Source organism: Triticum urartu, chromosome 6A (assembly GCF_056163025.1).
Source record: "Triticum urartu cultivar PI428250 chromosome 6A, HENAU_Tu73, whole genome shotgun sequence".
Taxonomy (NCBI): Eukaryota; Viridiplantae; Streptophyta; class Magnoliopsida; order Poales; family Poaceae; genus Triticum; species Triticum urartu.
This window is the reverse complement of record NC_141878.1, coordinates 184,827,882-184,972,060: the sequence shown is the minus strand read 5'-3', so window position 1 is coordinate 184,972,060 and position 144,179 is coordinate 184,827,882. Positions and strand designations below refer to the sequence as shown.

The 144,179-nt window shown below is 44.6% G+C and overlaps 3 protein-coding genes and 2 pseudogenes across 5 annotated transcripts; 2 read left to right on the top strand and 3 right to left on the bottom strand.

Moving 5' to 3' along the window:
* Positions 1-43,144: 43,144 nt before the first annotated feature.
* LOC147964677 (uncharacterized) lies at positions 43,145-45,268 on the bottom strand (annotated as a pseudogene).
* On the bottom strand, positions 44,768-57,075 carry LOC125512120 (uncharacterized). 3 transcript variants are annotated; one of them, XR_015607855.1, is made up of 6 exons: positions 56,744-57,075; positions 55,552-56,535; positions 55,352-55,446; positions 54,122-54,335; positions 45,400-45,539; positions 44,768-45,313 (listed from the first exon to the last, which is right to left on the bottom strand). XR_015607855.1 is itself a non-coding variant. In XM_087527365.1 (4 exons), the coding sequence occupies exons 2-4, from the start codon at positions 55,776-55,778 to the stop codon at positions 54,372-54,374; spliced, it is 333 nt and encodes a 110-aa protein (XP_087383491.1). In that variant the 5' UTR covers positions 55,779-56,535; positions 56,744-57,075; the 3' UTR covers positions 54,122-54,371. The 3 variants fall into 3 exon arrangements, 1 of the variants encoding a protein (XP_087383491.1); XR_015607856.1 differs by lacking the exons at positions 44,768-45,313; positions 45,400-45,539 and having other exon boundaries at positions 55,255-55,446; XM_087527365.1 differs by lacking the exons at positions 44,768-45,313; positions 45,400-45,539 and having other exon boundaries at positions 54,122-54,382.
* Positions 57,076-66,346: 9,271 nt separating this feature from the next.
* Positions 66,347-76,912, top strand: LOC125512119 (uncharacterized). The gene is made up of 3 exons (XM_048677185.2): positions 66,347-66,677; positions 74,182-74,277; positions 74,397-76,912. The coding sequence occupies exon 3, from the start codon at positions 74,765-74,767 to the stop codon at positions 76,910-76,912; it is 2,148 nt and encodes a 715-aa protein (XP_048533142.2). The 5' UTR covers positions 66,347-66,677; positions 74,182-74,277; positions 74,397-74,764.
* LOC125512118 (putative multidrug resistance protein) lies at positions 69,293-84,626 on the bottom strand. The gene is made up of 6 exons (XM_048677184.2): positions 84,220-84,626; positions 84,057-84,111; positions 83,339-83,975; positions 82,692-83,232; positions 71,039-71,926; positions 69,293-70,953 (listed from the first exon to the last, which is right to left on the bottom strand). The coding sequence occupies exons 1-6, from the start codon at positions 84,442-84,444 to the stop codon at positions 69,583-69,585; spliced, it is 3,717 nt and encodes a 1,238-aa protein (XP_048533141.2). The 5' UTR covers positions 84,445-84,626; the 3' UTR covers positions 69,293-69,582.
* Positions 84,627-125,501: 40,875 nt separating this feature from the next.
* Positions 125,502-126,712, top strand: LOC125516678 (uncharacterized; annotated as a pseudogene).
* The last annotated feature ends 17,467 nt before the right edge of the window (positions 126,713-144,179 follow it).

Genomic DNA, 144,179 nt, shown 5'->3' with positions numbered 1-144,179 from the left:
TAGAAGTGTCATATGTATGACAGGAAAAAAAAAATCGTTCGGCCCAAAATGTCATGGATGTGTCTTTTTTTTGTAGTAAAGTTAGAAAAGTTTTCCTTAAGAAGGCTAGGACAAAAGCATCTATGATCAAAAAGGCAAGGCCTCCTGCCTGGGAGCCTCCTAACTACTCCTGGTCGTCGGCGGTCTCCACATAGTAGTAAGCACCCTCGTGGTAGTAGTAGTCGTCATCGAAGGTGGCGTCTGGATCCTGGGCTCACCATCTGGTTGCAACATCCGAGAAGAATGGAAAAGGGGGGAAATGGGAGCAAAGCAACCGTGAGTACTCATCCAAAGTACTCGCAAGCAAGGATCTACACTACATATGCATCGGTGTCAAAGGGTAGTATCTGCGGACTGAACTGCAGAATGCCAGAAGGGAAGGGGAAAGCCTAGTCCTATCGAAGACTAGCATCTTCAACATCTTCAGCGGTCTTGCACCATTAGAAGAGTGCACACTAGCATAAAGTAAAGTAGTAGTAGTGTCATCAACCTCGCCCAGAGATCCTTCCTCGACCCCCTGCAAGAAAGCAATCCCAGAGCCATACTATCCATTTCTCATCTCAAGTATCCAGTTCTAGTTGTATCGGTCGGAATACAACTCCAAGTGTCCGTTACCGTAGGACAGGCTATCGATAGATGTTTCTTCCCTACAGGGGTGCACCAACTTACCCACCACGTTTGCTTAACTCTGGCCGGACACACTTTACTGGGTCATGCCCAGCCTCGGCCAAACTATACGCCGCAACCTGACATAGGCTTAATAGAGAGGTCAGCACGCCGTACTAAACCTATGCCCCCAGGGGTCTTGGGCCATCGCCCCGGGAACTCCTGCACGTTGCGTGGGCGGCCGGTGAGCAGACCTAGCTACCTCCTTAAAAAGGCAGGTGAGGGAGTCCTCGACTAAGGGGTCCTCGGGCGTCCGACCTATTGGATATGGGCCGGACTGATGGGCCGTGAAGATACGAAGACCGAAGACTCTACCCGTGTCCGGATGGGACTCTCCTTGGCGTGGAAGGCAAGCTTGGCGACCAAATATGAATATTCCTTTCTCTGTAACCGACCTTGTGTAAACCCTAGGTCCCTCCTATGTCTATATAAACCGGAGGGCTAGGTCCGTAGATAGATCTGGATAATCATAATGATAGTTAGGCTAGACTTTCAGGGTTTAGCCATTACGATCTCGAGGTAGATCAACTCTTGTAATACTCATATTCATCAAGATCTATCAAGCAGGAAGTAGGGTATTACCTCCATAGAGAGGGCCCGAACCTGGGTAAACATTGTGTCCCCTGTCTCCTGTTACCATCGATCCTAGACGCACAGTTCGGGACCCCCTACCCGAGATCTGTCGGTTTTGACATTGACATTGGTGCTTTCATTGAGAGTTCCACTGTGAGGTCAAAAGATAGGATCGATGGGTCGCCTTGTTCTCAAGGATAACGTCACCTTCGGAGGAACACTGGCCCCAGGCCACACCCTCCGGCTGGGCGGCTTCATTATGACCACCCGTTCGGCCACTAAGCCGACGATGACTTCTCGGGTCATCAAAAATCCCCTTCATGTTGACTCTAAGTACTCCAAGCAGATGGATCCGGTGGAGCTGTCGTCTTTAAATGAGCTCCTAGAGCGCATCGCCGCCTTCGGGGTCGCCACAGACTATGATCGGATTGGGCTTAAACCCGACCAGAGAGAAATTAGAACTCCATCGATCACCCATCAAGTAGCTGTAGTAGAGGAGCAAGACAACAACTCTTCCTCTATATTAAGGACAAACTACGTTCGGATCTCCGAACTTGAAGAGCTGGATACCTACCCGCAGAAAGACATGTCCTATCCTCCGAACATAGAATCGGATGACAAGCCCAAAAAACCAGTTGACATCCCGGAGCCCGAACTACTAAATCCGGAGATTCTTCAAACTCCGGATCCCAATTTGGGTCAAGGTTCGGACTTCAATCCACCCACCCAGACATAAGCGCTCTCAGGGGCATACGGCAACAGTACAAGGAAACGACCCACCACTTTTGGGCTAGATTCCTCCTTGTCAAAGATAAGATTGGAGATTGCAACGACGAAGACGCGATCACAGCGTTCCGCAACAATTGCACAGATGAAGGAATCCTCAACACCATCAACCGTCATCGCATATCACGCTTCACAGACTTTGCAACCATAGTATACAAGTACTGTGCAATGGAAAGCGCCTGGAAAACTCAGGCAGCCTGCTGGGAACCACCGGTTTGCACCCAATCCCTAGTTCAGGTGAAAAGGACGCACCCTAGTGGCACTCCTGGCCCAATGACAAAGAAATACAAGCCCATTACGAGACGGAAACGGTTCTGGAGGGATGGCTCGATGGACCATGCAAGCTACACACAACACCGGACACTATATCAACTCACAGCCTTAGAGCATGTTGGATACTCCGACAGATGGCCAAGAGCGGCGAGGATATCCTCACCAAAAATAACCCGGAGCAATATCCTCCAGAATACGACGACCCCAGAGTATTGACGGTCTTCGAGACTTTCGCTTCAAACAATAAACATAAAAGGGCACTTCGCGACATTGTCGAAGTCTGCCAAATCGCAGCAACAAACCCTTGGAACGACATGGCCATAACTTTCAATGCCGATGACGAACCAAAAGTCAGGACAATCCGGGCACCAGCCGCCTTGGTCCTCAGTCCGATCATGGACGGCTTTCGGCTCACCAAGGTTCTCATGGACGGCGGCAGCGGACTAAACCTCATTTACAAGGACACACTCAGTAAAATGGAAATAGACAGGAGCCGCATCAAGCAAAGTAGCACGACCTTCCAAGGGATTATTCCCAGTCGAGAGGCGCGATGCACGGGAAAAATCACCCTCGACGTGGTATTCGGCACACCGGAGAACTATTGGACCGAAGAACTAACCTTCCAAGTGGCCCCTTTCAACAACGGATATCATGCCCTATTCGAGCGACATGCATTCACACGCTTCCAGGCTATACCTTACTATGGGTATATGAAGCTCAAGATGCCGGGGCCCAACGGCATAATCACTCTTGCTAGTGATCCGGACATCGCACTCCGCGCCGAAAACAAAACCGCATCACTGGCCCTTGAGGCATTATCCGAAGCCCTCGCGGCCGAAGAATTAACCGCATTACGCTCCATGGTGGATAAGGACGACGTAATCTTGGACAAACGACCCAAATCCAGCTCATTCAAACCAGCAGAAGAAATAGTCAAATTCCAAGTCCATCCAACGGACCCCAAGAAGACAACATCTATCGGGGCACAATTAGACCCAACGGTCAACACCGCGCTACGAGAATTTCTGCGCGAAAATTGGGATATATTTGCCTGGCATCCTTCTGATATGCCAGGAATCCCATGCAGATTGGCCGAACACAGCCTCAACATATTGAAGGGATATAAACCAGTCAAACAAACACTGCGGTGTTTTTTCGAACCCAAACGTCAAGCGATGGGGGAGGAGCTAGCCAAGTTAATCGAGGCCGGATTCATTAGAGAAATAAAACACCCGGACTGGCTAGCAAACTTGGTGATGGTGCCAAAAAAGGATAAATCCTGGCGCCCATGCATCGATTTCAAAGACCTCAATAAGGCCTGCCCTAAGGATCCCTTCCCCTCCCCCGCATCGACCAGATTATCGATGCCACCGCAGGACACGATTCGCTATACTTCCTCGATGCATATTCCGGATACCATCAAATCAAAATGAAGGAGTCCGATCAAGCCGCAGCGACATTCGTTACCCCATACGGGCCATTCTGCTTCAACACCATGCCCTTCGGGCTCAAAAACGTCGGGGCCACCTACCAACACATGATTCAAACATGACTGGAGAAACAGATCGGCAAGACAGTTGAAGCATACATGGACGACATCATCATTAAAACTAGGCATGTCGACTCACTAATAGACAATTTACGTCTCACATTCAACAACCTCTGTACATATGCCATCAAGCTCGATCCGGAAAAGTGTGTTTTCGGCATTCCTGCTGGAAAGCTGCTGGGCTTCATCATTTCCAATAGAGGAATTGAAGCAAATCCAGCCAAAATCCGAGCCTTGTCACAATTGTCCACACCAATGGACCTTAAACAAGTCCAAAAACTCGCTGGGTGTGTGTGGCAGCTTTAAGCCGCTTTATCTCTAGATTGGGGGAAAAGGCATTGACATTGTATCGCCTCCTCCAGCGCACCGATCACTTCGAGTGGACGGATGCGGCAACAGCCAGACTAGAAGAAATAAAAACCCTTCTCGCGAGCAACCCAATCCTGGCCGCACAGAACGTCAGCGAACCCATGTTATTATACATATCGGCAACACACCAGATGGTGAGCGCCGTGCTCGTCGTGCAACGAGACCAGGACGGACATAATTCCCAATTCAGAAGTTGGTATATTACGTATCCACCGTCCTCACACCATGTAAATGCCGGTACCCTCATTATCAAAATATAGCATACGCGGTCTTCATGGCATCCCGAAAGCTTCGACACTACTTCCAAGAATGTTCTATCATGGTGGCTTCCGAAGTACCACTCAATGATATAATAAACAATCGCGATGCTACAGGGCGGATAGCCAAATGGGCCATTGAGCTCCTTCCATCCGACATAACATACAAACCGCACCGAGCCATCAAATCCCAAGTACTGGCGGACTTCATCGCTGAATGGACAGAGGCCGAACTCCCTAAAGAGTACGACACATATTCCAACTGGGTTATGTATTTAGATGGTTCCAAAATGCTGGCAGGATTAGGGGCGAGCGTCGTTTAACGTCCCCCATGGGAGACATAGTCAAGTACATACTCCAAATATTATACACAGACTCCAATAACGCAGCCGAATATGAGGCCTTACTACATGGTCTCCGAATGGCTATCTCTATGGGCGTACAACGCCTGGAAGTGCGCGGGAACTCAAACCTCACAATATCTCAAATAAATGGAGATTTTGATGCCAAAGATCCGAAGATGGCGGCTTACCGCAACGCTATCCTAAAAATGTCGGCTCGGTTCGAGGGGCTTGAGTTTCATCATGTGGCTCGAGAAAGTAATCAAGCGGTGGACGTCCTCGCTCGCATTGGCGCCAAGCACGACCCCGTCCCACCTAATATCTTTCTGGAAAGGCTCTTTAAGCCGTCAATGGTGTGGCAAGGGGAGAGCGGTAACACCAGTCCGGATCCGAACACAACCTCAACCTCCGAACACAACGATATAATCGGGGGCTCAGCCACCGAAATAACACCGTCAGCCCACCTAATCATGGCAGTCATTGCCCCATGGACCAAACCCTTCTTGGCCTACCTTAATAGGAAAGAACTCCTAGAGGACCAGAATGAGGCTCGCCGCATTGTTCGGCGCTCGAAGGCCTACAAGGTCCATGAAGGAGAGCTCTACAAGAAAAGCTCTCCCGGAGTTCTTCAAAGATGTATCTCCGAGGAAGAGGGGCGGCAGCTCTTGGCTGAAATTTACGCTAGACTCGGCGGGCACCACGCTGCATCTCGGGCCCTTATTAGCAAGGCCTTCCGTACAGGTTTTTACTGGCGGACGGCCCGAGCAGATGCACAGGACCTTGTCCAACGTTGCATCCGATGCCAGCTATTCGCCAACCAAAGCCACATGCCCCCACCGCTCTACAAACAATCCCCATCACTTTGCCTTTCGCGGTCTGGGGGCTCGATATGGTCGGACCCCTTAAAGGAGGAAGCCATAAGAGAAAGTATCTGCTGGTCATGGTGGATAAATTCACTAAGTGGATAGAGGCCAAACCAGTCAAAACGGCCGAGGCGGGGCCAGTAATAGACTTCATATCCGGCGTGGTGCACCGTTATGGTGTTCCACACAGCATCATCATCAATAATGGCTCCAATTTCACAGCCGATGAGGTGAAAACTTGGTGTGCTAATCTGGGCATTAAGCTCGATTATGCCTCTATTTATCACCCGCAAACAAACGGTCAAGTCGAACGGGCTAATGGTCTTATTATGAGCGGCATCAAACCTAGACTAGTGCGGTCTTTGAAAGAATCAGACAAGCACTGGGTTGAGGATCTTGACTCCGTACTCTGGGGGCTACGGACCATGCCCAATCGCACTACTGGATATACACCTTTCTTCATGGTGTACGCTGCGGAAGCTGTGTTGCCTTGCGATATTATCCATGACTCACCTCGAGTGCGCATGTACGAAGAGAGAGAGGCCGAGCTTGATTGACATGACAGCCTAGATACCCTGGAGGAGGAGCGCGATGTTGCAAAAGCCCATTCCGCATTTTATCAACAACAGGCCCGCAGATACCAAAGCATAGAAGTACGGGCAAAAACTTATAATGTCGGCGAACTCGTCCTACACTGGCCGGAGAAGAAAAAGGACAAACTCAAGCACATGTGGGAGGGTCCCTTCATAATTGACGAGGTTCTCATGGGAGGAGCATACCGCCTGCGCGCTGCATCAGACAATCGCCTAGAGCCGAACCCCTGGAACGCGGCCAGACTCCGAAGATTCTATGCCTAGCGCCGAACTATGTGTTTGTCTCCTTCTCCCTGTTGTCTCCTTTATTTTTTCCTCTCTTTTCGTTTTTTCTTTTTTCTAGAACTTAAACTCTTTCGCACGGCTAAACCATGCACCTGTGATGTACACATCCTTGAGCATGTACGTCCACTATACCTGGGGGCTTCCCGGACAGAAGCTTATTTTCCGAGCATCAAGCTCATCACATATGTGTTTCTTCTCATATGTACCTTTTCTTTTTTCGCCATTATATGCATCGATATGATTTAAGTTTTGGCCAAGCTGGGTTGCCTAGCTCCTATGCTTATGCCCTACGTTCCCGCTAGTTCGGTTAGGGCATAAAGGGAGCACCTCTGCGATTGTTACTGTCGGGTCATCCGGATGTGTACCTCAGACTGGGTGAAGCCGAAAGCTAGCATTCTTAAGAGCATACTCGGTCGACGGACTAAAGATGCTTTATATTCCTTCCATTATGAACCCCGAGATGATTACCTATACTGTAATGTTATCAATCACAGTTCAGACATGCATTCTAATGCATGCACACCCAGAGAAAGGAACCCCTAACGGAACTATTCTCCCTGGAAGATGTTTCTTACAAACTAGCCAGATACACGCTGTCTGTTCAAGCAACTATGACCCCTACGCCTGGTTGATGTCTACTACACAACTTTCTTCTTGTAGACGTTGTTGGGCCTCCAAGTGCAGAGGTTTGTAGGAAAGTAGCAAATTTCCCTCAAGTGGATGACCTAAGGTTTATCAATCCATGGGAGGCGTAGGATGAAGATGGTCTCTCTCAAGCAACCCTGCAACCAAATAACAAAGAGTCTCTTGTGTCCCCAACACACCCAATACAATGGTAAATTGTATAGGTGCACTAGTTCAGCGAAGAGATGGTGATACGAGTGCAATATGGATAGTAGATATAGGTTTCTGTAATCTGAAAATATAAAAACAGCAAGGTACCTAATGATAAAAGTGAGCGAAAACGGTATTGCAATGCTAGGAAACAAGGCCTAGGGTTCATACTTTCACTAGTGAAAGTTCTCTCAACAATAATAACATAAATGGATCATATAACTCTCCCTCAACATGCATCAAAGAGTCACTCCAAAGTCACTAATAGCGGAGAACAAATGAAGAGATTATGGTAGGGTACGAAACCACCTCAAAGTTATCCTTTCTGATCGATCTATTCAAGAGTCCGTAGTAAAGTAACACAAAGCTATTCTTTCCGTTTGATCTATCATAGAGTTCGTACTAGAATAACACCTTAATACACAAATCAAACAAAACCCTAAGGTCACCTAGATACTCCAATGTCACCTCAAGTATCCGTGGGTATGATTATACGATATGCATCACACAATCTCAGATTCATCTATTCAACCAACACAAAGAACTTCAAAGAGTGCCCCAAAGTTTCTACCGGAGAGTCAAGACAAAAACGTGTGCCAACCCCTATGCATAAGTTCACGAGGTCACGGAACTCGCAAGTTGATCACCAAAACATACATCAAGTGGATCACGTGATATCCCATTGTCACCACAGATAAGCACAAGCAAGACATACATCAAGTGTTCTCAAATCCTTAAAGACTCAATTCGATAAGATAACTTCAAAGGGAAAACTCAATCCATTACAAGAGAGTAGAGGGGGAGAAACATCATAAGATCCAACTATAATAGCAAAGCTCGCGATACATCAAGATCGTGCCAAATCAATAACACGAGAGAGAGAGAGATCAAACACATAGCTACTGGTACATACCCTCAGCCTCGAGGGTGGACTACTCCCTCCTTATCATGGAGAGCGCCGGGATGATGAAGATGGCCACCGGAGAGGGATTCCCCCCTCTGGCAGGGTGCCGGAACGAGTCTAGATTGGTTCTCGGTGGCTAGAGAGGCTTGCGGCGGCGGAACTCCCGATCTAGGTTATTTTCTGGAGGTTTCTGTATTTATATGAATTTTTGGCGTCGGTCTCACGTCAATAAGGTTCCCGAGTCGCCCACGAGGCAGGCCCACGCGCCTGGGAGGGGGGGCGGTGGGCGCGCCCCCACCCTCGTGGACGGCTCGGGACTCTTCTGTCCCAACTCTTTTACTCCGGTGTCTTCTTTTGGTCCATAAAAAATCATCAAAAATTGGCACGTCAATTGGACTCCTTTTGGTATTCCTTTTCTATAAAACTCAAAAACAAGGAAAAAACAAAAACTATCACTGGGCTCTAGGTTAATAGGTTAGTCCCAAAAATCATATAAAATAGCATATAAATGCATATAAAACATCCAAGGTTGATAATATAATAGCATGGAACAATAAAAAATTATAGATACATTGGAGACGTATCAAGCATCCCCAAGCTTAATTCCTGCTCGTCCTCGAGTAGGTAAATGATAAAAACAAAATTTTTGATGTGGAATGCTACCTAACATATTTATACATGTAGTTCTCTTTATTGTGGCAAGAATATTCAGATCCATAAGATTCAAGACAAAAGTTAAATATTGACATAAAAATAATAATACTTCAAGCATACTAACTAAGCAATCATGTCTTCTCAAAATAACATGGCCAAAGAAAGTTCATCCCTACAAAATCATATAGTTTGGCTATGCTTCATTTTCATCACACAAGAATGCTCTCATCATGCACAACCCCGATGACAAGCCAAACAATTGTTTCATACTTTAGTAATCTCAAACTTTTTTCAACTTTCACGCAATACATGAGCGTGAGCCATGGACATAGCACTATGGGTGGAATAGAATATGATGATGGGGGTTGTGTGGAGAAGACAAAAAAAGAGAAAGTCTCACATTGATGCAGCTAATCAACGGGCTATGGAGATGCCCATCAATTGATGTCAATTCAAGGAGTAGGGATTGCCATGCAACAGATGCACTAGAGCTATAAATGTATGAAAGCTCAACAAAAGGAACTAAGTGGGTGTGCATCCAACTTGCTTGCTCACCAAGACCTAGGGCATTTGAGGAAGCCCATCGTTGGAATATACAAGCCAAGTTCTATAATGAAAGATTCCCACTAGTATATTAAAGTGACAAAACAAGAGACTCTCTATCATGAAGATTATTGTGCTACTTTGAAGCACAAGTGTGGAAAAAGGATAGTAGCATTGCCCCTTTTTGGGGGGGGGCTTCCTTTTTTTATTTGGCCTTTCTCTTTTTTTGGGACAATGCTCTATTAATGATGATCATCACACTTCTATTTATTTACAACTCAATGATTACAACTCGATACTAGAACAAAGCATGACTCTATATGAATGCCTCCAGCGGTGTACCGGGATGGGCCATGAATCAAGAGTGACATGTATGATTAATTATGCATGTTGGCTTTTCCACAAATACAATGTCAACTACATGTTCATGCAAGGCAATATGACAATGATGATGTGTGTCATGATGAACGGAACGGTGGAAAGTTGCTTGGCAATATATCTCAGAATGGCTATGGAAATGCCATAATAGGTAGGTATGGTGGCTGTTTTGAGGAAGATATAATGAGGTTTATGTGTGACAGAGCATATCATATCACGGGGTTTGGATGCACTGGCGAAGTTTGCACCAACTCTCAAGGTGAGAAAGGGCAATGCACAGTACCAAAGAGGCTAGCAATGATGGAAGGGTGAGAGTGTGTATAATCCATGGACTCAACATTAGTCATAAAGAACTCACATAATTATTGCAAAAATCTACAAGTCATAAAAAACCAAGCATTACGTGCATGCTCCTAGGGGGATAGATTGGTAGGAAAAGACCATCGCTCGTCCCCGACCGCCACTCATAAGGAAGGCAATCAAAGAAACACCTCATGCTTCAAATTTGTCACACAACGGTTACCATACGTGCATGCTACGGGACTTGCAGACCTCAACACAAGTATTTCTCAATTTCACAATTACTCAACTAGCACGTCTCTAATATTACCATCTTCATATCTCAAAACAATTATCAAGTATCAAACATCTCATAGTAGTCAATGCACTTATATGAAAGTTTTTATTATACCCATCTTGGATGCCTATCATATTAGGACTAGTTTCATAACCAAAGCAAACTACCATGCTGTTCTAAAGACTATCAAAATAATATAAGTGAAGCATGAGAGTTCATCTATTTCTTCAAAATAAAACTACCATCGTGCTCTAAAAATATATAAGTGAAGCACTAGAGCAAATGACAAACTACTCCAGAAGATATAAGTGAAGATCAATGAGTAGTCGAATAATTATGCAACTATGTGAAGACTCTCTAACATTTAATAATTTAAGATTTTGATATTTTATTCAAACAGCAAGAAAAACAAAATAAAATAAAATGACGCTCCAAGAAAAACACATATCACGTGGTGAATAAAAATATAGCTCCAAGTAAAGTTACCGATGAACGAAGACGAAAGAGGGGATGCCATCCGGGGCATCCCCAAGCTTAGGCTCTTGGTTTTCCTTGAATATTACCTTGGGGTGCCTTGGGAATCCCCAAGCTTAGGCTCTTGTAACTCCTTATTCCATAGTCCATCGAATCTTTACCCAAAACTTGAAAACTTCACAACACAAAACTTAACAGAAAACTCGTAAGCTCCGTTAGTATAAGAAAATAAATCACCACTTAGGTACTGTTGTGAACTCATTATAAATTAATATTGGTGTAATATCTACTGTATTCCAACTTATCTATGGTTCATACCCTCCGATACTACTCATAGATTCATCATAATAAGCAAACAACACATAGAAAACAGAATCTGTCAAAAACAGAACAGTCTGTAGTAATCTGGATCAAACGTATACTTCTGGAACCCCAAAAATTCTAAAATAAATTTATGGAAGTGATTAATTTGTCTATTAATAATCTTCAAAAAGAATCAACTTAATCTCACTCTCCAGTTAAAAATGGCAGCTAATCTCGTGAGCGCAAAAGTTTCTGTTTTTTACTGCAAGATCGCAAAGACTTTCCCCAAGTCTTCCCAAAGGTTCTACTTGGCACGAACACTAATTGAAACATAAAAACTAAATAATAACAGAGGCTAGATGTATTATTTATTACTAAACAGGAACAAAAAGCAATGAACAAAAATAAAATTGGGTCGCCTCCCAACAAGCGCTATCATTTAACACCCCTAGCTAGGCATGATGATTTCAATGATGCTCGCATAAAAGATAAGAATTGAAACATAAAGAGAGCATCATGAAGAATATGACAAGCACATTTAAGTCTAACCCACTTCCTATGCATAGGGATTTTTTGATCAAACAACTTATGGGAACAATAATCAACTAGCATAGGAAAGCAAAACAAGCATAACTTCAAGATTTTAAGCACATAGAGAGGAAACTTGATATTATTGTGATTCCTACGAGCATATATTCCTCCCTCATAATAATTTTCAGTAGTATAATGAATTAATTCAACAATATAACCATCACATAAAGCATTCTTTTCATGATCTACAAGCATAGAAAATTTTCTACTCTCCACATAAACAAGATTCTTCTCAATCGGAATAGTGTGAGCATCATAAGAAACTCGAATATTATAAATTGTTTCCACATTGAAAGAATAAAATTTAGAAAAAGGGTAATCATAATCATGACAAGTTTTATAAATATAATCATCACTACTTTTTATAGCGTAGGTGTCATCACAATAATCATCATAAGTAGCAACTTTGTTCTCATCATAATCAATTGAAACCTCTTCCAAGATAGTGGAATCATTACTAAATAAAGTCATGACCTCTCCAAATCCACTTTCATCAATATAATTATCATAAGTAGGAGGCATGCTATCATTATAACAATTTTGCATATCAAAACTTGAGAGGCTAAACATATCATCTTCATAAAACATAGCATCCCCAAGCTTGGGACAAACATTAATTGCAACAAATACATTCTCAAACATGTCATTCTCATCAAACATAGCATCCCCAAGCTTGGGCCTTTTCATATCATAAGCATAATCACTCTCATCATTGATAGTATGGATAGCACCAATAGTATAACAATTATCATCATCACAATGAGTAATAGGAGCAACATCATATGGGAGGGATACCTTTTCACCTTTGCTCCTCCGTCCTTTCTTTTTCTTCTTCACATCATGTGTGGGTTTAATCCTCTTTTCGGAGCTCCTTATTAATGAGATTGGTTGAATAGGAGGCTCCTCCTCGTTACCTGATTCATCATAAGAAATAATAGGAGAATATTGGGAAGTCTCTTCCCTTTCATTAGTATTCTCTTCATCTTCTATCTGTTTTCTTGTCTTTATGTAATTGGCAATATAAGGATTTTCAATGCAATTCACCGCACAATACATAAAAATTTCTTCTAGATCAAAATCAAGAAATCTATCAAGATTAAATTTTGGAATACTCTCAGTTATACATTTCATTTCTTCATACCCAAAAGAAGATTGAGCTCTTTATGATGCTCAAGGGTAATCAAGTTATCACAATTTTTGGACACGGTTTGATCATGAAACAAATAGCATTGGAGCTTTAAATGACCATGTTCATTGCAAAGTTCACAAGGATGGCGATAAATATTGAATCTTTCAGCACAATCATCTAGCCTTTCTTGCAACCATTTAGTTTCCAAATACTTATGCCTCTTGCTAAATCTATCTTCCCTATTTGTTGTGTGCTTGCAAGCTCTATGTACTCCACAAAAGCTGACATGCTCATCATTCTACGCAATCATCATTAGTACTATGGATATTCAAAGAATTCATACTAACAACATTGCAATCATGCTCATCATTCAAAGATTTAGTGCCAAACATTCTAATGCATTCTTCTTCTAACACTTTCGCAGAATTATCGGAATCCTTATTTTCATGAAAGACATTAAAAAGATGAAGCATATGAGGTACTCTTAATTCCATTTTTTGTAGTTTTCTTTTATAAACTAAACTAGTGATAAAACAAGAAACAAAAAGATCTGATTGCAAGATCTAAAGATATACCTTAAAGCGCTAACCTCCCCGGCAACGGCGCCAGAAAAGAGCTTGATGTCTACTACACAACCTTCTTCTTGTAGACGTTGTTGGGCTCCAAGTGCAGAGGTTTGTAGGACAGTAGCAAATTTCCCTCAAGTGGATGACCTAAGGTTTATCAATCCGTGGGTGGCGTAGGATGAAGATGGTCTCTCTCCAGCAACCCTGCAACCAAATAACAAAGAGTCTCTTGTGTCCCCAACACACCCAATACAATGGTAAATTGTATAGGTAGTTCGGTGAAGAGATGGTGATACAAGTGCAATATAAATAGTAGATATAGGTTTTTGTAATCTGAAAATATAAAAACAGCAAGGTAACTAATGATAAAAGTGAGCGAAAACGGTATTGCAATGCTAGGAAACAAGGCCTAGGGTTCATACTTTCACTAGTGCAAGTTCTCTCAACAATAATAACATAAATGTATCATATAAATATCCCTCAACATGCAACAAAGAGTCACTCCAAAGTCACTAATAGCGGAGAACAAACGAAGAGATTATGGTAGGGTACGAAACCACCTTAAAGTTATCCTTTCTGATCGATCTATTCAAGAGTCCGTAGTAAAATAACACAAAGCTATTCTTTCCGTTCGATCTATCATAGAGTTCGTACTAGAATAACACCTTAAGAAACAAATCAACCAAAACCCTAATGTCACCTAGATACTCCAATGTCACCTCAAGTACCCATGGGTATGATTATACGATATGCATCGCACAATCTCAGATTCATCTATTCAACCAACACAAAGAACTTCAAAGAGTGCCCCAAAGTTTCTACCGGAGAGTCAAGACAGAAACGTGTGCCAACCCCTATGCATAAGTTCATGAGGTCACGGAACTCGCAAGTTGATCACCAAAACATACATCAAGTGGATCACGTGATATCCCATTGTCACCACAGATAAGCACATGCAAGACATACATCAAGTGTTATCAAATCCTTAAAGACTCAATTCGATAAGATAACTTCAAAGGGAAAACTAAATCAATTACAAGAGAGTAGAGGGGGAGAAACATCATAAGCTCCAACTATAATAGCAAAGCTCGTGATACATCAAGATCGTGCCGAATCAAGAACACGAGAGAGAGAGAGAGAGAGAGAGAGAGATCAAACACATAGCTACTGGTACATACCCTCAGCCCCGAGGTTGGACTACTCCCTCCTCATCATGGAGAGCGCCGGGATGATGAAGATGGCCACCGGAGAGGGATTCCCCCCTCCAGCAGGGTGCCAGAACGGGTCTAGATTGGTTTTCGGTGGCTACAGAGGCTTGCGGCGGCGGAACTCCCGATCTAGGTTATTTTCTGAAGGTTTCTGTATTTATATGAAATTTTGGCGTCGGTCTCACTTCAAGAAGGTTCCCGAGTCATCCAGTAGGCAGACCCACGCGCCTGGGGGGGGGCCACCCTCGTGGATGTCACGGGACTCTTCTGGCTCAACTCTTTTACTCCGGGGTCTTCTTTTGGTCCATAAAAAATCGTCAAAAATTGGCACGTCAATTGGACTCTGTTTGGTATTCCTTTTCTGTAAAACTCAAAAACAAGGAAAAAACAGAAACTGGCACTGGGCTCTAGGTTAATAGGTTAGTCCCAAAAATCTTATAAAATAGCATATAAATGCATATAAAACATCCAAGGTTGATAATATAATAGCATGGAACAATAAAAAATTATAGATATGTTGGAGACGTATAACTGGTTCCCACGCATACCCTGGTCTATTTTACCGCTAAGGTATTCGGAAACACTCCGCACCTTCGGGTCCAGAGGTTGAAGCGAAAACGTCTGCCATGACAATTGTTTTTATAATTCAGCTAGAGTCACATATGTCAAGGAAAGTACATAGTCACTAGGACTCAAAAATTTCCTCCTCTATGCCGTCCAGCAGGCAGTCTAACTTACAATCCTGTTGGGAATACTTGGCGGCTACTTCTACTTGGTCATATACCAAATTAACGAGAACTTCTTTTCCATCTGACCCTAGAGGTCCGAACCGAGCCATATGATTCGGATCAAGCTTGGTATACCGTGTTTTCACCATGGCCTAGGCTTCCCGTGCACCTTCCCGACAGGCCGATATCTTCCACAGTCGAAAGCGCCGCCGCACTCCCTTGAATAGTTGTATCAGCTACTCCATCTTTCCTGGAGGGGAGGCGGATGGCCATAGGGCCTTGGCAACACTTCACATCTCCTGTCGAGCTTGCTCGTGCACCTGCGACAGCTCTTGTAGCAGATCGCTCGAAGATCCGGACATATCCTCTTTGGGACGACCGGTCAGCATACCTGCAGATATTAATCTATCAGCACCTTCTGCCTCTGAATTATTCGAAGGTAAGTTCGACCACATACTGAATATGCCGCCTCACAGCCTTTTATTCTCCTTTACGGAGTCCGCCAGCTGGGCCCGTACATCTTTTAGTTCCTCGCCCAGTTGGGTGTTCGAATCCCGGAGCTTGTTTTTCTCCACAACAACCTTTGTTAACACACGCTCGCCCGCGGCTAGCAGTTTTTTGGATCCTCGTTCTTCGCTTCAAGCGGCTTCCAGTTGTTCTTGCAGTTGACCTAATGATCCAATTAAGAGGTAAGCAACAGTGTTAGCATTATTGGTATACCATTATGTTTTCTCAATGGAGGGACACATTACCAGGAGATGCCTTCTTGGATTTCTCCAGTTCGGCATTGGCAGCATTTAGCTGGCTCCTACACTTTTCTAGTTCCTGAGATAACAGGCTGTTCTTCTCCGTAAGCACCTGGTTATACATTGATCCTTAAATCAGTTGTATCAACTAATTTAAGCCTCAGGGGCTACTGGTGTATGATTATTAAATCTACGCTTACCCGCATATCTTTCAGATGCTGGTCTGTGGCTCTGACAAGCCCATCCCGAGCAGCTCAGATGTACGCATTGACTGAATTAAAGGCATCAAATGCCTCTTTTGAAAAACCAGGGTTATGAAGAACGGCCCTCCGATGATGATGATTCATAGCGCTCTCCACTTCAGAGTTCGTGACAGACATGTCGTCCGAATCCTCTATGGAAGGACAGTTCAGTGCCACTCCCGTGTCAGCCCCTGTCCTTTGGGCAGGGTCCAGAATCTGACTAGTGGAGGCACGTCTGGATGGATCCCTGGACACAGTCCGGCGGATACTTTTCCTGATAGGATGCGGCGAATGGCATTACAATTTGATGTGACGATCAAAAAGGGTATTCTTGAAAAGAAAAGCCTTACCTCTTTGATGAGGGTTCTACCGTGTTATCATTTGCTTTCCTTTTCGAAGATGTGCTAGGCATGGGCGCTGCTCTCCTCAGAGATGCTTCCGGTGCATATTGCGGTGTTGAGTGCCTCCCCTTTGGAAGACGGAATGGTGTGGTGGGTGAGGCATAGTAAGGGAACTCTTTCGAAGAAAGTGTCTTTTGAATTACTTACATGTGAAGCAGGAAGGAGGCCGGGGTAATCAGCGATGATAGGTACATCCGTTCCGTCATAGCTCGTCTGATAGAATATTCCATCCTCGAGCTCCACAAATATGTCCGGATCTTCTTCATATCCGGGGTCAAGATCCCGGTTGCGATTCTCCGGCTGAGGGGCAGGGTCATGGATCCCCTCGACAACCTTTCGCCATTCCTATCATGAGTGGATAGGATACTCCCCGTCAAAGATAATTCAAGGAGAGGAGTAAAATGGTGGAGTTAGAGCTTACCCAGCTAGGAGGATTATACATGGAAAATCCGTCTCAGTATTGGAGACGGGTGAACTCCTCCTTCTCCCCTTTATATAGTTCGGCCAATATTTTAGCCAGAGCGGTGGGGGTCTTTGGACCCTTCCGACCGCAGCGTGAGGCGTCGTCTTCCCCATTGTAGTACCACATGGGTAGCCCTTTGTATTGGAGTGGTTGGACCCCCGAACTATGGAGATCACCATTACCTCGACTATTGACAATCCGGACTGGGCGAGCATCTTAATCTTGCCCAGCAGCAGACTGACCTCTGCGCTATCCTCTTCCTCGAGGCTCCGAGGATGCCAGCTATGGCATTTCTTCAATGGAGCACTTGAAAATTCGGGGAGGCCCATACGGACTGGGTCGGGAAGAGCGACGTCGTCGATATAGAACCATTCGGAAGGCCACTCTTTGGAAGCCTTCTTCGGCGTGCCGGACAGGTATCTGGTGCCGGCGATGCGCCACACTTCGGCTCCCCCCACTTCAAATATTGACCCTCCTTGATTACGAGGGACGAGGCAGAACAGTCTTCTCCATAAATCAAAATGGGCCTCACAGCCCAGGAATAGCTCGCATAGAGCGACATAACCCGCAATATGCAGGATGGAGGCGGGAGTGAGACTGTGCAGTTGGAGGCCGTAATACTCCAGCAAACCTCGGAGGAAGGGATGGAGCAGAAATCCGACACCTCTTAACAAGAAGCATACTCGTTCCCCCTGCACGGATTGGGGAAGTTCTCCGCTTGAGCCCTGCCATTGAAGGACATCATCCTTTCTTGTACGGGGACCAAATCCACGGGAGGAAGAAAGCCCTGTGTTTGCAGCTTCACCAGCTGACTGTGAGAAACAGAACATCTCTCCCAGTCCCCCTTTTTAGAGTTGTGGGGATGAGAGGAAGAGCTGGGAGCGCTAGCCATGTTGGGGTGGTTCTGCTCCGCAAGCTTTGAGGATTTTTTTCGTGGGATTTTGAAGGGATCTGAGATCTATTCTCTTTAAATAGGCACCTTTCTGGTACGGTCAGGGTGGTATATGTAAAAATACCCCGACCTCTTGTATTCACTCGACATGAGGAAGCTGAAGTCAGGAAGGTGCGGAAGCCGAGGGGCGCGACATTAAATGGAGAGCCGAATACATCACTTTAAAGTCATAGGAGGAGGAACCCGCCTTGCAATGCCAAAGCCTATCTGCACGCTGAACACCTCGTCATTGAAGTCTGGTTCGGGGGCTACTGAGGGAGTCCTGGACTAAGGGGTCCTCGTGCATCCGACCTATTGGATATGGGCCGGACTGATGGGCCGTGAAGATACGAAGACCGAAGACTCTACCCGTGTCCGGATGGGACTCTCCTTGGCGTGGAAGGCAAGCTTGGTGACCAAATATGAATATTCCTTTCTCTGTAACCGACCTTGTGTAAAGCCTAGGTCGCTCCTGTGTCTATATAAACCGGAGGGCTAGGTCCGTAGATAGATCCGGATAATCATAATCATAGTCATGCTAGACTTTTAGGGTTTAGCCATTACGATCTCGAGGTAGATCAACTCTTGTAATACTCATATTCATCAAGACCAATCAAGCAGGAAGTAGGGTATTACCTCCATAGAGAGGGCCCGAACCTGGGTAAACATTGTGTCCCCTGTCTCCTGTTACCATCGATCCTAGACGCACAGTTCGAGACCACCTACCCGAGATCCGCCGGCTTTGACACCGACAGCAGGTGCTTACGCAGTCCAACTCGGCGCGCACCGCTCAGTCGCATGATGTCTATTAAGCTTCGGCTGATGCATTCGACACAGAACACCCATACTATGCCCACGTGATGGTTAGTGCTATCAGGCCAGAGGCCCATCTGATCAAATATCCAAATCATAGTGGATTAGGAGCACGCGGTAACGAGCAGAGACTCACGATCAATGTGACCCCATCGCCCCATCTCGAGGACTTGCGGGAAGGGCTAAGAATGCCCGGCCATGCCTCGTAATTATCTCGCGGGCACCTTCCAGGTCAACCCGACTCTACATCACTTGCAATTAAGCCCGCGCGGGTACCCCTCAGGGCCGACCCGTCTTTAGTAACCTGGTTCAGGGTAAAGTCATAGTAACCATAGTAATCGTGTGTCTAACACCAAGGGGAACCCTGAGGAACCACCCTCGATGGATTTCACTCGATGTAATCATCAAGGTGAATGTAAGAGGAACCACCCTCGAGGTTCACACTTGAGGGGTTGCACAGCAGAGTCGTATCAGAAGTGGTTAAGGAGGAAATCACCCTTGATGACCACGACCGAATAGCTACACTACAGAGATCTCATCAGGAGTGATGTATGAGGTTCCACCCTCGGCACTCGATGGTAACTCTGCGGAGTCGAGCAACAAAAGGGGCGTGATGTGATGTGAGGTGTTGGGCTCTGGTCATCGATCATGTTGATCGAGTCGTCGATGATGAAGCCGGGGAAACAAGGACCAGGTGGGGGGTCACTGATGGATCACTAACCAACCTATACTAAGCAGTTCAGGATAAGCAAGTAAGGTACAATGAGCATGTTACAAAAGCAGGCTATGCATCAGAATAGGAGAAAACAATAACAGTAGCAAAATCTAATGCAAGCATGAGAGAATGGAATGGGCGATATCGGGATGATCAATGGGGGGGCTTGCCTGGAAGCTCTGCTGTAAAGGAAGAAGGGTCATCAGAGACGTAGTCGATCACAGGGGCAGCATGTTGGGGATCATAGCAGAAATTTAAAATTTTCTACGCATCACCAAGATCAATCTATGGAGTAATCTAGCAACGAGGGGAAGGAGAGTGCATCTACATACCCTTGTAGATCGCTAAGCGGAAGCGTTCAAGTGAACAGGGTTGATGGAGTCGTACTCGTCGTGATCCAAATCACCGATGATCCTAGCGCCGAACGGACGGCACCTCCGCGTTCAACACACATACGGAACGGAGACGTCTCCCACGCCTTGATCCAGCAAGGAGGAGGGAGAGGTTGAGGAAGAGAGTCCAACAGCAGCACGACGGCGTGGTGGTGATGGAGCTCGTGGTTCTCCAGCAGGGCTTCGCCAAGCACTATGGAGGAGGAGGTGTAGGAGGAGGGAGGGCTGCGCCAGGTTCAAGGTGTGGCCGCCCTCCCACCCCTCCACTATTTATAGGTGGGGAGAGAGGGGGGCCGGCCCCCCTAGATCCCATCTAGGGTAGGGGGCGGCGGCCAAGGGGGGAGGATGCCTCCCAAGTCAAGTGGAGGCCCTCCCCTTTAGGGTTTCCCCTCTCCCATGCGCATGGGCCTTGGGGGCTGGTGCCCTTGGACCATTAAGGTTAGGGTGCCCCCCTACAGCCCATGCTGCTGTGTTGGACGTGGTGGAATATCTTCCGAACCTCCGGACCCCTCCGAATCCTCCGGAACCTTCCGGAAGCTTCCCGGTACAATACCGGAAAAAACCGAACTTTTCCTGGAACCCGAACAACAACTTTCCATATATAAATCTTTACCTCCGGACCATTCCGGAACTCCTCGTGACGTCAGGGATCTCATCCGGGACTCCGAACAACATTCGGTAATCACATACAAGTCTTCCTAATAACCCTAGCGTCATCGAACCTTAAGTGTGTAGACCCTACGGGTTCGGGAACCATGCAGACATGACCGAGACAACTCTCCGGCCAATAACCAACAGCGGGATCTGGATACCCATGTTGGCTCCCACATGTTCCATGATGATCTCATCGGATGAACCATGATGTCGAGGATTCGATCAATCCCGTATTCAATTCCCTTTGTCCAGCGGTATTGTACTTGCCCGAGATTCGATCGTCGGTATCCCCATACCTTGTTCAATCTCGTTACCGGCAAGTCTCTTTGCCCGTTCTGTAACACATCATCCTGTGATCAACTCCTTGGTCACATTGTGCACATTATGATGATGTCCTACCGAGTGGGCCCAGAGATACCTCTCCGTTTACACGGAGTGACAAATCCCAGTCTTGATTCGTGCCAACCCAACAGACACTTTCAGAGATACATGTAGTGTACCTTTATAGCCACCCAGTTACGTTGTGACGTTTGGCACACCCAAAGCACTCCTATGGTATCCGGGAGTTGCACAATCTCATGGTCTAAGGAAATGATACTTGACATTAGAAAAGCTTTAGCAAACGAACTACACGATCTTGTGCTAGGCTTAGGATTGGGTCTTGTCCATCACATCATTCTCCTAATGATGTGATCCCGTTATCAACGACATCCAATGTCCATGGTTAGGAAACCATAACCATCTATTGATCAACGAGCTAGTCAACTAGAGGCTTACTAGGGACATGGTGTTGTCTATGTATCCACACATGTATCTGAGTTTCCTATCAATACAATTCTAGCATGGATAATAAACGATTATCATGAACAATGAAATATGATATAATAATAACTAATTTATTATTGCCTCTAGGGCATATTTCCAACAGTCTCCCACTTGCACTAGAGTCAATAATCCAGTTCACATCGCCATGTGATTAACACTCACAGGTCACATCACCATGTGACCAACATCCAAAGAGTTTACTAGACTCAATAATCTAGTTCACATCACTATCTGATTAACACTCAATGAGTTCTGGGTTTGATCATGTTATGCTTGTGAGAGAGGTTGTAGTCAACGGGTCTTGCCATATTCAGATCCCTATGTATTTCGCAAAACTTTATGTCATATCGTAGATGCTGCTACCACGTTCCACTTGGAGCTATTCCAAATTGTTGCTCCATTATACGTATCCGGTATCCCTACTCAGAGCTATCCGGATAGGTGTTAAGCTTGCATCGACGTAACTCTTTATGTCGAACTCTTTATCACCTCCATAACCGAGAAACATTTCCTTATTCCTCTAAGGATAATTTTGACCGCTATCTGGTGATCTACTCCTAGATGACCTTTGTACCCTCTTGCCAGACATGTGGCAAGGCACACATCTGGTGCGGTACTCAGCATGGCATACCGTATAGAGCCTATGACAAAAGCATAGGGGACGACCTTCGTCCTTCCTCTTTCTTCTGCCGTGGTCAATCTTTGAGTCTTACTCAACTTCACACCTTACAACTCAGGTGAGAACCCCTTCTTTGACTGATCTATTTTGAACTCTTTCAAAAACATGTCAAGGTGTGCGTTCTTTGAAAGTATCATCAGGCGTCTTGATCTATCTCTATAGATCTTGATGCCCAATATGTAAGCAGCTTTATCCAGGTCTGCCTTTGAAAATCACTCTTCAAACAAACCGTTTATGCTTTCCAGAAATTCTACATTATTTCGGATCAACAATATGTCATCCACATATACTTATCAGAAATGTTGTAGTGCTCCCACTCACTTTCTTGTAAATACAAGTTTCTAGCAAACATTGTATAAACCTAAAAGCTTTGATCACTCCATCAAAACATATATTCTGATTCTGAGATGCTTGCTCTAGTCCACAGAAGGATTGCTGGAGCCAGCATACCTTTTAGCATCCTTAGGATCGACAAAACCTTTTATTGTATCACATACAACTTTTCTTACGAAAACTGGTAAGAAAACTTGTTTTGACATCCATCTGTAAGATTTCATAATCGAAAAATACAGCTAATGCTATCATGATTCCGACGGACTTAAGCATCGCTACGGGTGAGAAATTCTCATCATAGTCAACTCCTTGAACTTGTGAAAAGACTCTTTCCCACAAGTCGAGCTTCATAGACGGCAACATTACCGCCCACGTCCGTCTTCTTCTTAAAGATCCATTTATCTCAATGGCTTGTCGATCACCGGGCAAGTCCACCAAAGTCCATACTTTGTTCTGATATATGGATCCTATTTCGGATTTCATGGCTTCTAACCATTTGTCGGAATACGGGCCCACCATCGCTTCTCCATAGCTCGTAGGTTCATTGTTGTCTAACAACATGATATCTAAGACAGGATTACCGTACCACTTAGGAGTAGTACATATCCTTGTCGACCTACGAGGTTCGATAGCAACTTGATCCGAAGCTTCATGATCACTATCATTAACTTCCTATTCAACAGACAGGCGCCACAGAAAACATCTTTCTGTGTTGCATCACTCTCTGGTTGAAGTAAAGGTTCGACAACCTCATCAAGTTCTATCTTCCTCCCACTCAATTCTTTCGAGAGAAACTCCTTCTCGAGAAAGGACCCATTCTTAGCGACAAACAATTTGCCCTCGGATCTGAGATAGAAGGTATACCCAACTGTCACCTTTGGGTATCCTATGAAGATGTGTTTGTCCGCTTTGGGTTCGAGCTTCTCCGGCTGAAGCCTTAAGCATCGCAGCCCCAAACATTAAGAAACGACAACTTTGGTTTCTTGCCAAACCAATGTTCATACGACATCATCTCAACGGACTTAGATGGTGTCCTATCTAAAGTGAATGCAGCTGTCTCTAACACATAACCTCAAAATGAAAACGGTAGATTGGTAAGAGACATCATAGATCGTGCCACATCTCATAAGGTTCGATTATGACATCCGGACACACCATTACCTTGTGGTGTTCATGTGGCTTCAACTGCAAAACAATTCCACAATGTCTTAAGTGATTGCCAAACTCATAACTCAGAAAATCCCCTTTTGATCAGATCGTAGGAACATGATCTTCTCTGTTATGATGATTCTTAACTTCACTCTGAAATCGCTTGAACTCTTCAAACATTTCAGACTTGTGCTTCATTAAGTAGATATACCTATATCTACCCAAATCGTCAGTGAAGATGAGAAAATAGCGATATCCACTGCACGCTTCAATTCTCATTGGATCACATGCATCAGTATGCATGATTTCCAACAAGTCACTTGCCCGTTTCATTGTACCTGAAAACGGGGTCTTAGTCATCCTGCCCATGAGGCATGGCTCGCATGTGTCAAGCGATTCAAAATCAAGTGACTCCAAACATCCATCGACATGGAGTTTCTTCATGCATCTTACGCCAATATGACTTAAGCGGCAGCGCCACGAGAAAGTGGTACTATCATTATTAAGTCTACATCTTTTGGCGTGAACATGTGTATTACCACGACCGAGATTCAATGAACCATTCACATAGGGTGCATGACCATGAAAGGTATCATTCATGTAAAACAGAATAACCATTATTCTCTAACTTAAATGAATGACCGTATTGCAATGGACATGATCTAATCATATTCATGCTCAACGTAGACACCTGATAACATGTATCTAGGTTCAATACTAATCCCGAAGGCAGATGGAGTGTGCGATGGTGATCTCATCAACTTTGGAAACACTTCCAACACACATCGTCACCTCGCCCTTAGCCAGTCTCCGTTTAGTCCGTAGCTTTTGCTTCAAGTCACCAGTAATAGCAACTAAACCGGTATCCAATACCCAGGTGCTATCAGGAGTACTAGCGAGGTACACATTAATAACATGTATATACTTTGTTGAAGTTGCCAGCCTTCTTATCTACCATGCATTTGGGGTAATTCCGCTACCAGTGACCGTTCCCCTTACAATAGAAGCACTTACTCTCGGGTTTGGGTTCAACCTTGGGTTCCTTCACTAGAGCGGCAACTGGTTTGCCATCCATGAAGTTTCCCTTCTAGCCCTTGCCCTTCTTGAAACCAGTGGTCTTGTTAAACCATCAACACTTGATGCTCCTTCTTGATTTCTACCCTTTACGGTCTTAAGCACCGCGAACAGCTCCGGGATCAACTCCATCCCTTGCATGTCATAGTTCATCACGAAGATCTAGTAGCTTAGTGATAGTGGCTAGAGAACTCTATCAATCACTATCTTATATGGAAGTTTAACTCCCACTTGATTTAAGTGATTGTAGCACCCAGACATTCTGAGCACATGCTCACTAGCTGAGCTATTCTCCTCCATCTTGTTGGCTAAAGAACTTGTCAGGGGTCTCACACCTCTCAACACGGGCATGAGCCTGAAATCCCAATTTCGGCTCTTGGAACATCTCATATGTTCTATGGCATTTAAAACGTCATTGGAATCCCGATTCTAAGCCGTAAATTATGGTGCACTAAACTATCAAGTAGTCATCAGGACGTGTCTGTCAGGTGTTCACAACATCCACAGACGACGTTGTAGGGGTTTGCACATCGAGCGGTGCATCAAAGACGTAAGCCTTCTGTGTAGCAGTGAGGACACTCCTCGGACTACGGACCTAGTCCGCATCATTGCTTACAATATCTTTCAACTTAATCTTTCTCTAGGAACGTATTGAAACAGGGAGCTACAACGTGAGCTATTTATCTACAACATATTTGCAAAGACAATTTAGACTATGTTCATGATAATTGAGTTCATCTAATGAACTCCCACTCAGATAGACATCCCTCTAGTCATCTAAGTGAAACATGATCCGAGTCAACTAGGCCGTGTCCGGTCATCACGTGAGACGGACTAGTCAACATCGGTGAACATCTTCATGTTGATCGTATCTTCTATACGACTCATGCTCGACCTTTCGGTCTTCCGTGTTCCGAGGCCATGTCTGTACATGCTAGGCTCGTCAAGTCAACCTAAGTGTTTTTGCTGTGTAAATCTGGCTTACACCGTTGTATTCGAACGTTAGAATCTATCACACCCGATCATCACGTGGTGCTTCGAAACGACGAACCTTCGCAACGGTGCACAGTTAGGGGGAACACTTTTCTTGAAATTTTAGTGAGGGATCATCTTATTTAAGCTACCGTCGTTCTAAGCAAATAAGATGTAAAACAAGATAAACATCACATGCAATCAAATAGTGACATGATATGGCCAATATCATTTTGTTCCTTATGATCTCCATCTTCGGGGCTCCATGATCATCATTGTCACCGGCATGACACCATGATCTCCATCATCGTGTCTTCTTGAAGTTGTCTCGTCATCTATTACTTCTACTACTATGGCTAACGCTTTAGCAATAAAGTAAAGTAACTACATGACGTTTATGTTGACACGCAGGTCATAAATAAATTAAGACAACTCCTATGGCTCCTGCCGGTTGTCATAATCATCGACATGCAAGTCGTGCTTCCTATTACAAGAACATGATCAATCTCATACATCACATATATCATTCATCACATCCTTTTGGCCATATCACATCACAAGGCATATGCTGCAAAAACAAGTTAGACGTCCTCTAATTGTTGTTGCAAGTTTTTACGTGGTTGCTATAGATTTCTAGCAAGAACGTTTCTTACCTACGCCAAAACCACAACGTGATATGCCAATTTCTATTTACCCTTCATAAGGACCCTTTTCATCGAATCCGATCCGACTAAAGTGGGAGAGACAGACACCCGCTAGCCACCTTATGCAACTAGTGCATGTTAGTCGGTGGAACCGGTCCCATGTAAGCGTACGTGTAAGGTTGGTCCGGGCCGCTTCATCCCACGATGCCGCCAAATCAAGATAAGACTAGTAACGGCAAGTAAATTGACAAAATCGATGCCCACAACTGCTTGTGTTCTACTCGTGCATAGAAATTACGCATAGACCTAGCTCTGATACCACTGTTGGGGAACGTAGCAGAAATTCAAAATTTTCTACGCATCACCAAGATCAATCTATGGAGTAATCTAGCAACGAGGGGAAGGAGAGTGCATCTACATACCCTTGTAGATCGCTAAGCGGAAGCGTTCAAGTGAACGGGGTTGATGGAGTCGTACTCGTCGTGATCCAAATCACCCATGATCCTAGTGCCGAATGGACGGCACCTCCGTGTTCAACACACGTACAGCCCGGTGACGTCTCCTATGCCTTGATCCAGCAAGGGGAGAAGGAGAGGTTGGGGAAGACTCCATCCAGCAGCAGCACGACGGCGTGGTGGTGGTGGAGGAGCGTGGTACTCCAGCAGGGCTTCGCCAAGCACCGCAAGAGACGAGGAGGGAGAGGGGTAGGGCTGCGCCAAGAAGGAGATGTTCTCGTGTGTATGGCAACCCCAAACCCCCACTATATATAGGGGAAAGGGAGGGGCTGCGCCCCCACCTAGGTTTCCACCCCTAGGGGTGGCGGCCATCCCTAGATCCCATCTAGGGGGCGGCCAAGGGGGAGAGAGGGGGGCGCACCACTAGGTGGGCCTTAGGCCCATCTGAGCCTAGGGTTTCCCCCTTTTCCCTTCTCTCTTCGCCTTGGGCCCTGGTGGGGGGCGCACCAGCAAACCTGGGGCTGGTCCCCTCCCACACTTGGCCCATGCAGCCCTCCGGGGCTGGTGGCCCCACTTGGTGGACCACCGGGACCCTCCCGGTGGTCCCGGTACATTACCGATAAAACCTGAAACCTTTCCGGCGACCAAAACAGGACTTCCCATATATAAATCTTTACCTCCGGACCATTCCGGAACTCCTCGTGATGTCCGGGATCTCATCCGGGACTCCGAACAACATTCGGTAACCACGTATATCTATTCCCTATAACCCTAGCGTCATCGAACCTTAAGTGTGTAGACCCTACGGGTTCAGGAACCATGCAGACATGACCGAGACAACTATCCGGTCAATAACCAACAGCGGGATCTGGATACCCATGTTGGCTCCCACATGTTCCACGATGATCTCATCGGATGAACCACAATGTCAAGGATTCAATCAATCCCGTATACAATTCCCTTTGTCTAGCGGTACGATACTTGCCCGAGATTCGATCGTCGGTATCCCGATACCTTGTTCAATCTCGTTACTGGCAAGTCTCTTTACTCGTTACGTAACACATCATCCCGTGATCAACTCCTTGGTCACATTGTGCACATTATGATGATGTCCTACCGAGTGGGCCCAGAGATACCTCTCCGTTACACGGAGTGACAAATCCCAGTCTCGATTCGTGCCAACCCAACAGACACTTTCGGAGATACCTGTAGTGTACCTTTATAGCCACCCAGTTACGTTGTGACGTTTGGCACACCCAAAGCACTCCTATGGTATCCGGGAGTTGCACAATCTCATGGTCTAAGGAAATGATACTTGACATTAGAAAAGCTTTAGCATACGAACTACACGATCTTTGTGCTAGGCTTAGGATTGGGTCTTGTCCATCACATCATTCTCCTAATGATGTGATCCCGTTATCAACGACATCCAATGTCCATGGTCAGGAAACCGTAACCATCTATTGATCAACGAGCTAGTCAACTAGAGGCTTACTAGGGACATGGTGTTGTCTATGTATCCACACATGTTTCTGAGTTTCCTATCAATACAATTCTAGCATGGATAATAAACGATTATCATGAACAATGAAATATATAATAATAACTAATTTATTATTGCCTCTAGGGCATATTTCCAACAAAACTGACAGGTGGAGCCCACCTGTCAGCCTCTCTGGGTTAAACAGTGGGTTAAACTAATCTAACAGACTAATTAGAGGGGTGGGCCCCAAGTGTCAGTGAATAACTAACTACTAATTAAATAACAGATTTTTACTAGCATTTTTTTTATTTATAAAAATGTTTTAAGCTAGTGGGGCCGCATGTCAGTGGGTTAGAGTGCCCAGTCAGCAGTTGACCCAGTCAACAGGCTCAACTGGGGCCCGTGGGGCCCAGCGGCAGTGTCATAGGGGCCCACTTGTGAGGCCACGTCGGCGACGACTGGAGACGCGACGCCAGCGACCAAAACAGCGGCCGGGCTCGCCGGACTTCGCCGAAAATCACGCATAGGGGGGTCTTTTGGCGCGGGACTTGGCGCGTTCAAACGAGCGCATGAAGGCGCGTCGACTGGGGGCGGTGGCATCGCTGGAGTTGGCCGGAGCGGCGCCGACAAGCGGCGAGGGCGGCGGTCGCTTGGGCGACGATGAGGATGGTTCTATAGGGCACGACACTGGATGCGGGCCACGATGCAGGGCTGCAGAGAGCGAGCTGATCACGAGGTCGTGTTCGGCTGAGCTCGCTGGTAGGTGTGGCCACAGCGACTATGAAGCAGGGCGGCAACGAGCTACGGTGACGTTGCATGCTAGCGGCAGGGGTCCGAGACGTGCTAGGAGAAGCAAAGGAAGGAGGGAGGCGGAGCTCACCTCGGGGGCACACGGGGGGCCGATGAAAGATTAGGACCAGCAGGCGGCGACGGGGTCGGAAGAGACGGCGGGGCTCGTCGGGGCTGATGTCGAAGACGACGGGTAGGGGTCGATGCCGGGGCCCTCGACTCGGTCTAGTCGGCGAAGATGAAGCAGGGGACGGCGGCGGTCCTCCTGGGCACGAAGGAAGGGCGCCGAGAGGCCGGTGATCACAGCGGGGTGAGGTGGCCGGCGATGACGGAGCGCGACCGTGCGGGGAGGGAGAGGGGAGAGAGAAGGTGGATCCGGGGGTGGGTGAAGGTAGGTGGGGGAGGACTCGAGGAGCCGGAGGGGGCGCTCTTATACCCTCCCTCGTCGTCAATGGCGAGGTGGTTCGATGGCGACCGGCGAGCGCGATCGCTGGGTCGGGTGAACAGAGAGGAGGGAGGTGACCAGGGGAGGTGGGCTGCTGGGTTGGGTCGCCCAGATGACTAAGGCCCATGGGGGTCAGGTTTTTTTTCTTTTTCTCCTTTCTTTGATTTCTGTTTTTTATATAAACATAGATGGGTAAGAAAATATTGGGCATGTTATTTACTTAGAAAAAATATGGGAAGTGCCCCTTTTATTCCCAGGTGATCTTATACAGTGCCACAATTATTTTGGAGACCAGGAGAATTCATTTGGTAATTTTCATAAATAGGATAGCATTTAAAAATGCTAAATTGGTGCTGTTATAATTGCTAATGCTCATCTTTGCACAAAAGTTATGTTGTGTTCCTTAACAAATAATTGTTATGGAATTTTTGACAAATGATGAACATTTTTCCAGCAACTTTGGAGCAACTTCAAACTTCACTTGAATTGGAATTGACTGGAATTTCAAATGGGATATTGAACAAAGGTGATTAAGCACTGTTTGAAAAAATGACTAGTTTAATCACAGAGGGTTACTGTAGCATGACACCGGGGGTGTTACAAATCTCCTCCACTACAAGAAATCTCGTCCCGAGATTTAAGGGGTGGAGTAAGGGGGAAAGAGTTGGTTACGAAATTCTAACGAGTCTTCACAGTCTTGACTACCCTTCTCAAAGAAGCTGATCCCTTTTGTTGATGCCTTCATTTCGATGCATCAGGGCATCATGATGAAGTCTTAGTCCTCTCTTCAGGATCATCACCATACTTACGAAAGGATGAGAGGGGAAACTCTGTAAGGACAAGTTTTAACAAGATTGAGCATCAGATGATTAACTCAGGGAAAGAAGCATAAAGTGCCTCTCGAGTTGTTTGTATAAAACACCTCGAGAGCATTATATAGTGGGGGTATGAAAGTTTAAATGGGTAAGCAATCATTCGATACCTGAAGTAGAGTGTGAAGGGGGTCCAGAGTAGCGGAAAAAATATTGTGTCTGATACCAGAATAGATCATCTCTAGAACGATGGCTAATGAATTACATACAAAGGCAAGTGGAAAGGATACTTCAGAATCAAGGATGTACAAGAAAGTCAGGTTTCGATCCTGTGGAACTATGGGTTATGGGACCACCATGTGGGTTAAGAGTCGGAACAGCAGTGACATCTTGTACGTTCATGATAGCAAGCATGTCAAACGATAGCCTGTCAGTTATGTTGGCAACTACGTTGGTACTATGGGCGAGGGATGAAGAGAACCATTTTCCTACTCGCAAGGCGAGGCAGACCAATAGGCAAAGTTCTCGTGCATCGGTGGTTACCGAAAAGTCACCAACAATAGTAACAGGGTTATAATGACGATGTTGTACATCGAGGTGTTTACATAAGCAGGAGAGTATTACTGCTTAGATCATATAGATCACAAGAAAGGTTAAACCAAACAATGTAAAGAAAAAAAATTATCAGATTAAACAAAACAATGGAAAGGAAAATGTGTTTAAACACATATTTCCGGGGCACATCCTTCCCAAGGACAAGCAGAGCATTATATCCATGACAGGATAGAAAGTAGAAAACCATTTAGGTAAGGGGAGAGGAATTTCATGATGTTACCCATACAATGGTGTTTGGATAAGTCATCAAGAAACATTTAGCATTGCGCCTCCATTGTTCTTAATGATGTTCGGAGTAACAAAGTCATGCTTTTGGGTAGCGTTGACATGGTCATCAGGGAAAGGTCGGACCTTGGGAACACAAAGGATCCATCGGGAATTTTTAGAACATCTCTTGCAATTTTATCAAGGAAAAGATGAGGAGGTGGCCGATGGGTTCAGCAGCAATCTATCAACATGTCAAAAAGGATGTATTTCCAAAAGTTATATGAACAAGTTTTGTGTTTGAGGGGGTGACAAGAATGTTGTCGATGATAACACAAATCATCAAGGGGCAAGGTTGGTATTTCTCATCATGAATTCGATTGATATCCTAGAACAGCTTAGAATGTTGATGATGATCACGGCACATTTGTTGAGAGATTTCATGAAGATGTAATTGATCGGCGATGACATCAAGTCAAAGGAATGATGAAGCGAAAGGTTATTGGAACCACGGGTACAACACAAACTCTAAATCAAGCTTGTTGTTCAAGGCGAAAAATGATAAGACGATGAAGATCGATGTAAGCTTAGCTCATTGTCGAAAATTATGCTCCGGGAAGAAGGACCAGGTAGCACAGTTAAAATTTGGCATGATAATGATATTGTCGATCAGTCTAGGGATGACTAGAAGGATTATTAAACTCGTAAGCAACAAAAAATACTTAAGACTTATTGAATCGGAGTGTGGAATCAATTCACCTATCAGTGTTCTCGGTTGACAAACAACCCAGAACCCATGAAGTGACTAAGACAGGGTAAGGTAGTACTTCATCAAAAGTTCATAAGATGTAGTGCAATGCATGATATCCTCGAGATACTAGAGGGTAATACTCGAAGATAGGGCATAATAGAGTTTGGACATGTGTATTCATCTCTAGAAGACCAGTACTTTAACTTGTCCGAGAAATGAGATCAAAGAAGAACTATATGGTCGGAACCACATTTGTGAAAGACCAAATCCCAGATATAATAACTTATACCAAGGGGACAATTAATTTTAGGAGAACCTTCCATGATAAGATCTACATCGTTTCCATGGGCATGAACATAAAGTTCAAGGTCGACTCCCACTTCTCCGATACATAACCTTTCATTCACTTCTCACTTTGAAATTGGCATTGGTGTTGAAAGTTTTACCTGGTGAAATATCAGATGAGTATGACTCGTGAAATATTTCGGGTTCACACAAATGGCAAAAGAATAGATTCAACCCATAGGGGCATCGTGGGAATATATGACATAAACTCCAAGAGTAAATGACACAAGCTCGGAAGGTAGAGGATGGTTAACAAAAACAGAGGATACAAATTGTCAAAGACATTATGTACCATGGGAATAACTCACAAGAATTTTGAAAGTGAAGAATACTATCGGATAATAACCCAGCAATGGGCCTGGCGGTCCACAATGGAGCAGATGTGAGTATCGGTACTCAATCAGAGGAAGAAAGAATGCAAGGGCATCAGATTGTAGAACATCTGAATAATTCAATGCTTAGATAACAAAGGAATTATGATTTCCGAAATGAAGGATCAGAAGCAGACGCCCTTATCAAGGATGGATAAGTTGAATAGACCTAGGGGTACAACTGAGGACAAATAGATTGGTCGAGAACCGGCTCATGTTCAAAATGACGTCTGAGCCGGAAAGATATTTTAAAAGGATCGACTGATGATTGCGTGCATGCGCACAACTGTTGAATCAATAGGATCAAAATGGGAATCACAAAGGATTTTAAGGAATATTGCTAGACATATGGAATTAACCATAATGCAAGCAGGCAAGAATTTCAAGAGCAGTACGCTACTAAGGATTTCAGAAGATCGAATAGTATTTCAAAGAATTTTATGGAACACATGAAAAATGGGGATGAGCGTATACTCGGTAAGTGCGAGGAATTATCCGTAGAGGTATTCATGTGACAAAGAACTGCAAGGCAGTAGGCACAAAGTATTCTCAGAACAAAAGAGAGAACTTCGGGGTATCTTGTGATAACAAGATCAACGGGGAATGATGGTATGAATGACAAATGTATGTGGTCATCCATAGGGGTTTATCGATGAGAGGGAATTGCAAAAGCGATGACACAAAGTCTTGAGAGAACATCGTAGAGTATCTTCGAAATCTTCTGGTGCAGTAGGCGATCATCTGTAATAAGGGGTTCTCCGGGTGGATGTGACCACGAGATCCTAATGTTAGAGTCAGTAAAACCTTTAACCCTAGGAGAAGAGAGATCAGAACCCCAGAGTAAGACAAGGAATAAAAGATCCTAATACCACCAATCGTGACGTGGGCCCGTAAGACACACAACCATGTTAGTAAAAGTTTTTCAGTGACTAGATTCAATTTCGGCCAAGGAGTTGGAAAGGGGGCTACCTACAGGCAGTCAGCTCTAATACCAACTTGTGAGACCCTCGATTCAATCATACACTAATCATACACGAAAATGTGTACGATCAAGATCAAGGACTCACGGGAAGATATCACAACACAACTCTAGAAACAAATTAAAATAATACAAGCTTTATATTACAAGCCAGGGGCCTCAAGGGCTCGAATACATAAGCTTGAAAACACAAGAGTCAGCGGAAGCAACAATATTTGAGTACAGACATAAGTTAGACAAGTTTGCCTTAAGAAGGCTAGCACAAAAGCATCTACGATCCAAAAGGTAAGGCCTCCTACCTGGGAGCCTCCTAACTACTCTTGGTCGTCGGCGGTCTCCACATAGTAGTAAGCACCTCGTGGTAGTAGTAGTCGTCATCGAAGGTGGCGTCTGGATCCTGGGCTCCACCATCTGGTTGCGACATCCGAGAAGAATGGAAAAAGGAAAAAATGGGAGCAAAGCAACCGTTAGTACTCATCCAAAGTACTCGCAAGCAAGGATCTACACTACATTTGCATCGGTGTCAAAGGGGTAGTATCTGTGGACTGAACTGCAGAATGCTAGAAGGGAAGGGGAAAGCCTAGTCCTATCTAAGACTAGCATCTTCAGCGGTCTTGCACCATTAGAAGAGTGCAGACTAGCATAAAGTAAAGTAGTAGTAGTGTCATCAACCTCACCCAGAGATCCTTCCTTGACCTCCTGCGAGAAAGCAATCCCAGAGCCATACTATCCATTTCTCATCTCAAGTATCCAGTTCTAGTTGTATCGATCGGAATACAACTCCAAGTGTCCGTTACCGTAGGACAGGCTATCGATAGATGTTTTCTTCCCTGCAGGGGTGCACCAAATTACCCACCATGTTCGCTTAACTCTGGCCATACACACTTTACTGGGTCATGCCCGGCCTCGGCCAAACTATACGCCGCAACCCGACCTAGGCTTAATAGAGAGGTCAGCACGACGGACTAAACCTATGCCCCCAGGGGTCTTGGGCCATCACCCCGGGAACTCCTGCACGTTGCGTGGGCGGCCGGTGAGCAGACCAACCCGGCACGCGCCGCTCAGTCGCATGACGTCTATTTAAGCTTCAACTGATGCATACGACGCAGAAGGCCTAAACTATGCCCACGTGATGGTTAGTGCTATCAGGCCAGAGGCCCCTCGGATCAAATATCCAAATCATAGTGGATTAGGAGCACGCGGTAACGAGCAGAGACTCACGATCGATGTGACCTCGTCGCCCTGTCTCGAGGACTTGCGGCAAGGGCTAAGAATGCCTGGCCACGCCTCGTAATTATCTCGCGGGCACCTTCCAGGTCAACCCGACTCCACATCACTCGCAATTAAGCTCGCGCGGGTACCCATCAGGGCCAACCCGTCTTTAGTAACCTGGTTCAGGGTACCAAGTCATAGTAACCATAGTAATCGTGTGTCTAACACCAAGGGGAACCCTGAGGAACCACCCTCGATGGATTCCACTCGGTGTAATCATCAAGGTGAACGTAAGAGGAACCACCCTCGAGGTTCACACTTGAGGGGTTGCACGACAAAGTCGTATCGGAAGTGGTTAAGGAGGAAATCACCCTTGATGACCACAACCAAATAGCTACACTACAGAGATCTCATCAGGAGTGATGTATGAGGTTCCACCCTCGGCACTCGATGGTTACTCTGCAGAGTCGAGCAACAAAAGGAGCGTGATGTGATGTGAGGTGTCAGGCTCTGGTCTGTTCGCACACGAACACGTCACCGTGTACCTCCAACGCCGACGGTGATGCACCGCAGCTCACGTCGAAGGAGACCCGTCCGGAAGCGCGGTACGCAAGCAATCCGGCGGGTGCTTTTCAGGACCCAAAACCCCACACGCCCGGGAGGGACCCCGTCTGGACGTGCGGTGGCTATGGGCTGCCCTAGGTCGGTTCGCCCGCCCCTAGAGCCTCGAGGATCGCTGCCCTTCAACACGAAGAACGAACGAAGAACGAGAGAGAAAGAACAAGGGAGGGATGTAAAACTAGGATAAAAGTAGATGTGTTTTGCGATTGTGTGTTGTTTCAATCGGCCGTCACCCCCAACATATATAAGAGGCGACTAGACTTCCCGTTCAAGCAAAGGATTTATCTAGGCTTTCCTTACAAGAAAATTACATCAATTCACGTCCAAAACCCTAGTCAAATTCGGACTGATTTTATCCGAACTTTCCAAAACTGTTCGGTTTAAACTGGCTGTACTTTGAGGGTCCTTTTTGTGGTGACAAACAACCTCGGATGGAAACGAGCCCAAAAGCAATTTTGACCGTTTCGATGAGACGAACAACTTTCATGTTGAACGTTTTTTCATCAGAGGTCATCTCGAGGGTCAAATCGCTCGTGCAAGACAGCTAATTATTCATGCAGCACATCAGACATACCCACATATGTGTCTGGTTCCGGGCGTCATATTTTTGCTCACTGGAGGGTCGCGCTGTGCGGGCTCTAACTTTTGCATATGACCTCGGATTGAGACGATCTTTATATCAAAATCGATCATTTCGACGAGACGAAGACAATTCATGTAGATCAGTTTTCAATATGGGGCAGTCTTGGGGGCGTAATCAGCTGAATAGTGTTCTGAATACAAAATCTAAGTACTTCGAACACAACTTCGGCCTTAGAGATGAGACCGGATGACTATGGCCCAAATATCAAAGTTTTTCCTTTTGACGATACAGAACTTTCTCACTTTGAGCACTTCTCCATTTGAGGCCATCTTAATTAAGTTCTTCGCCGTGCCAAAATCTGGTGTCAACACATGCCCCCCTGTTTTTCGGCAAACTTGTGTGCCGAAAAATAACTTGCACGATGATTTTCCTAAGGACAATGTCAACACTCCATCGGCAATTTTATGTGCTTCGTACGATAAGTATATATCGGCCATTTGGATTAGCAACAAAAAACATATGATGATTTGGTAATACCCTTTCATGATGTAAGAAATTATATTGCATCCATGGTTTAAAATAAGCCCATTGAGGGTAACCAATCATACCTGATGAGAAATTCCATGGCATAGGCATCAATGACATCGTTGAAGAAAATGGATAATGTGTGGACCGAAGATGTTGAAACCTTCGGCTTGGTCCTTCATAGTTTTCACTTTTTCCCTTCTTCACATTTGCCGCACTCCTTGTAAAGGAAGCTTGCACATAATTATTATTTTGAATACTTCCTTTGGGAACCCATGCCATATTCCTTTCTTCAAGTTCTTGTGCACTAAGTTTTTGTAATTTCTTATTTTGCCAATATGATAAGCCGAGTGGGCACCCTGGCTGTGATTTTGTTTGAAGCAATGGAAATTCTTGTTTTACCATGTGCACTCTCAACTTCTTCTCTTCGGATTTGGTACTTGATTGAATTGCCTCATCTCCATTAGTAGCCAATTTCAATACTTTAATTGGCTCCTTCTCATTTGAGATCAAATCTGAAGTAGCACTCTTATGACCATCTTTTTTAACACGATAAATTTTTTTGACCACCTCTTTCTTGTTCCTTGAGCTCTGGACCGATTCCTTATGATTGAAACGGTCTTTGACATGTGATTGTTCAAATGTTAGTCTTTTTGGAGCTGCATAATGTTTGTGAGATGGTCTAAAATAAGATGAAGAATGCGCCCTTGTATCATACTTGTCCCACGATGGATATGGATTTACATGATCATAGTAAGGTATCCATGGCATTGACATTGGCGGCACAAAATATGGATATGAATATACCGCATTAGAATTCTCATTTTGCCAATACCAATCCTCGGGTTTGTGCCTAGGGGTGATCTTGATGCTTTTCCATTAGTTGGCCGATAAGCACTTTTCTCTTCACTCTTCTTTTGATATTTATCTAATAATTGTGCAAAAGTGACCTTGGATTTCTTGCACTTGTGCTTATTGCAGCCTTTATCTCCTTTGTCTTGACTTGCATCGATCTTTGGATTTTCTTGTTGCCCCCCAGTCCTTGGCATCTTCATTGTATCTTCGGTAGAACTCATGCCTTCAAGAATATTTTCATTGTGCTCTTGAACAACTTTCTTACTTGAAAGCTTGATCCCATCACCTATAGTTTTTACCTTCTCATCTTTAAAGGAATCGTCTTGAAGCAGCCGATTCAAAAACCTTTTTCCATTAGGACCAATCAGAATAGACTGGTCATCCCTTGGTGTTTCAACAAATTTTAATCGTCCTTTATCAATGGCCGATTTAACTATTTGACGAAACATGTTGCAATCCTCAAAATTATGCTTGGACGAATCATGCAACTTGCAATACATTCGTCCTTGGATTGATGGCTTCACATGGTGATCAAGAACTTTAATGTAATTATTTTTTAGCAACAAATCAAATATTTGATCACACATGCTTGAATTGAAGGTATACTTCTTATTTTATAGCCGATCTTGGTGTGCAAACGGCTTTGGAGATGAGCAAACGAATGGTTCAGATTTGTAATCTCCCCATTTGGCTATGCATTGTGTTTTGCACCCTATCTCCGATGTATTTGGATAAGATATTATATTAGCATCGGATTTTTCAAAAGAATTTGACATTGGCTTTAAATTTCTGAAACGAAAATAGTTAGAATACACATGTCTCTATTGAGACCAAGTGCAAGCCAAGTAATAAACAAGCAAAGCTACCCAATTAGATATGAAATTTTGATAAAGCAATGGGGAAAACTTTGTCTGCAATAATAGGTCACTATCGGTCTTTATAAATGGCACAATAGACTGGCCGATATGTTCTATAACAGTTTTATTGCTAACAAGTAAATTTCCCTTCGTCATTGATCTTTCAAAATTACTTATGAGAATTTCTCTTATAGAAGCATCAACAATAAAGCTGCGACCAAATCGGAAGATAGGTAAATCACTTGCTAGATATACCTTTTCAAACACGTTGGGAGAGCATCATGGTTGCGTTACTTGAACGATAGCTTGTTCCTCTTTCAAATAGCTCCCCAACACCTTGTCATCCTGTTTTTCTAGAATAGATTTGCCATACGTAATATTTGATTCGGTCTTTTCAATAGCCGAATTAACTTTATTATCTGAATCACCATCTTTTTTGATAATTCTATCCACACCCAATGCTTTCTCTTTTTGGCATAATCTAGCTTGGATTGCAGTAGAATTAATAGGCTTTCCCTCTTTTATTAATTCATGTAGAACAACATTGCATTCATCCCAAAAAGACGTAAGATTTTTCTTAATGACCCAATCTGGATAGAATTGCCCCCGACACTTTTAGACTCTTTCGGTAACGATATGTCACCGAAATTCTGTAATTGTGTTGGGGGGACATGATATGCCACGGTAGTAGGTGAAGGCATTTGTGCTCCTGTAGAAGTTTCACTTATTCGGCCATGACCATGAAGGTGGGGAGCCGAATTATGGACATTAACAGTTGCGTATGGTGCTAGAAAATTAGTAGCATGAGGTGTAGCATATGATGTTTGAGGGTAATTGGCTGAATAACTAGTAGTAGCATGGCCAATTCCCTATCCACCAGCACGTTTGGATTAACAAACTGCAAGTTATTTGCCGATGAATAAAAAGTTGAAACACTTTTTTGCATCCTATTGGAAGTTCCTACATGGGGTATCTCAACTTGATTAACCGAACTCATCATGTTGTTCATCGGCATATAGATTTGTGGGGTTGCCGATGCATGGGAGTTGGGATACATATGTTGCATGTTGCTGAAATTATATGAAGTTGAAGCATGAAGATTATTCTGAATCGGCTGTTGCACATAATTAGATACATTATTGATAAAACTAGGGCTAACTGATACATTATGCTCATTAGACGATCTAGCAACAACATATGCATTATTTACATCTACATAAGTGAAGTGGGTATTCATATTACCTTTGTAGATGTCAAACCCTAGATGACGATCTCTTCGTAGCAAGAACGGGCCGGAGACCGTTCAACGCTTCGTCCCCAGCGGAGTCACCAAAAAGTGTGTTCGCACATGAAAACGTCACCGTGTACCCTCGATGTCGGGGGTGATGCACCGCAGCTCACGTCGAAAGAGACCCGCCGGAAGCGCGGTACTCAAGACAATCCGGCAGGCGCTTTTGTACACCCGAAACCCCACACGCCCGGGAGGGACCCCGTCAGGGCGCGCGGCGGCTATGGGCTGCCCTAGGCCAGTTCGCCCGCCCCTAGAGCCTCGAGGATCGCTGCCCTTCAACACGAAGAACGAACAAAGAACGAGAGAGAAAGAACAAGGGAGGGATGTAAAACTAGGGTAAAAAGTAGATGTGTTTTGCGTTTGTGTGTTGTTTCAATCGGCCGTCACCCCCAACATATATAAGAGGCGGCTGGACTTCCCGTACAAGCAAAGGATTTGTCTAGGCTTTCCTTACAAGAAAATTACATCAATTCACGTCCAAAACCCTAGTCAAATTCGGACTGGTTTTATCCGAACTTTCCAAAACTATTCGGTTTAAACTGGCTGTACTTTGAGGGTCCTTTTTGTGGTGACAAATGACCTCAGATGGAAACGAGCCCAAAAGAAATCTTGACCGTTTCAACGAGACGAACAACTTTCACGTTGAACATTTTTTCATCAGAGGTCATCTCGAGGGTCAAATCGCTCGTGCAAGACAGCTAATTATTCACGCAACACATCAGACATACCCACATATGTGTCTGGTTCCGGGCGTCATATTTTTGCTCACTGGAGGGTCGCGCTGCGGGGGCTCTAACTTTTGCATATGACCTCAGATTGAGACGATCTTTATATAAAAATCGATTGTTTCGATGAGACAAAGACAATTCATGTAGATCAGTTTTCAATATGGGGTAGTCTTGGGGGCGTAATCAGCCGAATAGTGTTCTGAATACAAAATCTAAGTACTTCGAACACAACTTCGGCCTTAGAGATGAGACCGGATGACTCTGGCCCAAATATCAAAGTCTTTTCTTTTGACGATACGGAACTTTCTCACTTTGAGCACTTCTCCATTTGAGGCCATCTTAATTAAGTTCTTTGCCGTGCCAAAATCTGGTGTCAACATGGTCATCGATCACGTTGATCGAGCCGTTGATGATGAAGCCGGGGCAACAAGGACCAGGTGGGGGTCACTGATAGATCACTAACCAACCTATACTAAGCAGTTTAGGATATGCAGGTAAGGTACAATGAGCAGGTTACAAAAGCAGGCTATGCATCAGAATAGGAGGAAACAATAATAGTGGCAAAATCTAATGCAAGCATGAGAGAATGGAATGGGCGATATCGGGATGATCAAAGTGGGGCTTGCCTGGAAGCTCTGCTGTAAAGGAAGAAGGGTCATCGGAGACGTAGTCGATCACAGGGGTAACATCGATCTCGAGGTCTACCGGAGAGAAAGGGGGGAAGAAACAATAAATATAAAGTAAACAAAGCATCACAAAGCATAACATGGCAATATGTTGTGCCGGGTGTGACCTAACATATGGCTACACGATATAGGTGAAGGAAGAATTCAACCGGGATTTTTTTCCCGGTGTTAGGCATTTACGGACAGACGAACCGGAGGGGGAAAGTTGCAGGTTTGATATGCTAGGGATGTGTGGCGGAGAAACGAGCTACGTATCTGAATAGGTCTCGTCGTTCTGAGCAACTTTCATGTAGAAAACATTTACATTCGAGTTACGGATTAATTTCTATGATTTTTCAAAGTTTTAAACATATTCTGAAATGATTTTAATAACAGAAAAAAGAGTTATTGCGTCAGTATGACACCATCAATGCGTCAGCATTCGGCTGACCTGCTGACTGGTCAAACTTACAGGTGGGGCCCACCTGTCAGCCTCTCTGGGTTAAACAGTGGGTTAAAGTAATCTAACAGATTAATTAGAGGGGTGGGCCCCAAGTGTCAGTGAATAACTAACTACTAATTAAATAACAGATTTTAACTAATAGTTTTTTTATTTATAAAAATGTTTAAGCTAGTGGGGCCCGCATGTTAGTGGGTCAGAGTGCCCAGTCAGCAGTTGACCCAGTCAATAGGGTCAACTTGGGCCCATGGGGCCCAGCGGCAGTGTCACAGGGGGCCCACTTGTGAGGCCACGTCGGTGACGACCGGAGACGCGACGCTGGCGACCAAAACAGCGGCGGGGCTCGCCAGACTTTGCCGGAAATCGCGCACAGGGGGGCCTTTTGGCGCGGGACTTGGCGCGTTCGAACGAGCGCATGAAGTCGCGTCGACTGGGGGCGGTGGCATCGCCGGAGTTGGCCGGAGCGGCGCCGACGAGCGGCGAGGGCGGCGATCGCGCTTGGGCGATGATGAGGATGGTGCTACGGGCACGGCACGGAATGTGGTCCATGGCGCTGGGTTGCGGGGAGCGAGCTGAGCACGAGGCCGTGTTCGGCTGAGCTCGTCGGCGGGTGTGGCCACGGCGACTATGAAGCAGGGCGGCGACGAGCTATGGTGACGTTGCGTGCTAGCAGAAGGGGGGCCGAGATGCGCTAGGAGAAGCAAAGGAAGGAGGGAGGCGAAGCTCACCTCGGGGGCACACAGGGGCCCGATGAAAGATTAGGAGGAGCAGGCGGCGACGGGGTCGAAAGAGACGGCGGGGCTCGTCGGGGCAGATGTCGAAGACGACAGGTAGGGGTCGATGTCGGGGCCCTCGACTTGGTCTGGTCGGCGATGATGAAGCAGGGGACGGTGGCGGTCCTCCTGGGCACGGAGGAAGTGCGCGGGGAGGCCGGTGATCACGGCGGGGCGAGGTGGCCGACGATGGCGGAGCGCGGCCGTGCGAGGAGGGCGAGGGGAGAGAGAAGGTGGATCTGGGGGTGAGTGGAGGTAGGTGGGGGGAGGACTTGAGGAGCCGGAGGGGCGCTCTTATCCCCTCCCTTGTCGTCGACGGTGAGGTGGTTCGGTGGCGACCGACGAGCGCGGTCGCTGGGTCGGGTGAACAGAGAGGAGGGAGGCGACCGGGGGAGGTGGGCTACTGGGTTGGGCCGCCCAGATGACTAAGGCCCAGGGGGTCAGGGTTTTTTTTCTCCTTTCTTTGATTTTTGTTTTTTTATATAAACAAAGATGGGTAAGAAAATATTGGGCGTGTTATTTACTTAGAAAAAAATATGGGAAGCACCCCTTTTTATTCCCTGGTGATCTTAGACAGTGCCACAATTATTTTGGAGACCAGAAGAATTCATTTGGTAATTTTCATAAATAGGATAGCATTTAAAAATGCTAAATTGGTGCTGTTATAATTGCTAATGCTCGTCTTTGCACAAAAGTGATGTTGTGTTCCTTAACAAATAGTTGTTATGGAATTTTTGACAAATGATGAACATTTTTCCAGCAACTTTTGAACAACTTCAAACTTCACTTGAATTTGAATTGACTGGAATTTCAAGTGGGATATTGAACAAAGGTGATTAAGCACTGTTTGGAAAAATGATTAGTTTAATCATAGAGGGTTACTGTAGCATGACACTCGGGGTGTTACACTGGGCCAACTCTTGGTTGATGAACGAGGTGGAGCTCCCGCTATCCACCAGCAACAGGACCTCGCACCCTTGAATGGATGCCGGCGGCTAGAAAGCCTTTGGTGAAACAGTGACGTCGAGAGTCGACCGGGATATGGCCATCACCGTGTCGCTCGGCGCCATGCCACCGCTCGATGGTGATGAAGAGTCGATGCCGAAGAGCTCGAGCATCTCCTCGACGACGTGCAGCTGAACCAATGCGGGGCAGACGTGGTCATGGCCCCATCGCTCACAACACTTGAAGCACAGCCCGTGAGCGTGCCGGTAGTCGCATAGCGCCTTGACCTTGCTGTTGTCGGCGTGCGCAGCGTCAGTACCGCGACGATCTGTTGCTATCGAGGAAGAGGGTGTCGCCTCCGCTCGCGTCGGTGGTGGTGGTAGTGGTAGCGCCACTCCTGCTCGCACAGGAGGGTCGTGTGTGTGCAGCGGGTGGTGGATCCCGCGCCATCGGCCACCTCTTCTTGCAGGAGTGCCAGGGCGCATGCTGTGTCTAGGTCCGGCGGTCTCTGAACCAGGACCACGACGCGGATGTCCTTCCGGAGTCCCTCGACAAAACGAGTGAGAAAATAGAAGGAATGAATTGTGTCAGAATAAGAACTAAGATGGTTAATAATGGACTCGAATTGCTCAATGTAATCTGCGACCGTTGTTGTTTGCCGTATAGTATAAAACTGAGGGATCAACGTTTGGTGGCGATCGCGGCCAAATCGCGTACACAACAGAGCAGTAAAGGATTCCCAATCGAATTCTGTGAGCCGTTTTTGGATGGACTGTAACTAGATGGATGAGAAATCCGAACATTTTAACGCGGCCATGGGTACCCAGAATGAAGGAAGAATTCCAACCATGGTAAAGTACTGCTCGCAGAGGGTTTTCCACAGCTTGGGGTTGTCGCCCGTGGACTGCAGAAACTGGATGGATGGGTGCGCCTAACCCAGGCCACTGAGCAGTTGGCTCGCGTGGGCGAACGGAGAGAGAGCGGGGGGGTGACGAGGGGGCGTCGGACTGGCCGTTTGCCCAGAGCGGCGGCGGCGTCTGGAACGACGCCGCAGGCGGCCCCCTTGGGATGTTGAAGACGCCGTGGCCAACGGGCCCTTGGAGAGGTGATGCCGCGCCGGACGCAGTCCTGATGTGGGCACCGGTCGTTGCATGTAGGGAGGTGCTCGGAGGGAGCGCCTAGTTCGTCGCGGCCTCTGATCGTGGTGGTGGAGGAGCGATTTGCGGAGCCGCCACCGCATCGGACAGATCGGCGACGCGCCACTCGAGATCGTGGAACCACGCCACTAGGTCGTCGATCTTGGAGGTGGAGGCGTGGATCGCGACAGTGTGCTCCTTGAGGGTCGTCTCTAGCCGCTCTAGGAAGGACTGGACGGATGGATCCATGGCCGTGAGTTGAGCTCGTCCTTGGCGTAGGGATCGGGTCTCGATGAACTGGGCCAGATCGACGTTGTGGAAGGAGGTGGGGATGGTCTCCGATACCAGATGTAAGGAGCTTGATATGGATTGCTCACAATCGCGGTGGCTACAAGTGTTGATCGAGGGGAATTGTCTCTATTACATGAATTAGGGTTACAAGAATGGGAAATCGGGAGTAGGTAGCCGCCGGTTCCGTTTCTGCCTGATCCACTAGATGCTTCTCTTGCTGGCGAGACTGCCTTAAGTAGCTGATGGGACGGGCTGGAGTCACCGCGTTGGTTGGGTCGCTCGCTTGGTGGCGAGCTAGTCGAGCCACCTGTGTCTGGGCCCATTGGCGGATCCAGGATTGGAGCAAGCCCCGGGCCCAATTTTTTTTTGTCGCGAGAGAAAAACTTAAAATCCATCAAGCTACATCTACCTCAAAAGAATACCTCAAATATGGCTCAATTGCACCAAAAATTTAGAATTTAAACTCAATGCTTAAAGATACAACAAAATAGATAAAAAGATGACAAGAACTACGAATAGTACACGCAGTAAATAGAGTACCAAATCAATTGTTTGCTTCATCAGTGTCTTCCATAACTTGATCAACGGTGGAAGAAGAGCCAACACCTTAGAGAAATCAGAAGCAAGATTTCATGAGAGAAGACATAAAGATTAAGTGAAACAATTAACATTGTACAAAGTTGAAAACTTACTACTACGATGAGCTAAAGTTCCTTTGCGAAATCTATAGCCTTGAAAGCGATATATAATAGCATCATCATCAACCTTTGCAAATATCTCGCTCAATATTGCACACCATGGAATAATTCAACCAATCATCACCCATCTTATTGTTGGGGAACGTTGCAGAAAACAAAAAAAAATTCCTACGGTTTCACCAAGATCCATCTAGGAGTTCATCTAGCAACGAGTGATTAGATGCATCTGCGTACCTTGTAGATGGCGAGCGGAAGCGTTCAAAGAACGGGGATGATGTAGTCGAACACGACGTGATTCAAATCACCGATGATCAAGCACCGAACGGACGGTGCCTCCGCGTTCAACACACGTACAAAACGGATGACGTCTCCTCCTTTCTTGATCCAGCAAGGGGGGAAGAGAGGTTGATGAAGATCCAACAGCACGACGGCGTGGTGGTGGATGCAGGGCGTCACAGTAGCAGGGCTTCGCCTATACTACGAGAGAGAGACGTAACGGGGAGAGAGGGAGGCGCCAGGGGCTGAGGTATGAAATCCCTCCTCTCCTCAACTATATATAGGAGGGCCAAGGGGGGTGGTGCGCAGCCTAGGAGATCCAATCTCCTAGGTGCGGCTGCCAAGGGGAGGTTTCCCTCCCCCCCCCCCCCCCAAGGCACTCAGGGGTGCCTTCCACTAGTGGGACTCCTCCCCCATGGAAACCCTAGGCGCATGGGCCTATAGGGGCTGGTGCCCTTGGCCCATATAGGCCAAGGCGCACCCCCTACAGCCCATGTGCCCCCCCGGGACAGGTGGCCCCACCCGGTGGGCCCCCGGGACCCCTCCGGTGGTCCCGGTACAATACCGATAACCCCGAAACTTGTCCCGATGGCCGAAACAGCACTTCCTATATATAATTCTTTACCTCCGGACCATTCCGGAACTCCTCGTGACGTCCGGGATCTCATCCGGGACTCCGAACAACATTCGGGTTACTGCATACACATATCTTCATAACCCTAGCGTCACCGAACCTTAAGTGTGTAGACCCTACGGGTTCGGGAGACAAGCAGACATGACCGAGACGACTCTCCAGTCAATAACCAACAGCGGGATCTGGATACCCATGTTGGCTCCCACATGCTCCACGATGATCTCATCGGATGAACCACGATGCCGAGGATTAATCAACCCCGTATACAATTCCCTTTGTCAATCGGTATGTTACTTGCCCGAGACTCGATCGTCGGTATCCCAATACCTTGTTCAATCTCGTTATCGGCAAGTCACTTTACTCGTACCGTAATGCATGATCCCGTGATCAACCACTTGGTCACCTTGAGCTCAAAATGATGATGCATTATCGAGTGGGCCCAGTGATACCTCTCCGTTATCCAGAGTGACAAATCCCAGTCTCGATCCGTGTCAACCCAACAGACACTTTCGGAGATACCTGTAGTGCACCTTTATAGTCACCCAGTTACGTTGTGACGTTTGATACACCCAAAGCACTCCTACGGTATCCGGGAGTTACACGATCTCATGGTCAAAGGAAAAGATACTTGACATTGGAAAAGCTCTAGCAAACGAACTACACGATCTTTGTGCTATGCTTAGGATTGGGTCTTGTCCATCACATCATTCTCCTAATGATGTGATCCTGTTATCAATGACATCCAATGTCCATAGCCAGGAAATCATGACTATCTGTTGATCAACGAGCTAGTCAACTAGAGGCTTACTAGGGACATATTATGGTCTATGTATTCACACGTGTATTACGATTTCCGGATAATACAGTTATAGCATGAATAAAGACAATTATCATGAACAAAGAAATATAATAATAATGCTTTTATTATTGCCTCTAGGGCATATTTCCAACAGTCTCCCACTTGCACTAGAGTCAATAATCTAGTTACATTGTGATGAATCGAACACCCATGGAATTCTGGTGTTGATCATGTTTTGCCCTAGGGAGAGGTTTAGTCAATGGATCTGCTATATTCAGGTCCGTATGTACTTTACAAATCTCTATGTCTCCATCTTGAACATTTTCACGAATGGAGTTGAAGCGACGCTTGATGTGCCTTGTCTTCTTGTGAAACCTGGGCTCCTTGGCAAGTGCAATAGCCCCAGTGTTGTCACAAAAGAGTTTGATTGGCCCCGACGCATTGGGTATGACTCCTAGGTCGGTGATGAACTCCTTCACCCATATTGCTTCATGTGCTGCCTCCGAGGCTGCCATGTACTCCGCTTCACATGTAGATCCCGCCACGACGCTCTGTTTGCAGCTGCACCAGCTCACTGCTCCACCATTCAACATATACACGTATCCGGTTTGTGACTTAGAGTCATCCAGATCTGTGTCGAAGCTAGCGTCAACGTAACCCTTTACGATGAGCTCTTCGTCACCTCCATAAACGAGAAACATGTCCTTTGTCCTTTTCAGGTACTTCAGGATATTCTTGACCGCTGTCCGGTGTTCCTTGCCGGGATTACTTTGGTACCTTCCTACCAAACTTACGGCAAGGTTTACATCAGGTCTGGTACACAGCATGGCATACATAATAGAACCTATGGCTGAGGCATAGGGGATGATACTCATCTCTTCTATCTCTTCTGCCGTGGTCGGGCATTGAGCTGAGCTCAATCTCACACCTTGCGAAACAGGCAAGAACCCTTTCTTGGACTGATCCATTTTGAACTTCTTCAAAATCTTATCAAGGTATGTGCTTTGTGAAAGACCTATGAGGCATCTTGATCTATCCCTATAGATCTTGATGCCTAATATATAAGCAGCTTCTCCAAGGTCCTTCATTGAAAAACTCTTATTCAAGTAGGCCTTGATGCTGTCCAAGAGTTCTATATCATTTCCCATCAAAAGTATGTCATCTACATATAATATGAGAAATGCTACAGAGCTCCCACTCACTTTCTTGTAAACGCAGGCTTCTCCATAAGTCTGCGTAAACCCAAACGCTTTGATCATCTCATCAAAGCGAATGTTCCAACTCCGAGATGCTTGCACCAGCCCATAAATCGAGCGTTGGAGCTTGCACACCTTGTCAGCATTCTTAGGATCGACAAAACCTTCCGGCTGCATCATATACAACTCTTCCTTAAGGAAACCATTAAGGAATGCCATTTTGACATCCATTTGCCATATCTCATAATCGTAGAATGCGGCAATTGCTAACATGATTCGGACGGACTTCAGCTTCGCTACCGGTGAGAAAGTCTCATCGTAGTCAATTCCTTGAACTTGTCGATAACCCTTAGCGACAAGCCGAGCTTTATAGATGGTCACATTACCATCCGCGCCTGTCTTCTTCTTGAAGATCCATTTATTTTCTATGGCTCGCCGTTCAACGGGCAAGTCAGTCAAAGTCCATACTTCGTTTTCATACATGGATCCTATCTCGGATTTCATGGCTTCTAGCCATTTGTCGGAATCCGGGCCTGCCATCGCTTCTTCATAGTTCGAAGGTTCACCGTTGTCTAACAACATGATTTCCAAGACAGGGTTGCTGTACCATTCTGTTGCGGAACGTGTCGTTGTGGACCTTCAAATTTCAGTAGAAGCTTGATCAGAAGTATCTTGATCATCATCAATAACTTCCTCTCTAGTCGGTGCAGGCGCCTCAGGAACATTTTCTTGAGTTGCGCCATTTTCCGGTTCAAGAGGTAATACTTCATCAAGTTCTACTTTCCTCCCACTTACTTCTTTCGAGAGAAACTCTTTCTCCAGAAAGGATCCATTCTTGGCAACAAAGATCTTGCCTTCGGATCTGAGGTAGAAGATATACCCAATGGTTTCTTTAGGGTATCCTATGAAGACGCATTTTTCCGATTTGGGTTCGAGCTTTTCAGGTTGAAGTTTCCTGACATAAGCATCGCATCCCCAAACTTTTAGAAACGACAGCTTAGGTTTCTTCCCAAACCATAATTCAAACGGTGTCGTCTCAACGGATTTCGACGGAGCCCTATTTAAAGTGAATGCGGCAGTCTCTAAAGCATAGCCCCAAAAAGATAGCGGTAAATCGGTAAGAGACATCATAGATCGCACCATATCTAATAGAGTGCGATTACGACGTTCGGACACACCATTACGCTGAGGTGTTCCAGGCGGCGTGAGTTGTTAAACTATTCCACATTTTCTTAAGTGTGTGCCAAATTCGTGACTCAAGTATTCTCCTCCACGATCTGATCGTAGAAACTTGATTTTCCTGTCACGTTGATTCTCAACTTCACTCTGAAATTCCTTGAACTTTTCAAAGGTTTCAGACTTGTGTTTCATTAAGTAGACATACCCATATCTACTTAAGTCATCAGTGAGGGTGAGAACATAATGATAGCCACCGCGAGCCTCAACACTCATTGGACCGCACACATCAGTATGTATGATTTCCAATAAGTTGGTTGCTCGCTCCATTGTTCCTGAGAACGGAGTCTTGGTCATTTTACCCATGAGGCATGGTTCGCACGTGTCAAATGATTCATAATCAAGAGACTCTAAAAGTCCATCTGCATGGAGCTTCTTCATGCGTTTGACACCTATGTGACCAAGGCGGCAGTGCCACAAGTATGTGGGACTATCGTTATCAACTTTACATCTTTTGGTATTCACACTATGAATATGTGTAATATTACGTTCGAGATTCATTAAGAATAAACCATTGACCATCGGAGCATGACTATAAAACATATCTCTCATATAAATAGAACAACCATTATTCTCAGATTTAAATGAGTAGCCATCTCGTATTAAACGAGATCCCGATACAATGTTCATGCTCAAACTTGGCACGAAATAACAATTATTGAGGTTTATAACTAATCCCGTAGGTAAATGTAGAGGTAGCGTGCCGACGGCGATCACATCAACCTTGGAACCATTCCCGACGCGCATCGTCACCTCGTCCTTTACCAGTCTCTGTTTATTCTGCAGCTCCTGCTGTGAGTTACAAATATGAGCAACGGCACCGGTATCAAATACCCAGGAGTTACTACGAGTACTGGTAAGGTACACATCAATTACATGTATATCACATATACCTTTTGTTTTGCCGGCCTTCTTGTCCGCTAAGTATTTGGGGCAGTTCCGCTTCCAGTGACCCTTCCCTTTGCAATAAAAGCACTCCGTCTCAGACTTGGGTCCATACTTTGACTTCTTCTTCCCAGCAGCTTGCTTGCCGGGCGCGGCAACTTCCTTGCCGTCCTTCTCAAAGTTCTTTTTACCCTTGCCCTTCTTGAACTTAGTGGTTTTATTGACCATCAACACTTGATGTTCCTTCTTGACTTCTACCTCTGCTGATTTCAGCATTGCAAATACTTCAGGAATGGTCTTTTCCATCCCCTGCATATTGAAGTTCATCACAAAGCTCTTGTAGCTTGGTGGAAGCGACTGGAGGATTCTGTCAATGACCGCATCATCCGGGAGATTAACTCCCAGCTGAGTCAAGCGGTTATGTAACCCAGACATAGTGAGTATGTGCTCACTGACAGAACTATTTTCCTCCATCTTACAGCTGAAGAATTTGTCGGAGACTTCATATCTCTCGACCCGGGCATGAGCTTGGAAAACCATTTTCAGCTCTTCGAACATCTCATATGCTCCATGTCTCTCAAAACACTTTTGGAGCCCCGGCTCTAGGCTGTAAAGCATGCCGCACTGAATGAGGGAGTAGTCATCAGTACGTGTCTGCCAAGCGTTCATAGCGTCTTGGTTCTGTGGGACGGGTGGATCACCTAGCGGTGCTTGTAGGACATAATCTTTCTTGGCAGCTATGAGGATGATCCTCAGGTTCCGGACCCAGTCCGTATAGTTGCTGCCATCGTCTTTCAGCTTGGTTTTCTCTAGGAACGCGTTGAAATTGAATACAACGTTGGCCATTTGATCTACAAGACATATTGTAAAGATTTTAGACTAAGTTCATGATAATTAAGTTCATCTAATCAAATTATTAATGAAATCCCACTTAGATAGACATCCCTCTTCTAGTCATCTAAGTATAACATGATCCGAGTTGGCTAGGCCGTGTCCGATCATCACGTGACACGGACTAGTCAACGTCGGTGAACATCTTCATGTTGATCGTATCTTCTATACGACTCATGCTCGACCTTTCGGTCTTCTGTGTTCCGAGGCCATGTCTATGCACATGCTAGGCTCGTCAAGTCAACCTAAGTGTATTGCGTGTGTAAATCTGTCTTACACCCATTGTATGTGAACGTAAGGATCTATCACACCCGATCATCACGTGGTGCTTCGAAACGATGAACTATAGCAACGGTGCACAGTTAGGGGAAACACTTTCTTGAAATTATTATGAGGGATCATCTTATTTACTATCGTCGTTCTAAGCAAACAAGATGCAAAACATGATAAACATCACATGCAATCAAATAATAATAGTGACATGATATGGCCAATATCACATAGCTCCTTTGATCTCCATCTTGGGGCTCCATGATCATCCTGTCACCGTCATACTTCTCGACATGTAAGTTGTGATTCCTATTACAATAGCATGAACATCACATACATCATATATAGATCATTCATCATTCATCACAATCTTTGGCCATATCATATCACATAGCATACCCTGCAAAAACAAGTTAGACGTCCTCTAATTGTTGTTTGCATGTTTTACGTGGCTGCTATGGGTTTCTAGCAAGAACGTTTCTTACCTACGCAAAGACCACAACGTGATATGCCAATTTCTATTTACCCTTCATAAGGACCCTTTTCATCGAATCTGATCCGACTAAAGTAGGAGAGACAGACACCCGCTAGCCACCTTATGCAACTAGTGCATGTCAGTCGGTGGAACCTGTCTCACGTAAGAGTACGTGTAAGGTTGGTCCGGGCCGCTTCATCCCACGATGCCGCCGAATCAAAATAAGACTAGTAACGGCAAGCATATTGAACAAAATCAACGCCCACAACTACTTTGTGTTCTACTCGTGCAAGAGAACTACGCATAGACCTAGCTCATGATGCCACTGTTGGGGAACGTTGCAGAAAACAAAATTTTTTTCCTACGGTTTCACCAAGATCCATCTAGGAGTTCATCTAGCAACGAGTGATTAGATGCATCTACGTACCTTGTAGATGGCGAGCGGAAGCGTTCAAAGAACGGGGATGATGTAGTCAAACACGACGTGATTCAAATCACCGATGATCAAGCACCGAACGAACGGTGCCTCCGCGTTCAACACACGTACGGAACGGATGACGTCTCCTCCTTTCTTGATCCAGCAAGGGGGGAAGAGAGGTTGATGAAGATCCAACAGCACGACGGCGTGGTGGTGGATGCAGGGCGTCACAGTAGCAGGGCTTCGCCTATACTACGAGAGAGAGACGTAACGGGGAGAGAGGGAGGCGCCAGGGGCTGAGGTATGAAATCCCTCCTCTCCTCAACTATATATAGGAGGGCCAAGGGGGTGTGGTGCGCAGCCTAGGAGATCCAATCTCCTAGGTGCGGCTGCCAAGGGGAGGTTTCCCTCCCCCCCAAGGCACTCAGGGGTGCCTTCCACTAGTGGGACTCCTCCCCCATGGAAACCCTAGGCGCATGGGCCTATAGGGGCTGGTGCCCTTGGCCCATATAGGCCAAGGCGCACCCCCTACAGCCCATGTGGCCCCCCGGGACAGGTGGCCCCACCCGGTGGGCCCCCGGGACCCCTCCGGTGGTCCCGGTACAATACCGATAACCCCGAAACTTGTCCCGATGGCCGAAACAACACTTCCTATATATAATTCTTTACCTCCGGACCATTCTGGAACTCCTCGTGACGTCCGGGATCTCATCCGGGACTCCGAACAACATTCGGGTTACTGCATACACATATCTTCATAACCCTAGCGTCACCGAACCTTAAGTGTGTAGACCCTACGGGTTCGGGAGACAAGCAGACATGACCGAGACGACTCTCCAGTCAATAACCAACAGCGGGATCTGGATACCCATGTTGGCTCCCACATGCTCCACGATGATCTCATCGGATGAACCACGATGCCGAGGATTAATCAACCCCGTATACAATTCCCTTTGTCAATCGGTATGTTACTTGCCCGAGACTCGATCGTCGGTATCCCAATACCTTGTTCAATCTCGTTACCGGCAAGTCACTTTACTCGTACCGTAATGCATGATCCCGTGATCAACCACTTGGTCACCTTGAGCTCAAAATGATGATGCATTACCGAGTGGGCCCAGTGATACCTCTCCGTTATCCAGAGTGACAAATCCCAGTCTCGATCCGTGTCAACCCAACAGACACTTTCGGAGATACCTGTAGTGCACCTTTATAGTCACCCAGTTACGTTGTGACGTTTGATACACCCAAAGCACTCCTACGGTATCCGGGAGTTACACGATCTCATGGTCAAAGGAAAAGATACTTGACATTGGAAAAGCTCTAGCAAACGAACTACACGATCTTTGTGCTATGCTTAGGATTGGGTCTTGTCCATCACATCATTCTCCTAATGATGTGATCCCGTTATCAATGACATCCAATGTCCATAGCCAGGAAATCATGACTATCTGTTGATCAACGAGCTAGTCAACTAGAGGCTTACTAGGGACATATTATGGTCTATGTATTCACACGTGTATTACGATTTCCGGATAATACAGTTATAGCATGAATAAAGACAATTATCATGAACAAAGAAATATAATAATAATGCTTTTATTATTGCCTCTAGGGCATATTTCCAACACTTATTCCTCAACTCAGTCTTGATAATACTCATAGTTGAGAAAGCTCTTTCCACGATTGCAACAGGCATAATCAATGCCAACTCAATAAGACGATATACCAAAGGAAAGACTATGTGTCTATCAGTTTGAACCATCTTCACAGCAAGACTACCAAGGTCATTACAACTAACAAAACTTGAATCAGCCCTCACATCAGCAATGAAGTTTTCAAGTTGGTTTCTAAGGACAAAAGAAACCACACATATGGAGAAGTCATCAGCATACATCTGAGCAAGTTGAACAAGTTTGTCTTCATCAAAATTAGCAAATGAGTTCCTTGGATCAAGACAAGCAATGCATCTCAACAATTGAGTAGATCTTTCAGCAAAGCGGTTATTTAACTTATAATTATTTGGTCAAGCAGAACATTAAATATTTCATATCTGAAGCGTTGATAGAAAGTTACCATTTGACCACCACGCCCCCTTGAACGACCCCGAGCGGGTATTGTATCATCCATATTAGGCAATATAATGTTATGTTTGACACAAAAGTCAGTTGTGTCCTTCAAGAGTTGATCCCATCCATTATCTCTTATATTTTGAAGTTTCCGCAATGTGATCCCAATCAAACTCACTGCTAGAACTATGTTTTGATCTTTCATTTGCAACATTGTGACAACTCATTAATCTTGCCCAATAGTTTGATCATAACATGCAATATGAAAACAAATTCTTAAGTTTCCATCTGAGATATCAAGCCACCTGCTGTGGTTCTTTGTGTTAAATTTTTTGCATCATCATGGATGTTCTCTAATACATGCAAAACAGATGTCCACATCTCAATAAACCGACACAAAGTTTTATGATGTGTGCCCCACCGTGTATCCCCAGGTCTTACAAGGTTGGTTGCTTGGTTTTTCCCTCTTCCAGAAAAAATTTCCCCAGACTCCAATTGACTCACAATATTATCACGTTGTTCTTGGGCTAGTTCATCATGTCTCTTACAAGAAGCATTGACGGTGTTGACAATCAAAGTTATGTGGTTAAAGAAATCCAATACAGAGGAACAATACTTGGCAATTGCAACAACCACTAACTGCAACTGATGGGCAAAGCAATGAATATAAAATGCATCAGGATTTTCATCTAGTATCAACCTTTGCAACCCACGAAATTGTCCTCTCATGTTAGAAGCTCCATCGTACCCTTGCCCTCTCAATTTAGACATAGACAAGCCATGTTCAAGAAACATACCATCCAAAGCTGCTTTCAGAGAAGCTGCCCTTGTGTCACCAACATGCTTAATCCCAATGAACCTCTCAATCGCATACCCATGTTTATCAACATACCTACATAACACAAAGAAGCACGAGAAACCAACAATTAGATACTACAGTACTACTATTAGTAAGGAACAAAACAACAACTAACATAAAAGATACAAAGTTACTGACCTTAAAACCATAGCCATTTGCTCCTTTATTGATGCATCTCTGGACTCATCAACAAGTAAAGAAAAATTTCTATCTCCAATATCATCAATAGTTGCTTTGGTGGTCTCTTCTGCATAAGCTTGACACAATTGCAATTGTATCCCATGTGAAGTCATCAAATGGTTCCCGCCCGCACTATCAAGCAAAGTCTTAGAATTTGAATCCTTCTCCCTGTACCAACTCATCATCTCCAAAAAATTCCCCCTATTCTTTGAGCTCGAGCTCTCATCATGACCACGAAAAGCAAGAGCTTGTAATAGAAGAAATCTGATAACACCCAAAATAATGACAAGACGAGCTCTATATTCTTCCTCGCTCTTTTTGGTGCCACGATCGAGCACATTTACCGTGGATTGCCTTTGATTTTTGAATGCCACATATTGTTGTCTAGCTTTATTGTGAGCACTATCATGTTTACCAACAAGTGTATCAATAATACTAAGTCCATCCTTCCAATTTTTAAATCCTACTGTTGTGAATGCCTCAAGAAACAAAAGGCCACCTCCTTAGCAACACTATATTCCAACCAATCGGAATGCTTCCCGAACCATTTAGCTTGAAAGGATCTCTTTTTCAAAGATGTTCCTCTAGTTTCTTTTTAAAATTTATGTCCAGTTGGTTGGCATGGACCCATATTTACATACATCCTTCTAGCGACATCTCTAATCTCCGGATATAAGCTTTCAATAGGTTTCCTAAGACCAGGATCAGGTTGAATATCACCTTCCCTCAGTTGACCACGAGCAGAATCTGGAATATTACTTTCTCGAGTTGAGATTGAAGGCGGGTTGTTTGAAGTCAAAGGCGGCGGTCCCATTTCTGCATTGGTTCCATTTTCTAGAGTTGCTTCAGTCCTCTCAACCCCTTCATTGCCTCCAGCTAAAACCCCGGGTGTAGACACTTCTATTGCTGCCACGGATGAAAAATATCTCTTCATCTTTTATTCTACAAAATGAAATGAAATTGATATTCAGTTAATATTAACAGTAACAACAGCAACATTCACAAAGAACTGGCTATGAAATTGATATTAACAGTAGCAACACAATCATTCACATTCAAATACAGCAGGCAGCAGATAAAAAATGTTCAATCTTTAAAATTTCTATCAACATTCAACAACAGTCAACTGTCAACACGCATCAGCCATTACCAATCCAGCAGACGGAGAAAAGGAGCCAGGAGAGGCCGGAGCAGAGCGGGCGAGCCGACGAGCAGCGAAGCAGCAGGGCCAACAAGGCAGCAAGGGGACGGCGGCGGCGCGAGCCGGCGAGCACCGGAGGCACGGAGCAGCAAGCCTCCAGCGGCTACCGAGCAGGGGACGGGCGAGCGGTGGAGGCCGGAGGGCGGAGGGCGCGGGCGAGTGGCGGAGCCACGGAGGGACCTGGGATGACCGGGGCCAGGGAGGCGCCGGAGCGGAGAGGAGTCACGGGCGGGCGGCGGCTCCTTGCTCAGCGTGGCTAGGTCTGGGGCTCTGGCCTCTGTGCGTCGGATGAGCTAGGGTGTGAAATTGGGCTGGGCCCTGGCTGTGTGTTGGGCTAAGGCGCTAAGCCCCGGGCCCGATTCAAAAATATGCCTAGGTAATAACTAAAAAAGCACGCCCCGGGCCTGGGCCCAAATCCGTCCCTGTCTGGGCCCTCCTTGACAGCGCGCATGTTGGACGCTACTAGTGTAGGGGCGCTGACAGATTGGATGCTTTGTTTCCTGCAAAAGTACAGGCATACCAAACTTTCCGAATGATTGAAAAGCAGCGATTCCCCGAACGCAGCTACAGTGAGAAAACCTGCAGGAAGCAATCTCTTTGAGCTTTCTTTGCTTTTCCGGTGAAGCGAATGGGCCCTTAGCACAAGACTACATGACCGGGGCCAGGGAGGCGCCGGAGCGGAGCGGAGTCACGGGCGGCGGCGGCTCCTTGCTCAGCGTGGCTAGGTCTAGGGCTCTGGCCTCTGTGCGTCGGACGAGCCGGGGTGTGAAATTGGGCTAGGCCTTGGCTGTGTGTTGGGCTAAGGCGCTAAGCCCCGGGCCGATTCAAAAATATGCCTAGGTAATAACTAAAAAAAAGCACGCCCCGGGCCTGGGCCCAAATCCGTCCCTGTTTGGGCCCTCCTTGACAGCGCGCGTGTTGGACGCTACTAGTGTAGGGGCGCTGATAGATTGGATGTTTTGTTTCCTGCAAAAGTACAGGCATACCAAACTTTCCGAATGATTGAAAAGCAGCAATTCCCCGAACGCAGCTACAGTGAGAAAACCTGCAGGAAGCAATCTCTTTGAGGTTTCTTTGCTTTTCCGGTGAAGCGAATGGGCCCTTAGCACAAGACTACATGACCGGGGCCGGGGAGGCGCCGGAGCGGAGAGGAGTCACGGGCGGCGGCGGCTCCTTGATCAGCGTGGCTAGGTCTGGGGCTATGGCCTCTGTGCGTCGGACGAGCTAGGGTGTGAAATTTGGCTGGGCCCTGGCTGTGTGTTGGGCTAAGGCGCTAAGCCCCGGGCCCGATTCAAAAATATGCCTACGTAATAACTAAAAAAAGCACGCCCCGGGCCTGGGCCCAAATCCGTCCCTGTCTAGGCCTTCCTTGATAGCGCGCGTGTTGGACGCTGCTAGTGTAAAGGCGCTGACAGATTGGATGCTTTGTTTCCTGCAAAAGTACAAGCATACCAAACTTTTCGGATGATTGAAAAGCAGCGATTCCTCAAACGCAGCTACAGTGAGAAAACCTGCAGGAAGCAATCTCTTTAAGGTTTCTTTGCTTTTCCCGTGAAGCGAATGGGCCCTTAGCACAAGACTACAAGAGCCAGTTGGCCACAGCGGCTAGCATAGCATTGCTTTTTTGGGGTTTTTGTCATCTCGGGAAAGCCATATGGGCCAGCCCAAGTTTGCCACGCCTGTGGGAAATGTCGACACTTCGACGCAATTACTCCCTTTGCATTACTTTTTTTAGAATTACCTTTGCATTACTGGGGTAGCCACCAGACGCCGAAATTACTAATTAAGGAATAGTTGTTGCAAAAAACACTCCACTTTTTCAGGTCATGATAAATGACGCACATACAGCGCGTCACTTGTCGCAATCTGAGAGTTTTTCCTTTTTTTGTAGATTCGTTTATTCAAAATGTTTTATCTTTTAAACCGTGCGTCCAAATCTCGAACCGTTTTCATCATTGGATTCCTCGCATCGAGATTTTCAAAACTAGATCCCATGTTGATAGGTTTTGACGAACTTTTTTTTCACAAAAAAACCGGTCGAAAAAACCGAATCGGAAGCACGGTTTTTTTCCCTTTCCGAAGGAGGCACGCCCATGCCTCTCGTGGAAGCAAAACCGCGACTCTCGTGAAAGGAAAAAAAAACAAAGAATGTGTTTTTTTTCGTTTCCAAGAGGCACGGCCGTGACTCTCGCGAAAATACAACCGTGCCTCTCGCGAAAGCAAAACCGTAACTCTCGCGAAAGAAAAAAAACAGAAACGCGTATTTTTTTCCCTTTCCGAGAGGCACGGCCATGACTTTCGCGTAAGCACAACCGTGCCTCTCGCGGAAGCAAAACCGTGACTCTCACGAAAGAAAAAAAACAGAAAACGCGTTTTGTTTTTCCCTTTCCGAGAGGCACGGCCGTGACTCTCGTGAAAGCACAACCGTGCCTCTTGCGAAAGCAAAACCGTGACTCTCGCGAAATAAAAAAAACGCGTTTTTTTTCGTTTTCAAAAGGCACGGCCGTGACTCTCGATAAAGCACAACCATGCCTCTCGCGAAAGAAAAACCGTAACTTTCGCCAAAGAAAAAAAACACGTTTTTTCGCACAAAATATATTTTTTTTGAATTTTTTTGATCAAAAAGCTAAGAAAGACCGGGAGAAAACCAAAACGTCGAAAAAACCGTTTAAAAAGCCAAAAACGCGTGCGAAAAAATTTAAAAAATAAAATTCGAAGGAAGCGTTCAGAGCACGACACGTGGCGAATGGCTGAGAGCGCGCCAAATGACGCTGATCGTTACGAGGCTCCCGAAGGGGCGCTCGTTAACTAGTTGCTCCCACCAGACGCTCTGCGGTAACATCGCGGGTGCGCATTACTACAGGCCTAAACCAAGTTTGATAGGAAGGCCTCTGGACCTGGAGCCCTGGACACATTAGCCTGGCAGCTCCTATCTGCCGCTTACTGCAGCAGACAGTCGAGCAAACGCACAGGTGGCCCCGACTGGGCCGGCCCACTACTGAGAATGAGCGATGCGACCGGAACTGTAGCAACTGTAAGTTCGCGAGAAAAAGGAGCATTACAGAGGATCGAACTCAAGACCTCCAGCAAACTAGATTTTCAGGCTAGCCACTGTACATAACTAGTAAGCTTGTACGTGCAACATACGACAATACAATATAAAAAAATCTCATCCATCTAGTTAGACTTATGAACCAACAAGAAAAATATCCTACATAAATTTCCAGACGCAAGATTTAACCGAATAATTGCAGAGAAAATATTTTGATAAGATGTCCGAACCTCTGTAGTTGCAAATTCAATGCACAGATAAACATTTTTTGTTGTAATAAGTGCTTGGTCATCCAAAAAATCTAATACACTTTGGATCCTTGTTAATCATCTCAAGCATCAGATAAAGTTATATTCATGTGAAGCAAATTGATTATATAAGAATGTTTTGTTTCGTCGCACAAAAGTACAATATTCCATTCAGGAAATCCTTAAATATGCACGTGCGAGCGCGCACACACACAAAAAAAATCAAGTATATCCATATTACATCACAAAAACAAGTATTTTTGTATTGCATCTTAAAGAAAGTACACTCATATTCCAAACAAGCATATTATTTTTGAAAAGTTGACATGAGCAATGTCGTACCTATTGGTAGGATTAGATAGTTTTACAATCGGATCCATACAGCCAAGCTCCCCAAACCGTTTTAGCATAAAGGATGAGAAACATGGGACATACCTTATTTCTTACTAAAATATCCATAGAAATAGTAACGGCCAAATTTACATCCCAGAGACGTGTCCATTGCTAAAACTAAAACATGTGGTACTTTGGAACAGATGTAGCAAGTACAACTACAACTAAGACGAAATTTGCACACACCTGTGTGTGTATGCACGGTACAATTCATAACTGATTTGCAAACCAAAAAATGATAAATCGCTACCGGAAAGCACTATCCGAAACTATTACAGCAATATACTGCAGGATGTACAAACCACTTATAAGCTGCATTAAACTGAGACTGGAGAAAATTTTGTAGTGGAAATGGCACTACACTATTCAGTTAACTCAAAAGAAAATCACAATGAGGATGTGTGCACCTAGAACATTGCTCATCAACCAATTGAGCAGACTCTATGTGGCTTTTAGTGGAAATCCCACCTTTTTTCTTCAGAAAACACATACCCAAAGAAGAGAAGAATTCAACAGGTTTGTCGTATGAAAGCAATCATCTATTCATCCACAAATGTTTTCTTGGAATGGCCCGCCATCACGGCTGCATTTGCCAATACATGTCAAAGGTGCATGCTTATTGATAGTCAATCAAAGCAATTCCAGAGCAGAGCTCGAACTTACAGTAAGCAGAGGTCGATGATTATAGGCTGAGTTCAACAGTTGTATTGTTCTGATAAAAAAATAATACTGTAACAGGGAGGCCCGTGAGGAAGAATGTCCAAAAAAACTGTTAAAAATGATTCTGAACCTGAATAGTACATGAACATATGCCCAAAATGTATTCACCTCTTTGTAATGGTTACAGGAGAAATAAAGCTCAGTAGTTTTTCTTCTTGACCTCCAGTTCCTATGGATCAAGCAAGTAAATGAACGCCACTTAACAAAGCATATGCGCTCGTCTTCATTCTCACTGAAAAGTAAAAAAGGAAAAGTGAGATAGTACTTAGTGTGGCGGCAGGTGTCCAGAAAAGAGCAATCTCCTAGATTTGTATCAGTATGTGGAGCAATAATAAGGCGAAAGTGAACCTGCTCCAAATGAAAGAAAAAGTTGGACCTAATTATCATTAATAGCTAAAAAATATCTACTGAAACCAGTACTGTTTCAAGCATAGTATGAAGAAAATTTATATAAAGACCTAAAATAGAAAAAAAAACTAAACTGGTATTATATTTGCATCTCTGAACTGAATAAACATTTAACAACTATATTATTTTTCAGTTCAAAGACATGTGTTGAATAATGTCCATCAGTAGTCAGAACAGGTCACTGAGAACACCTCAGTTTTGCACCATCGAGAAGAGTAGGGAGATCTTTTTGTTCAGGAAGCTCGTCCTCGTGCACCATCATTTCCTCACTGGACAGAACAAATTAATCCAGCAAGTTAGTGATCCTAAAAGATTAACACCACAATCTTTGAGGCAATAACACAAGCACCTGGTGCAGCGGAGAGTGGTGTGCGCGTGGGTCGCCTGCTCGTGGAGGTGTCGAAAAGCCAACGGGGAGCGCGCCGGTGCTGTGTGGTGGCAGCGGGGAGGTCCGGCGAGGGGAGCAGGGAGGAAAGCGATGAGGCCCGGCGATGTTGGCATCTATGAGGCTGTTGGCGATGTTGGTTGGGAAGGGACACGACATGCGGGCAGCAATGGGGTGCCGGACGGCTGTTGGAGGTGGATGGCGAGGCTCCGGCCGCCGTCCTTCGGGGACCCTTGGTCGGCCAGCGACGGATCTGGCAGCCTGGTCTCCCGCATCCATGGAGGCCACCAAGCAGAGGAGGACGGCATCGATGGGCCACTCCCTAGACCTCTAGGCGCCCGAAGCAGCCGTCGGCATGGGAGTGGCGGCGCCCGGAGCAGCCGTCCGCATGGGAGTGGCGGCGCCCGGCGAGGGAGGGGAGGCGTGCGGCCGGCGCGGGAGGAAGGAGGAGCGGAGAGGTCCTGCGGGCGTGGGCGTAGTGCGCAGCGGTTTTTTTTTTCCGAAAGGGTGGGTGGGTTAATGATCGTGGCTTACGTGTAAAACACGGAGATATTTTAGACCCTTGGATTCAGTAAATAGACGGTCCGTGTTATTTGAATTTGCCCCTCTCTTCCTTCTATCTACTACTCTTATAAAAGTACGAAAAAGAGGAGAACCAAATCATCTCAACCATCAAACTATGTTGATCCGATGGTCCAAATTGTCTCATAGATCAAACGCGTTTGATACTGTAATTACCCACCACTGCCATTGGTCATAAACTCATAACCATGTTTAGCACCTACGAGAGAAAAAAGGCCTGCAGAACATCTCCCCCACCCTCACGACTGCCCACGATCTCCCGTTCCTCTCCCACCAGCCCCTTCCGGCACCTTCTCTTCCGCTTGTGTGCTCTTGCCCCGCCCAAATCTTCCACATGGTCTTCATGGCCGCCGCGGCCAGATCTTCGGCTCCATCCCCTTGCATCACTGCCTTGGTTGACGGCTTTCGCGACACCCTCAATCACACAACCCTCTCCCCAACTGCCCCCGTGCCACCCTCACATGAGGCGCTCCCCCTGCCGCCATCATGACGCACTCATCGGCGCGCTCTTCGCCGGAGCGGCGTGCGCTGGATGCCGGAGCCGGGAAGGAGTGTGGCCATCAGTGGGGGAGAAAACAAGGGGAGGCATGGTCGTGCTCTCTCTGGTTGTCGGAGGGACAGAGCCAAGGAAAGAGGCGGTCTACGAGATGTAGTGTCTGGCCGGATAGGACGCGCGGCAGGGAAGGCAGCGGCCAGATCACGGTGGGGTGAGGCCTGGTTGCCATGCAGGGCCCATGGCGGTTACATCCGGGCCATGCTGGGAGCAGTTCTTTTCCTTTCGCTGACATGCTTCTGCCAAATGATGATTGTTTCAGGTGCTTGATCGAAAGAACATACGGGTGCATTATGCAAATAGTGGAGCGATGCGCTGATGTTTCTGCTGCTTCTCCTGCTGCTATAGACGTGTAAGGCACTTATTCGGAATATGTAATGTTAGATGTAGGCATGGAGCCCTGAACATGTACTCTGTATACCTGCAGAGAGATTTATGGTTTGCAGACATATAAAAACCCCTTGATACAATTTCGTTCTGGGTGCCATCTGCGAGTTCCTGTAACAACAGAGTAATTTATTTGGAAGCAATTGTTATTGAGGTAGAGTCTTTCTGGGTAGTTTGCCGCAAGTATTTTTTTTGCGGGTGAGTTTGCTGCAAGTATTAAACTTATTATTTCAGTTTGAGATACAACTGAAAATCTGAAATCAATACTTCTTCTCAAACAATCTAGATGGTTTATAAAATTTATTTCGCAAAGCTTGTACAGAAGCTTAACAATATGCCTTCTACTTTGAGATATTGTGGTGCCGCTTCATAAATCATAATCTGTGGTGGTGTTTGTTCAACCAAAGGTGAAGAATATTACTACAAAAAACTATGCGAGCAAGCAAATTCACTTCATATCAAAACTTGATAAGGCACGTGGCGACACTAGGAGGTGTTGTACTGCTCGGTAGCCTGCCACAGTCGAGAGGCATAGAGCCAAAGTTGTGAGTGGGCAGTCTTTGGTCTAAGGTTTTTTAAATGCATCAAAATTTATGTTTGATCTTAACCTGAATCTTGCAGATGGTTTCTGGGCTGTAGCTACAATTTATTTTGCATCATACGACGGTCACAGAATGAGGTTCAGTTGTGCGTTCGTAGTAATTTAAAAAAATGTACATATGAACCGACTGCGTCGGTTGTTTTGCTTCTCATATCCCCTTGAAAGGATTGCTTGATGGAAAGATGTTTTTGCTTTTGCAGCCTTATTTCTTATGTAATTTTTGCAGTGGTGCTTATGTATAGTTGATTAATGAAAGGTATGACCAAGTAGGCTGATGTCAAAAGCTTTATAGATCAGGGCATAATTGATGCTGATTTCATATCTTGAAGTTTTTTATTCCTGTAACGAAAATATTGCTAATGTTTCGAGTACCCCCCTGGTTGTAGAGCAAGGGCTCGCTTCCTTATATTTTCAATGCATAGTTTGAATTTTTATCTTTTCCTTTTTGGGTTGCCCTTAATGATCACCGCTAAGTTTGCTTTGCATTTTGTGGAAGCACATGGAAATGCAGGTTCTGCTTGATGAATTGGTTGACTTAGCACCCATGGACTCGAGCTGAAAGGAAGTAGCCTTGTAAGGACCGAAGCCATGCAAGATACAAATAATTGCTGCCTTGGCATTATCTCTTTCTTCATGGTGTTTAGATTGTAGTGATATGATAGATGATAGTGAAATCCAGAATTTTGAGAGCTCATGTGTGTGCGTAAGACCAGTAAGGGGTGGATTGCCTTTGATGTTGATCTTGTATCCACCTATGAGCATATGAAATTAAATAGGTATGCATTGACTCATCAGGAAAGAAATTTACGTCAATGGGTTTAATTTCAATATAAGCTTTAGGCAAGTTCGCAATTTGCGAAGTCTGGATCTTACCTTGATTTAAACTGGCATAATATATGCAAGGAATTTAAAGTAGATATATGTGGATTGAAGTTTAAACATGTTTATATTCAAATTTTAAACTCGAAAAAGACATGCATTGCACGTGCAAGCTTACTAGTAGGGGTAGTAGATGAGAACTAGTGATTACTTGCCAGCGCAAAGACTATAAGAACAATAAAACGTAGATCCAGAAATTCTTCCTTTTTTACTTTTGTTTTTTGACTTTTTTGTTCGAAATTCCAAAAAATGTTCTTGAACCTAAAATTTGTTAAAAAATCCGGAAAAATGGTCTATATTTCGAAAAAGTGCATACATTTTTTGAATTTCTGAACATTTTCATAGTCAAGAACATTTTTTTTCATATGTGAACAAAAAATGAGACTGCAGAAAATATTTTTGAAAAACGTGAAACATTTTTTGAAGTTGTGAACAAAATTTTAAACCACGAACATTTTTTTGAATATTTGAACAAATATTTGAAAATGAAACATTTCATGAAATTACGAAAAAAGTTTGAAACTGCAATTTTTTATAAAAAAACGTGAAACATCTTCTGAAGTTCTGAACAAATTATGAAATTCCGAACAGATTTTTAAACCACAAACATTTGTTGAATTTTGGAATACATATTTGAAATGGAACATTTCATGAAATTACGAACAAAAATTGGAACGGCTAATATTTTTTGAATTTGTGATTTTTTTTTGAAAACGGAACTTTAGAAAATATCTAACAAAAATTTGAAAGCACAAACATTTTTTGAAATTCCTGAACACTTTTTCAAACTCAAACATTTTATAATTTCAGACCAAAATTTGCAACCGCGAACATTTTTGCAATTCCGGAAGTTTTTTGAAAAAATGAACGTTTTTAAGTTTCTGAACAAAATTTTGAGATACATGAACATTATTTCAAATTCCTATACATTTTTTGGAATTCAGTTTTCTTTTAATTTGTGAACATATTTTAAACATTGGAACATATTTTTAAAATCCGAACAAAATTTAAATGGTTGGAACAAAGGAAATATTGACTTGAGAAAGGAAAAAAAGTTGAAAATAAAAAAACAGAAAAAAACAGAAAAATTAAAATAAAAGAAGAAAGAAATAAAAAACAGAAAAACGAAAAACCAAAGAGAAACAGAAAAAACCGTTGCAGGGAACCTTCTAGAAGGTTTCCAAAACCAGAAAACCCGGCTGGGAAGCTCTAGAAGGTTCCCACAACCGGATATGCTGCAACACGTTAAATGGGCCGGCCCAAGTCATTGCTCGATCGGCAGTGTGTGCGAAAGGCCGACAATTTGACACAACGTGCGTCAAATAGGGGTATTCCCATTAGCCTCCGCCGTAATTCTAAAGAAAAAAAAGAGCCTCCGTCGTCCTCGCCGCGCAGCAACACGCCTTGCCGGCGCCCGCTCCCCGCCGGCACCGTCCACTATCACCCCGAGCGGCACGACATTGCAAGCTTCCCAACACCTCCCCCAAGAATTTCTCCAAAAAAAAAAGAACACCTCCCCCAAAACTGTGTGCCGCGCGCCAATCCCGACCCCGCTTGCTCGGCCCCGCCGCCGCAGCGCATCGCCCGCGCTCCGCTCGTTCAGACGGGATGACGCCCGAAGGCCTCTCCGGCGCCACCACGAGAGACCTATCCACCTCGCCCCCACTGCCACAAGGTGAATCAAACCGATGCCACCACCAATTCTACTCGCATCTGCTGATGTTGCCTGGTAGAGTTATCAAATGCTCGTCGTAGGGTTCGGACTGTGGGCTAAAACTGCCTTGATTAGTCATGGCTCAAGAGGGTTTCACTCCTTGGTTTGAATGGCGGATTTAGGATTTTACTTAGTACACAGGAGCCATTTTTCACACGCACATGTTTTTTTGTTTGGAAAACGTTGGCTAGCACAATTCAGCGGGTTTACGGAGTCTGTAAAGTCAAAGGTACATTCTGAGTCGAAGCACCAAATTCAGCCAAGGGACCGTGAATGCCTTTTGCGCTCACAAAATAGTTCAGACACGTGTTATAAAACTCCGAATAGTTCAGATGTGTATGTGTTAAATGATAATGGTTTGAAATAGGTGCCAGTGCTGAAGTGATATCGAAGCCAAATTGTATATGGCTTGACAATTAACATTTTGGAAGTTAACTCTATAATCTCCATAAGTTTAATAGAAAGATCACAAGATTTTTTCTTAAAATTTTGAGCCTATCATCTCTTCTACTCCTATGTCATTAATAATGTTACCTGGTTGGAAACTAATCTTGTTGAATCTGCAATGACATTACTGGTGTGTTGTTTGTTGAGGTGTTGGTGGGCTAGGCTAAATTTGACGTACAATATGCATATGAACCAATGTAAAAAATAGAGTTCTACCAAAAATAGCGTAGCCCTTCTCCAAATGCTATACAAGTTATAGCGTGCTATATTCAAAATAGCGTTTTGAAAATAAAATGTCACATGTATCCCAAAATAGAGAGAAAGCAAGCATGTCTGCTCTAGTTTATTATTTATTCCATCAGCAAAACCTAAGCAGTGGTGAAAGATAGTGGTGGCCGCAGTTTGACCGAACCTTAGCTTAGCTGCTAATAGCTCACTTGTTCGTGAAACTTTGGGCCTGCTTAACTTCAGGGAATTTGCAAGCTTTCCACGAGTTAGACTTTCTAGACGAAACTGCAGATGTTGTGCCCACCCATAACTACTATCCTAGAGCAGACAGAATACAAATACAGAAAGCTACTACTATCTTGGTGACCTAGGCCCTCCATAAAAAAGCCAAGACCCAAAGTTAGCCATTACAAGATGGGAACTGGGGATACTAAATAGCATCAAACCAAAATAACATGGTTGCTCACAAGACCAAATTAGTAATCTTTACTTCTATTTTGATATTTGATATTTCTGCTAAATGGTCTTAGAGCATCTTCTAATTAAGACAAGCAAGACGTAATTTACCTAGATAAAAACCGTCAAACAAACTCATAATACCTTTACTAATCAAAGGCCAATAGTGCTGATAAAACTCTATTGTGAAACCATCTAGGCCAGGAGTCTTATTACGTTTCATTTGAAAAGTAGCATTGTTAACCTCCTCTACAGTAAAAGGTGCATGTAATTTAGCTCTATCACAATCCTCTAGAACATTTTCCAAAGGAACCTGTATAGATATATGTACACTATCTTCTACAAGGCCAAACAATTTTTCAAGAAATTAGTAGCATATCAAAATCTCCTCACCGCCCTGTACAACCACCTCTTCCTGATGCAAAGAAATATACATGTGATGCTCAATTATATAATGCAATGTGATGCTCAATTATATATGCAATCTGATGTTCAGTGATTATATAAGTTTTGGAGGTTTGTAGTAAATCTTGTTTTTCCTTTTCTTACCACTAGCTTTAGAAATAAAATAGGAAGTGAGAGAATCCCCTTTAAGAAACTCAGTCATCTTAGCCCTCTGAAACCACTTGACCCGCTCCTCTTTCCTGATGCACTGTTCACTCAACTGCTTTCTCAGATTAAAATTAGTCAAATCTAGACCATTTACCTCACTGTATCTATGGATACTGTTTTTTTTAAGAAACACTCATAATTAATATTCCAGCCCTTCAAAGTACTCCTCAAAGTTCTTGCTCTATTCTGCCCACCTCCAACAATGGTCTTAGAATTGGATGATTGCAATACTTAAAGCAAGATCCAAGAGAAGTAACTGGCTCTAATGTATCTGATATAACCCCAACTAGCTAGGTACAACAGAGTAGCAGATAAACAAGTGTTGATACAAGAAGTGGCAGGGTTATGTTAGTAAAGGTGACATTAATAATCTATTTAAAATTAACAATAGTGTTGTATTTCATCAAGTCAATTGTCCAAATAAAGCTGGTATTTGTGTGCTGTGAAATCGTCAATGACATTAGTGGTTTGTACTCTAAATTTGACATACAACATGTATATGAACTAGTGAGTTTTGCAAATTATTTGGGGGAGGGAGTGGGGATACCTCCCATAGACTACGCACTAGATCTGCTCATGCTCACATCTCATAAAAATTGCTGGTCTTTTAACATTTTGATACTAACATAGAAAAATTGCAACCACATACTTTGTCTCTTATCTGTTCTTATGACTTTGTCGTATTATTACCGCTCTATGGATTGTAGACCTCATTTATTTGTTTCCTTGTGTTCCTTGTCAATCCACATCTGGGTCAAAGATATAAAACTTTAATTAATGTTTGTTCCTACTTTTGAATTGTGAAACTTAGCTCATGCCGTTACAAATCCGTGTTGTGAATAAGTATAGTGGTTTTGAATAATTATTAGGAGACAGAAAAATAAATACAGATACAACCTAGAAACCTACTATACTGCTTATCTAAGATTTCTTGACCTTTGCATCACTGCAATACATATCCAGCAGTTATATGAATAAACTACAAGCTTGGCACACTTCTATATACTGATAGTGCAACAGGAGGAAAAATAGCCCATTGTCGCCGAAAGTTTAAATGATCTGATCGCCATCCTTGCTTACAGTTCTAATTCAAATACGAGTGCTCTATTGTCATGGAAATACTTTAGTTCTGGTTGCCTCCTTGTTGCAAACTAACCAAGCTATAATATGTTCCAGAGGGACCCTTTGACATGAGGGATGAGTGTGTGCCCTTCTCCACAACAATTCCTTTGTCGAGCACAGTGATCAGGTCACAGTTTTGGATTGTGCTGAGCCTGTGTGCCACCACCACACTTGTCCTGCCAACCATCACTCTCTCCAGTGCCTCCTGTACCACCTTTTCGGACTGGCTGTCCAGTGCACTGGTAGCCTCATCTAGTAGCAAGATGGCCGGGTTCTTCAGGATGGCACGGGCAATTGCAATGCGCTGCTTCTGCCCTCCTGACAGCTGAACACCTCTCTCGCCACACCATGTGTCATATCCATCCTTGAGGTTGCTGATGAAGTCATGTGCATTGGCGGACCTTGCTGCATTCTCAATTTCTGCCTCACTTGCTGTTTCTGTGCCATACACAATGTTTTCTCTGATTGTGCCGGCAAATAGCGTTGGCTCCTGGCTGACCAGTCCAATGTGCCGCCGCAGGGCTCGAAGATTATATGTTTTGATGTCTCTGCCATCAATTTTTACCATTCCCCTCACCGGGTCATAGAATCGCTCTATAAGCCCAATGATGGTCGACTTGCCAGAGCCACTTTGCCCAACCAGGGCTGTTGACTTGCCTGATTGGATGCTTAATGAGAATCCTTTGAAGATGATCACATCTGGCCTTGACGGGTATGCAAAGTCGACTCCTCTGATGTCCACTTCGCCTTTGAGCTTCTCTGGCTTGTATCCTTCAGGGTTGTCAGGGTCGATTTCTGTTACCCGGTCGAGAACAGCAAACACCGAGGCGATTGCATCAGCACCCTTAGCTAGGTCTGTTGTCATGCTACCTGCATCAGCAATCACACGCCCTGTGCTTACTAGAATCATGAAGGTCTGGAAGAGTGCCTTGGCAGTAATGTGGTGCTGAGCTATGAGCCGGCCACCAAACCAGAAGTCCAGGGCCCATGTGCATGTCATCAAGCTCATGGAAGTGCCAAGGCCAAGGCCTGCAATCCACGACTGCCGGATGCTTTCCTTCCGTGGGCCGTTCTGTGCTTGGTTGAAGAGGCCTAAGATGCGGTCCTGGGATGAGAAGGCCGTGATGGTACGGAGATTGGAGACAGCCTCAGCAGCTAGCTTGCTACTTTCAGATTGTGCCTGTATTGATTTCTTGGACATGCTCTTGAGTAAGACACGGCGAGCATAGAAGCAGACAATGATGAGAGGCTGCACTGCTATCATGACAAGGGCCAGGCGCCAGGCAATGACCAGACCCATGGTGCAAGCAATAAGCACCGCAGAAACTGTTTGGATCACCAGCGCCATTCGGTCACCCACTAGAGACCTCACCTGTAACAAAACACAAAATCATTATGCAAGGTTAGATGAATTTCCATTGAAGTATCAACATGCTTAATTTCTGTCTAGTACTTACCACGTTAGCGTCCTTGGCAAGCTGTGAGCATATGGCACCGCTGGAGTTCTCATCGCGGTCAAACCATCCGATCTCGAAAGTGAGGATTTTTGTTAGCATCTGTTCCCTGATCCTCTTGGTGAGGTATTCTCCCATGGCACCGAAGTTGTAATGCTGTCCAATGTTGATCAAGAATGAGAGCACTGCAAGGGCAACAAAGATGAGAGCGTAGGTCCTTGTTTTGTCCCTGATCTCGCCGTGATCGGTCAAGAAGTAGACTGAGATCATGCTTCCCATCGCGTATGCATAAGCAGGCTGGATGCCTCCAAACACAATTGCACTGAAGCCTCCCATAAGCGCCTGCCTCCACTCTGGCGCATTGAGCATAAGCAGCCTTCTGAAGGACGGCAGAGGAAGCTTTGGATCCTCAGTGTTGTCGGCATCGCCTGCATCACCCAGTGACCGGGCTGAGCTTGACCTGCTAGCCGCGGAGAATCTCCTGCTCATGCTGTGGCTGCTGGACTGCCCCAGGGCGGAAGTGCTGCCGGCGCCACTGACCTCATCAACCTCATTCGATTCTCTAGTCTGCTGAAGGCGAACTAGAGATGAGTAGAGGCCATTCTCATCGGCGATGAGCTCTTCATGGGAGCCCAGCTCCTTGACCTCGCCGTACTGCATGACAGCAATCATGTCAGCATTGCGGATAGTGGAGAGGCGATGTGCAACGACGATAGTCGTCCGGCCCACGGAGGCCAGGTCGAGTGCCTCCTGTACGACACGCTCTGACTCAGTATCCAGTGCACTGGTGGCTTCATCAAGGAGGAGGATCTTGGGTGACTTCAGGATTGCTCTGGCAATAGCAATCCTCTGCTTCTGCCCTCCAGACATCTGGACACCACGCTCACCCACCTGTTTTTATTTCAAGTGCGGTTAATATCAGACTGTCAGAGTATGAACCACAACTTCAGTTCACAACTTCACATAAGAAGGAAAAATTGGAAAGTATCAATAGCTTAAGATGAACTAGTTTCTTGATGAGCTAACAATTGTAATCCTTAAATGGGTTATCATATTCATCCATATATGTAAATTTACCCTCCCTGCATACCGTGCCCAGAAAATTGAACACATAAGCTGTCAATGGTAGTCAAACGCGTTGCAGGGAATAAAACAGCAACTTTAGTTGATAAATAAATTATAGGCAGGAAATCTTTGTTCTGGAGACCTAGAAACGCTTGGAAGCATCAGCATCGGAGGAATATAGCAGTGTCATTTCAAGTATGAGATCCTGCTTGTTCCATCAATATTTCGGCTCATTATTTAACCGTATGGCGTCAATTCATCATGGACAATGATAGTCCCTGAAAGTTGATCCAAGTATGTGTTTATACAATATCTGATTCATTTTTTCATTCTCAGAACTAATTCATCTTATCCTTCCATGTTAGTTGATCGATCCATTGCCGGAATAGTGGTTCCGAATCAAACTGATATACACCCTGAAGGCAGTACAGTGGAAAGATTAAGGTGCCTATTATTTTCATAGGACACTTTACTGTGTGTGATCTTTTCATAGTACTTGAACAATGGGAATGGAAGTTCAGTAGGTGGATACGAACTGGCAGATACTCAACAGGGACAGGGAGGCTAGTATTTTTAGTGCCTATCAGGTCATTGTGTTAGCTGGTTCGCCCACATCAAAATCTAGTGCGTCCTAATTTTATGCGCCCCGCGGCAGGTTTGCACACAGTAGAAATGGTAGTGGTGGGGTTTCTGGCCATGAATGAACTTTTGAGGTTTACATGCATGCCACTTGGAGTTCGAATCATCAGGGGATCTCTCATTATTAGCTGGGGGCTGCATCTTGAAGAATACCTATGTTGGAACAGCACAGCGGCTGGAAAAAGACACACCCTTTTCCCTTTAACGCCGAGTGAGAGTTTGCAGTGACCGGCCGCAGCGGACCAGATCAGTGATGCTTTTTCTGAATCGTTTTTGATTTTTTGGTCGATTAAAGTTGCCTTTCGGAACCAGCCATGGCACGACACGTACGCACGCACGGCGCACAGGCACTTCCTTCTGTCAGATCTCTGCCTAACATATTGCTGTCAAAAATATTCAGTGCATGACAGGACCAGGGTGAAAATCCTGTTTGCTGGGAAAGTTGGAACACCATAACTGTTGGCTGGCAAGCCTTTTCTGGTTACTAGATTTGCAAAAAGGCCTCCTAGCTGCTTGCCAGTGCCCACCGACCATGGACATGGAGGCACACACCCTGAGTGGTGGGCGTCGAGCCTCCCTTTTCCACTTGGGTTTCACCACTCTATGATTCCTAGCCCCCGCCATTGGCCATATTCGAAACTGCCAAGCGAGTGCTTTGAATTTCCATGCCATCTCCACTCGAACTGAATTACCGTGAAGTGGTGTTGTAGCAGCCTTAGAAGTAATAGTACCGACACTTTGAGCTAACAGGGAAAAAAAGATGAAATTTATAGGGCAATTTATGCTGGATCCTAATATTTGACCTTAGCTTATAATTAAGCTTATGCTGCCATCTAGAACTCATGCTGCCATGCAGTACGGGTATTTTGGAAGACATCTGGTACAATATTCTTTCGGTAATGAAAACGATGGAGATATCATAATGCACTGATTTGTTGTTGCCCAGAAGTGGACGCATGATGTGTGGCAGGTCAGGTCTGCTGGAGAAGAACTAAGTGGAGAAGAACTGTATGCTGAAGCTGAACTGGTGGCAAGGGTGGCTGAACTGTATGCTGAAGTTGAACTGGTGACGGATAATGCACTTTACGCCCACGCACCACGAGGCGGCCACTCTCGGCGGCCACTCTCCTTCATCCCAGAGCAATGTGCCGCAGTGTGATGTTTTGTGCTCCCTCCATCCCAAAATAAATGTCGTGGTTTTACTTCAAATTTGTTCGATTTAAACTAAAACAACGACACTGATTTTGGGACGGAGGGAGTAAATCGTTGCTTAGAGCTTTTTGTTTCTGTTTTTGTTTTGTCTGATGATGCACCTTAGTTTGCGGGATTTCTTGTTCATTAGCTTGCAGACTTCCAGCGCCTGACTGTGTCCTCAGGTGTTCATATGTTTATCAGCTTTAATTTTAAATAACTTCAGTATGTAATGAACTCTTTTGTTGCAGGATGATTTGGTGGCTTCCAGTGCCTGACTTGGTGTTAAAATTTTGTGCATATGCGCATGCATCTCCAGTCTTGGGATCCTTGAGGGCGCTCCAAGGGTACACTTGTCACACTGCAAGTCTCCATCCATACACCTACATTTGTACCCAATATTATGGCATCGCTTCCATTCTGCTGACTTGGTTCAACTAAGTCCCCCATTTGGAACTTGGTGCAGGAAGGGCAACATTTATGGAGACTGGATACTGAGAGGATCACTTTCTATGTGATGGCATATAATGATACTTATTGCGCGCTTGCTTATTCTTTAGGCGTCCGAAAAACATTCAGGCGCCAGTGAATCCGCGGAGCCTCCGAGGGTGAGACGGGGATGCGGCGCCGAAGAGTAGCGGGAGCCGACAGTTCATCCGGCGTCGAAGGGTGAGTCTACGGGCAGACGCGGGAGGAGGAAGAACATGACTCTGGCCTGTGGGATGTTGATCGGACGGTTGAGGGAAATTTGATTGAACTGGTTTCTTTTTCAGACGACTTTAGTGCTCTCTCTGTCTCAAAATGTAAGACGTATCAACGTAAGGGCAGTCTAACATGCCCCCCGGCGAACCCGCTTCGGCGACCACAGCCACCCACCTGCATCCGTCCGCTCCGGCGGCCGCAGCCATCAAAATCCAGGCAGTGTCGGTCCAGGTGGACCCCGCCTCCACTCCCTCCCTGCGGCGCCCTCCCGGGTTCCCCACGCCCCCTCCCCCTCCGCCGCGGGATCCAGCGTGGGATCCAGATCTGTCACCGCGTCGGGTGCTCCGCTCGGGCTCATCGGTCGTCCCGGAGTTGCCTGAGCACGGGGCCGCGGCTATGGGCGGAGCGCGGGGCGTCTCGGGGCCCAAGCGCGTGAGCTTCGAGATCTCCTCCAGCCGCATTGATGCGGGCCGGGGATGTGCAACTGCGCCACCATTCAATGAAGCTTCTGATGCGTATCCGTCTGCTGGGTGCATTCATGCTGCTGATCCTCGGCCAGCTGCGCCCGCGCCTGTGCAGTCATGGGCATCCCTCGCTGGTCGCCCTTCCAACTCCTATTCAGACAACAACGCACACCAGTGGCAGGTGGTGTGCCTGGCGCATTGGTGGCGCCATCAAGGCGTCTGTGGTCAGAGGGGGCAGCCGCGCCGTGCGGCCGTCTCGTCATCTGGCGCCGGGAATCGAGCGACTTCATGGAGAGACAGAAGGGCGGTGAAGCCTCATAAACGCAAGTGCCATCGCTGCAAGCAACGCAGGCATATATCCGTGGATTGCAGGGATCCCATCGTCTGCGACTATTGCAACAGGCAAGGCCACCGGCTCCGAGAGTGTTCCACCAGGCTGCAGCAGCTTCGCGCTCGACGCGCTCCCACCGTGCCCTTTCCACCTCGCCCGCGCCCCCTGGTGCCGGCTACCATGCCACGACTGGGTGAGCCGGCCTCGCGTCCCGCGAAGGGGTTTGTCGTCATGGCGTCCACGCCAGACATGGACGCGCAGGCGGCGGCGCTCGCCAACGTTGCTGCTCTGGTCTGGCTTGGCGGCAACCGCCCGCGGATCAACGTGGCCACCATGGAGGAGGCGATCCACCGCTACACCAGGGTGCCAAAGGCGGACATCACGGTCGTCCCCCACCACCCGGAGGATTTTTTCGTCAAGTTCACCTTCCCGCATCACCGGGATTTGCTGACGGCGGCACCAGGCAAGTTCTCTCATGGGGACCTTGACATCCATGCGGCCAACTGGAGGCCGCTGACCAGGGCGGATGCTGCGTCCTTCCACCACCATGTCCACTTGTGCCTTGAGGAGGTGCCGTTGCAGGCATGGTCGGAGGAGGCGGTCGGCAAGATCATCGGCAGCTCGTGCATCCTCCACTACTTCGACATTGCCACACCGCAGAAGGTGGACGCGACCACTTTGGACCTCTGGGCATGGTGCGTCAACCCCTCCACTATCCCCAAGGTCATGTGGGTGACCATCGTCGACAGCGAGGTCGTTGTGTCTACATCGGTCATGGGCGGGCGCAAGGGGCTCACCTACAGGGTCATAGTCCATCTGGACAGGCTAGAAGACTTCACCCCGTACGAGGACGGGTCCATCCCGTCGAGGCCACGCAGCTCCGACCGCTATGACTGGGTGCACGGAATCGTCGACGGCGAGGCCGCGCTGCGCGACCGGGGGCGTCGGCCGCCCAGCAATGGAGGTGGTGGTCGGCGGCGTGATGATGATGGCAGAGACCGCCGCGGCGACGAGGACCGGAGCCGAGAGGAAGATCGCCGCGGGCGCCGAGACGACCGTCCTGCCTCCTGGCGTGATCGATTCTTTCGTAGCCGGTCGCGGGCTGCGGATAGGCGGGCGGAGGATGGGCGCCGCGAGGACCGGCGGGACTACCGCCGCGATGGGCGTCGGCATGAGGAGGGCGGCCGAAGGATTGACCTGTCCAAGGTGCAGCTGTTGCCCGGAGGTGCAGTCATCCCTGCCTTGGGACGCCGTCGTCGGGCCATGTCACCAGTCTCCACAAGACGTTGCAGTTCCAGAACCGTGGCGAGGACACCTGACAAGCGCCGCTCACCTGTTGCTGCCCTCGCCTGGCGCCTTAAGAGGGCGGTTGTGGGATGCCTGGGTGTCCACTCCACGGCCGTGGTCACCCCCTCGTCGTCTACCGTCGGCGCTCCCGGCTACGCCGTCCAGGACTACTTCGGTTGGGGCACGAGCTGCTGCTGAACCGGAGGTGGCCCAGCTGAGGCTGCTCACGCGCGAGGCTTCTCTGCAAGGGGGAGCCAGGTGTGCAGCAACGCTAGAGGCTGCTGCTAGGTCGCCCAGGACGCCGCTGCATGTGCCAAACACTTTTCCAGGCCAGGCCAACTGCTCTACTATGCCTTTTACGGCGGACGAGCCTTCAGAGACATCACCAATCCTTGCCACCCCGTTGGGGTCACCGAGCCCTGAAGGTGCCATCTCCACACCCTTGTTTGTGCAGAGGGAGGCCCCCTTGCTCCCTACGCCGCAACCCACCAAGACGGCGGACCACGCAGCTAGGTGCAAGACTTTGGCGCCGGGGTTCTCGCTGAGCAGGTGCAGCGCCCGGCTAAAGGCAAAAAACAGAGGAACACCAGTGGCTCAAATGGCTCAAAAGATTCTGTGCCAACGTGTGGGGATCACGCACGAAGGAAACCAGATCACTGAAGAGGCCATCTCCAAGTTCGCTGAGCTGTTTTGAGGATAGCTACCTCCCATTGCTGTCGGGGCACTCCGTGCACTATTTCGCCTGGACTGTGATCTTGCAACAGCCGTAGAAGACGCCCTTCTGGAGCATGGTGGAGCAGAGGGGCTGGACCACGAGGAGGCTGTGCAGCTAGACGACACTGCTGCTGTTTGATTGTCCGCCTGGTAGTAGTCATGTTTGAGTCCTTTTAGTTCGAGATGTTAGTCCAGTCCAAGTTCTCTTTTCTGTGTGAAGCCAATCCCTGTTCGATGGTTGTTGTTCCTCATGTATGGTTGTGTCCGTTCCTGTACTTGCAACCGGCTGTATGCCTTGATGTAATGAAGTGGTTCTTTGCCACGGTCTCTCTGATGTCAAAATTGTCTAGATGAGTGAACACAACCTAAGCATTATCAGTTGAAATGTGCGAGGACTAAATTGTTCGGATCGCAGAACTACCGTGCATGAGGCCATCTTCGTGTCCCGCTGCAACCTGCTGTGCATTCAGGAGTCCAAGTTAGCTGCCCTGGACGCGGCCACATCGGCCTATCTTGGTGGATATAGGCTGAAAGGCTTCGCTTTTTTGCCAGCTTTGGGTACTAGGGGAGGAATAATCTTGCTTTGGAACGAAGATACCATCAGCGCCTCTGACATCGCCGTGGGGGAGTTCTACCTATCGGCCACGATCACGCTCCTCAACTCCGACATCTCTTTCAAGTTGACCATAGTGTATGGCCCGACGGACAGTAGAAGAAAAGATGATTTTTTCGCGGAGTTGCTAGCCCAGAAACCTGCAGCCGGCACCTTATGGCTTGCAAACGGGGATTTCAACCAGATATATAAGGCGCGGGACAAAAACAAGAGGAACGCAAATATCTCACGCATAAATCGCTTCCGCAACGCCCTGAATGCCTGTGAGCTAAAGGAGATACATTTGCAAAATCGTAAATTTACGTGGAGCAACGAGAGGCTTGATCCTACGTTGTGCAAGCTCGATACTTTTTTCTGCAACTCCGACTGGGATATCCAGTTCAGTTCCCACGTCCTCTCCGCCATGGCAACTTCTCTCTCTGATCATTGCCCACTCATCCTAGCTAGCGAATATGGGCCAAAGAAGCCCCGGATTTTCAGATTTGAGAATTTCTGGATTAAGTTGCCGGGCTTTGGTCAGGTTGTTGCGGAGGTGTGGGGAAAGCCTACCAAGCACACTGAGCCTTGCCGAATACTTGCCGAAAAGCTTCGTCGGCTCGCCGTCGCGCTGCGAAGATGGAGCAATAGTTTCTTTTCTAGTGCAAAGCTACAGCTCACGATGGCTTTGGAGGTTATCCTCAGGCTTGACATGGCCATGGATCTAAGGCCTCTTTCTTCGGAGGAATGGGATTTGAGGATGAGGCTCAAGAGGAGAGTCATTGGCTATGCGATTCTGGAGAGGGCAAGGAAGAGGCAAGCCTCGAGGATCAGGAACCTGAAGGAGGGTGACGCCAACACAAAGTTCTTCCACATTAAAGTGAACGCACGGAGGAGGAAGAATTTCATCCGCAGGCTGCGGGTGGGGGCTCTTTGGGCTTGCACGCACAAGGAGAAGGAGAAGGTGGTTCATGACCACTTCTCCGCTATGCTGCAAAAGAAGCCTCGACCGCATAGCGACCTTAACTGGAACGACATAAACTTCAATCAGTGCGATTTGTCCAGCCTGGATGAACCGTTCAGCGAGCATGAGGCCCTTGACGCCATAGGAGACATGCCCAAGGATAAAGCCCCGGGGCCGGATGGCTTTACGGGGGCCTTTTTCAAGGCTTCTTGGGAGGTCATTAAGGCGGACATCATGGCTGTGGTCAATAGTTTTGCCGACCTACGTTCTGAGCACTTCCAATGGGTGAATACGGCTAACGTAGTTCTCCTTCCCAAGAAAGATGGGGCGGAGAGCATCTCTGACTTCAGACCAATCAGCCTCATCCATGCGGTGACTAAGATTGTGGCCAAGATGATGGCAACTCGGTTAGCACCATTCATGCACACTCTGATATCCCGTAGCCAGAGCGCCTTCATCAAGTCCAGAAGCATCCACGATAATTTTATGTACGTGCGCAACCTTGCTCGGCGGATGCACCGGTTAAAGAAGCCTACCCTCCTCTTCAAGCTAGACATAAAAAAGGCTTTTGATTTTGTCAGATGGGACTACTTGCTCAGCCTTCTCAGTCGGCGCGGTTTCCCGACACGGTTCAGAGATATGCTCACCGCCCTGCTGCAGTCGTCCTCATCCAGAGTCCTTCTCAATGGGATTCCGGGTGAGCCTATGTGGCACGGTGTGGGCCTCCGGCAGGGAGAGCCGCTCTCCCCCCTTCTATTTGTCCTGGCCATTGACCCTATCCAGAGCATTCTCGACACCGCCACAAGACAGGGCAAGCTACACCGGATAGGGGGCAGGGCCACCTGCATGCGCTCCTCGCTATATGCCGATGATGCCGCCATATTTGTGGCGCCTTTCAAGGAGGACATCCAGCAATTAACCTCCATCCTGGCTGGGTTTGGCGAAGTCACCGGTCTCACAACGAACCTCGAAAAGAGCTCAGTGGTTCCTATTAGTTGCAGCGGCATTGACCTGGATGCCGTTCTTGAGTGCTTTCCGGCCAAGCGTGCTACTTTCCCAATGCGCTACCTCGGCCTCCCGCTGTCCGTTCACCGGCTCAGGAAAATTGATCTTCAACACTTGGTAGACAAAGCTGCAGGGAGCTTGGTTCCTTGGCAGGGCCGGTTCATCACGACGGCTGGGCGAACCGAGTTGGTTAGATCGGTGACCACCTCCCAGGCCACTTTCCATGCCACAACGATTAAACTTCCTGAGAGTACTCTGAGCAATCTCAATAAGCTCGAGAGGGCCTTCCTTTGGGCGGGAGCGGAGAAGGTCTCTGGCGGGCAATGCAAGGTCAACTGGAAGGCCGTGTGCAGACCAAAGAGCCTTGGCGGCTTGGGAGTCCTCGACCTTCACTTATATGCGAGAGCTTTGCGCCTGAGATGGCTATGGTACGAATGGAAGGAACCCGATAGACCATGGGCCGGCTTGGGAAACCCATGCGACTCCATGGACAGAGAGCTCTTCTATGCGGCGACTACTATCACCGTGGGGGATGGTCGGATGGCGCATTTCTGGCACTCACCGTGGCTGGAAGGAAAGAAACCCAAGGACATCGCCCCGCTCGTGTTCGCGAGCTCATCCAACAAGAATAAATCTGTAAAGGAGGCCATGCAGGATCAAAATTGGGTGCACTGGATTAAAATGGAGGATGGGCTTTCAGTTGACCATATTGCACAGTTCTGCACGCTTTGGGAGAAGCTCAGCCAAGTTGAACTTCGAGATGACCTGGCCGATGACATAAAGTGGAACCTCACGACCAATGGCACATATTCGTCCGCCTCGGCCTACAAGGTGCAATTCGAAGGGGCGGTGGCAACCAACATGAAGAAAGTGATATGGGGAAACTGGGCACCCCCCAAGTGCAAGTTTTTCGCGTGGCTCATCAACAAGAACAGGGTTTGGACGGCAGACCGGCTACAACGGCGAGGGTGGCCAAATTACAATTTATGCCAACTATGCAAAAGGGAGCCGGAGACGGCGGCACACATTATGTTCCAGTGTAGGTTCTTCATGCGCATTTGGAATGCGGCGAGATTTTGGCTTGACACGCCGGAGCTCGACACCGCCGATTGGGTTGGAATCTCTTCGGTCCATGAGTGGTGGACTAGAACGATCCTTGGCCGCGGACACCGGAGGAAGACGATCTCTTCGCTTGTAATGCTAGTCTCTTGGGAGGTTTGGAAAGAGAGAAACGCGAGGGTGTTCCAAAAGAAATCCTCAATGCCAACCACGGTGCTAGAGGGCATCAAGGTGGAGGCCAGGAATTGGGTTCTGGCCGGGGCTAAACACTTGGGATCCTTGATGCCGTGAGAGTAGTCCGTTTTGTTTTCGCATTTGTTGAGGAGTAATGACCCTCATTGAGACTTTGTTCTATAATCCTTCTTTATTAATGAGATGAGGCAAAGCTTTTGCCTCCGTTTCAAAAAAAAAATGTAAGGCGTTTTTTGATTTTGAAACATAAGAGAGTATTTCCTTTACACTGGGTCAAGATAACTGAGGTGTTTTATTTTGGTGGGATTGGGAACTCGACAGGATGATCAGCTCCCCCGAATCCCAGATTGCGTAAGGGCTTTTCTTCAGAGGCAATTAAGGGCCATGTTCTCTGCCCGCGGCTGGAGTTCTTAAAAAAGGTGACCACACTAGAAACAAAGGGTGCTTCTTCCAGAAAACAATCAATAAATGCCTTATTAAGAACCCCCCCTATAAAAGGAAGGCACAATTCGCAACGCACAAAGGGAGGAGTTGGGATTCCAGGGCCACACGCCGCGGCTGCCTACCAGTACTAGTCCTGTTCAATTAAACAAGGAGGAGAATTTCGCTGTGGCATGTTTAGTTATTCTGTTGGTTAGTTTGGGCCAGTTTGTGCAAAATATCAAGGTGAATATGGTTCCACACGCACCATTGGGATCTTACTATTCATCAAGCAATGTCTTTTTTTCTGGATTATCATGGATGTCATTTCTTAGCGAAACTTCACAATCGACTATCTATGTTACAACAAAATTCAGTACTACTATTTTGTAAAACTTTTTTTACTGTTCATGGGTGCACGTGGAGCCATGCTCCAAAAATTCCCGCCCCGTTTGTGGTTGCTACTATGCTGCAGGGGTATGAAAATGGAAGCACCTTTATGGTTGCTACTATATTCCTTCTTATTCTTATCTTTTCCAGTTCCAGTAAGATTTTTCTTGCATACACATACTCCATAACTAAGCATGTCCATGTCAGTGCAAAGTAGAGCTTCCATTTTTTGGGATGGTGCTCTATGATTTGTATATTGTTGATCTCTCTTTAGAATCTAGCCTTTAATAGTACGTTTTAAAACTATCTGAATCGTATTCCTTTCACTAGTAGTAATCGATTGGCTCTCGCTCTTGACTTTTGGGAGAAAAATACACATGGAGAGAGCAAACAGAGAAGGAAAAGGAAACAACAACATGATGAAAATTCTCGCCTTTTTACCGCATTTTGTGTGACTCCGTACTCCAATCCACCGAACATGTTAGCAGAAAGTTCGCAGAGAAAACAACTCAGACGAATCGCATAAGGAGAATTTCGCAACGGGAACAAAAGTTGACGAAAATGAAATCGACAGCGACTCGCCATGGATTGCGAATCACGGTACTACTAGAGTAAGAAAAAAGTTTGTAGTAATTGATTGTTACCTGTGTGTCGTAGCCCTGCGGCAGCTGGGAGATGAAGTTGTGCGCGTTGGCGGCCTTGGCGGCGGCCGTGACCTCCTCCGGCGTCGCGTCCTCCTTGCCGAACAGGATGTTCTCCATGATGGACGTGGCGAACAGCGCCGGCTCCTGGCTCACCAGCCCCATCTGCGTGCGCAGCCACTTGAGCCGCAGCCGCCGGATGTCCACGCCGTCCAGCGCCACCTCCCCGCCCGACGGGTCGTAGAACCGCTCCAGGAGCGCCACCACCGTCGACTTGCCGGACCCGCTGCTGCCCACCAGCGCCGCCGTGCGACCCGCCGGCACGCGCAGGCAGAAGCTGGCGAAGATGGGGCTCTCCGGCCGCGACGGGTAGCAGAACTCCACGTTCTTGAACTCCACCTCGCCGGCCACGTTCGCCAGCTCCTCCCCGGTGTCGCTGCCCGAGTCGATCTTGGGCACCCGCCGGATCACCGCCAGCACCCGCTCCCCCGCCGCGCTCGCCTCCGAGAAGTACTTGACGTTCGACAGCCCCGACCCCAGCGCCCTGCATGCACGCGTTTTTCAAGGATCGTCGTTAATGGCGGCGCGCGCGCGGCTATGTGTCGTGCATGGACAATGGACCGGAAACTAGATAGATTATTGCCACTTACAGGCCGCCGAGGATGATGGAGGCGGAGGCGGCGAAGACGGTGCCGCCCTGGTAGCCGTGGTACATGACGAGGCGGCTGCCGTACCAGACGTTGAAGGCCCAGATGGCGAAGGTGATGCCGTTGCTGCCGACGGCGATGCCCTTGGCGAGCCCCTGCTTGATCCCGAGCCGCGTCGACTCCTCGAGCGCCGCCGAGAAGTGCGCCATGGTGGCGCGCTCCGCCGCGAAGGAGTAGACGGTGCGCACCGAGGAGATGGCCTGCTCGGCGACGGCGCCCGGGCGCGTGTACTGCTCCCTGATCCGGCGCGCGAGGCCGATGAGGATGCGGCCGTACATGAAGCCGGGGATGATGAGCAGCAGGACCGACGGCAGCGCCACCAGGGTGAGCCGCCACAGCAGCGCCAAGGCCACGGCGTAGCTGCCGAAGAACATGGCGGCGTTCATGACGAAGTTGGGCACCTTCTCGCTCAGCACGTCCTGCACCACCAGGCTGTCGTTGGAGACGCTGGCGATCACCTCCGCCGTCGACCCCACCTTTAGGTCGAAGTACTCCACGTCCTGCCGGAGCACCGCCGCCAGGTACCGCGCGCGCATCCGCGACGCCTGCCGCTCCGCCGTCCGCGACCAGCAGTACCCCTCTGCACACGCATCGATCACATTGAGAACTGCATGGCTGCATGTACGCCATTGGCACGGCATCCAAATGTATTCTCACTCACCTAGGAACGCCATGACCCAGCAACCCAGCGCCAAGAAGACGAGGTTCCGCGCGTTCTGGCCGATCGAGTGGATTCATTCCAACACGGGAATTGCATGTCAATATCTCGTCATGGCTGCCACGGCCGGCTGAACAATGGCCAGAAAGAAATGCTGAAGTCGTACCTCGTCGATCTTGGAGCTGAACTCCTGGAGGAGGTCGGGGCCGCTGCCGAGGTCGTTGAAGATGCGGCTGGTGATGAGCAGCATCGCCGGCGTGGAGATGCCGTCGCCGATGGCGCCCACCAGGCCCAGCACCATGAGCGCCACGTCCACCGCGTCGGCGTGCATGAACACCGACACGAGCGACGAGCCGAAGGGCGCCTTCTTGGCGTCTGCCGCGCCACCCATGCCCGGCGAACCCGCGAGCTCGCTCGTTGGTTGCTTCCGATGGAGAGTTTTACTCGATATGTTGGCTGACTCTAGGTTGGAGTATGGAAGTATAACCCGGCCTCCTTTTTAGGTCGTTTGATTAGGTGGTAGACTCTGACTTGTCTAGCCAAGCTCGTCCGCCGGAGGAAGAGAGGGATGGCCCCGGCTGGCTTATATATAGGGCGCCGGGCAGCAGGTGCAGGTGCATGCGCGAGTTATCCTGGACGGAGTACTTTTCTCTTGATTCCCGCCCGGTCCTGGGAAATTCTGTTGCGTCGACGCAAGAACTAACTGCGGCGCTAAAAATTTGTCCAAAAAGAAAAAAACTGCGGCGCTAAAAGGATGGCCCTGAAAAATCTCCAGCACGAGGCTTTGCCTCAACCCACTTGAGACATTCAAGCCTTGGAGGCAGCAGGCGCTAGCGTTTCTGTGTACCGCTCTTAAATTCGCGATGTTAAGAGTATCTATAGCCGAAATTTGCAAATCCGGCCCATTAAACATGCATCTGGAACCGATCACGCCTTAAATTAGTCATTCTGTATCTGATTTTTCATATTTTAACTTCTAAATTCATACAAAGCATGCAAAAGAAATTCTACGTACTACATACTACGTGCTAACCTAAGTCATCGGAGATGTCCATGATAACGGTGCCTTGCGCCGGTTGGACGGGCGGGTAGGAGGGCCCCGGCTCATCCTCCTCCTACTTGACCTCATCCATGTAGACGAGCATCTTCGCCTCCTCCGCGGCCTGCTGCGCCTCCATCTCCTGCCGGCAACGACGTCTGGCCTCTGCAGCCGAGTCCGAGCGGAGGGAATCGAGGATAGCCTACAGATCCGCGTCGCCAACGTCCCCCATATCCTCCTCCTCCTCCTCCTTCCCTGGATCCACTGCATCTGGAGGTAGCCCCGCCACGATCCGGGCTTCGCGCCTTGCCCGGATCTGCTCAAAGAGCTCGAGTCGGCGCTCCGGCGTTACAAATGGCTCGCTCCTCACCCGGCGGCGTGGGGGCATGGCTACTAGACGGACGGGAGGGGGGAGTGGAAAGTGGCGGCGGCGGCAAACATGCATAGGGAAATGTGGATGGTAGGATTTTGGTGCCGCCGGTCGACTTAAATAGCTGGGCTAGGCACTACGCGGCCTGCCGGGGCGGCGACAGCGGTCCGACGAAGGAGACGAGATTCGGACCGCCGGGTTTCCGAATGTTTCCGCATGGGACCCGGCCGTCAGTCCGACGTGGCGGTCGTGCTCGAGCGCCCCCATATCCGTCCCATATTTGGGTTGGATATGAGGGGTGCCGGTTAGCATGAGCGTTTGAGACCCGTTTGAGGGGTCGTCTGGGTCAAAAAATCGTGACCGGTCAGTGACCGGATGGGCCGTCCGGACGTTTGAGGAGTGTTTGGGGTGCCTGATTATAGATGCTTTAACAGCAACGCTAACTTAAACTAGCAAAACAAATAATCAAATCCGTTCGCTGCTACAAGATATAATGCATATATAAATAATTAAACAAATGATTAAGGCCATCTAGAAAAGCTCGTTTCTTCCTTAGATGTCCGGGTGTGTTCTAACATCAAACAAGCGGTAAGTACGTTCCACAAAATTAAACGTCTAGACAATTCAGCCTCCCCCAAATACAGACCATATGTCGAGGAGAAATCTGGATGTCTCGACTAACTGCCATGTTATCTTCAACACGTAGGCCCAACACAAAAACCCCATTCCATGATGCATCCTTCCTTTTTCCCGTTGAACCCTCGCCTTCCCGCTCGGTTTTCCACCGTAGCGGGACATTCTCGTTGGAGCCTCCTTCTTAAAACCAGATGACGCATACCTCACCTTTGTCGTGCATTGAAACAGAGTTGAAACTTTTCATGTTTACAATGTAATAGTGGGTTAAACTAACACATACTATTGACACAAAACAATAATAACTATGGAGACCATTTTCAAAGGTCCATTCTACTTTGCAAATGCACCCTTGCGTGGGAGGCGAGGGGCAACCTGAACGTATTTCTAGTCACCAATAAGCTCCACCTCTCGCCCATATACAATTCATTGCTAGAAGGGATAATTATTGTCTTCTCTTCCTCGTCCTTCCCTACATCTTCTACTCCTAGCCTTTTCGCCAATTCATTTCGTTGGCGCCAATCAGTATCAAGCAACACAACATAAACAGCCCCTGCACACAGATAACAAATTCGCGCAACCCGACGTGTTAAAGGAGTTGTCAATCCCTTTCGGGTAACGGTGCCAGAAATTGATGTGTGGCGGGAGAAAGTTGTAATAGATTGAATAAATAGAGCGCAAATAAAATAAAGTGCAGCAAAGTATTTCTAGGTTTTTGGATTAATAGATCTGAAAATAAAAGCAAAAGAATATAGATCGCAAAGGCAAATATATGAGAAAGAAGACCCGGGGGCCGTAGGTTTCACTAGTGGCTTCTCTCGAGAAAAATATCAAACGGTGGGTGAACAAATTACTGTTGGGCAATTGATAGAACTTCAAATAATTATGACGATATCCAGGAAATGATCATTATATAGGCATCACGTCCAAGATTAGTAGACCGACTCCTGCCTGCATCTACTACTATTACTCCACACATCGACCGCTATCCAGCATGCATCTAGTGTATTAAGTTCATGGAGAAACGGAGTAATGCAATAATAACGATGACATGATGTAGAAAAGATCTATCTATGTAGAGATAGACCCCATCGTTTTATCCTTAGTAGCAACGATACATACGTGTCGTTTCCCTTTCTGTCACTGGGATCAAGCACCGTAAGATCGAACCCACTACAAAGCACATCTTCCCATTGCAAGATAAATAGATCAAGTTGGCCAAACAAAACCCAAATATCGGAGAAGAAATACGAGGCTATAAGCAATCATGCATATAAGAGATCAAAGAAACTCAAATAACTTTCATGGATATAAAAAGATAGATCTGATCATAAACTCAAAGTTCATCGGATCCCAACAAACACACCGCAAAAGAGTTACATCATATGGATCTCCAAGAGACCATTGTATTGAGAATCAAGAGAGAGAAATGAAGCCATCTAACTACTAACTACGGACCCGAAGGTCTACAAAGAACTGCTCACGCATCATCGGAGAGGCACCAATGAAGGTGGTGAACCCCATCCGAGATGTTGTCTAGATTGGATCTGGTGGTTCTGGACTCTGCGGCGGCTGGATGAATATTTCGTCGACTCCCCTAGGGTTCTGGGATTTTTGGGGTATTCATAGAGCAAAGAGGCGGTCCGGGGGGCACCCGAGGTGGGCACAACCCACCAGGGCGCGCCTGGGCCTCCTGACGTGCCCTGGTGGGTTGTGCCCCCCTTGGGGCACCCCCAGGCACAGTCAGGGCCAGTTGTGTTCCTTCTGGCCCATAAAAATTCTCCGTAATGTTTCGTGGCATTTGGACTCCGTCTGATATTGATTTTCTGCGATGTAAAAACACGGAAAAAACAGGAACTGACACTTAGGACTATGTCAATAGATTAGTACCAAAAATGATATAAAATGACTATAAAATGATTATAAAACATCCAAGATTGATAATATAATAGCATGGAACAATCAAAAATTATAGATACGTTGGAGACGTACCAGCATCCCCAGGCTTAACTCTTTCTCGTCCTCGAGTAGGTAAGTGATAAAAACAGAACTTTTGATGTGGAATGTTGCCTATCTTGTCATATCATATTCTTTTCTTTATAGCATGGATATTTGGACTTTTAGTCGTTTAAAGCAATAGTCTAGTTTTGACATGATAATTTAGATACTCAAGCATATCAACTAGCAACCATGTCTTTCAAAATATCAACGCGAAAATAAGTTATCCCTAGCCCATCATACTCAAACATTGACCCATTCATGAAACACACTCGAATATTAGCTATACCCAATACTTAAGTATGGTCATATTGCCTCCTAGTTGGTGCTTTTATAAGACAAGATGGAGACTCAAAAATAAAAATTGCATAAAGTAAAAGAAAGGCCCTTCGTAGAGGGAAGTAGGGATTTGTAGAGGTGCCAGAGCTCAAAGCGAAAAGCTTATAGATAAAAACATTTTGGGAGGTGTATCCATCCCACCAACGAAAACGACTTAGAGTTCCCAATACTTTCCATGCATAGATATATCATAGGCGGTTCCCAAATAGAAAATAAAGCTTATTCCTTTTTCCACCATACTTTCACTTTTCATGGCTAGCCGTATCCACAGGTGCCCTTCATACCAACACTTTCCAAGGAATTTATTATTTGACAACATAAAGTAAATTCATTTTTTTGCATTTAGGGACTAGGCATCCCTAATATCTTTGCCTTACTCTCATGCAATGGCAAGTGAATAAACACTCATCTTGAGAATAACACACCTAGCATGAAAAATATTAGCCACCCCTCACCGCCCCGCGAGCGAAAAACACACAAAAGAGAAGTTTATTTTGAAAATTAGAGATGGCACACGCAAATTTGCTTAGAACGACAAAAGAATACCGCATATAGGTAGATACAGTGGACTCATGTGGCAAACCTGGGTTAAAGGTTTTTGGATGCACAAGTAGTGATCATACTTAGTGCAAAATGAAGGCTAGCAAAGGATTGGGAAGCGACAAACTAAGAAACAAATAATCTCATAAGCAAGCATTAAGCATAAATAACACCGAATAATGCATCATAAGTAGGATATAATTTCATTGCATGACTATTGACTTTCATACTTGCACAGGGAATCACAAACCTTAACACCAATATTCTTACTAAAGCATAATTACTCACCAACATAACTCACATATCACATCATCATATGTCAAAACTATTACTAAGAATCAAGTTTATTTTGTCCAATAATCTTCATGATTTTTTATTATATCCTTCTTGGATATCTATCGCTTTGGGACTAATTTTCATGTATTGCTTTTGACAAGCTCCAACAAATATAAGTGAAGATCATGAGCATAATAAATTTTTTTCTCTCAAATTAATTTAAGTGAAGCAAGAGAGAATTTCTTGAAAATTCTGCTAACTCTCAAACAAATTTAAGTGAAGCAAGAGAGCATTTCTTCAAAAATACTAAAGCACACTGTGCTAAAAAATATATAAGAGAAGCACTAGAGCAAGTCCATAGCTCATAAAAATTTAAGCGAAGCATAGAGAGCAATTCTAATGAGTCATGACATAATTTTGGCTCTCTCAAATAGGTGTGTCCAGAAAGGATTGATGACTTAAAACACAAAATAAAATAAGCAAAGACTCATATCATACAAGACACTCCAAGCAAAACACATATCATGTGACAAATAAAAATATAGTTTCGAGTAAAATACCGATGGTTGTTGGAAGAAAGTGGGGATGCCACTCGGGGGCATCCCCAAGCTTAGTTGGTTGCTCATTTTTGGATAATATCTTGGGATGCCGGGGCATCCCCAAGCTTAGGCTCTTCCATCCTTCCTTCATCCATCGTAAGATAACCCAAAGCTTGAAAACTTCAATCACACAAAACTCAACAAAATCTTCGTGAGATCCGTTAGTATAAGAATAAAAAATCACTACTATAAGTATTGTATAAAACCAATTCATATTTTGTTTTTGTATTATATCTACTGTATTCCAACTTTTCTATGGGAAAAACTCATCAAAGAAAACCATAGAGCCATCAAAATAAGCACACAACACAAAGGAAACAGAATCTGTCAAAACAGAACAATGTGTAGCAATCTAACTATTCCGAATACTTCTGTAACCCCCAAAATTCTGAAAAATTAGGACGACCTGAGAAATTTGTATGTTGATCTAATGCAAGTTGAATGGGTATTTTATCGCTCTCTAGTAAAAAATGAAAATTAATTTTGTGAGCGTAAAAGTTTCTGTTTTTTCAGCAAGATCAAACAACTATCACCCAAGAAAATTCTAAAGGCTTTACTTGGCACAAACACTAATTAAAAAACAAAAAACACAAATCATAACAGTAGCATAATTTTGCTAACACACAAAAACAGGAAGCAAAAAGCAAAAATAAAATTTATTCATTGGGTTGCCTCCCAACAAGCGCTATAGTTTTACGCCCTTAGCTAGGCATAAAGCAAGGATCTAAGTTTTGTCATCTTTGTCAAATTCTTCAATCAAACACTTAGGATCCTTCAGAGATTTAGCATAAAGATCTTCAATAACAATACTCCTAGGAATAAATTGAAAGATTTCATTCTTGCAGAAAGGATCTCTTATCACTTCAACAAAATCCGGGTGAACACTAATCATCTTAAGATCTCCATTATTACTATTACTAGAAGTTGCACCCTTGTTCTTGGATCTACCCCTCCTTACGGGAGTTTTCTTGATAGTTTTAGCAGAAGCAAAAGCCGTGCTTAGATTACTAAAGATTTCTTCTAATTTGTCAATCTGAGATGGACTTTCTTCTATTCTTTCATGGATTAACGTATCCTTCTCTTTTAACAACTTAAGAATATCTCCCACTTTTGACCCAATATTGGTAGAAAAATTATGAATCTTTTTATCTATAATTTCCATATGATCTTCGGTGAGCATTTTCTTTTCAATAGCATCTAGTTTTTCCATAACATGCTCAAGAGTCAAAGTTGTTTCATTAACCATAAGTGGTGGTGAGCCCACTAAATTTCCCATAGCATTAAAGGCATCAAGAGAAGGACACATCAAGAAATTTCCACCGGTAATCGTATCAAGGATGAATCTATACCAAGTGGTGATGCCAACATAAAAACAACGAAGAAGAACAACGGTGGATTGCTTACGGGTAGATCTATTATGAGCATTGAAAATCCTATACCAAGCATCTTTTAAATTTTCTCCTCCCCTTTGTTTAAAGTTGATAACCTCGTTCTCGGGGGTGCAGGCAATAGAGGAAGAACTATCCATAATGATAATAACGGCAAATAAAATTGCACACAAAAACAGATCTGGCAAGAAAACGGCGAACGGGAAAAAAAGAGGCAAATAAAACAACAAATTTTTGTGAAGTGGGGGAGAGGACAACGAGAGGCAAATAATGTAAACTACGAGGAGATGAGATTTGTGATTAAGAACCTATTATATGTTGAAGATCCTCCTCGGCAACGACACTAGAAATTCCTTTTGATGTCGCTTGAAGCTACGTCGGTATTTCCCCAAAGAGGAAGGGATGATGCAACACAGCAGCGGTAGGTATTCCCCTCAGATATGAAAACAAGGTTATCAAACCAGTAGGAGAAGCAAGCAACACAATGTAAACAGCCCCTGCACACAGATAACAAATCCTCGCAACCCGACGTGATAAAGGGGTTGTCAATCCCTTTCGGGTAACGGTGCCAGAAATTGGTTCGTGACGGGAGGAAGTTGTAATAGATTGAATAAATAGATCGCAAATAAAATAAAGTGCATCAAAGTATTTTGGGTTTTTGGATTAATGGATCTAAAAATAAAAGAAAAAGAAAATAGATCACAAAGGCAAATATATGAGAAAGAAGACCCGGGGCCGTAGGTTTCACTAGTGGCTTCTCTCGAGAAAAATAGCAAACGGTGGGTGAATAAATTACTGTTGGGCAATTAATAGAACTTCAAATAATTATGATGATATCCATGCAATGATCATTATGTATGCATCACGTCCAAGATTAGTAGATCGACTCCTGCTTGCATCCACTACTATTACTCCACACATCGACCACTATCCAGCATGCATCTAGTGTATTAAGTTCATGGAGAAACGGAGTAATGCAATAAGAACGATGACATGATGTATACAAGATCTATCTATGTAGAGATAGACCCCATCGTTTTATCCTTAGTAGCAACGATACATACGTGGTGTTTCCCTTTCTGTCACTGGGATCAAGCACCGTAAGATCGAACCCACTACGAAGCACCTCTTCCCATTGCAACATAAATAGATCAAGTTGGCCAAACAAAACCTAAATATCGGAGAAGAAATATGAGGCTATAGGAAATTATGCATATAAGAGATCAAAGAAACTCAAATAACTTTTATGGATATAAAAAGATAGATCTGATCATAATCTCAAAGTTCATCGGATCCCAACAAACACACCGCAAAAGAGTTACATCATATGGATCTCCAAGAGACCATTGTGTTGAGAATCAAGAGAGAGAGAGATGAAGCCATCTAGCTACTAACTACGGACCCGAAGGTCTACAAAGAACTACTCACGCATCATCGGAGAGGCACCAATGGAGGTGGTGAACCCCATCCGAGATGGTGTCTAGATTGGATCTGGTGGTTCTGAACTCTACGATGGCTGGATGAATATTTCGTTGACTCCCCTAGGTTTTGGGATTTTTGGGGTATTTATAGAGCGAAGAGGCGGTCCGGGGGCACCCGAGGTGGGCACAACCCACCAGGGCGCGCGTGGGCCTCCTGGCGCGCCCTGGTGGGTTGTGCCCCCCTCGGGGCACCCCCAGGCGCAGTCAGGGCCCGTTGTGTTCCTTCTGGCCCATAAAAATTGTCCATAAAGTTTTGTGGCACTTGGACTCCGTCTGATATTGATTTTCTGCGATGTAAAAATAACATGGAAAAAACAAAAACTGGCACCTGGCACTATGTCAATAGGTTAGTACCAAAAAATGATATAAAATGATTATAAAACATCCAAGATTGATAATATAACAGCATGGTACAATCAAAAATTATAGATACGTTGGAGACGTATCACCTCACTGTATTCTCCTTGAGCTAAGGTCACACAGACCTCGCCCAATCACACGTGGTAAGTCTTCAGGTGACTTCCAAACCTTCACAGACTCGGTCACTGGGTGATCCACAATTCCTCTTGGATGCTCTAGACCATGACGCATAACCGTCTGGAGGATGCACATTCATCAAAGGTAACAAGCGTCGTTCCCACACAGGAACAATCTCTTCAGTGATGCTTAATCACTTTGGGTTTGTAGGTGTTTGGGTTTGGGTTTTCCTCACTTGATGATTTTCGCTCAAAGTCCTCAGAGGATGGGATGCTCTCAATGACATGTGTTAGTTTCTTTCGGAGCAGCCAACCAGCTAGTGGTTGTAGGGGGCGGCTATTTATAGCCTAGGGAGCAGCCCGACATGATAAGACATAAATGCCCTTCAATGATATGACCGTGAGGTGGGTAGATATTTTGGGACAGATGGCGCATAGCACATCAACAGTCGGAAATTTTATTAGCAAATTCCTCAGGGCTATCATGTTCTTCACTTGTAGGCAATCCACGCTGGCGAATACCTAACTCCTTAGTCAGAACAAATTCCCCAGAGACCAGAAGATCTTCGTATCTTTACTGAAGGAATTGATTGAACTATATGAGATTTCCAATGGCTTCACTCGAAAATGATAGAGTATGTGTAGGATTTTGAGATGAGCATCACTTGGAAACTTTTCCTTGGTTTTACCTCGACCCCCTTTAATAGTACGGGGTTTCCTATGACTCAAGAATGAGAAAATGAAACTATGAAAACAAAAGTCTTCACGCTTCATAATCCTCACATGAATATCAAAGTCTTCAAGGTCACACCAATTTCCTCACTTTCGAAGTCTTCAAGAAAACCAAAGTCTTCAACTAAAGACATTCATTTTTAGGGGTCGACTTTCATCGTAAATATCAAACTCCTTATAGACTTATAGAACCTGTGTACACTCACATACACCTTAGTCCCTTAACCTATAAGTTTTCAATACACCAAAATCACTAAGGGGCACTAGATGCACTTACAATCTCCCCCTTTTCGGTGATTGATGACAAATAGGTTAAGTTTTCAACGGGGATAAACATATGAAATGTAAATACTGATACTGAGGAATTTGATTCCAAGATATAGAAGAACTCCCCCTGAAGATGTGCACATTTGAGGATTTTTCTTTGATTAGCAAATGCACATTGTAGAGCAACATCATGGAGATCTCCCCCAATATCTTGTAATTCATACAAGCATTTATCATATAATATGAAGAATTTGAAATGCATGATGAAATATGGACTCTGACGAAATCAGCATGCGTGCATTAAGGTACTTGAGGAAATAAGCATGCAGAAAGTAGTTCAAAAGAGTTAGAGCACCATAGGAATTAAGTTTACAACTCATCAGAGTAAACACCTCAGAAGAGCAAGAGTTGTAACGTAACAAAAAACCACATATAAGAGACCCACTTGAAGACTAACTCAAATTTCTCCCCTTTGTCATCGAATGACAAAAAAGGACAAAAAATGAGGACCAATGCTCCTGAATAATATAATCATGATGTCGATGGAGGAGCGCCAACATTGTTGGGGTCGTCCGTTGGAGTAGGGCCAGCCGTAGTGTCGGTCAAGTCTTCAGCTTCGTCCGTCTCGCACGATGAAGAATATGAACTGGCGACCAGCTGAGGTACTTTGACCTTCTTGAATTTCTTCGAAGGTGGCTGTGCCCAGTCAAAGTCATGTTGAAATTCCATCTCCTTGAGATCTTAAGCACTATAAAGATTAGACAGAATAGCCCAAGTGCGGTCAAAGACTTCATGCAAATAGTAGTGATTCTTCTTCACAGTATTTTGTGTGACTATCATGTTCTAATGAAGACTGAGGAGAAGTTCACGATCAATCATCACATGTAGAGCAGTGGCTTGATGATTTTGCTTTGAGGCTTTGGCGGCAGAATCTTGTGTTGTAGAGTCATCATTGGTGGAATAGGATGCAGCTTTGCGAAACTGTCCATCCAATGGACGAGTGCCTTCATCTATAACAGCAGCCTTGCCCTTCTCATCAGTCGAGGAATTAGTCATTTTGAGGACTTCAATAGGTGGCAAATAGCTGAGATGATTTTGACAGTCAGCCTGGTATTGAATTGAAGACCTTGATCTGATGAATTTCATGATCTAGGGAGCATAAGGCTTCAACTCAAAAGGTGACAGAGCAACATTGGCCAAAGTCCTCATGAAGAAATCGTGGTAGTTGATAGGAATACCATGTATGATATTGAATCGCAAATTCTTCATGATGCCAACAACCTCTTCTTCATCAGAGTTGTGGCCCTTGATTGGACTGATGGTTTTGGTCAATATGAGATAAATTATCCTTGGCACATATAGAAATTCCTTGACGAGGAATGTTGTCCTAGGAGCTTGGCCAGGCTTCAATGGCTTCATCGGCACTTGCATCAAGTGATTTGAAAGTTCAGGTTCCTAATAAATGAGTCTTGCACCTTTAGTGGGAGGACTGACTGGGATGGCATGAAGCAATTCAGAGGCTGGTGCTTTGTGATGAGTATTCTCAGTCATCCATTCTAGCACCCATGAATTCACGCCTTCAACATTTCTGGTGAGATGCAGTGTGGCGTGGAATTGAAGAATGAGTTCTACATTCCAGTCGTAGATGTCAGCGCAAAAGTTCAGAAGCCCATCATCATGAAGAACATCGAGGATAGGTTGAAAGCACGAGAGAGACTCCATATTCACGTAAGGAATTTGTTGGTGCTCAAATACCTTGTCCTTATCAAATAGCAGTGAGGAATAAAAGTTCATCTGGCTGGCTATCCAGAAGCGCTTGCGTAAAAGTCTTGCAGAGTCATAGGGATTGTAATCCATGAAGAAATGATGCTCGGCGAAGAAATCATTAGCCTTGAATTTCTGCTTCTTGGTATGAGGATTTTGTGGCTTGGGCTGAAGATTTATAGTTAAAGGCTTCACAACCTCTTGGAGCACAACATTTGGCTTGAGGGTCTTGGTCAGCTTGACAAATCTGACTTTGGCACCTAGCCAATCAACATAGTATCTGTCAAATTCATCACTGAGGCCCTTGATTTCTGTTCGCAGAGCAACAAGTTCATCAGGGGATAAGTTCAGAACATTTTTCTTTAGAAAACACTCCTTTTTGTACTGAGCTTTCTTGACTTTCGTCCCCTATTCAAATTTCCATTTTTCTTCATTTATGAAGGCCGTCAACATATGACTTTGTCCAGGCGTGAGGTTTAAGTCGGGCAGAGGAGTGTTAGGATCCTTGTGCCACAGATCAATAAAATCGAGGATCTTCTTCGGATCCAGTAAGAGAGGCACAACATTGCCTTTGGCTCTAGCGGCCATTTGTTGCTTGTCTCTAATGATCTCAGCGAGTTCTTCATCATCACTAGCTTGACGGAACTTGAAAGGCAACTTGCTTCTTTTCAGGACTTAGCCTCGAGCTGCGTCCACCAGCGGCCTTTTTCTTTAGTAAGGTCGGGCCTGTTGAGGACTGTGGCGGAGCTGAGGAACTTGCAGAGGCTCCTGAAACGATTGAGATTTCTGGGGTCCTTTGGCACGATGCTAGATGCACATGTGCTGAGGACTTTGCAGCTGCAGCTGAGGATTTTGCAACTGAGGGAGTTGGAGTTGCCTTTGAAGATGTTACCTGAGGAATTGGCCTTGAGGACTTTGAAGAACTTGGCTGTGAGGGCATTGTAGTGGAGGAACTCGGCTTTACAGCTGACTTCTTCGGCAAAGCCTTCTTGGGTTTGCTAGCAGAGGCCCCGGTAGCAGCAGCAGAATCTTCGTTGAATTTCTTCACTGCTTCCTTTGCCATTTTAGCCAACTTGGCTTGGCGCTTGGCCCATTCCTTGGGAAAATACTCATCTCTTCTTATGCTTGAGGAATCAGCAACTTGGCCTAGAGCCAATGGAGGTCTTGGGCATGGAGGGTGTAAAACGAATTTCTTCATTTACTTTGGAGTCACATATCTATACTCCCTCCATTCTCTTGCTCATCTCCTCTCAATCCTCTGAATGCGCACTTTGTGCTGATTTTTGTTCTCCTTGCCATGCTTGGCTTCATCAAGAGTGCAATATTCATCATATATGTCTTCAGGGATTTCAAAAGTTGTGTTTGTCTCTGGCCTCTTTCCTCCCTTCTGAGGTCTTTTACCTTCAGCCATTTTCTTCACTTGAGGATTTTGAACAATTGAGGTTTTTAAGGAGGTATGCAATTTATCTTCGAGGAACACTGCAAATGAGTTAAGTTGATGACAACCTAAAGATTCAGCAGTGGACACGTGTACCTGTGTACAGAGTATAGGTGCGAAGAATTTGGAGAGGTCATATGCGTTCTCAGAAATTTTTCAAAAGGATCAAGTTTGAGGAATTTGACCATGGTTGTCTTGAGGTTCTTGACTTAGGTTCCAGAGTTGTATAGATTTGAAAATCTACACAACTGAGGAATATTGAAGAAAACATAGCTTAGGGAAACAGATCAAGAACATATGCAACTAGGTGTTTAAGGATAGGGAAGTTGAAGAATAAACACCTTTTGAAGATTTTGTGGAAATTATGAGAATCAAACTAGGGCAGTAAAGTCAGATTTTATTTACCCTAGATGAAGAACACGACGAACTGAGAGTAGTAGTGGAGAAGCTTGTCCGTTCAGATCTTCCACACCCTAACTTGGCTGCGGAAGATAGCTACAACGGCGGCGGGGTGAGGATTTCCGCGGCCGGCGCGAGTACGACAACGACGAGGTCGAAGCAGTCAAGCTCTTCCTCACCGGTGACGATGGAGAGTATCAGCGACGCTAGGTCTGAGAGCTCGAGCGAGGAGAAGTCGAGCAGAGTAAATGAGTTCTGAGGACAAGAGGGGGTATTTATAGGCACGATGAAAACTACACGTCTGAAGAAATTGGACGAACGTGCCCCTGACCATTGCCATCCTAGCGACATGTGTCACCCACGTACTGAGATTTGGAGATCGTAGGTGAATAGTTTATCTTATCATGGGATGCAGAACGGTTTGAGCGGCAAAAGCTGAAAATTCAGATATGAAAATTTTAACGTTTTGTTCACAAGTTCTTCAGCTGACAAGGACACAATGAAGATTTTGAACGGGTTTCAAATAGAATGCATATGAAGAATTTGTGAACAGACTGGGTTGAGTTCAATAGAGAGTGATATACAGTTCAGCTTCTTCAAGGACCAACATACTAAGGATCGTCCGAGGAAATGGCATGTGCCTGATGTTGACTTGTGATCCACACGATCACCAGCATAGTCAGAGTCAGAATATCCAATGAGATCAAAAGCCGAGCCCTTGGGATACCATAATCCAAGTGTTGGAGTGTGAGCTAGATATCAAAGAATATGCTTCACAGCCTTATGGTGTGATTCCTTTGGTGTAGCTTGAAAACGGGCACACATGCAAACACTAAGCATAATATCTGGCCTAGATGCACATAGATACAATAAAGGGCCAATCATGGAGCGGTATACCTTTTGATCGAAGTCTATACCATTTTCATTAGTGCATAGATGGCCATTTGTGGGCATAGGGATTTTGACGCCTTTGCAATCTTGCATGCCGATTTTGACGCCTCGAGGTGTTTCTCTTGGGAAATGAAGATGTCATTGCGCTGTTGAAAAATTTGAAGACCTAAGAAGAATTTCAGTTCTCCCATCATAGACATTTGATATTCTTCACTCATCATATAGCCAAATTCATCACTATAACATTGGTTAGTACAACCAAAGATAATATCATCAACATATATTTGGCACACGAATAATTCATCATCATAGGTTTTGGTGAAAAGAGTTGGGTCAAGTGAATCGGGTTTGAAGCCTTTCTTCATGAGGAATTCCTTCAAAGTATCATGCCACGCCCGAGGGGCCTGCTTGAGGCCATAAAGGGCCTTATTGAGTCTGAAGACTTTGTCAGGATGCTTAGGATCTTCAAAACCTGGGGGTTGAGCAACATATACTTCTTCCTCAAGCTTAGCATTGAGGAACGCGCTTTTCACATCCATTTGATATAAGATGATATTATGATGGTTAGCATAAGCAAACAATATGCGAATAGGATCAAGTCTAGCAACATGTGCAAAAGTTTCATCGAAATTTATTCCTTCAACCTGTGTGCAGCCTTGAGCTACAAGACGAGCCTTATTCCTCACCACAAGGCCATTTTCATCTTGCTTGTTGCGGTAGATCCATTTGGTACCGATGATATTGTGCTTGCGTGGGTCTGGTCGCTTGACAAGTTCCCAGACATTGTTGAGCTCGAATTGATGTAATTCCTCTTGCATCGCTTGTATCCACTCAGGCTCTAGAAATGCCTCATCAACTTTGGTGGGCTATGTGATAGAGACAAAATCAAAGTTCCCACAAAAGTTAGACAAATGTGAAGTTTTTGAGCGTGTGAGATGACCTGGTGCGTTGATGTCGTCGATGATTTTCTCGATCTGCACTTCATTTGCCACGCGAGGATGAGCAAGTTGACGACGTAGATTGCACTCACCATTTTCTTCAGAGACATTTTCTTCAGTTGTACCAGCATGATTTTCTTCACGTTCTGGAATGACTTCTTCAGCAGATTCTTCAATAGGTATGACATCCTCAGTAGCCTTGAACTTGATGGATTCCTCAGATGACATTTCATCTCGCACAGGAAGTAGGTGCTCTCTTTGCGAGCCATTAGTTTCATCGAACCGCACATCTACAGTTTCAACAACCTTGTGGTGATAGGTGTTCAAGACTCTGTAGGTGTGCGAGTCCTTTCCGTAACCAAGCATAAAACCTTCATGTGCTTTCAGTGCAAATTTAGAATTGTGATGAAGATCTCTAATCCAACATTTAGCACCGAAGATTTTGAAATAACTCACATTGGGTTTCTTGTTAGTGAGGAGTTCATATGAGGTCTTTTTGAAGAATTTGTGAAGATATACCCTGTTGATGATGTGGCATGCAGTATCAATAGCCCCAGGCAAGAAGCGAGGAGGCGTCTTGTATTCATCAAAGCATAGTGCGAGCCATCTCAACAAGAGTCCTATTCTTGCACTCCATGACACCATTTTTCTGAGGAGTATAAGGGGCAGATAACTCGTGAGTAATACCAAGTTCATCAAGATAGTCATCAAGACCTGTATTCTTGAACTCGGTCCCATTGTCACTCCTAATGTGCTTGATCTTCACACTGAAGTTTGTCGATGCCCTTGAGGAAAATTGTTTGAAGACTTCCTGCACTTCAGTTTTGTAAGTGATGATATGCACCCAAGTGTAAGGAGAATAGTCATCAACAATAACAAAGCCATATAGAGATGCTGCATTTGTGAATGCGGCATAATGAGTAGGGCCAAAGAGATCCATATGAAGCAATTCAAAAGGATGAGTGGTAGTCATGATAGTTTTTGAGGGATGCTTGGACTTGGTCATCTTTCCAGCTTCACAAGCTCCACACAGATGGTCCTTCAGGAATTTGACACCCTCGATGCCAATGACATGCTTCTTCTTCGCGAGTGTGTGTAAGTTCCTCATGCCAGCATGACCTAGGCGTCGATGCCATAACCAGCCTTCTGAAGCTTTTGCAAGTAGACATGTGGCAGGCTATGGTCCTGCAGAGAAATCAACAATATACAAGTATCCTTTCCTAAATCCTTCGAAGAATTTGGAATTGTTAGATTCCATGATCACAACGAAACGATATTTGCCATAGACAACTACCATATCAAGATCACAAAGCATTGAGACAGACATGAGGTTGAATCCTAAGGACTTGACAAGCATGACTTTGTCCATGTGTCGATCCTTTGAGATTGCAACCCTACCTAGACCCAATACCTTGCTTTCGCCTTTGTCAGCGTAGCTGATATGCTTCAGATGCGACAAAGATAAAGCAGTGTCCATCAATAAGCTCTTGTCACCGATCATGTGATTTGTACATCCACTGTCGATGACCCACTCAGTAGCTTTGGGTTGATCATCCTGCAGATGAATTAGTGCATCTTACGAACTCATATACTTCATCAGTGAAGAATATGACATCAAATTCATCAGATTGAATTTCATGAAGCAGTATAAGGACATAAGAAATGAGTAATCATTTATTCATGATTAGCTTGTGTCCTATTGATACGTCTCCAACGTATCTATAATTTTTAATTGTTCCATGTTGTTATATTATCAATCTTGGATGTTTTATAATCATTTTATAGTCATTTGATATCATTTTCTGGTACTAACCTATTGACATAGTGCCAAGTGCCAGTTCTGTTTTTTCCGTGTTTTTTACATCGCAGAAAATCAATATCAGACGGAGTCCAAATGCCATGAAACTTTACGGAGAATTTTTATGGGCCAGAAGGAACACAACGGGCCTTGGCTGCCCCTGTGGGTTGTGCCTACCTCGGGTGCCCCCGGACCGCCTATTTGCTCTATAAATACCCCCCAAATCCCAGAACCCTAGGGGGGTCGACGAAATATTCATCCAGCCGCCGCAGAGTCCAGAACCACCAGATCCAATCTAGACACCATCTCGGATGGGGTTCACCACCTCCATTGGTGCCTCTCCGATGATGCGTGAGTAGTTCTTTATAGACCTTCGGGTCCGTAGTTAGTAGCTAGATGGCTTCATCTCTCTCTCTTGATTCTCAATACAATGGTCTCTTGGAGATCGATCCATATGATGTAACTCTTTTGCGGTGTGTTTGTTGGGATCCGATGAACTTTGAGTTTATGACCAGATCTATCTTTTTATATCCATGAAAGTTATTTGAGTTTCTTTGATCTCTTATATGCATGATTGCTTATAGCCTCGTATTTCTTCTCCGATATTTGGGTTTTGTTTTGCCAACTTGATCTATTTGTCTTGCAATGGGAAGAGGTGCTTTGTAGTGGGTTCGATCTTACGGTGCTTGATCCCAGCGACAGAAAGGGAAACACCACGTATGTATCGTTGCTACTAAGGATAAAACGAGGGGGTCTGTCTCTACATAGATAGATCTTGTCTACATCATGTCATCGTTCTTATTGCATTACTCCTTTTCTCCATGAACTTAATACACTAGATGTATGCTGGATAGCGGTCGATGTGTGGAGTAATAGTAGTAGATGCAGGCATGAGTTGGTCTACTAATCTTGGACATGATGCCTATATAATGATCATTGCCTGGATATCGTCATAATTATTTGAAGTTCTATCAATTGCCCAACAACAATTATTTCACCCACCGTTTGCTATTTTTCTCGAGAGAAGCCACTAGTGAAACCTACGGCCCCCGGGTCTTCTTTCTCATATATTTGCCTCTGCGATCTATTTTCTCTTGCTTTTATTTTCAGATCTATTAATCCAAAAAACCCAAAATACTTTGCTTCACTTTATTTATTTGCGATCTATTTATTCAATCTATTACAACTTTTCCCCATCACGCAACAATTTATGGCACCGTTACCCGACCCCTTTAACACGTCGGGTTGCGAGGATTTGTTATCTATGTGCAAGGCTGTTTACGTTGTGTTGCTTGGTTCTCCTACTGGATCGATAACCTTGGTTTCATATCTGAGGAAAATACCTACTGCCACTGTGATGCATCATCCCTTCCTCTTTGGGGAAATACCGACGTAGCTTCAAGCAACATCAAAAGGAATTTCTGGCGCCGTTGCCGGGGAGGATCTTCAACATATACCAGGTTTCTAATCACAAATCTCATCTCCTCGCAATTTACATCATTTGCCTCTCATTTTGCTCTCCCCCACTTCACAAAAATCTATCGTTTTATTCGCCTCTCTGTTTCGTTCGCCATTTTCTTGCCGGATCTATTTTTGAGTGCAATCTTGTTGTGTGGTCATCATGACTCAAGAGAACACCAAGTTATGTGATTTCTCAAATATGAACAACAATGATTTTATTGGCACTCCGATTGCTCCTCCCGCTGCTAGTGCGGAGTCTTGTGATATTAATACTGCTTTGCTGAATCTTGTTATGAAAGACCAATTTTCCGGTACTCCCAATGAGGATGTCGCGTCCCATCTTAATACCTTCGTGGAATTATGCGATATGCAAAATAAAAAAATATGTGGACAATGATGTGGTCAAGATGAAATTATTTCTGTTTTCTTTGTGTGATTCTGCAAAAAATTGGTTCTCTTCTTTGCCTCGCAATAGTAACGGTTCTTGGAATAAGTGCAAAGATGCTTTTATCACTAAGTATTTTCCTCCCGCAAAAATTATTTCCCTTAGAACCCAGATCATGAATTTCAAGCAACTTGAACATGAGCATGTTGCACAACCTTGGGAAAGGATGAAAATGATGCTAAGGAATTTCCCAACTCATGGGTTAAATCTTTGGATGATCATACAAAATATTTATGCGGGTTTGAATTTTGTTTCTCGTAATCTTTTAGATTCCGCCGCGAGTGGTACTTTTATGGAAATTACTTTGGGTGAAGCCACCAAATTGCTTGATAATATTATGGCAAATTATTCGCAATGACATACCGAAAGGGCTCCTACTAGTAAAAAAGTTAATTCGGTTGAAGAAATGTCTTCTTTGAGTGAAAAAGTTGATGCTCTTGTGAAATTGGTTGCTAGTAGAAGTGATCCTATTGATCTTAATGATATGCCTTTGTCTACTTTGATTGAGCAAAATAGTGATGCCATAGATGTGAATTTTATCTATCGAAATAATTTCAACAACAATGCTTATAGAGGAAATTTTAATCCTAGGCCTTTCCTAGTAATTCCTCTCATAATTATGGTAATTCCTATGGAAATCAATCTTATAATAATAATAGGAACACCTCTAATCTTGAGAATAATATTAAACAATTTATCAACACTCAAAAAGTTTTCAACACTTCCATAGAAGAAAAGTTCAGTAAGATTGATGATTTGTCTAGAAGTGTTGATAGAATTGCTCATGATGTGGAAAATCTCAAGATGAATTTTTTTGTGCCTAAAGTAGATGAGTCAGTTAAAGCTCTTTATGTTTCTATGGATGAAAGTAAGAAAAGAACCGCAATGCTTAGAGCTAAAAGAGAATTTTTAGAAAAAGCATTTTCTAGTGATTTCTTTCGCAAAAGTGATGAAGATCTTAAAATGATTGGTGTTTCTTGTATTGACTCCTTGTTTAGTAAAGTTAATATTGATGAAAAAGGGACCGGAGAAGAGTCAACTTTATGTAGAAGGCGTCCCAATATTTCGGAGGGTGAAAATCTTGTTGAGAAAATTGATGAAAGTGGGTTTGGAGAGGTCAAAACTTTAGCTAGTGATGTGCCCACTCTTTTGGATTACAAAGACTTTAATTATGGTAGTTTCTATTTGAATGATTGTATTTCTTTGTTGCAATCCATGATAAATTCACCCCATGCTTATGAACAAAATAAAGCTTTTACTAAACATATTGTTGATGCTATGATGAAAGCTCTTGAAGAAAAATTGGAATTAGAAGTTTCAATTCCCAGAAAATTGCATGATGAATGGAACCTACTATCAAAGTCAAGATTAAAATTCTGAGTGTTTTGCTTTGTGTGACTTGGGTGCTAGTGTTTCTACAATTTTGAAATCCTTATGTGATGTGCTTGGTCTTAGTAATCTTGAAGAATGTTCTTTGAATTTGCACTTGGGGGATTCTACTATTAAAAAGCCTATGGGAGGAATTAATGATGTTCTTATTCTTGCAAATAGGAATTATGTGCCCATAGATTTTATTGTTCTTGACATTGATTGCAATCCGTCTTGTCCAATTATTCTTGGTAGACCATTTTTACGCACTATCGGTGTCGTGATTGATATGAAAGATGGCAATATTAAGTTCCAATTCCCTTTGAGGAAGGGTATGGAACACTTTCCTAGAACTAGAGTTAAGCCACCTTATGAATCAATCATGAGGGCATCTTATGGATCTCGAACCAAAGATGACAAAACTTAGATCCTTGCTTTATGCCTAGCTAAGGGCGTAAAACTATAGCGCTTGTTGGGAGGCATCCCAATGAATAAATTTTATTTTTGCCTTTTGCTTCCTGTTTTTGTGTGTTAGAACAATTATTCTACTGTTATGATTGTGTTTTTTGTGTTTTAGTTAGTGTTTGTGCCAAGTAAATCCTTTAGGATCTTCTTGGGTGATAGTTGTTTGATCTTGCTGAAAAAACAGAAATTTTTACGCTCACAAAATTAATTTTCATTTTTTACCAGAGAGCGAAATACCCATTCAACTTGAAGTAGATCAATATAGAAATTTCTCAGGCTGTCCTATTTTTCAAGAATTTTTGGAGTTACAGAAGTATTCTAAATTTTCAGATTGCTACAGACAGTTCTGTTTTGACAGATTCTGTTTTCTTTGTGTTGTGTGCTTATTTTGATGGCTCTATGGTTTTCTTTGATGAGTTTTTGCCATAGAAAAGTTGGAATACAATAGATATAATATAGAAACAAAATATTAATTGGTTTGATACAGTACTTATAGTAGTGATTTATTATTCTTATACTAACGGATCTCATGAAGGTTTAGTTTAGTTTTGTGTGATTGAAGTTTTCAAGCTTTGGGTTATCTTACGATGGATGAAGGAAGGATGGAAGAGCCTAAGCTTGGGGATGCCCCGACATCCCAAGATATTATCCAAAAATGTGCAACCAACTAAGCTTGGGGATGCCCCCGAGTGGCTTCCCCACTTTCTTCCAACAACCATCGGTATTTTACTCGAAACTATATTTTTATTTGTCACATGATATGTGTTTTGCTTGGAGCGTCTTGTATGATATGAGTCTTTGCTTATTTTATTTTGTGTTTTAAGTCATCAATCCTTGTTGGACACACCTATTTGAGAGAGCCAAAATTATGTCATGACTTGTTAGAATTGCTCTCTATGCTTCACTTAAATTTTTATGAGCTATGGACTTGCTCTAGTGCTTCACTTATATCTTTTTGAGCACGGTGTGCTTTAGTATTTTTGAAGAAATGCTCTCTTGATTCACTTAGATTTGTTTGAGAGTTCGTAAAATTTTCAAGAAATTCTCTCTTGCTTCACTTAAATTAATTTGAGAAAGAAAAATGTATTATGCTCATGATCTTCACTTATATTTGTTGGAGCTTGTCAAAAGCAATACAAGAAAATTATTCCCAAAGTGATAGATATCCAAGAAGGATATAATAAAAAAAATTCATGAAGATCATTGGACAAAATAAACTTGACTCTTAGTAATAGTTTTGAGATATGATGATGTGATATGTGAGTTATGTTGGTGAGTAATTATGCTTTAGTAAGAATATTGGTGTTAAGGTTTGTGATTCCCTCTGCAAGTACGAAAGTCAATAGTCATGCAATGAAATTATATCCTACTTATGGTGCATTATTCGGTGTTATTTATGCTTAATGCTTGCTTATGAGATTATCTGTTTCTTAGTTGATCGCTTCCCAATCTTTTGCTAGCCTTCATTTTGCACTAAGTATGATCACTACTTGTGCATCCAAAAACCTTTAACCCAGTTTTGCCACATGAGTCCACTATATCTAGCTATATGCGGTATTCTTTTGCCGTTCTAAGAAAATTTGCATGTGCCATCTCTAATTGTCAAAATAAACTTCTCTTTTGTGTGTTTGTTTCGCTCGCGGGGTGGTGAGGGGTGGCTAATATTTTCCATGCTAGGTGTGTTATTCTTAAGATGAGTGTTTATTCACTTATCATTGCACGAGAGTAAAGCAAAGGTATTAGGGATGCCCAGTCCCGAAATGCAAAAAAAATGAATTTACTTTATGTTGTCAAATAATAAATTCCATGGAAAGTGTTGGTATGGAGGGCACCCGTGGATACGGTTAGCCATGGAAAGTGAAAGTATGGTGGAAACAGGAATAAACTTTATTTTCTGTTTGGGAATCGCCTATGATATATCTATGCATGGAAAGTATTGGGAACTCTAGGTCGTTTTCGTTGGTGGGATGGATACACCTCCCAAAATGTTTTTATCTATAAGTTTTTCGCTTAGAGCTCTGTCACCTCTACAAATCCCTACTTCCCTCTATGAAGGGCCTTTCTTTTACTTTACTTTACGTAATTTTTATTTTTGAGTCTCCATCTTCTCTTATAAAAACACCAACTATGAGGCAATATGATCGTACTTAAGTATTGGGTATAGCTAATATTCGAGTGTGTTTCATGAATGGATTAATGTTTGAGTATGATGGGCTAGGGATAACTTATTTTAGCGTTGATAGTTTGAAAGACATGGTTGCTTGTTGATATGCTTGAGTATCTAAATTATCATGTCAAAACTAGAATATTGCTTTGAACAACTAAAAGTCCAAATGTCCATGCCATAAAGAAAAGAATATGATATGACATGATAGGCAGCATTCCACATCAAAAATTCTATTTTTATCACTTACCTACTCGAGGACGAGTAGGAGTTAAGCTTGGGGATGCTAATATGTATCCAACGTATCTATAATTTTTTATTGTTCCATGTTGTTATATTATCAATCTTGAATGTTTTATAATCATTTTATAGTCATTTTATATCATTTTCTGGTAATAACCTATTGACATAGTGCCAAGTGCCAGTTCCCGTTTTTTCCATGTTTTTACGTCGCAGAAAATTAATATCAGACGGAGTCCAGATGCCACGAAACTTTACGGGGATTTTTTATGGGCCAGAAGGAACACAACGGGCCCTGGCTATGCCTGTGGGTTGTGCCCACCTCGGGTGCCCCCGGGACCGCCTCTATGCTCTATGAATACCCCCCAAATCCCAGAACCCTAGGGGAGTCGACGAAATATTCATCCAGCCGCCGCAGAGTCCAGAACTACCACATCCAATCTAGACACCATCTCAGATGGGGTTCACCACCTCCATTGCTGCCTCTCCGATGATGCATGAGTAGTTCTTTGTAGACCTTCGGGTCCGTAGTTAGTAGCTAGATGGCTTCATCTCTCTCTCTCTCTCTCGATTCTCAATACAATGATCTCTTGGAGATCCATATGATGTAATGCTTTTGCGGTGTGTTTGTTGGGATCCGATGAACTTTGAGTTTATGATCAAATCTATCTTTTTATGTCCATGAAAGTTATTTGAGTTTCTTTGATCTCCTATATGAATGAGTGCTTATAGCCTCATATTTCTTCTCCAATATTTGGATTTTCTTTGGCCAACTTGATCTATTTATCTTGCAATGGGAAGAGGTGCTTTGTAGTGGGTTCGTACTTACGGTGCTTGATCCCAGTGACAGAAAGGGAAACGTCACATATGTATCGTTGCTACTAAGGATAAAACGATGGGGTCTATCTCTACATAGATAGATCTTGTCTACGTCATGTCATCGTTCTTATTGCATTACTCCGTTTATCCATGAACTTAATACATTAGATGCATGCTGGATAGCGGTCGATGTTTGGTGTAATAGTAGTAGATGCAGGCAGGAGTCGGTCTACTAATCTTGGACGTGATGCCTATATAATGATCATTGACTGGATATTGTCATAATTATTTTAAGTTCTATCAATTGCCCAACAGTAATTTCTTCACCCACCGTTTGCTATTTTTCTCGAGAGAAGCCACTTGTGAATCCTACGGCCCCCGGGTCTTCTTTCTCATATATTTTCCTTTGCGATCTATTTTCTCTTGCTTTTATTTTCAGATCTATTAATCCAAAAACCCAAAAATACTTTGTTGCACTTTATTTTATTTGCGATCTATTTATTCAATCTATTACAACTTTCTCCCGTCACACACCAATTTCTGGCACCATTACCCGAAAGGGATTGACAACCCCTTTAACACGTCGGGTTGCGAGGATATGTTATCTATGTGCAAGGGCTCTTTACGTTGTGTTGCTTGGTTCTCCTACTGGTTCGGTAACCTTGGTTTGATATCTGAGGGAAATACCTACCGCCGCTATGATGCATCATCCCTTCCTCTTCGGGGAAATACTGACGTAGCTTCAAGCGACATCATGCACATATTCATAGCTCTTAGATTTTCCCTGCGAAACAGAAGTGTTAGCATGATGATGACCATATGAGGATTTTGATTCGAGGAATTTGATCCATGTGAGGAATTTGGTCCATATGAGGACTTGGATCCATATGTAGACTTTGGTCCATATGAAGAATTTGATCGGGGGTTCCTATTCTTCACAGGTGGTGTCATGATGACATTCAGCTGAAGACTTTCGAGGCACCTTTTGGGAACCCAGACTTTCTTCATAGGGGGACCATTCCTGCAGTTAGTTCCAATATATCTAGCAAATACATCACCATTATGATTTTTGAACAGTTTATAGTTGGAGTCAAATGGCTCATTAGATGAATATGAAGATTCACATGTAAAGCTAGATAAAGTGGATGGATCTACGGGAGGTCCTTTCACAGCAACCCATGAGGTTTAGGGATACTGCTCAGGTTTCTAGTAGGTCCCATCAGCATTGAGTTTCCTCTCAAAGGCAATACCCTCTTTCCTAGGGTTCCTGTTGAGGATCTCCTTTTTAAGCACATCAGAAAGAGCCTGATGCCCTTTGAGGCTTTTGTACATGCCTGTCATATACAATTCCTTCAACCCTGCATTATTGTTAGTGATACTTGTGGTATCCTCGAATGGGGAATTTGTGACCACAGAGATAGTTGAAGAATTTGTAGCAATAGAAGCATTTGAACTTTCAGATGAAGAATTAGCAGATTCACGTTCAATGCATCTCAAACATGGTGGAATGAATTCATCCTGAGTGAAACTAATCTTTTGAGCAAGCAATGAATCATTTTCCTTCTGAAGATCTTCATAACTCACCCTTAGCTTTTCAAGATCTTGCTTTCTTTGAAGAAATTCATAAGAAAGCTTCTCATGATCAGCTAAGAGAGTGTTATGATGACATTGAAGGTTATCAAATTTAGTCTGAAGTCTCTGAAGATTTTCAGTCAGAGTTTGAGTTTGATCCATTTCTTCACCCAACAGGTCATTGCTTTTGTCTAACAAATTTTGAACCTTTTCAAAAGCCTTTTATTGTTTGACAGCAATCTTAGCGAGTTTGGAATAGCTAGGTTTGAGATTTTCATCAGATTCATCCTCACTTGATTCAGGGGAGGGATATTTGAGTACCTTGACACCTTTTGCCATGAAGCAATAGGTGGAAGCGTAGCCATTGTCGCCCTTGTCAAGAATGTTGGGGAAGTCAATTTCGTCGGTGTTTCTTGTAGTCACGGGATGAGGAATCTGATCTCATGTCATCACCTCCTGAAGATTTTCCAAAGCGACCACGTCTTGAGAACTTCTAGAATTTCCTCACGAGCATTGCGAGCTCTTGGCTCAGTTCTTCAGGATCGCCAAGGCTGCTATCAGAATCTTCACCTTCAGATTTGGAAACGGCCTTGGTCTTCAGTGTGCATGATCTTCCATAGCTTGGGCCGTAGAGGTCTCTCTTCTCAGCAAATTGGAACTCATGAGTATTTAGCCTCTTAAGGATATCAGCAGGATCAAGTGACTTGTAGTCTCCATGTTCTTGAATCATCAGCGCAAGTGTGTCGAATGAGGAATCAAGCGATCTCAGCAATTTCTTCACCACCTCATGGTCGGTGACGTCAGTGGCACCAAGTGCTTGAAGCTCATTTGAGATGTCAGTGAGGCGATCGAAAGTTTGCTGCACGTTTTCGTTGTCGAGTCTTTTGAAGCGGTTGAAGATATTGCGAAGAACATCAACTCGAGAGTCACGTTGAGTTGAGACTCCTTCGTTAACTTTGGACAACCCGTCCCAGATAAGCTTTGCTATCTCCAAAGCACTCACTCTGCCATACTGTCCTTTGCTCAGATGGCCACATACAATATTCTTCGCTTGAGAGTCGAGTTGCTTGAATCTCTTCACATCAGCAACGTTCACGGAAGGAGTGATGTAGGGAACGCCATTTTCCACAACGTACCAGAGATCGTTGTCAATTGCCTCAAGATGCATGCGCATCTTATTCTTCCAGTAGGGGTAGTCTGTCCCATCGAAGGTAGGACACCCAGCCGAGACCTTGATCATACATGCAGTCGACATAACTAAATCTCCACGTGGTTAAACCAAAATCACACAGAATAAGGGAGTACCTTGCTCTGATACCAATTGAAAGTGCATTATATCGACTAGAGGGGCGTGAATAGGTGTTTTTTACAAATTCATCACTGAGGAATTTCCCAAGTCACGAACTACAAGCAGCGGAATAAGTACTCAGGTGCATGCATAACAAGGCAGTAGCATAGTCATCACGAGGAAATGAAACATACATAGAGTACTGGTAGCGTGTAAATAGGATAAGCAGGCTGAAGACAAAGTGAATGAAGAATCAGGATTGAGTAAATTGAGAAAGTCTTCAGTCAAAGTCTTCAAACAGTAACAATCAAGTTCATCAACGCATGAATGAGGAAATGAAAGGGTTGGGGAAATAGAACCAGTAGCTTGGTGAAGACGATGATTTGGTAGACCAGTTCCAACTGATGTGACAGTCGAATGTCTGGTTGGAGCGGCTAGGTATTTAAACCTGAGGACACACAGCCCCGGACATAGTCCTCATCGTATTCTCCTTGAGCTAAGGTCACACAGACCTCGCCCAATCACTCGTGGTAAGTCTTCAGGTGACTTGCCAACCTTCACAGACTCGGTCACTCGGCGATCCACAATTCCTCTTGGATGCTCTAGAAGGTAACAAGCGTCAGTTCCACACAGGAACAATCTCTTCAGTGATGCTCAATCACTTTCGGTTTGTAGGTTTTCGGGTTTGGGTTTTCCTCACTTGATGATTTTTGCTCAAAGTCCTCGGAGGATGGGATGCTCTCAATGACAAATGCCAGTTTCTTCCGGAGCAGCCAACAAACTAGTGGTTGTAGGGGGGCGGCTTTTTATAGCCTAGGGAGCAGCCCGACATGATAAGACATAAATGCCCTTAAATGATATGACCGTTAGGTGGGTAGATATTTTGAGACAGCTGGCGCATAGCACAACAACAGTCAGAAATTTGATTATCAAATTCCTCAGGGCCATCTTGTTCCTCACTTGTAGGCAATCCGCACTGGCGAATGCCTAACTCCTCAGTCAGAACAAATTCCTCAAAGACCAGAAGATGTTCGTCTCTGTCACTGAAGAAATTGATTGAACTGTGATAACCCACAAGTATAGGGGATCACAACAGTTTTCGAGGGTAGAGTATTCAACCCAAATTTATTGATTCGACACAAGGGAAGCCAAAGAATATTCTCAAGTATTCGCAGCTGAGTTGTCAGTTCAACCATACCTGAAAGACTTAATATCTGCAGCAAATTATTTAGTAGCAAAGTAGTATGGAAGTAACGGTAACAGTGGCAAAAGTAACAGTAGCAGTTTTGTAGCAATCGTAACAGTGGCAACGTAAAAGTAACTTTGCAAAGATCAATATGAAACATGCTCGTAGGCAATGGATCAATGATCGATAATTATGTCGAATGGCATTCATCATGCAACAGTTATAACATAGGGTGACACAGAACTAGCTCCAATTCATCAATATAATGTAGGCATGTATTCCAAATATAGGCATACATGCTTATGGAAAAGAACTTGCATGACATCTTTTGTCCTACCCTCTCGTGGCAGCGGGGTCCTATTGGAAACTAAGGGATATTAAGGCCTCATTTTAATAGAGTACCGGACCAAAGCATTAGCACTTAGTGAATACATGAACTCCTCAAACTACGGTCATCACTGGGAAGTGTCTCGACTATTGTCACTCCGGGGTCGCCGGATCATAACATGTAGTAGGTGACTATAACTTGCAATATCATATCAAGAACACAAATATATTCATGAAAACATAATAGGTTTAATTCTAAAATCATGGCACTCGGGCCCTACTGACAAGCATTAGGCATAGCAAAGTCATAGCAACATCAATCTTAGAACATAGTGGATACTAGGGATCAAACCCTAAAAAACTAACTCGATTACATGGGGAATCTCATCCAACCCATCACGGTCCAGCAAGCCTATGATGAGATTAATCACGCACGGCAGTGAGCATCATGAAATTGGTGATGGAGGATGGTTGATGATGACGATGGCGACGACTCCCCTCTCCAGAGCCCAAAGCGCACTCCAGATCTGCCCTCCCGAGGAAGAACAGGGCTTGGCGGGGGCTTCGTATCGTAAAACATGATGAATCCTTCTCTTTGATTTTTTTCTCCCCAAACATGAATATATGGAGTTGGAGTTCAGGTCGGTGGAGGTCCAGGGGCCCACAAGGCCGGAGGGCACGCCCCAGGGTGTGGGCACGCCCCCACCCTTGTGGTCAGGGTGTGGGCCCCCTTCAGTTGATTCTTTTACCAATATTTTTTATTAATTCCAAAAATCATCTCCGTGAATTTTCAGGTGATTCCAAGAACTTTTATTTCTACACAAAAATAACACCATGGCAATTCTGCTGAAAACAACATCAGTCCGGGTTAGTTCCATTCAAATCATGCAAATTAGAGTCCAAAACAAGGGCAAAAGAGTTTGGAAAAGTAGATACGATGGAGACGTATCAACTCCCCCAAGCTTAAACCATTGCTTGTCCTCAAGCAATTCAGTTGACAAACTGAAAGTGATAAAGAAAAACTTTTACAAACTCTGTTTGTACTTGTTGAAAATATGTGAAGCCAGCATTCAAATTTTCAGCAGAGATTATGAACTAACCATATTCACAATAACATTTAGGTCTCACAATTACTCATGTCAATGGCATAATCAACTAGCGAGCAATAATAATAAATCTCAGATGACAACACTTTCTCAAAACAATCATTGTAAGAGGGTGATGACTCAGCAATAAAAGTAAGGAGGTGTTTGGTTCAGCGAATTGTAACGCAACCTGATAACGACGGTAACGGATTGCGTTAATAGCTGTTTGTTTAGGTAGCTCCTTTATTCATTACAGTGTAAACAGATCACACCCAAGTCTCGGTCCGATTACGCCCGAACCTGACCGCAAACAGATCACTTCCCCGAGCCCCCGAGCCTCCAACCCTTCCCCTCCGCCACCTCCAGCCCTCGACTGGCCTTCGCTGATCTCCTTCTCCGGCCACCCCCGCCGGCGTCGGAGGTGTCGAGGCCGACTTCCCCGGCGTCAAGAAGAAGCCCGCCCGCTCCTTCCCCGACACCTCAAGCTTCAGGGCTGTAGGTAGGTCACCTGACCGTCCGCTCCTTCTTCCCCACGTGTATGCCGGCGGATCGACCAGATCTTGTGGTTTTTCACCGGACACCTCTCCTCCTTTCTGTTGGGGATCGTAGCAGAAATTTAAAATTTTCTACGCATCACCAAGATCAATCTATGGAGTCATCTAGCAATGAGAGAGAGGGAGTGCATCTTCATACCCTTTTAGATAGCTAAGCGGAAGCGTTCAAGAGAATGGGGTTGATGGAGTCGTACTCGTCGTGATCCAAATCACCGATGATCCTAGCGCCGAACGGACGGCACCTCCGCGTTAAACACACGTACGGAGCGGAGACGTCTCCTCCTTCTTGATCCAGCAAGGGGGAGGAGAAGTTGACGGAGATCCAGCAACACGACAGCGTGGTGGTGGAAGTAGCGGGATCCCGGCAGGGCTTCGCCAAGCGCAAGCGGGGAGGAAGAGGTGTCACGGGAGGGAGGGAGGCGCCAGGGCTTAGGGTCCTGCTGCCCTCCCTCCCCTCCACTATATATAGGGGCCCTGGGGGCGCCGACCCCTATAGATCCTATCTAATGGGAGGGGCGGCGGCCTAGGGGGTGGCTTGGCCCCCAAGCCAGGTGGAGGCACCCCCACCCCTTTAGGGTTTCCAACCCTAGGCGCAAGGGAGGCCCAAGGGGCGCACACCAGCCCACCAGGGGCTGGTTCCCACGTCACTTCAGCCCATGGGGCCCTCCGGGACAGGTGGCCCCACCCGGTGGGCCCCCGGGACCCTTCCGGTTGTCCCGGCCCGGTACAATACCGGTGACCCCGAAACTCTCCCGGTAGCCGAAACTGGACTTCCTATATATATATACATACATTTACCTCTGGACCATTCTGGAACTCCTCGTGATGTCCGGGATCTCATCCGGGACTCCGAACAACTTTCGGTTAACCGCATACTAATATCTCTACAACTCTAGCGTCACCGAACCTTAAGTGTGTAGACCCTACGGGTTCGGGAGACACGTAGACATGACAGAGACAACTCTCCGGCCAATAACCAACAGCAGGATCTGGATACCCATGTTGGCTCCCACATGCTCCACGATGATCTCATCAGATAAACCACGATGTCGAGGATTCAATCAATCCTGTATACAATTCCCTTTGTCTACCAGTATAGTACTTGCCCGAGATTCGATCGTCGGTATCCCGATACCTTGTTCAATCTCGTTACTGGCAAGTCTCTTTACTCGTTCCGTAACACATCATCCTGTGATCAACTCCTTGGTCACATTGTGCACATTATGATGATGTCCTACCGAGTGGGCCCAGAGATACCTCTCCGTTTTACACGGAGTGAAAAATCCCTGTCTCGATTCGTGCCAACCCAACAGACACTTTCGGAGATACCGTAGTGCACCTTTATAGCCACCCAGTTACATTGTGACGTTTGGTACACCCAAAGCATTCCTACGGTATCCGGGAGATGCATAATCTCATGGTCTAAGGAAATGATACTTGACATTAGAAAAGCTTTAGCAGACGAACTATACGATCTTGTGCTAGGCTTAGGATTGGATCTTGTCCATCACATCATTCTCCTAATTATGTGATCCCGTTATCAACGACATCCAATGTCCATGGTCAGGAAACCGTAACCATCTATTGATCAACGAGCTAGTCAACTTGAGTCTTACTAGGGACATGTTGTGGTCTATGTATTCACACATGTATTACGGTTTCCGGTTAATACAATTATAGCATGAACAATAGACAATTATCATGAACAAGGAAATACAATAATAACCATTTTATTATTGCCTCTAGGGCATATTTCCAATAGTCTCCCTCTTGCACTAGAGTCAATAATCTAGTTCACATCACTATGTGATTGCAATGAATCCAACACCCATGGGGTTTGTTCATATCTTGCTTGTGAGAGAGGTTTATTAGTCAATGAGTCTGAACCTTTTAGATCCATGTGTGCTTTACAAATCTCTATGTCATCTTGTAGATGCAGCTACCACGCGCTACTTGGAGCTATTCCAAATAAATGCTCTACTATACAAATCCGGTTTACTACTCAGAGTCATCCGGATTAGTGTCAAAGTTTGCATCGACATAACCCTTTACGACGAACTCTTTTACCACCTCCATAATCGAGAAAATTCCTTAGTCCACTAGTTACTAAGGATAAGTTCGACCGCTGTTGTGTGATCCATTCCTGGATCAGTCTTGTACCCCTTGACTGACTCATGGCAAGGCACACTTCAGGTGTGGTACACAACATAGCATATTGTAGAGCCTACGTCTAAAGCATAGGGGACGACCTTCGTCCTTTCTCTCTCTTCTGCCGTGGTCAGGTCTTGAGTCTTACTCAATATTCACACCTTGTAACACAGCTAAGAACTCCTTCTTTGCTGATCTATTTTGAACTCCTTCAAAATCTTGTCACGGTATGTATTCATTCGAAAGTACTATTAAGCGTTTTTGATCTATCCTTATAGATCTTGATGCTCAATGTTCAAGTAGCTTAATCTAGATTTTCCATTGAAAATACTTTTAAAATAACCCTGCATGCTTTCTAGAAATTCTACATCATTTCTGATCAACAATATGTTAACAACATATACTCATCAAAAATTCTATAGTGCTCCCACTCACTTCTTTGGAAATACAAGTTTCTCATAAACTTTGTATAAACCCAAAATCTTTGATCATCTCATCAAAGCGTACATTCCAACTCCGAGATGCTTAGTCCAGTCCTTAGAAGGATTGCTGGAGCTTTGCATACTTGTCAGCATCTTTCAGGATTGACAAAACCTTCTGGTTGTATCACATACAACCTTTCCTCAAGAAAAATGTCGAGGAAACAATGTTTTGACATCCTATCTGCAAGATTTCATAAATAATGCAGTAACTGCTAACATAATTCCAACAGACTCTTAGCATCGCTACGAGTGAGAAAGTCTCATCGTAGTCAACTCCTTGAACTTGTCGGGAAACATCTTAACGACAAGTTGAGCTTTCTTAATGGTGACACTTACCATCATTGTCTGTCTTCCTTTTAAAATCCATCTGCACCTAACAGCCTTACGACCATCAAGTGGTTCTTTCAAAGTCTATACTTTGTTTTTATACATGGATCCTCTCTCGGATTTTATGGCCTCGAGCCATTCGTCGGAATCCGGGCCCACCATCACTTCTCCATAGCTCGTAGGTTCATTGTTGTCTAGCAACATGACTTCCAAGACAGGATTACGTACCACTCTAAAGTAGTATGCATCCTTGTCGACCTATGAGGTTTGGTAGTGACTTGATCCGAAGTTTCATGATCACTATCATAAGCTTCCACTTCAATTGGTGTAGGTGCCATAGGAACAACTTCCTGTGCCCTGCTACATACTAGTTGAAGTGATGGTTCAATAACCTCATCAAGTCTCCACCATCCTCCCACTCAATTCTTTCGAGAGAAACTTTTCCTCGAGAAAGGACCCGTTTCTAGAAACAATCACTTTTTCTTCTGGATCTGAAATAGGAGGTATACCCAACTATTTTTGGGTATTCTATGAAGATGTATTTATCCGCTTTGGGTTCGAGCTTATCAGCCTGAAACTTTTTCACATAAGCATCACGGCCCCAAACTTTTAAGAAACGACAGCTTAGGTTTCTCTAAACCATAATTCATACGGTGTCATCTCAATGGAATTGTGTGGTGCCCTATTGAAAGTGAGTGCGGTTGTCTCTAATGCCTAACCCATAAACGATAGTGGTAATTCGATAAGAGACATCATGGTATGCACCATATCCAATAGGGTGCAGTTGTGATGTTCGGACACACCATCACACTATGGTGGTACAGGCGGTATTAGTTGTGAAACAATTTCCACAATGTATTAATTGTGTGCCAAACTCGTAACTTAGATATTCATCTCTATGTTCATATCATAGACATTTAATCATCTTGTCACGACGATCTTCAACTTCACTCTGAAATTACTTAAACCTTTCAATAATTTAGACTTGTGTTTCATCAAGTAAATATACTCAGTATCTACTCAAATCATCTGTGAAGTGAGAACATAACGATATCCACTGCGTGCCTCAACACTCATTGGACTGCACACGTCAAAATGTATTACTTCCAACAAGTTTCTTTCTTGTTCCATCTTACTGAAAACGAGGCCTTTCAGTCATCTTGCCCATGTGGTATGATTTACATGTCTCAAGTGATTCAAAATCAAGTGAGTCCAAACGATCCATCCGCATGGAGTTTCTTCACGCATATCTACCAATAGACATGGTTCGCATGTCTCAATCTTTTCAAAAACGAGTGAGTCCAAAGATCCATCAACATGGAGCTTCTTCATGCGTTTTATACCAACATGACTCAAATGGCAGTGCCACAAGTGTGTGGTACTATCATTACTATCTTATATCTTTTGGCATGAACATGTGTATCACTACGATCGAGATTCAATAAACCATTCATTTTAGGTGCAATACCATTGATGGTATTATTCAAATAAACAGAGTAACCATTATTCTCCTTAAATGAATAACCGTATTGCAATAAACATAATCTAATCATGTCTATGCAAACACCAAATAACAATTATTTAGGTTTAATACCAATATCGATGGTAGAGGGAGCATGTGATGCTTGATCACACCAACCTTGGAAACACTTCCAACACATATCGTCATCTCACCTTCAGCTAGTCTCCATTTATTCTGTAGCCTTTTATTTCGAGTTACCAACACTTAGCAACTGAACCAGTATTTTAATACCCTGGTGCTACTAGGAGTACTAGTAAAGTACACATTATAATGTATATCCAATATACTTCTGTCGACCTTGCCAGCCTTCTCATCTACCGAGTATCTAGGGTAGTTCTGATTTAGTGACCGTTCCCCTCATCATAGAAGCACTTAGTCTCGGGTTTGGGTTCAACCTTGGGTTTCTTCACTAGAGCAGCAACTGATTTGCCGTTTCATGAAGTATCCCTTCTTTCCCTTTCCCTTCTTGAAACTCGTGGTTTTACTAACCATCAACAATTGATGCTCCTACTTGATTTCTACTTTCGCGGTGTCAAACATCGTGAGTTGCTCAAGGATCATCATGTCTATCCCTGATATGTTATAGTTCATCACGAAGCTCCAATAGCTTGGTGGCAGTGACTATGGAGAACCATCACTATCTCATCTGGAAGATTAACTCCCACTCGATTCAAGCGATTGTAGTACTCAGACAATCTGAGCACATGATCAACGATTGAGTTTTTCTCCCTTAGTTTGCAGGCTTAAGAAACTTGTCAGAGGTCTCATACCTCTTGACGTGGGCACTAGTCTGAAATCCCAATTCCAGTCTTTGGAACATCTCATATGTTCTGCGACGTTTCAAAAACGTCTTTGGTGCCACAATTCTAAACCGTTAGTATTACGTACTGAGCTATCACGTAGTCATCAAAACATGTATGTCAGATGTTTCCCAACATCTACAGACGACACTCGAGGTTCAACACACTGAGCGGTGCATTAAGGACATAACCCTTCTGTGCAGCAATGAGGACAATCCTCAGTTCACGGACCCAGTCCGCATAATTGCTACTGTCAACTCTCAACTGAATTTTCTCTAGGAACATATCTAAAACAGTAGAACCAAAGCGTGAGCTACGACATAATTTGCAAAGACCTTTTGACTATGTTCATGATAATCAAGTTCATCTAATCAAATTATTTAATGAACTCCCACTTAGATAGACATCCCTCTAGTCATCTAAGTGATACATGATCCGAGTCAACTAGGCTGTGTCCGATCATCACGTGAGACGGACTAGTCATCATCGGTGAACATCTTCATGTTGATCGTATCCACTATACGATTCATGTTCGACCTTTCGGCCTTCCGTGTTCCGAGGCCATGTCTGTACATGCTAGGCTCGTCAAGTTAACCTAAGTCTATTGCGTGTGTAAATCTGGCTTACACCCGTTGTATGCGAACGTTAGAACCTATCACACCCGATCATCATGTGGTGCTTCGGAACAACGAACCTTAGCAACGGTGCACAATAGGGGAACACTTTCTTGAAATTATTGCGAGGGATCATCTTATTTATGCTACCGTCGTTCTAAGCAAATAAGATGTAAACATGACAAACATCACATGCAAATCATAAAGTGACATGATATGGCCAATATCATCTTGCGCCTTTGATCTCCATCTTCGAGGCGCGGCATGAACACCATCGTCACCGGCATGACACCATGATCTCCATCATCATGATCTCCATTATCGTGTCTTCATGAAGTTGCCTCGCCAACTATTACTTCTACTACTATGGCTAATGGTTAGCAATAAAGTAAAGTAATTACATGGCGTTTTCATTGACATGCAGGTCATAAATAAATTAAGACAACTCCTATGGCTCCTGCCGGTTGTCATACTCATCGACATGCAAGTCGTGATTCCTATTACAAGAACATGATCAATCTCATACATCACATATATCATTCATCACATCCTTTTGGCCATATCACATCACATAGCATACCCTGCAAAAACAAGTTAGACGTCCTCTAATTGTTGTTGCATGTTTTACGTGGCTGCTATGGGTTTCTAGCAAGAACGTTTCTTACCTACGCAAAACCACAACGGTGATATGCCAATTGCTATTTACCCTTCATAAGGACCCTTTTCATCGAATCCGATCCGACTAAAGTGGGAGAGACAGACACCCGCCAGCCACCTTATGCATCAAGTGCATGTCAGTCAGTGGAACCAGTCTCACGTAAGCGTACGTGTAAGGTCGGTCCGGGCCGCTTCATCCCACAATGCCGTCGGATCAAGATAAGACTAGTAAATGTAAGCAAATTGAACAAATCATCGCCCACAACTGCTTTGTGTTCTACTCGTGCATAGAATCTACGCATAGACCTAGCTCATGATGCCACTGTTGGGGATCGTAGCAGAAATTTAAAATTTTCTATGCATCACCAAGATCAATCTATGGAGTCATCTAGCAACGAGAGAGAGGGAGTGCATCTTCATGCCATTTTAGATCGCTAAGCGGAAGCGTTCAAGAGAACGGGGATGATGGAGTCGTACTCGTCGTGATCCAAATCATCGATGATCCTAGCGCCGAACGGACGACACCTCCGCGTTCAACACACGTATGGAGCAGAGACGTCTCCTCCTTCTTGATCCAGCAAGGGGGAGGAGAAGTTGATGGAGATCCAGCAGCACGACGGCGTGGTGGTGGAAGTAGCGGGATCCCGGCAGGGCTTCGCCAAGCGCAAGCGGGGAGGAAGAGGTGTCACGGGAGGGAGGGAGGCACCACGACTTAGGGTCCTTCTGCCCTCCCTCCCCTCCACTATATATAGGGGCCCTGGGGGGGCAGCGACCCCTAGAGATCCCATCTAATGGGAGGGGCGGCGGCCTAGGGGGTGGCTTGGCCCCCAAGCCAGGTGGAGGCGCCCCCACCCCTTTAGGGTTTCCAACCCTAGGCGCAAGGGAGGCCCAAGGGGGTGCACCAGCCCACCAGGGGCTGGTTCCCACATCACTTCAGCCCATGGAGCCCTCTAGGACAGGTGGCCCCATCCGGTGGACCCTTGGGACCCTTCCGGTGGTCCCGGTACAATACCGGTAACCCCGAAACTCTCCTGGTGGCCAAAACTGGACTTCCTATACATATATTTACCTCCGGACCATTCCGGAACTCCTCGTGACGTTCGGGATCTCATCCGGGACTCCGAACAACTTTCAGTTAACTGCATACTAATATCTCTACAACTCTAGCGTCACCAAACCTTAAGTGTGTAGACCCTACGAGTTCGGGAGACACGTAGACATGACAGACACAACTCTCCAGCCAATAACCAACAGCGGGATCTGGATACCCATGTTGGCTCCCACATGGTCCACGATGATCTCATCGGAAGAACCACGATGTCGAGGATTCAATCAATCCCGTATACAATTCCCTTTGTCTACCAGTATAGTACTTGCCCGAGATTCGATCGTCGGTATCCCGATACCTTGTTCAATCTCGTTACTGGCAAGTCTCTTTACTCGTTCCGTAACACATCATCCCGTGATCAACTCCTTGGTCACATTGTGCACATTATGATGATGTCCTACCGAGTGGGCCCAGAGATACCTCTCCGTTTTACACGGAGTGAAAAATCCCTGTCTCGATTCGTGCCAACCCAACAGACACTTTCGGAGATACCGTAGTGCACCTTTATAGCCACCCAGTTACATTGTGACGTTTGGTACACCCAAAGCATTCCTACGGTATCCGGGAGATGCATAATCTCATGGTCTAAGGAAATGATACTTGACATTAGAAAAGCTTTAGCAGACGAACTATACGATCTTGTGCTAGGCTTAGGATTGGATCTTGTCCATCACATCATTCTCCTAATGATGTGATCCCGTTATCAACGACATCCAATGTCCATGGTCAGGAAACCGTAACCATCTATTGATCAACGAGCTAGTCAACTAGAGGCTTACTAGGGACATGTTGTGGTCTATGTATTCACACATGTATTACAGTTTCCGGTTAATACAATTATAGCATGAACAATAGACAATTATCATGAACAAGGAAATACAATAATAACCATTTTATTATTGCCTCTAGGGCATATTTCCAACACTTTCAGCTTCCCAGGTCCTTGCGCAAGATCTCGAGCTTGGACATCCACATCGTGCTGGCCTGCGCGGGGGTTCAAAGAGGATGTGTGTGTGTCAGATCCAGTGCCTCACTGTTTAGTGCCAGAGCCATCTAGTCGTCCTCGTTCTTGCCGTCGAGAAGCGGCACCAGCCATGCTACCGGATTAGGTTAGGGCTAAACATCATTTACATTTTTTTCTTGATTTCTTCTTGATTCAGTGACACACTAGAAAAATATTGATCTGTTCTTGATCATCTTTTCCTGTACTGTTTGGTTCAAGCACTTGTGGATTGTAGATAGAAGTAAACTACATGTGATTAATCATGACCTGAAAATGGGAGCTATAAAGATAGCCATGGTGAGAAACAAATTCTATGGAGATTAAGCCCGAGCGTCACTCATGATGACTTTCATGCTACAATTGCAAGGATGACTTAATTGCACTATTGCTGCGAACCTGATTGAGTTAACTGAACATTTTGATATGTTCTTATTTATATTGGTATCTAGCTTGTCTTTGTGTCTTGTTTATATATGTTGCTGCCTTGAGATTTCAACTTGAGAATTTTGTTTCTAATTCAGTCTTATGATCTCTAGACACTAATAATATGTGACCATTTGCACACTATGATGACGACGGTGCCACTTATTTACACTCTTTGATCTGTTCTCTTTAGGAGAACTATTATTTTGTTTGTATACTATTTTGCTGGCTTATAAATTATAGCAATTTCGAATATTTTGTTTTGTTTTCATGTGCAAGATCTGAAGTGTACTGTATTTTCGCTTATCAACCTCCACTTTAACATTCTTTTTCCCAACATCGGTTCATCGGTTGTCCTGCTCATTCCTCTCCTCCCCCATCGGTTGGTGAGTTTTCCCCTAATGTTGATCTGTTCTTAACGATATTTTCTTCTTATAGTGGTATGAATCTTGCCAATGCAACAACAAGCAATGATAAGAACACATGCTATCATATATTTACTTCACCCATACACTTGAGTAGACATTAATTTCTTTTAGCAATCAACCACACCTCCTAGAATTACCCTATATTTTGTATATCTTTTCAGTTATGGCCCATCTTCCCTTAAGCGCGAGACGTCAAAGAAGAAATGTAGCATTTATTAATCTGATGAGTGCCATTATGCTTATATACTATTATGTGTGGTTAATCTTTGGATTAGTTTATAGAAGAAAGTGTTGGAAAATAGAAAGGAGGCTTAGAATTAGAGAGCTAAGAGGAGAGAATTTGTATAAACTAACTGGTGAGAGCGACGCAGCGTGTATAAGTCAACTTCGTATGGATAGGAGAACATTTCATATATTATGTGAGATGGTGAGAGATGTTGGTGGCCTAAGGGGTACAAGGAATACATCATTGGAGGAGATAGTGGCATCATTCCTTTATGTATTAGCTCACCATTTAAAAAATAGGACAGTAGGGAAATTCTTTTACTGAAGCCCGGAGCCAGTTAGTAGGAACTTCAATGCTTGTCTTCTAGCTGTTTTGAAGCTTCATCCATTGCTACTTAAGAAACCAGAACCTATACCCGAGGACTGCACAGATGGTAAATGGAAATATTTCAAGGTAAATAGCTACTAAGAAAAAAAATACTAGATGAACTCAATAGTGGTAAAGATGCTAATGTTTGCACATTGTTGTTTATGTTGTAGAATTGTCTTGAAGCGTTAGATGGCACACACATAGGGGTAACTGTCCCGGCTACTATGAAAGGAAGATACCGATCAAGGTTGGGTGTTATAGATACAAATGTGTTAGGTGTGTGTGCACCTGACATGCAGTTCATTTACATACTACCTGGTTGGGAGGGTTCTGCACATGATGGTCGTGTTCTTAGAGATGCCATCTCAAGGCCAAATGGGTTGCATGTCCCTGAAGATCAATATTATCTTGTTGATGCTGGTTACACAAATGCGAAAGGATTTTTAGCTCCATACCGTGGTCAAAAGTATCACTTGGGTGGTTTGACAGCACAGAACCCACCTCGTAGTGCAGAGGAGTACTACAACATGCGGCACGCTAGAGCCTGAAATATTGTAGAAAGGTCTTTCGGAAGACTAAGGGTCAGTGGGCGATTTTGAGGTCCCCGTCCTTTTTTCCTTTGAAGACCCAATGTCGAATCATCATGGCATGTGCACTCTTGCACAATTTAATCTTGCAAAATATGCCACTTGACCCACTTGATAATGACGAGATAATACAAGAAACATTGGAAGGCATGGAGGGAGAATTAGGTCAACCAGAATTCATTACTTCTATCTCAACTTCGAACGAGTGGACAAGTTTCCGGAATGTTCTTGCGCAGGACATGTATAATAGACATAGGGCTGCTAGGGGTCATTGAGGTATAAACCATTTCTATTTGTTCACTTTGTTCCTAGTTTTCTTTTTGTTTAAATAAGCTCCAATTGCATCTCATTTGCATTTGTCCCATTTCATATATATTTGTTTCTTATTTGTATTTGTTCTTGCTTTGTACAGATATGGATGTGGACACCTCAAGTACGTCTCGTGGAAGAGGCAAGAATAAAAGGAAGTGGACTTCAGATGAGGATGATGAACTTATTAAAGCCTTGTATGAGTTGTCTTTGGACCCAAGGTGGAAGGCAGATGGTAGCTTCAAAAATGGATACCTAGTGGTATTGGAGAAGCACCTTGCTGAAAAGTGCCCGGGTTGTGGTATATCTGCAATTCCACACATCGAGTCAAGAGTGAGGCACTTTAGGACAAAATTTGGTGCTCTTGAAGTAATGTTATCCAAAAGTGGTTTCACATGGGATGGAAACCGGAAGATGATTCAATGTGAGAAGGCACAATATGAAGCACATTGTAAGGTAGATCACTTCACCAAAACTGAACTCCTTGTTAATGCTGAATTGCTTGTTGCCTTGTTATTGTAGTGTTGCTATGCACATTGCTATTGTTAACCGGAAGATGTTGTACCTTTCCCGCCTTCTTATTTTTTCTATTATTTCTCGTTGCCTTTTTGTATAACTTTTGCATTTCTATCAGAGACTAAGTTCCTTCTTTTATGAAAAAATTTGTAGATTCATAGTGAGGCAAAGGGATTGTATGGTGTCCCATTTACATACTTTGAGCAGTTGGCTGCTATTTATGGCAAGGACATAGCAACTGGAGAAAATGTTGAAGGCTTTGGTGAGACGGTGGGAAACTTGGAAAATGAAATTGCTATAGAATAAGAGGAACACGAGGAAGAGGACTTGATCTCAACAGGGACAGCTAGACGGTCTGTCGATACTCGCTCTATGGATGGAACTAGTTCCAAGAGGCAGAGGAAGGAACCAAGGCCAAAGAGGGTGACGGGACCAAGTGATCCATTTGCAGCGATGCTTCAAGATGTCAATAGCCAGCTGAGCAATGTGACACAATATGTGGGTACAATGGCAACATCATGGTCAGCATCAATGGCACGAGAAGCAGCGCAAGAGGATCCTCAGCAGAAATCAAAAGAGAAGGCTATTAGTGAATTGGCTAGGCTTAGATTTACCGGGAGCGATATCTTTGAGGTTGCAACCATATTTGCTAAAGCTCCAGATCAGATGAAGATGATGCATGCACTTCTAGAAAATCTGAGGAGGGAGTATGTCCTAAAAATGCTCTCCAGTATCCTTTTGCTAAACTCCACAATCTCTTTTGCTAAACTCTTATCAGCTTTGATAACATCTACCTCTGATTGGCTAGCTGCTATACGGATCTGTAATCTCTACTTGACTAGCTGCTAGTATATGCATTTGCCATCTTGAGTTGACTTGCTGCTAGTATATGCATTTGCAATGTCTAGTTGACTTCCTGCTTCTACTTGACACTCGTAGTATATGTTCCATCCAATCTCTACTTGACAAGCTTAACATGTGATGTTAATTTACAATGAACATGGATAATAAGCATTTGCTTAGATATATGTCAAGTAAATTATCATTGGAGTTCTTGATTGTCTTGCTAGGTCAAGTGATTTTCTAGTGAACAACAGAATAAATGATGATGATTATGGATTGATCCAATTTTGTAATCAGAGTGCTTGTTCTGCTATTAATTTTTGAATTAGTGGTTGCCTCTTGTCAGTTTCTTTTTTTCTTATTTAACTCTTGCTTATTTTGGCAGATGAAAAAAAGAAGCACGGTTGATTAGAAAAGATCGGTGGTGTGGTTGATCAGAGGAATGGTCGATGAAAAAGCTACTTTGCAAGAATCTGAAATTGGCCTTTGGACTTGCCTTACAAAATAATTTTGGGGACTAATCATGTAGTATATCTCGAATTGTTGTTGAAGTCTGAGTTTGTATTAATGAGTTAATATGCATTTTAGAAGTGGTGTCAAAATCTGGTTAAAGGATGTCTTGGATGAATGCAAAAATATTTTTAAATTATGTACTTGTTTTGATGAGTTTGAATATGTGCTAGTGAAGCACCTGTGAAATGCATGTGAAACCTTGTCAAATTGCATGAATTTAAAACCGGTTCTGCATGTGAGAGTTGTCTGACGTATTCAGATTACAGTGCCACACCAAACACTGTAAAGGTAACTGATAACATTATTGGCATGTGCCAAACAAAACTACAAATGGACTATTACCCCTTCGATCCCCCAGTGACCTGTTACCAATAACGTTTGCGTTACCGGCCAGAGAACCGAACACCTCCTAAGTAGATAGGCCATTTGCAGAGGGAAGCAGGGATTTGCAAAGGTGCCAGAGCTCGAGTTTTTAAAACAAAGATAAATAATATTTTGAGAGGTATGTTTTCATTGTCAACATAACAACCAAGATATCTCGGTATCTTCCATGCTACATACATTATAGGCGGTTCCGAAACAGAATGGTAAAGTCTATAACCCCACCACCAACAAGCACACTCCACGGCTGGTCCGAAACAACAGGTACCGTCCAACTAACAACAGTCCTGGGGGGTTTTGTTTGCAATTATTTTGATTTGATTTGAACATGGGACTGGGCATCCCGGTTACCAGCCATTTTCTCGTGAATGATGAGCAGAGTCCACTCATCATGAGAATAACCCATCTAGCATGGAAGATATTGCCAGCCCTAGTTGGTACATGAGCAATTCGAGCATACAAAACATATTATTATTTGAAGGCTTAGAGTTTGGCACATGCAAATTTACTTGGAACGGCAGGTAAATACCGTATATAGGTAGTATGGTTGACTCATATGGAACAACTTTGGGTTTATGAAAGTGGATGCACAAGCAGTATTCCTGCTTAGTACAAGTGAAGGCTAGAAAGAGACTGGGAAGCGACCAACTAGAGAGCGACAACAATCATAAACATGCATTGAGATTAACCAACATCGAATGCAAGCATGAGTATAAATCACCATGAACATAAATATCATGGAGGGTACGTTGATTTTGTTTCAACTACATGCGTGAACATGTGCCAAGTCAAGCCACTTGAATCATTCAAAGGAGGATACCATCCTATCATACCACATCACAACCATTTTAATAACATGTTGGCACGCAAGATAAACCATTATAAACTCCTAGCTAGTTAAGCATGGCACGGGCAACTATAATCTCTATTTGTCATTGCAAACATGTTTCATTCATAATAGGCTGAATCGGGAATGATGAACTAATCATATTTACAAAAACAAGATAGGTCGAGTTCATACCAGCTTTTCCTCATCTCAACCTTTCATCATATATCATCATTATTGCCTTTCACTTGCACGACTGAGCGGTGTGGATAATAATAATAGTGCACGTGCATTGGACTAAACTGGAATCTGCAAACATTTAATCAACGGAGAAGACAAGGTAATATGGGCTCTCTATTAGATCAACAATAATGCATATGAGAGCCACTCAACATTTTCATCGTGGTCTTCTCCTCTCGACCCCCAAGGAAAAGAAAAGAATTTCAAAGAAACACACTAAAATAATTTTGGAGTTTTTGTTTCCTAAAGAAAGTAAAACAAGAACGAGAAAAACTATTTACACGGGGAAGCTCCCAACAAGCAAAATAAGAATTAGAAATCTTTTTGCATTTTCTTTTAATACTACAACTAAGCATGCATAGAAAGTAAACAAAACTACAACTAATTTTTTTGGTTTTTCTTAAGGTTTTTTAAATAGATGAGAAGAAAGCAAGAAAAAGAAATAAACTAACATCGATAATACAATGAAAAAGTATGAACACCGACAACCGGAATGAGTGTGTGAACGTGAATGTAATGTCGGTGAGAAATACGTACTCCCCCAAGCTTAGGCTTTTGGCATAAGTTGGTCTACGCCCATGGATCAAAGTGGCCCTGTCCGGTGTACTGAGGAGGATCCTAGTGGTTCCACTGGTTAGCAAGCTCCTATGGATCCCACTGATAAATAGACTCCTTATATGGATCAGGTGATGGCTCAGGCTCAGGAGGTGGGGATCGTGTCCCCTCCCAGTATGCATGAATGTCCGCGGGCAAAACAAAGTACCTGCCTGAATGAATATCGAACAAAGTAGGTGTAGGCAAGGTAACAATCTGAATAGAATCCTCGCTAAATATCAAGTTATAAATGAGTCTCTTTTCCTCATCATGGCGAATAAACTTATGTGCTACCATGCTGTTATAATCTAAATATATAGTGGGTAGCAGTTTCTCCTCTTTCTCATAATGTCTAATGGGTATCTCGAAACGTCTAGCAAGGTGGGAGGAGAAGATGCCTCCGAAAATAGTACCCTTTGTACGGTTGAGACTTAACTGTTTAGCAACCATAGTGCCTAAACTGAAAGTTCTATCATGAAGTAAAGCATGGCGCAAAATGGCAAGGTCAGGGGCACTAAGGCCTCCACTCTACCCACGACCAATTAAACATCTCCCAACAAATAATGAGTAGTAGCGCAAAACAGGAAAATGTAAACTGGCCACTCTCGCTTCCGCCACCCTTCTCCTTTCCCCTACGGTGACTTCATTAATAAAATCTTCCACATCACTAGGACGTGGTTCCTCGACGCTACCCTCGTAAGGTAATTTACAAACCTCACAAAAGTCATAAAGCGTCATTTCCTTGTACTCGTCATATAAGTAAAAGTCTACCATGGGTGGTGATCTCCTAGCATGAAAATGTAAATTTTGCATGAAAGTATTAGGGAGTAAGAGATACTGATCACACTGGTCGAGGAGGAACTCGGTGATGCCTGCATTCTCAACCAAATAACAGAAATCATCATAAAATTGGCCGCCTGCAAGAATGCATCACATGGACATTCACACTGCCGAATCTCCGTGGCGCGAGGAAGATTATACTTGGGCTTCTCCTTCTCCTCATTTTCCTTTTCCTTTGAACTCCGGCTCGAGGAGCCTCTCAACAATCTCCTCATCATTTTCTTCTTGTGGAAATTTCTAAAAAAATTAGTGACTCAAAATAAAAGTGAACCAAACTCAACAATATTGATAGCAACTACTCCTACAAGTGTCTAGAGGCTATATCATGCATCAAAACTACTTTGGACCATATAAATTTGACATGCAGCTCAAGAACAGGGTCACCATAGCAGAAACAAATTGCAATAAATAAAGCACTAGAACAAAAACTAATTGGACCATTGGAGGAGTCACATACCGAAGAACAATCCCCCAAAGCAGTTTTGTGAATGGAGCTTTGAGCAAGGAGATCGAAAATGGCAGCAAAATAAGCAAGAACACGAGTTTGAGCTATGGAGTGATTTTTTCTGGAGGAAGAAGGAGTGGATGGGTGCTGGAATAAGTGGAGGGGGGCCACATGGGGCCCACAAGGTCGGAGGGCATGCCCTCCACCCTTGTGGCCAGCTGGTGAGGCCCCCTGGTGTGTTCTTAGTGCCAGAAATTCTAAAATATTATATAGAAAATCATACTAAATTTTCAGGACATTTGGACAACTTTTATTTTCGGGACATTTTTTATTGCATGGATAATTTAGAAAAAAGACATAAAATACTATTTTGCTTTATTTATTCTGAATAACAGGAAGTAAAAAGTGGGTAGAGAGAGTTGTGCCTTCTAAATTCATCCATCTCATGCTCATAAAAAGGATTCCGTTAACAAGGTTGATCAAGTCTTATTAACAAACTTCTTCCGAATGACATGAAACCGGAGAATTTTTGAATAACACTATGTTACCTCGATGGGGATATGCATGTCCACAACAATAAGAATATCATATTTCTTTTTGACAGTAGGAAGAGGGAATTCAAAACCTCCAATAGTAATAGTTGAAATTTTTCCAATATAATTGATACTATGAACTTGAGGTTGTTTCTTCGAAAATTGTACCGTATGCTCATTACCATTAACATGAAAAGTGGCATTGCCTTTGTTGCAATCAATAACAGCCGCTGCAGTATTCAAAAAGGGTCTACCAAGGATAATCGACATACTATCGTCCTCGGGAATATCAAGAATAACAAATTCTGTTAAGATAGTAACGTTAACCACAACAGGCACATACTCACAAATACCGATGGGTATAGCAGTTCATTTATCATCCATTTGCAAAGAAATTTCAGTAGGTGTCAACTTATTCAATTCAAGTCAACGATACAAAGAGAAAGGCATAACACTAACACCGACTCCAAGATCACATAAAGCAGTTTTAACATAGTTTCTTTTAATGGAGCATGGTATAGTTGGTACTGCTGGATCTCCAAGTTTCTTTGGTATTCCACCCTTAAAAGTATAATTAGCAAGCATGGTGGAAATTTCAGCTTCAGGTATCTTTCTTTTATTTGTAACAATATATTTCATGTACTTAGCATAAGGAGGAATTTTAAGCATATTAGTCAAACGCATACACAAAAAGATAGGTCAAATCATTTGAGCAAAGCGCTCAAAATCCTCATCATCTTTTTTCTTGAATGGCTTAGCAGGAAAGGGCATGGGTTTCTGAACCCATGGTTCTCTTTCTCTACCATGTTTTCTAGCAACAAAGTCTCTCTTATAATAACATTGATTCATTTATTGTGGGTTATCAAGATCAACAGCAAGTTCAATTTCTACATCATTATCATTACTAGGTTGAGCATCAACATGAACATCATTATTAACATTATCACTAGGTTCATGTTCATCACCAGATTGTGTCTCAGCATCAGAAATAGAAATATCATTGGGATTCTCGGGTGTATCCATAGGAGGTTCACTAGCATGCAAAGTCCTATTAGTTTTCTTTTTATTTTATTAGAAGGACTAGGCGCATCAGTATTAATTCTCTGAGAATCTTGCTCAATTCTCTTATGATGGCCTTCAGGATACAAAGGTTCCTGGGTCATCTTACCGCCTCTAGTCATAACCCTAACAACATTATCATTGTTTTTACTATTCAACTCATTAAGCAAATCATTATGTGCCTTAAGTACTTGTTCTACTTGAGTTGTAACCATGGAAGCATGTTTACTAATAAGCTTAAGATCATTAACCGTTCTACTCATATAATCACCCAAGTGGTCAAGCATGTAAGCATTACGTTTCAATTGACTACTAACATAAGCATTGTAGTTTTCTTGTTTAACAATGAAATTATCAAACTCATCCAAGCATTGACTAGCAGACTTATTATGAGGAATATCACCTTCATCAAATCTATAGAGAGAATTTACCTCTACTACCTATGTTGGGTTACCAACACCATGTATTTCTTCAATAGGTGGTAAATTCTTAACATCTTCAGCTTCAATACCTTTTTATTTCATAGATTTCTTTGCCTCTTGCATATCTTCAGGACTGAGAAATAGAATACCCCTTTTCTTCGGAGTTAGCTTAGAAGTTGGTTCAGGAAGTGTCCAATCATTATCATTACTCAATATATTATTCAATAGCAATTCAGCTTGCTCAACAGTTCTTTCCCTAAAAAGATTAACCAGCACAACTATCCAGGTGGTCTCTGGAAGCATCGGTTAGTCCATTATAAAAGATATCAAGTATTTCATTTTTCTTGAGAGGATGATCAGGCAAAGCATTAAGTAATTGGAGAAGCCTCCCCCAAGCTTGTAGGAGACTCTCTTCTTCAATTTGCACAAAATTCAATATTTCTCGTAAGGCAGCTTGTTTCTTACGAGCGGGGAAATATTTTGCAGAGAAGTAGTAAATCATATCCTGGGGACTACGCACACATCCAGGAGCAAGAGAATTAAACCATAACTTAGCATCACCCTTTAACGAGAAAGGAAACAATTTAAGAATATAGTAATAATGATTTTTTCCTCGTGAGAAAATAGGGTGGCTATATCATTTAATTTAGTAAGATGTGCCACAACAGTTTCAGATTCATAACCATAGAAAGGGTCAGATTCAACCAAAGTAATTAATTCAGGATCGACAGAGCATTCATAATCCTTATCAGTAACAAAGATAGGTGAAGTAGCAAAATTAGGATCATATTTCATTCTAGCATTCAAAGATTTTTCTTTCAGCTTAGCTAACAGTTTCTTAAGATCCTCTCTATCATTGCAAGCAAAGAATTCTCTAGCAGTTTCCTCATGCATAACATAACCCTCAGGTACCACAGGCAATTCATATCTAGGGGGAGAATCATAATCTTCAGTTTCAATAATATCATCAGTTTCAGTAATTTCATTCTCTCTAACCCTAGCAAGTTGTTCATCAAGAAATTCACCAACTGGCGCAGTATTATCAAGCATAGAAGTAGTTTCATCATAAGCATCATGCATAGCAGAAGTGGCATCATCAATAATATGCATGCGACATATCGGAATCAATACCAGGTGTAGGTGTCGCAAGTTTACTCAAAATAGAAGGAGAATCAAGTGCAGAGCTAGATGGCAGTTTCTTACATACCCTCGTAGTAGAGGGAAATTTTTTGGTTCTTTGATCTTTCAAGTTCCTCATAGTGATCAACAGATATAAATCCCAAGTGACTCAGAGAATAGAACTATGCTCCCCGACAACGACGCCATTAAAAGGTCTTGATAACCCACAAGTATAGGGGATCGTAACAGTTTCGAGGGTAGAGTATTCAACTCAAATTTATTGATTTGACACAAGGGGAGCCAAAGAATATTCTCAAGTATTAGCAGTTGCGTTTTCAATTCAACCACACCTGAAAGATTTAATATCTGCAACAAATTATTTAGTAGCAAAGTAGTATGGAAGTAACGATAACAGTGGCAAAAGTAACAGTAGAAGTTTTGTAGCAATCATAACAGTAGCAACGTAAAAGTAACTTAGCAAAGATCAGTATGAAATGGGCTCGTAGGCAATGGATCAATGATGGATAATTATGTCGGATGGCATTCATCATGTGACGGTTATAACATAGGGTGACACAGAACTAGCTCCAATTCATCAATATAATGTAGGCATGTATTGCGAATATAGTCATACGTGCTTATGGAAAAGAACTTGCATGGCATCTTTTGTCCTACCCTCCCATGGCAGCAAGGTCCTATTGGAAACTAAGGGATATTAAGGCTTCCTTTTAATAGAGTACTAGACCAAAGCATTAGCACTTAGTGAATACATGAAATCCTCAAACTACGGTCATCACCGGGAAGTGTCCCGACTATTGTCACTCCGGGTTGCCGGATCATAACACGTAGTAGCTGACTATAACTTGCAATATCGGATCAAGAACACAAATATATTCATGAAAATATAATAGGTTCAGATCTGAAATCATGGCACTCGGGCCCTAGTGACAAGCATTAGGCATAGCAAAGTCATAGCAACATCAATCTTAGAACATAGTGGATACTAGGGATCAAACCCTAACAAAACTAACTCGGTTACATGATAAATCTCATCCAACCCATCACGGTCCAGCAAGCCTACGATGAGATTACTCACGCACGGCGGTGAGCATCATGAAATTGGTGATGGAGGATGGTTGATGATGACGATGGCGACGATCTCCCTCTCCGGATCCCAAAACGGACTCTAGATCTGCCTCCCGAGGAAGAACATGGCTCCATATCGTAAAACTAGATGAATCCTTCTCTCTGATTTTTTTCTCCCCGAGTGTGAATATATGGAGTTGGAGTTGAGGTCGGTGGAGGTCCAGGGGGCTCACAAGGTCGGAGACCGTGCCCCAGGGGGGTGGGGGCGCCCCCACCCTTGTGGCCATGGTGTGGGCCCCCTTCGGTTGATTATTTCGCAAATATTTTGTATTAACTTCAAAAATCATCTCCGTGAATTTTGAGGTAATTCCAAGAACTTTTATTTCTGCGCAAAAATAACACCATGGCAATTCTGCTGAAAACAACGTCAGTCCGGGTTAGTTCCATTCAGATCATGCAAATTAGAGTCCAAAATAAGGGCAAAAGAGTTTGGAAAAGTAGATACGATGGAGACGTATCAAACTGTATGAGATTTCCAATGGCTTCACTTCAAAAGGATTGGGTATGTGTAGGATTTTGAGATGACCATCTCTTGGAAACTTTTCCTTTTTTACCTCGACCCGCTTTAACAGTACGTGGTTTCCTATGACTGAAGAAAGATAAAATGAAGCTACAAAAACAAAAGTCTTCACGCTTCGTAATCCTCGCATCAATATCGAAGTCTTCAAGGTCACACCAATTTCCTCATTTTCAAAGTCCTCAAGAAAACTAAAGTCTTCAACTGAAGACACGGTGAGGTTTTTGGAGATGAACAAAGCCCGTGGGTTTCCAGGTATGCTTGGCTCAATTGATTGCATGCACTAGATGGGGAAGAATTGCTCTACAACATCGCATGGACAGTTCAAAGGACACAAGAAGGATGCCACCATCATTCTTAAAGCTATGGCCGATCGGGAGACATGGATTTGGCATGCATATTTTTGGTATACCTGGATCTTGCAATGACAACAATGCGCTCCACCGGCCACCTCTCTTTACAAAGCTAGCCAATGGAGAACCACTACCATTGGAGTTCCAAGCAAATGGCCACACATACAACGTTGAATACTTTCTTGCGGATGTGGCTTATTCGAAGTGGGCTACTTTTTTGAAGCTAATTGCAAGCTCCCAACGTAAGAAAGAACTCTACTTATAATGCTCAAGTGACCGTTAGGAAAGATGTGGAGAGGGCTTTTGAGATTTTGCAATCCCAATTTGCTATTGTATGACGACCATCTAGGTTTTGGGATCAAGAGATCTTTTACATCATCACAACGTGCGTATCTTACACAACATGATCATTGAGAACGAGCGTGGGCAAATTTGGATTACACCAACTATGGCCTCAAGGAGCAACAGGTGTGGACGGTTAGAAGGCAAGAACAAATCGAACACTTTATTGAGGTGTATCATGACATTGGAGATTCTCATACACACGAAGATCTTCAAAAATATCTCATGGAGGAGTGGTAGGCATGTCATGGTGAAAGGATCGATATAGTTGACTAGAGGGGGGGGGTGAATAGGCAACTAACAATTTTTAGGTTTTCTTTACCAGTTTAAACTTTGCATCAAAGTAGGTTGTCTAGATATGCAACTATGTGAGCAACCTATATGATGCAACAACAACATGCACACAAGCAAGAAAGGGATGCAACACAATATAAGCTTGCACAAGCAAAGGTACGATATAACCAAGAGTGGAGCCGATGAAGACGAGGATGTGTTACCAAAGTTCCTTCCCTTTGAGAGGAAGTACGTCTCCGTTGGAGCGGTGTGGAGGCATAATGCTCCCCAAGAATCCACTAGGGCCACCATATTCTCCTCACACCCTCACACAATGCGAGATGCCGTGATTCCACTATTGGTGCCCTTGGAGGCGGCTACCGGACCTTTACAAACAAGGTCGGGGCAATCTCCACAACTTAATTGGAGGCTCCCAACGACACCATGAAGCTTCACCACAATGGAATTTGGCTCTGCGGTGACCTCAACAGTCTAGGGTGCTCAAACACCCAAGAGTAACAAGATCCGCAAGGGATTAGTGGGGGGGATCAAATTTCTCTTGGTGGAAGTGTAGATCGGGGCCTTCTCAACCAATCCCTAGAAAATCAACAAGTTTGATTGGCTAGGGAGAGAGATCGGGCGAAAATGGAGCTTAGAGCAACAATGGAGCTTAGGGTTGGAAGAGGTGGTCAACTCAGAGAAGAAGACTCCCCTTACACTAGTGCAGAACCGGGCAATAGCACCGGTTCGGAAGGCCCTTTAGTGCCGATTTGGTAACCGGTTCTAAAGTGTAGGCACTAAAGGCCCCCCCCTTTAGTACCGGTTCAGCACGAACCGGTGCTAAAGGGCAACCACGTGGCACGAGCCAGCTTCGGGGGCAGGGAGCCTTTTAGTACCGGTTGGTGTCACCAACCGGTATTAAAAGGTTGGGAGGGTTTTGGGTTTATGATTTCTTTTTCATTTAATTTTGTGTTTTCCATTTAATTATTTTTCGTTTGCTGGTATTTTACGATACTACATATTGTACACGTTATGCATATATATAAGTAGAATTTCTAGTAGAACCGATCATAATATATATATATATATATCATCGAATGTCTCACAACCACCATTAATTAATTCACACATATATACACACATGTATATATATATATATAATTTCTCCTAATTGGTGCCTTCGGAGCCAGTGGCATTAGCCTAGCTAATTGGTGCCTTTGGAGCACGATAACAATTGGAAGTGGTTCATGGGGGCGGTAGCGGGTAATAGTATTCTCCTTTGGGATCTATGACCTGGTCGAGCAAAAATCCCGCTATTTCCTCTTGAATTGCTTCTATGCGGTCCTGTGCTAGGAGCTTGTCCCGCACCTCTTTGAACTGTTAAGAAGGAGATCAATATGCATGTGTATTAGTTGTGTGACTAGATGTTGATAATGGTGTAAAAATTGTGAACAGTGTTCTGACAATCGATATCATACCCACTCCTGTCTTTGAGATTTGCTCCTTTCGGACGCCATCATGCGAATGTTCTCGCAAACGTAGTATGCACATAGATCATTCCCAGGCGCCTGCTTTAGGGCCTTTACAAGAATGGAATTTGATCAGATAATAATTAATCAAGCATGATAATTAAAGAGATGGCAGCTAGCTAGTACTACTTAATTACTTACCTTGGGTCGATACCATTTCAGATTTTGTTTCCATGGGCCTAGAGTGGCCCTGATGAACTTTGCCCAGGCCCTGCCCGCCGACAAAGAAAACGAATAAATGGGTTATTAAATAGTTGTTATCAGGAAATGACGAACTAATTAAATAGGCCAAGATATAGTTAATAATGATTGAAATTACCTGTTGACTATCCCCTTTGCGATGGTGTAGTCACTTGCTTTCTTAAGTAGTGAGTCTAGTACTTCAACTGTTCCTTCATCAACTTTAATGATTAACAAGATCCAGTGAAATCTGCATGCACACACGTTTGCATGTCTTAATTAAGCGGGCATATCTAAGCAAAAACATGTAGCTAGCTAGTAGGGAAAAACAGAATTTGTAGTACAAGACAGTGTGACTCACTGGAAGTTGTAAGGAAGTAGTATATCTTCATTGTATTTGAGTTCCTTGAAGAACTGTAGCATGCTTTCCTCTACACTTTTTTCGTGATATGGATCTATTTTCCATGTGTATTCATTAATGGTATTTGGGTCAACGAACCCAATGCCATAGCGTCCACCTTTTTTCATTTCATAAATCTTCATCCCGCATAATACCACAGAAAAGAATATAGTGAGGATAATTACAGGTAATGATTGATCAAAATGATCACTACAGCTAGCTTGAGACTTAAACTACAGAAAGAAATCACTTACATACAATAGCAACTGACGATAGATTTGTCGAGTGCGTCTTGATTGTGTAGTTGAAATAGTTCTGAATACTCAACGGTCACAGCTTTCTCATGGTAGTAATGATCCTTGTTGACATTCACCATGAGGGACTCTCAATTGGAAATCTTGGTAATGTCCATGTACCATTGATGCAATTCATACATTCTCGTTGGGAGCTTATGGACCTCCTCTGGCTCGACCAAAGGTTGACCCCGGGCATATTTCCATTTTATTTCCTCCTCTCTAGTCAGAGACATGGGCTCGATATCGAGGAGTTGTCCAACAGTGATCCCGATCGATTCAGCCTACGCAATATGCTCCTCGGTTATTACCACATCGCCCACCCCGGGAACGTTAACGGTTTGCCCACAATAATATTGGGCGCGCCTACTCTCATGTGTTGTTGGCACAACAAGCGGGGGGATTTATTGCGCCACCTGTTCTCCCAGCTGGGGAACGGTTTTACCGCTCCTTTTGCCAGCTGATTTGCTCGAGCTCGAGCTCGCCTCTTTCTATAGACGTGCTCGATTTAACTTCTTGATGTGGCGCTCATAGTCTGTGTCAATAGGCTTGGGAGCTAGTGCTCTAGCCATACGAATGAAGTGGTCAATCTTTTCCACATGCATTTTCTCCCTTGGCGGCGGTGGCGGTTTCGGTGCAAAATGGGCTTCCACCTCGGCCTTCGATATGGCTACGTTTTCCTCCTCGGACTTGTCGTAAGGCCTCTACGGAAGAGGAGCGAGGCTTGGACCATATTGAAATCGCTTGCCTCCGCCTGTACCTCCAGTACTACCTCGACTTGTACCGCTACGCACCATAGCTGAGGCGGCTCTCTTCCATGATTGCTGAGGCGGCGAAGACGGCTGACGTGGCTGAGTTGGAGGAGGAGGAGTGGCCTGAAGATGTGCCGGACTTGGAGGAGGAGTGGCCTAAAGCTGTGCCGGACTTGGAGGAGGAGTGGCCTGATGCTTTGTCGGACTTGGAGGAGGAGGAGTGGACTGAAGCTGTGCCGGACTTGGAGGAGTGGCCTGACGCGTTGGTGGACTTGGAGGAGCGGGAGTCTACTGACTCGGTGGCGTACTGCGACGAGGAGTCGGATGACGCGGTGTCGGTGGCCTTCGAAAGATGATGCAATCCTTTCTCCATAGGATGATACGATGGTTGGCCTCTCCTAGTGTGTGCTCATCGTCACCTCCAGGAATGTCAAGCTCTAGCCCCGAATATTGGTCCACCACCTCATCAACCAAGACACGAGCATAGCCCACTGGAATCGGGTTGCAATGGAAGGTTGCCTCGGGCGGATTTGTAAAAGCAAGGGCGTCCGCCACCTTCATGGATATGTTCTTCATTTTGAAGTGTAGCTCGCAGTTAGTGTTCTCCATGATGTCATCCACTGGGTAGCTATCCAGCAATGCGTCGCCCGGGGCGGAACCCATGCTGCTTCTCGGCATGGATGGGACGGTGCTATCCAATGGTGGATCATCCGCTCACTGCTGAGACCCCCTTTGCTGGCTAAGTGAGTCGATCTGCTCCTGCTGCCGCTGGAATTTGACTGCCAAGTCCGCGTGCGCTGATTCTAGGACTTGAAGGCGTTCATAGTCTAGCTTCCTCTGCTCCTCCTCCATATTCCTCTTCTTCTCCTCCGCAATCTTCTTTCTCGCACGGGTTCTGTAGTCGGTGTTCCAGTCCGAAAACCCCTCATACCACGGTATAGAGCCCATGCCTCGTGTTCTTCCCGGGTGTTCAGGATTTCCCCGGGCACGCGTAAGCTCGTCGTTCTCTCTGTTGGGCTCGAACAACCCCGATCGAGCCTCTTCTATTGCAACAAGTAGCTTATCTTCGGCTCCGTCCAGACATTGCTTCTTCGAAACTTTGCCTGTCTTCGGGTCCAACTCCCCCGCATGCGCATAGAACCAAGTCCTGCACCTGGGGGGCTAGCTCAATGTTTCTGGAGTGACACCTGCATCCAGCATCTCTTTCTCAGACTTATCCCACTTAGGCATTCCCACCGCATAGCCACCTGGCCCCAGCTTATGGAACTTATCCTTTTTTGCGGCATTGGCCTTGTTTATTCTCGACCGTTCCTTAGCTAATTCCGAATCCTTGAATTTCATGAAATCGTCCCAATGAGCACTTTGCTTCTCTAGTGTTCCCTCGAATACTGGAGTCTTCCTTCCTCCGTTGACGTACTTGGCCCATTCACAAATCTTGTGGTTCTTGAATGCAACCGCCATCTTCCTAAGAGCAGCGTCCTTGACTTTCTCCACATCTGCATCTATGAAATGATCTGGTAGGGTGAAATGTTCCATGAGCGTTTCCCAAAGCAGAAGTTTTTGTCTGTCGTCGATAAAAGTAACTCCTGGACGTGGCTTGCTGGCTCTCTCCATTCTTGAAGGGAGATCGGGAGTTGGTCCTTCACAAGAACTCCGCACTGATGAATGAACTTGTCCGCAATCTTCTTAGGCGCTAATGGTTCGCCATTAGGTCTGATGGCCTCGATATTGTACTTTACGCCCTCCTTCAACTTTTTGTTCGGGCCACGTTTCCTATTGCCTGAAGATTTGCTCGATACGGATGGCTGAAAGAAGAAAGATCGATTCGTTAATATATCTTCAAGTCATTTAAAACATGTGATGATCACCAGATGCCTGCTTATATAAATATATATACCTCGCCGGTCTTTGTTGTTTCAAGATCAACATTTTCTTCGTCATGTTCATAGTTCATGACTTCATCAATTCGGTCGTCGCGATCAAATATCATATCACCCTCCCCGGTGTTGTTTAGATATTCGGAGCCGTCATAATCTTCTTCATTCTGATCATCATCTGGCTCGCGAGGATTGCGTATGATATTGAACAGGGCCTCTTCTCCCTCTCTGCCGGTATTGTCCGCCATAGGTTTTGTTTAACTAATCCAAAAGAAATATAAAACAATTTAGTATTCAAATTACATCGTCCCCAATAATAGATATAATCTCGAATACATCGTCTCGAATAATAGATATAATCTCGAATACATCGTCTCGAATAATATATAATCTCGAATACATCGTCTCGAATATTATATATCGAATACATCACTGGCTAGGTAGCTAATAAAGATCGAATACTACAGAAGAATCAAGGACACTCGCGGTTCCTGCGGCGCGGGCGGTGGACACCCAAAGAGAAGGAACCCTCACAGGATCATAGCTGAAGTGAGATCCCTGAAGAAACTGCCAGGTATTGGAGAACCTGCCGCCCTCTACTGCAACCATGTAGCGATGGACGTGCTCGTCGTCCTCCCTGAAACTGGCCCACGTGAACACCACCAAACGAGATCAGGGTCGACGACGGGACCCGGGGCCGGGTTCCTCATCAAGCGGCGCGCCCCTCTAGGCAGCACCTCCCAGTGCCAGCCCGGTGGAGCCCAGTCCCGGACATGGGTCAGCCGGACGTCGTCGCGGACGGGTCGACGGCGAGGATGCGGGCCGGGCATCGTCGAGAACAAACACTAGCTATATGCCCGCAAAAAGTAACATTTTTTTAATGATTGGATTTTGATAACTAAAATTTCTAAAATTTCTATATAACTAACATTCCTATAACATTTCTAACAATGCTATATAACTAACATTTCTAATATTTCTATAACTAAAAAACAGAAAAAAAAATTATAACATTTCTATATATATAACTAACATTTGTATAACATTTCTAATATTTCTATAACTAAAAAAAAGAAAAATTTCTAACTTTTTTATAACTATTTCTATAACTAAAAAACAGAAAAATTTCTAACAATTCTAACTTTTTTATAACTATTTCTATAACTAAAAAACAGAAAAATTTCTAACAATTCTAACATTTCTAACAATGCTATATAACTAACTATTTCTATAACTAAAAAAAGAAAAATTTCTAACATTTTTATAACTATTTCTATAACTAAAAAACTAAAAAAATGTATGTGTGTGTGTGCTCACCGGCGAGGCGAGAGGCGACGGGGGGCGGCGACGGGCGCGGCGACAACGGGGATGGCGACGATGGGGACAGGGACGGGGCGGCGACGACGGGGACGGGGACATACGGGCCGGGGCAGCGACGACGGGGACGGGGCAGCGATGACGGGGACGGGGACGACGCGGGACGGGCCGGGACGGGGCAGCGACGACGGGGACCGGGCGGCGACGGGGGCGGCGACGAGGGATATGGAGACGGGGACGGCGGGCGACGGGGCAAAGGAGAAGAAGCAGATGAGAAACTGAAATTTTTGAAGTGTTTAGTTATATAGGATGGACCTTTAGTACCGGTTGGAGCCACCAACTGGTACTAAAGGCCTGTTTTGGCCAGGCCAAGCGGCGGGAAGCGCACCCCCTTTAGTACCGGGTGGTGGCTCCAACCGGTACTAAAGGCCCCCCCTTTAGTACCGGTTGGTGCCACCACCCGGTACTAAAGGGGGTGCGCTGGCGCAGGTGCGGTGTGGCAAGTTTAGTCCCACCTCGCTAGCCGAGGGGCGTCCGCACTGGTTTATAACCCCCCATGCGGTAGCTCTCTCGAGCTCCTCTCCAAAGCAGGCCTACTGGGCCTACATGTTCTGTGCTGCCCTGTGGGCCTACTGGGCCTTCGCGGGCCTGCATCCTAGCCCAACAACAGGTTGGGTTTCTAGTCGTATGCAGGCCGCTCTGGCCCAGTAGGCGGGTTTTTTTTTATTTTTTTGCTTTATTTATTTTTGAGTTGTTTTTTGTGTATTTAGAGTTTCTTTGTGAATATTTTTGCTTTAGGTACAAAAAATTACAAACTTTCTGTTAGTGCCCGTAGTTTTCAAATTTGAATAGTTTAAATTTTGAATTATTTGAAATTAGTGTGAATCACTAGTTTGTGAATAACTTAACTTTAAAAATCAGTAAAGGCATGAAAGAATTTGTTTGCACATAAAATTTCTTCGCGTTTCAAATGCCAAAACACATAACTACCCTAACTATTACAGAGATTCCCTCCTGGGTTGCTTAGGGCCTTGGATGAGCACTGGCATCATAATGAACTTCCGCTTCATGCACAACCAAGGAGGAAGGTTATACAAACATAGAGTCACAGGCCAGGTGCTATGGTTGCTGCTTTGCTCCCCAAAAGGATTAATGCCATCTGCGGTTAGGCCAAACCATACGTTCCTTGCATCATCTACAAATTCCTTCCCGTACTTTCTTTCGATTTTTCTCCACTGCGACCCGTCAGCGGGTACTCTCAACTTTCCGTCTTTCTTACAGTCTTCTCTATGCTATCGCATCGCCTTGGCATGCTCTTTGTTTTGGAACAAACGTTTCAACCGTGGTATTATAGGAGCATACCGCATCACCTTGGCAGGAATCTTCTTCCTGGGGCGCTCGCCCTCGACATCACCAGGGTCATCGCGGCTGATCTTATAGTGCAATGCACCGCATACCGGGCAAGCGTTCAAA

What these genes read in the sequence shown, in the direction of transcription:
- LOC125512120 (XM_087527365.1), bottom strand. Translation starts at nt 55,778, where the DNA reads ATGATGAGTTGGTACAGGGAGAAGGATTCAAATTCTAAGACTTTGCTT. An exon ending in CAAATGGCTATGGTTTTAAG is followed by an intron (nt 55,447 to 55,551) that starts GTCAGTAACTTT and finishes TGTGTTATGTAG; the next exon opens with GTATGTTGATAAACATGGGT.
- LOC125512119 (XM_048677185.2), top strand. Translation starts at nt 74,765, where the DNA reads ATGCCCCCCGGCGAACCCGCTTCGGCGACCACAGCCACCCACCTGCAT.
- LOC125512118 (XM_048677184.2), bottom strand. Translation starts at nt 84,444, where the DNA reads ATGGGTGGCGCGGCAGACGCCAAGAAGGCGCCCTTCGGCTCGTCGCTC. An exon ending in CGCAGGGCTACGACACACAG is followed by an intron (nt 71,927 to 82,691) that starts GTAACAATCAAT and finishes AAATAAAAACAG; the next exon opens with GTGGGTGAGCGTGGTGTCCA. An exon ending in TTGCCAAGGACGCTAACGTG is followed by an intron (nt 70,954 to 71,038) that starts GTAAGTACTAGA and finishes GTTTTGTTACAG; the next exon opens with GTGAGGTCTCTAGTGGGTGA.